Here is a 121,896-nt window from a genome sequence, read left to right on the forward strand (position 1 = left end):
TTCGCGCAGCCCCAGCTCATCGGCCATCCTTTATCTTATTAGCGAAATTGTCTAGAAATTTTTGGCTCAATTTATACATATAAAATCTTTTAAATTGTTAAAATATTTATTAAATAAATAAATTTATCTCTTTTTATTAGTATAAATTTTTAGGATAAGTGATAATTTAATATAATATTAAAGCGAGAGATCCAAAATTCAACCAACAATTTATCACTTAGGTGGCATGCCTTTAAGTTAAACAAATATTGAGAGCATCTCCATCAATATTAGCTCTTTTAGCTATCAAACACGTGCGTGAACACACACACACACACACACATATATATATATATATATATATATATATATCTTAGTTACTACATTTTTATTACAAATTCAAACCGATTATTTACATTACTATCTACTTTATTTAAATATTATTTTTTAATGTATTTCTTATTATTGAGTGAGAGGAAGAAAGAGAGAGAGAGAAAAAAAAAGCATTCAATGTGTTACAATGAACTTATATATATATATATATATATATATATATATACATTTGAAACTTTTTTATATTAGAAGCATTGCAACTAAGAAGGTAATTAGAGATGAGGAGAAATTAGAGGTAAGCAACTTTATTTCTTTACCAACGGAGTGTGTGGGCTATAACTTAGTCGAGTTGAGTTGAGTTAACTATTGAATGTCGATATTTGATTTGTTTGCTTATGTTTCAAACCATAGTAAGGGACGAGCAGGGGAGGGTCCATTCAGCTCTTAGCAAGACCTGGGAGGCCTATCCCGAGGCTATTATCGCGGAAGTAATGGGTGCCTAAATTGCCATAGAATTCTACAGGGATTTGAGATTACAAGAAGTCATCTTCGAAGGGGACGCTGAGCTGGTGGTTAAGGCTGTAAACAAAAAGTCTCATTTGTTGTGTCGGTATAGGCAAATAGTAGAAGACATGAAAAATGTCCTTGCTGGGTTCCGTAGTCAACAGGTTATTCATATAAAAAGAGGAGCTAATGAGGCAGCCCATGTACTAGCAAAACAGGCAACAAGAGAATATATTGATAAAATGTGGATGGAGATGAACCCCAGTAGTATTTCTAATATTGTACTTTCAAAGCAACATGCTCTTTTTGTTTATAGTTTTATACTCCAGATTTTATGGAATGAATATTAAAGATTTCAAAAAAAAAGAATATTATTGTCACACATGCACGACTTTCAATCACTTTCATAACATTTGACAAAAGCACATAGATTGTCAAAACAACATCCTAACTCATACTGTTTTTGACAAGGTTAAATAAATATATAAATTTATATTGTACATAATGATACATTATATAAATATCTTAAAAGATAACACATTTTTTAAATTTTCATCATAACCCTATTAATTTTATTTTAAATGCACCAACTTTTCTAGCAAATTGCAAGAGTCGACAATAATTCTCTTATATATGAAAAGTGTTAAAAAGCCAAATAAATGAACTTTGTAAAAGTGATCTTTTGCAGACCGACCGAATATGAGGTTTTTCCTATATTTAATAATAAGGAAAAAAAATATAAAATGGCTTTCCAAACTACTAGTCAGTTGCAAGTTGGCCCTTTAATGTTTAAAATGTAATAAAATAGTTCCACGAAGTTTCAAAAATGTCAAATTAGCCACTGCGTTAATCAACACTGTCAAATTGGATGGAAAATGCAATAGAATGTCATTTTTTGAAGTTAAGTTACTAAAATGCCGTTTTAGAAAAAAAAAAAAAATCAATTTAAAAAAGGCTCCCAAACCACGTTGTTTGGCTTGGAAAAAAAAAAAAAACCTCTTGCACGAAGGTTGGGCTACTGCGTGGAGAAGAAGACCTGCGTGGGCTGCTGTTTTTAGGGTATTAAACACTTACCAAAATGGTTTCGTTTTGGTAAGTGCAAGGGTTTATTTTTTTCAAGCCAAACAGCGTCGTTTGGGGGTTCTTTTTTAAGTTACTTTTTTTTTTTCCTCAAAAAGGCATTTTAGTAACTTAACCGACTTTGTATTGTATTTTTCATCCAATTTGACGGTGTCGACTAACAGAGTGACCAATTTAACATTTTTTGAAACTTTATGAGACTACTTTATTACATTTTGAACTTTTGAACATTGGAGGCCCAACTTGTAACTGACTGATAGTTTGGAGGGCCATTTTATATTTTTTTCCTAATAATAAAGCAACTATGAACAATACGTCGCAAAAATATATTGCTTAATACCTTATTTAAAATTTATCCATGTCTTATCTATGAATATTGAGAGGGTTCTTAGATTCGTCAACAAATTCATAAACGTTAAAGTTTAAATTATTCAATTCAAATACTTAAGTGACAATGGCCAGAGCTCAAGTACTTTCGGGTTTTTAGTTTATGTTGATATGAATACTTCTCCCAAATTCTTACAATTTGGTGTACTTATTTTTTTATGGACAAATTTTGATCCCAAAAATTGTTTACATAAAAAAAGACAAAAAAAGAAATTGGTTGTGGGTCCATTGAGACTAGATCGACACCAGAAATGGACATGTGAGACCGTCTCGAAATACTTATCCAAACACAGCTGTGATGTGATGGGGAAACCTAATATGGATAATATGCAGCAAATTGGTGAAGGAGCTGGCGAAAAGTTTGATAATTAATGCAGTGGACTATGTCTCTCACACACCAGACGCCAAAAAGGAAGCAAACAAGATAGCCCCCCGTCCTTCTTCATTCTGTTGGCGCAGCCCCAGCTCATCGGCCATCCTTTATCTTATTAGCGAAATTGTCTAGAAATTTTTGGTTCAACTTATATATATAAAATCTTTTAAATTGTTAAAATATTTATTAAATAAATAAATTTATTTTTTTCTATTAGTATAAATTTTTAAAATAAATAATAATTTAATATAATATTAAAGCAAAAGACTCAAAATTCAACCAATCATTTATCACTCCGGTGGCATGCCTTAAAGTTAAACAAATATTGAGAGCATCTCCATCAATACTAACTCTTTTAGCTATCAAAAACACACACACACACACAACATATATATATATACTTTATCTTAGTTACTACAGTTTTATTACAAATTCAAACCGATTATTTACATTACTATCTACTTTATTTAAATATTATTTTTTAATGTATTTCTTATTATTGAGTGAGAGGAAGAAAGAGAGAAAAAAAATAAAAAAGCATTCAATATGTTACAATGAACTTTATATATATATATATATATATATATATATATATATATATATTTTTTGAAACTTTTTTATATTAGAAGCATTGCAACTAAGAAGGTAATTAGAGATGAGGAAAAATTAGAGGTAAGCAACTTTATTTCTTTACCAACACAGTGTGTGGGCTATAACTTAGTTGAGTTGAGTATTGAATGTCGATATTTGATTTGTTTGCTTATGTTTTGAACATGAATTTAATTCACCAAACTAGATTTTATCTTTGGCACCATAGTAAGGGACGAGCAGGGGAGGGTCCTTGCAGCTCTTAGCAAGACCTGGGAGGCCTATCCCGAGGCTATTATCGCGGAGCAATGGGTGCCTAAATTGCCATAGAATTCTACAGGGATTTGAGATTACAAGAAGTCATCTTCGAAGGGGATGCTGAGTTGGTGGTTAAGGCTGTAAATAAAAAGTCTCATTTGTTGTGTCGGTATGGGCAAATAGTAGAAGACATGAAAAATGTCCTTGCTGGGTTCCATAGTCAACAGGTTATTCATGTAAAAAGAGGAGCTAATGAGGCAGCCCATGGACTAGCAAAACAGGCAACGAGAGAATATATTAATAAAATGTGGATGGAGATGAACCCCAGTAGTATTTCTAATATTGTACTTTCAAAGCAACATTCTCTTTTTGTTTATAGTTTTATACTCCAGATTTTATGGAATGAATATTAAAGATTTCTAAAAGAAGAATATTGTTGTCACACATACACGACTTTCAATCACTTTCATAACATTTGACAAAAGCACATAGATTTTCAAAACAACATCCTAACTCATACTGTTTTTGACAAGGTTAAATAAATATATAAATTTATATTGTACGTAATGATACATTATATAAATATCTTAAAAGATAACACATTTTTTAAATTTTCACCATAATCCTATTAATTTTATTTTAAATGCACCAACTTTTCTAGCAAATTGCAAGAGTCGACAATAATTCTCTTATATATGAAAAGTGTTAAAAAGTCAAATAAATAAACTTTGAAAATTTTTTAAACCGCCGTGACCGCGAAGCGAAGGAGTGAGACAAGAGAAAGAGAAAGATAATTATTTCTGGGTTATTTACAATTTATTGCTGCTTAACTCATTGGACAGCATACCGGCGTCCCTTCTTGACTTTCAACACAAAAAAACACACTTAAATATACCCTTCACAGTGAAACATCCACAAAGAAAAAGAAAATCTAATGCCTACCCTTTCTTCTTCCATTTGCCTTCCTTTCCTGCTCCTTGCTGGCTTCATCGCCATAGCCGCTGAAGCACAAGTCCCTGCAAACCAGACCTTCAAATTCATAAACCAAGGCGAATTCGGAGACCGAATTATCGAATACGACGCATCCTACCGCGTCATCCGAAATGATGTTTATACATTCTACACCTTCCCCTTCCGCCTCTGCTTCTACAACACCACCCCCGACGCCTACATCTTCGCCATCCGAGCCGGAATCCCCAATGACGAAAGCCTCATGAGGTGGGTGTGGGATGCCAACCGCAACCGCCCCGTTCGCGAAAACGCCACCCTCTCTTTCGGGACGGACGGAAACTTGGTCCTCGCCGACGCAGACGCGCGCGTGGCGTGGCAAACGAACACCGCCAATAAGCGCGTCACGGGAATCAAGCTACTCCCCAACGGAAACTTGGTGCTTCACGACAAGAACGGAAGATTCGTGTGGCAAAGTTTTGATTACCCTACTGACACTCTCCTCGCTGGCCAGTCCGTTAGAATCAACGGCCGGAGCAAGCTTGTTAGCCGTACATCTGACGTGGACCCCTCCGACGGACCGTACAGCATTGTTCTTGACCGCAAAGGGTTCACCATGAAACTAAACAGCTCCGGTCAGCTTCTTACGTACGGCGGCTGGCCGGACAGAGACTTGGGCAGCACGGTGACTTTTGATGTAGTGCCAGAGAATGACAACGCCACGGCTTACGAGCTCGTCCTTACTGTAAACCAAGACAGTACTAATGCTCCGCCGCCAAGCCGCCGCCGCCGCATCCTACAAGTACGGCCGATCGGCAACGGACAGCAACTGAACCTGAACAAGCTCAATTACAATGCCACGTATTCATTCCTTCGGCTCGGCTCCGACGGAAATCTCAAGGCGATGACTTACTACGACAAAGTAAGTTACTTAAAATGGGAAGAGAGCTTTGCGTTCTTTTCGGGATATTTTGTCAGAGAATGCGCGCTGCCGGCGAAGTGCGGAGCTTATGGATTATGTGACAAGCGGATGTGCGTGGCGTGCCCGAGCCCGAAAGGTCTTCTGGGTTGGAGCGAGAGCTGCGCGCCGCCGAAGTTGGCGCCGTGTAAGAGCGGCGGCGCCGTAGCAAAGGCGGATTACTATAAGATTGTGGGGGTGGAGCATTTCTTAAACCCGTATTTGGATGACGGTGAGGGTCCGGTGAAGATTGGGAAGTGCAGGGAGAAGTGTGATAAAGACTGTAAATGTGCAGGTTTCATCTACAAGGAAAATACTTCCAAGTGCTTGCTTGCGCCGCCGCTGCTTGCGACTCTCATCAAAGCTGTCAATACTTCTGTCGGATACATCAAGTACTCCAAGTAGAAGAAGGGCTTATGTTTTCGTATTTAGTATTTTGTTGCTTTTTTTTTTTTAAAAAAAAAAACTAAAATAAAATGCTATTAAGCGTGACTATAATAACAAGTATTTACCAAAATTGTACGGAAGGAGCTCAAGGCATAGAAATTCTCATTGTGAGATTATCATAGTGATTATTAAGCTGAAACATTTAGTGGAAAGTCAACTCAATTTTCCACTAGCCAAAAATTTAGAAGAACACGTGCTTCCTCTCCACATGAAAGAAATGGAGATGCGACAGGAAAAAGGATTTTTGGCCACAATATTCATCAGCTTAAATGCTACACCTACACGTATGAAAGATGCGTCCAAAAACTTATCCAAATTAAGTAAAAGGAGGGCCACAATATTAAAGTTTATAGGTCTAGATTAAATTCTAGAATTTATAATCAAAACGACATCGTGTAGAAGGTAAGAAAACGTTGAACAATCCACACCGTCTCTTTTCTTCTGAGCAGCGCAGGAACCAATAATAATAAAATAATTTTTTTTTTAAAAAAAAATTGATAGCTACCCAACTCTTTTCACCAACTTAAGTCTAACTTTGGCCTTTTTTTTTTTTTTTTTTTTTTTTTTTTTTTCATTAAAAAAAAAACTAAATAGGAAATGAAAAAAAATGTGTGAAGGGATAATATCTATTTTTGGTCCTTCTTTTATTTGATATTTTAAAAAAAATTAAAAAAATGATATTTTTCTTCATAATAATGTCAGTTTTTTTTTTTTTTTTTTTTTTTTTTTTAAATTGCATTATTATGAAGAAAAATATCATTTACCAAATAAAAGAATGACAAAAAAATAGAATTATTCCTTCACACATTTTTTTTTATTTGCTATTTATTTATTTTTTAATAAAAAAATAAGGCCAAAGTTGGACTTAATTGGTGACAAGAGTTGAAACTCATTTTCCAAAAAAAAAAAAAAATACAGATATTCCCTCAAACTACTACTTAATTAGTAATGTCCTTTCTAACTTTTAATTGGGATAATGTTTTTTTTAAACTACAAAAAAAAATTGACAATTTCCCAAGGCCAGAAAAAGACAAAAATACCTCAATTTTTTTTTTTTTTTTTTTTTTTTTTTTTTTTTCGATAAGATAAAAAATAGTCCAATAAATTTGAAAAAACAAAAACAAAAGGAAAAATTAATTTTTTTATTAAAGAAAAAAAATGAAAAATTTTAAATTCCATATCTTGGTTTTTTATTTTTATTTTAAAGGTATTTTTGTCATTAAGGGGGACATTGTCACATTATTGTCAATTGAATAGTAATTTGAGCGAGTACGTGATCTTTATAAAAAAAAAAAAAAAAAAAAACTCATAAAAATTAAAAAACACTAGGTAAAGAAACAGAACATTCTCGTAGAGCTAAATGACTAAGCCCAGCCCATTTCAGGTGTACACTATGACAAACAGTCCAACATACTCAAAATCATGGCTCAAATGTATGTATGTAATCTAGCCCAGTCCCCAATAGTACATGCCCTAACACTTGCCACTCTCAGCCCAACCTAAAATCCTAACCCCCAAAACCCCACATTGTCGAACCTTTAACCTAATTGGAGGGTCCCATACAAAATCCATCGGCCCATTTAGGCACATTCACTATAAAATCTCGAAGTTTTTGAAAAGCAAATGTGAAAGAGTTGATATGAAGCTATCTGTCTGAGCATGAGATAGACTATTTGAGATCTATTCGTACCATAAAGATTCTCTCACATTTATTGCCCGCATTAATAGATGCTATAGTTTTTTTTTTTTTTTTTTTGGCACAAGAAGGGGAGGGAGATTCGAACCAGTGACATTCGCTTCATTAGGCGTGATCCCAGCCGATTGATTTACCTTTTGAGGAATAGATCGCTATAGTTTTAGCATCACTTAGTGGTAGTAAAGGAAAGCTATTTCTGGTGATGCCTTTATTATTTATTTATTTATTTATTATTATTATTTTTTTTAAATACGATTTGAAAACGTGAAAAAATTCGATGTTTTCAAGTCAAGGGCAGATGAATGCGTTTTTAAAAAATACAAAATTTTTAAGGCAATACTGCAATTTTACGTGCTGATAGATACGGTTGAGGAGTTATTCACGTGAGATAAGTATAGCTTCTTCCGGGTATGAGAGACCATAATAGCTCATTTCAAATAAGTGAGACCAGCAAATTTCACACAAAGCTGGAGAATACCACAATTTCACTAATATATTTTCTCTGGTTATTTTATTAACAAGATAACCTTTAAATAGAGTGCCATAAATTGAAAATGACACCTACATTAAAATTACAGACCTAAACAAACATTTTTATTTTGTAGAAATTAAGGTTCTCCCTTCCAAGACAAACAAAGATTCCAGCAACATCGATGGCTTCTTCATTGAGCAATTTTTACCTACTCCCCTTGTCTCACGTCAAACGCTTTATCCGATGAGGTTTCCCACTTTTTCTATTTTTCTGTCTTTCTGTATGTCTGGGTATGTGTGTGAGAGACAAAGACCTTACCAAAAGCTTTGAAGAAACCTCCAATGGGGTTGCTCTTTTTCTTTTTACTTTTCTTTTTAGTTTAATGAAAAAAAATGAGCGAAACTGTAGCAGATTTGATTTATGTGAGAAAAAAGTAAAAATATTTTGTATGAAAAAGTGAAAAAAAAAAATTGTTTTATAGTGATTTTTTTAATTTGAATAATAATAAAAATTGATTAATATGATGTAAAAAGTAAGAATGTTAGGGTTGATTTTGATATAAATGTTTTGGAATTTTGAGTCTTTGGGTACTCTTTCCGGTACGGTCCAGCCAGTTCTTTGACAAACATAGCCAAAGCTTCCAACCTGATTTAAAAGATGTTGGAAAAGTAAGGCATGATTATTTTTTCAAAGTAGAAGGTGCAATTACAGTCTCAACACATTCGATTCACTTTTCTTGTTTTCTTGCTTTTGTTTCACCCAATTAAACCAACTGAAAAGCACACAATCCACCCACTTAAACAGTTAAACGCTGGTTCTTTCATCTTGTGTCCCTAAATTAAGCTTCGGATTCTGGGAAATGGATCCTGGAGAGGCTATTTAGGCAAAAAGTTATACAAATTGAGATAAAATTATCTTTAACTTTATAAATTGGGACAATTTTATTCCATCTTTTTGCCTAAAAAAGAAATAGAGAGGATTCGCTTAAAAAGAAAGATAGAAAAAAATTGAAAATTGAAAATTTTCTTTTAAAACAGTGTGCACTGTTCACACGCGTGAGTACTGTTCACTTATGCCGGTGTGTTGTATAGCACTACTTGAATAAGGATTGCATTGGGCTCCACTTAGTCCACTATGTTCACAGACTTGGACTTGTTTCAATCCCATCTCATAGACGTTCAAAAGTTTTTAAAATCATTATGATTTGGAATTATTTTAAAATAAAATGTATTTAAAGAGTCTTGGATCGGAAGAGGAGAGAACAAAATGGAAAAGCGAAAAAATAATAGAGGAATTTATAATGTACTACTCAAATTTAGTGTATGGCAGTGGGTTATAGGATGCTAGTGGTGCAATCAACATCGGAGCTCAAAGCGATTAGATCATGAACGTTAATTTTTGGATGGCTATAATCATAAGATTCGATGATTTGGTTTGGATTATAGGATACTTCTAAGGTAAATTCAATAGTTCGATTTACTTGACCGTTAGTAAAGTTAAGCGTAAGATTAAATTACGTTTGATCTAGCTCTTAAATTAAGTAATCGTTAGTAATAATTATGATTCAACGGTTATAATTAAATAAACAGTTAATTATAAATTTAATCTAAATGTCAAATTTAAGTGTATATTAATATTGAATGGTCAGATTTTAATGACGGTTGAATAGTTATTTTTGATATTATATGTTCTGATAATAAACATATATTAAAATTGCTAAATTGACACTATATAACTCACTTCATAATAGTTTTAAAAACATGATATTTTATGTTCTTCTATTACTCTCAAAATCCTTTGGCGTACCGAAAGGCGACACCCAACTCGCAAAATGCAATATCAAATCTTTAGACTACTATTTATGAAGAGAAAAAAAAAAAAAATGCAATTTCAAATCATATGATAATAATAATGATATGAGATTAGAATAATATCTACCGCGTTTGTGGATTACAAATATGCTTTCAATTAACCAATTGAGGATTACTCGGTGCTTAGTGCCCCAAAATCAACACTTTTTTTCTATTAGATCATCATGCTGACTCAAAACGAAAGATTAAAGAATACAATAAGGAAAAAAAATGCCAAATTAGTCAATGTGATTTATCTGATTTACAATTAATTTTCTTAAGTATTAAAATGAATTCAAAAGTCTCTGAAGTATGCCAAAAACACAATTTAGTTCATATAGTTAAATTCGGTTAGTGTGACATTTAGGGTGCGTTTGGGAGTGCGTTTTAAAAAAAATAATCTGCGATTTTAAACCAAATCGCAATTTTGAGGTGTTTGGGATTGCGATTTTAAAAACGCAAAAAAATTTGCGACTTCCATAAGCTAATTAGAGAGTGCTTATTTGAAAATGTGTAAATTTAAAACAAAATTACAATTTCTATTAAAAAAATATTTGGTGCAATAATTACATTTTTTTGAGCGGGAATTTAAAAAATACCAAGAATACACACCTAAAATATATTAAAACCCTTATTTTTTTATTTTTTTTTCTTCATCCTCTTTGTCTCGTTCATCCTTTCTCTGCCTTGTAGCAGTGTGCGTCGTTGTTGTCCATCTCTCTGCCCCTCTACCAGGTAATAATCTCACCTTAATATTTTTTTTCTCTCCATATAACTCATTTGCTTTTGTAAAACTTTTCACTGTTTAGTGTTCGGTGTTATATTATGTGGTTTGTATGATTATTGTGCCTTTTTATATATGCGTTTATGTTCTTCGACCATTTCTACAGAGTGAAGTTGTGATTTTTTTTTTTTTTTTCAAAATTTTATTTAGATTACCGTGTATGCATAGTGATCTGTAATCCATCATAGTATGCAGTGATAGATCACTGTACATGCACAGTAATGTGATAGTGCGTGTACAATAACCGTGTTAAGCTTTTTCTTTAAAAAAAAAATACTGTACCGTGACCAAGATGATGATTTTTCTCAAGTCACTATGCATTGCATAGTGATGTGCACAGTGATGATTTTTTATGGTTTTTTTTATTTTTTTTATTTTTTAAAGGTACTGTATAGTAACAATTTGTGATGGATTTTTTTTTTTAATGGGTATTGCACTCTAACAGTTTGTGATATATATATATATATAATGGGTAATAAATAGTGATAATTTGTGATTTTTTTAATTTTTTTTTTTAATTTTTTTTTCTCATTATTAGTTTAATTTGATGGATTGTTCTTTTATTTTTTATTATATGTCTGTTTGGAATATGTTTCAAGAAAAAAAAAAATACAAAAACAAAAAAGTATACAGAAACAAGTAATATAACAATATTTAATTGCCTAAGTAGAAAACTCAAAGTTAATTAATGTCAAATTATAAGTCATACTTTTGTTTGCAGAGGTGTTAAAAATGGAGGCTTATAGACAATGTTAGTTATTTTACTGTTATAAAGAAATGTCCTTATTGGTAATTTGCATAGGTGATTTTTTTTTTTTTTCAAAATTTTATTTAGATTACCGTACATACATAGTGATCTGCAATCCATCATAGTATGCAGTGATAGATCACTGTACACCCACAGTAATGTGATAGTGCGTGTACAATAACCGTGTGAGGCTTTTTCTTTAAAAAAAAATATTGTACATGCAGTGACCAAGATGATGATTTTTCTCAGGTCACTGTGCACTGCATAGTGATATGCACAGTGATGATTTTTTATGGGTTTTTTTTTTTTTTTTTTTTTTAAGGTACTGTACAGGAACAATTTGTGATGAATTTTTATTTTTATTTTTTAATGGGTATTGCACTCTAACAGTTTGTGATATATATATATATATATATATATAGGTAATAAACAATGATAATTTGTGATTTTTTTTTTAAATTTTTTTTCCCATTATTAGTTTAATTTGATGGATTGTTCTTTTATTTTTTATTATATGTCTGTTTGGAATATGTTTCAAGAAAAAAGAAATACAAAAACAAAAAAGTATATAGAAACAAGTAATATAACAATATATAATTGCATAAGTAGAAAACTCAAAGTTAATGTCAAATTATAAGACATACTTTTGTTTGCATAGGTGTTAAAAATGGAAGCTTATAGACAATGTTAGTTATTTTACTGCTATAAATAAATGTTTTTATTGGTAATTTGTTCATGAAACTGTAGTTATATGCTAATGTTATTCAAACACTCAATTGATAAAAAATGTACTTTTTAGCATGTTTTACCAAACGCAAGTGCGATTTTAAAAACACAATTTTTAAAATCGCACTTATTGAAATCGCACTCCCAAACGGGCCCTTACTTAAATAGGACATGTATCACACTTTTATTAGCTCTGACGTTTTGTGTTATCAGAATCTGTTAAGTCAATGGATGAAATTTGACTTTAGGAACTAATTATTTTTTTGACAATATTCCTTAGGGATCTCTGAATTTATTTTGATTTAAAATGAGCTAACTGCAAAATAGATAAACCATTTAGACTGATTTTATATTTTTCCCATATGTTCAACTATATATATACATATATATATATATATATATATATAATATTGCAACACAAACAAACCATTGTAGGCTCTATGCAGATAATGTCGCGGATATGCAAATATAAGTGATTAGACCAGTGCGACTGTTTTGATAGCTCTTCTGCACGCCTCTGTGCTCTTTTCATGACTCCCTTAGGTCCCTTCGCACTTCCATTTGTAGGAGTCTTCCTCATGAATTCCCAAGCACTCCGAAGTACATCAATATTAGAGCATATTTGGAATTACATTGAAAAATGTTGTTTCTAAAATTAAAAAGAAATTTTTAGAAAAAAAAAAGCATCAGGTTAGAGTCAAGTGTTTTGACCCGTTTAATTAAATAGTTCGAATGAGTTAAAGTTAATTTACATAGTTTTATATCTATGCATCGACACAACCTAATTCCAATACCCGAACTCGAATCACCACTCCTACCTGTGAAGCCACATTACTTATTGAGATGTTTCCTGTGTTTTGTAAAATTAGTGCATGTTATTTTCCTCTCCATCTCCGGTAAGATGTATAAACGGAAAGATTAAGAGATTAAGAAACCTGAAAAATATTAAAATAAATTAAAGGGTTAAATACTTTTTCAGTACCTGTGCTTTGAGCCAAAATCAAATAGCCACCTTAGTTTTCAAAAATATCACAAATGGTACCTATGGTTAGCAAATAAACCCACTTAATACTTCTGTTAGTTTTTTTAACGAAGTTCCGTGTCACTCGTACACGTGGATTGGTACATGTGGTTTTGGGTGCCACGTCAGATTAAATAATATTAAAATATTATGTAACAAAAAAAAAAGAAAAAGAAAAAACGAAAATTAAAAAAATCTGCATACTCCATAAAGAAAAAAACAAAAGAAAAACCATCGTGTTCTCTCCAATCTGCTCTCCCCCAACCCCCTAAGTTTTTGCAGACCCAAAAACCATCCTCTCCCCCAACCCCCTCAACGCCGCTGCCGTCGTTGTCCATTCCTCAACATGCCGTCGCCATCCCTCTGAACGGTAGGAACAAAAAGAAAGACAACATTCCTTCTCTGGCAACTCCAACAAAACGAACGGGCATCAAGTGATTTTCATATCATTGCAAATCAGTAAGGATTTTGAGCTACATAATTTCATTTACCATCAATCCTTAGCCTATGTAGCAAGTCAGACATCCTATTTGTTAAATTACCAATTATCCTAAAAGCTTAAGTTGATAAGAAGAGGTAAATTTAATCACTTAATCATTATTTTAACACTCCCCCTCACATGTGGGCTCAAACTCCCTTTTAATAGGTAAAGTCTAACACGTGAAATATTTAATTAAATGGGGAATGAATTGACGGAGTCAAGGTTCGATTTCAGGACCTTTGGCTTTGATACCATGTTAAATTACCAGTTATCCTAAAAGCTTAAACTGATAAGAAGAGGTAAATTTAATCACTTAATCATTACTTTAACACCATTCCCATTCCCAAACTTGTGAAACTTGGATTCTAGAGTTTTAGCGATTTCCGTTCCTTTGGCAGCAGGCTCAAGCACATCCACATGAAAAGAACCCTGTTTTATGGGTTCAACAGGTTCACGCATCAAGGCTTGCAGCTTGATGTAGTTGTAGAGCTGTTGATGAAAGGGATGGTCGAAGGAAAAGCAATTTTCATATCCATCTCCTTTATGTCGACGGCGTGGTGAGGAGTGGACAGCAACGGCATTGAGAGGGACGGCGACGGCGTTGAGGGAGGGATGGCGAAGATGGTATTTGGGTCTACAAAAACCTAGGGGGTTGGGGGAGAGGAGCATGGAGAGAACATGATGGATTTTCTTTTGTTTTGTTTTTGTTTTTTTTTTCTTTAGGGAGTATGCAGGATTTTTTAATTTTCATTTTTTTAACATAATATTTTAATATTACTTAATCTGACGTGACATGGCACCCAAAACCACAGGTACCAGTCCACGTGTACGGGTGACGTGGAACTCCATTAAAAAAACTATCGGAATCATGACGGAAGTACCAAGTGGGTTTATTTGCTAACCATAAGCACCATTTGTAATATTTTTGAAAACCAAGATGACTATTTGATTTTGGCTCAAAACACAAATACTGGAAATGTATTTAACCCTAAATTAAAACTCTGGGAGAAATATAAAAATTTTTGCTCAACGAAGGGATGGTGTGGAGGGTGGGGAACATGAGGAATATAAAAACTTGTGACGATAAATGGTTGCCATCTCGGACTACATATGCTATCCAAACTCCAGTTCATATGTTGGACTCTGAAGCTAAAGTTTGTGATTTAATTGATCAAGATACGCAATGGTGAAATATCCCTCTCATTCGGGAGATATTTATGGAAGAGGAGGTTGAAAAGATATGTAGCATGGCTATTTGTCCACGTACGCAACAAGACCGAGCAATGTGGGTGGGAAATAAGAACGTTATTTTCTCGGTGCATAGTGCATATCACTTGGCTAAGGAGTTAAGAGCTAGAGATGCACGCGGCTGCTCTATGGTTGACTGCTTGACACCTCTTTGGAAGCAAATATGGCGGATTCAAGGGCCGAGGGTGGTTAAACTGTTTTTGTGGCAAGCATGTAATAATATTCTTTCCATAAAGGAGAATATTTTCAAAAGGAAAATAATAAGTGACTCACTGTGCTTGGTGTGCCGATTGGATGTGGTGACGGTGGGTCATGCACTGTGGAGTTGCCCTGCAGGATGAGATGTCTGGTTTGAGTGTAATGCAAGTATTCAGAAAAGCTGTAGTGAAAAGGACGGCTTTAGCAATATTTTGCTGAAGTTGTTTGATAGGCTGGAGGTGACAGATTTTGATATGGTAACTTGCAAAGCCCGGCAAATATGGTTAAGATGCAACAAAATGGTGTTTGAGGGAGAGTTTACCCATTCGAAGTATGTCTTTCAAATAGCTAGTGATCAATTGAAATTCCTTCTACGAGCAGTTAGCAAGTTGTAGAAAAGTGGAAACCATCACATAGGGGGATTATGAAACTCAACTGGGACGCGGCTATTGACAAACAAAAGAAGATGATGGGGGCTGGAGTTGTGGTTCAGGATTATACAGGTGGAGTGGTAGCTACACAATGCAGGACGAGATCTTACATTTGTGACCCAGTGGTAGCGGAAGCAATGGCGGTGTGGACAACAACGGATTTGATGGGACAACTGGGATTCACAGATTCTATCCTTGAGGGAGACTCTCTTGAGGAAGTGCAAGCAATAAGGAGAGAGGAGAGAAGTCGTTGGACCAGGTATGGGCTTATTTTGGAAGAAACCAAGGAGTTGTTCCATGGGTGTCATTCGTGGGAGATTCGCCATGTTTGGCGAACTGCTAATGAAGCGGCACATAGGGTAGCAAAAATGGCCGTCTCTCTTAATGTAAGTCAGCTTTGGCTAACAACGACTCCCCCTTGCATTAGGGATATTGTAATGGCTGAATTGGCTTTACTTGATTAATAAAATCATTAATTTTTCCCTAAAAAAAAAAACCCTAAATTAAAACATGTTCTTATTAACGATGACAGCTGTCCTTATATGCAAATCCAATAATTTTGTTGCATAAGACTTTTTGATACGTTAATAATGCAATTTTGCCCGATCCCAAATCGCTCCTAGCTATGGATGATAAAGTTGGATTACCTTTCTCCCCCTAGGCCTACCCAATTATTTAACCTCTCGATCATTTGTCTATCGAATCATGATGTTGATATTTTTCTAATTAATTATCAAATTTAAAACTTGGGCACAAAAGTTTTTTCACATATTAAATGCACATATATACCTGCTTAGGTGTCATGATTTCCTCTCAATTATTGTAATCGCCTGTCTCCTATCAATTCTCAGGGACCAAACAACAAAAAAATGAGGAACACCTTATAGAATTTTTGGCCAAGAACACTACAAACAAACGTTTTAGGATCTCTTCAGATTTAAAAACCCAGTTAAATGTTTAAGAATATTATAGTTCGGCTTCAAAGGGTGTGTTTGACATTGCGATTTCATAGATTAAATGCAAGATTTTAAACCAAAAGGAATGGATTATTTGAGATTGCGTTTTAAAAAAATTGAGATTTGAAAATGCAGAAAATCTACGTTTTTAAATCATAGATAAATAAGTGTTTTTTTTTTTTTTTTGAAAATGCATAATTTGAAAAGCTAAACTGCGATTTTAAAGGTCAAAACAACGATTTTGCCAAATGCTTAGTTGGGTTTTTAAAAATCACGTTTTCAAATCCTATATTTTTAAATGGCACTTTTTGAAATCATAAGCCCAAACGAACCCTAAATCGCATTTTTGCATTTAAAATCATGTGTTTTTTAAAACATACTCAGCTTACGATTTAAAAATATAAATTTTTTACATTTTCAAATTGGTATTTTTTTTTTAAAAAAAACACATTATGTGATTTGATTTAAAACCGTATACTTTTTATCAGTAAAATTGCAAAACCAAATGCACTCTTAATTACGGTAATGCTGACTGCTGTCACACCAGGTGCAACATTGCAAATTGTCATCGTAGTCTCCACTTGAAGATTAAATCGCAATGCCGAACACACTGGAATGCTGCTGTCACACCAAGTGCAATACATATTGCAAATTCTGATCGTAGTCCCCACTAAAAGATTTTGGGTCACCCTATGGTGAAGCAGAGAATCCTGTTGTGTTTCCTTAAAAAGCATGGCTCCTATGCCTCCTTATGATCAGGCCGTAAATAATGGCATGTTCTCCAACAAACAAATTAAACCTAGTGCTAGAAAGTGAGCCATTAATTGCATACATGCTACGTAGGTTGGTCCTTCATTTTCCAATAATGCATGTGCAATGCTTGCTTCAATTTTTTGTCCTTACTCTCTAGACCCTATGCAGTTTTCAATTGAGTAATGATAATTGTTAGGTACTATATTTGAATATTTCTATATTTCACTTAAAGACTTTTAAATTGTCACTCATTCTAAGAAGACTTTCTACATTTAAAAAAATCTCAATTTTAACCTTTGAACTTTCAATTTGATGCAATGTATCCCATTCGGTCAATTTTTGGACACTAAAAGTAATAAAATGACCTTTATATCCCTAAAATTTTTATGAAATTCCAAATTTATCTTTAATTTCAAATTAAATTTTTTTAAAAAAATTGAAGGGTAATGTGGTCTTTTTAATGGTTTCGTGAGGAATTAATGGCAAAAATTGACGGAGGAGAGTCAACTGTATCAAATTGAAAGTTCAATGAGTGAAATTGAGAGTTTTTAAAATTTGGAGGGTTATCTCAAAGTGCATAGTAGTTTATGGGTCTTAAGTGAAATTATATCCCTATATTTTTATGCTTGGTGCCAATATTTTTATTATATTTTTCTTATATCATCTTACAAATTAACTATTCGATTTGTGGACTTATGGTAGACCCTACATAAATTAATTGTGAAAATAACATTATTTTTTTCAATTATAGCTCGAGAAATGCTACGAACACTTTCGTTATCATATGCTATACTTAAAATCATCCAAATTTAATGGTGTTTAAAAAATCCATATATAATTAACTATGGGAATATTTGGTACATTATTATTAGCCAAAGGAAATCGCTATATTACTATTACAAGAACTATTATAAGATAGCTATGAATCACCCTGATCGCTTTAATTATCATATCACGACGCATATCCCAAGAGATTACCTTTAGGTTTGGTGATTGCCACACGTCATATTATTTAATTAGTACCACTAAATCCTTATGCTCACATAGTAATTTGCAAAAGCATTAAACTTTTGGGCAAAAATTTCCTTCAAATTAATTTGGTGAAAATTTCTCCAATCAGGTTTAATAAACATTGTCAAGTGTTTTTTAACATGTGAAATAAACATGTATTTTTAGCATTTTTAACAATTATTTATTACCTTTATACTAACTTAGGAATTCAAACATTAATTTTTTAGAAACTCAAACATGTTAGAAGACATTTGAAAAGTTTGGAGGAACCTGAGAGTATTTAGTTAGTTATATTTGATGGGTAATTTTGTATTTCACTTTTTGGGAGACAAAAATATTCCTCAAATATAACTAACTGGATACTCTCATGTTCAAATGAACTGGAGAGAATCCTAATTTATTTTTTGCTTTTTTTTTTTTTTTTTTAAATAAGCACTATAATAGTTTTCCTTTATCATCTCTATATACCCTATATATATATATATATATATATATATATATATATATAATACGATATAAAGAGTCTGTTACTAGTGCTCTAACAACGACAATATTAATTACCATGGTAAAAAGGGTAAAACAATAAATTCAACTCTTACAATCATAACTTAAAACTCAACCAACCTACGAAGCTAATTAACCAATATTTGAAATTGGACATTAGTTCTTCGAAGTCTTCCAAATATTTGAAAGCTAATAACTAGCTGATCAAGTCCTAGAGAGAATATATTGGTCTGTTGGGCCATTATTATCACTCTACTAGCTACCTTCAACAATGAAGAACATGAAAGCCCAAAACAAAATAACATGCAGCCGAGAAGAAATTGGTGTGTTGGCTATGAATTTGGCAACAGATTGAAAGAGTGAGTTTCTGATATCATATGGCATATATGCAAGTTTGGATGAAAGTCCAAAAGTTAGGAAGGATAAAGGAAACCAGAAAGGAAACAACCAAAAACATCACTAGCTAGCAACAGTAGTGTTACATAGGAGTATATTTAGTATCACAAAGCATTATTAGCAGTGCGAATGTGGTCGGTCTTGAAGGTGGTGGGTTTCACATTGAGAGAAGTTACGGATAGGGAAAGGTGATGAGTAAACAATGACAGCCTAGTGCTAGTGATGCAGCTGGCACTGATTTTGTTTAGGCTTCCTGTGAGAATAAAGGGTATTGGATAAAAGTTTGTAAAATTCTTTTGTATTATGTTATGTTATTGGTGTTTAGTATAATTAGGGAAAATGTTATAGGGTCAACCAACTCATCTAGAATATTAATGTATGTGCCTACCTTTCCACCCATCTATGAGTCAAAATCAAATTGCTCAACCTAGGAGTTTAGGATTGGGTTTTTAATGATTAAATCTTTGTAATATTTGGACCAACTAGATCTAAGCTGCAACTATTGCAAAAGATGAGGCCATCATCACTGATTTTTGTGGTGAAAGTTTGAAATGAGGCATTGCCAGAATTTTCTATTTATTATTTATTATTATTATTTTTTAATTAGTCTTGCAATCTTTCGTTACTAGAAAATACTAACAACTGCGATTAGCAGTTACAATGTCAAGAATACAGTGAGGGGCTTCCTGAGCAATATAGAGTAGTTCATTTGTAAGAAAAAGTGCATGCTTCATTGGCTAGCTAGTTTATGAGCTACCCTATTTTCCTCTCTCCTACATGGTACACTTTTCAGTTTTGTAAACAATTTAGCATAGCCTGGTAATCATCAATTAGACGGCCATATTTGCACCAATTTTTGAGAATTGATCGAGTGGTTTGAAATGACGAATTAGGATCTTATTTTTTGTGGGAGTTAATGGACTTTACATAATATTATTTATTGATAGACCGACTTGGCTTAATTGTGTCCTGGGCATGCGCACATCCAGGACCAAATAGGATTTTTTTAACGATACGACATTGTTAAAAAAAGTTTCCAACAACCTTCAGCGGTTTCCAGCGAGCTTCGATGGTGGTTAGTGGAGGTTTTTGGCAACCTCTGACGGCAATCGTTGGTATTTTCGCCGACCTCCGGCAATGGCCGCGCGGCAACAGTTTTCGGCAGTGAAGAATGAACTGTGAGAGAGTGTATGTGCAAGAAAAAAAAGTTCAAATTGGAAAAGTGGTTTACAATTTTTTTTTTGAAAAAAACATTTTAATTTTTTTTAACAATAAGTTTTCCTGTTCAACTTGAAAATGTTTTCAGGGCCTTAATTTGCTACTCATTGTAAGATAATAGAAAAGCATACTTGTTTCACCACCATATGCCTTGCTGAAATGCGACCAACAAGGCACCAAAAGTACCGAATCCTCAAACACAAATGTCTGCAATTACAGTCAATATATATGCCTTTTAATGATAAATAAAATTCGTAGAAATTAATGATCCCACTTCAGTAAACATCACTCTTGTGACTATTTGGGCTCATTCTTCATTCTTCATTTCTTTTCCAGCAAGGAAAAGGAACCAATATTCTTTATTTTTAATTAAAGTAAAAACAGATTTCTTACACTAAATCAGAACCTTCCTCTCCTATATGTATATATATACTTTTCCAGCTCGATCTTCAGGTTTTTATTAAAGTAAATTCTCTTTTGTTGTGCTCTCTACTCTAGAGTACCAGCACTATATATGATCATATAATCCTCTCCTAGGGTAAAAGGTACATCATTTTATTATATATATATATATATATATATATATATTTATTTATTTCATCATTTAACTTTTCAAAATTACCATTAAATTTGTGGGCCATATGCAGGACTCAAATGAGTGAAATATACTAATTATTTGAGCGAAATATAATATAACATTTCAAATATATACTATATTAGGGATCTATATATAGGGTAAGGAATCTAGGCCCTAGATATTTCCTTCCCAAATTGGTAACTCCGTGAGCAATCCACACTTCTAACTCGGGTTATTTAGCAGTGGTTACCAAGCCACGGCCAGCACAGTAGAGATTTACGCTAGTGTACTCGATGATGATTGCTTGGATGATGGAAGAAAAATCAAAAAAATCAAAAAAATAAAAAATAATAAAGAAGTATACTTAAGGCTAATAGGTACAATTAAAGCAAGAAAATAATGTGAGAGAGGAAGAAAAAGATGAGCTAAAGCACTTTAATAGGACCCATACCGTGTCTACTCAGTAGATCCATGATGTGATTTTCAATTGTTTTTCACCCACTAATTAAAACTTTCTTCTGTTTCTGTTTCTTTCTTACAATTCCTCTCTTTCCTGCAGGGAAAACCAGGAAAAAGGAGACTATTAGAAAAAAAAAAAAAAAAATTATTCCCCAGCTAGCAAGCTAGAGCTGATCATGTCAAACAACAAAGGAAAAGATGTTGCAGAAGGATCGTCAAGATCTTCCGCTACTGGTGTTGGTGTTGGTGCTAGTGCTGGTGTTGGCGGTGATCATCATGATCATCAGCAGCAGCCACCTCCGTTGAGCCGGTACGAATCGCAGAAGCGGCGGGACTGGAACACGTTCGGGCAGTACCTGAGGAACCAAAGGCCACCGGTGGCGCTTTCGCAGTGCAACTCCAACCATGTGCTGGATTTCCTGAGATACCTAGATCAGTTCGGAAAGACTAAGGTGCACTTACAAGGTTGTGTGTTCTTCGGGCAGCCCGAACCGCCTGGGCCTTGCATTTGCCCGCTTAGACAAGCATGGGGCAGCCTAGACGCCCTCATCGGCCGCCTTCGAGCCGCCTATGAAGAGAACGGCGGCCTGCCGGAGACGAACCCGTTCGCAAGCGGTGCTATCCGGGTTTACTTGCGCGAGGTGAGGGACTCCCAGGCCAAGGCTCGTGGCATCCCTTATAAGAAGAAAAAGAAGAAGAGAACTCCAGTTAAGGGCAACGATGATAACTCCAGCTTTCCTGCGCAGTAATCTGGGAACAAAATGGTAATTTAATTTAATTAATTTAATTTCCTTTTACTTTGTTTCCAAATTGGATCTAAAAATAGTGCAAAAAATTCCACTTCATCACATGATATGATGATATAGGGCATGATTAAACACTTGGGAAGCTCATTAATTAGTTTAATTCAATGGAAAATGAAAAAAAAAATAAAAAAAATCACCAAGTAGAAAAGAATAAGATAAAATTTGTTGGCTACAGTGTGTATATATATATATATTCTTCTAAGATTTTCAGGCTAATAAACCCTAGGCCATGGCTTTTAAACCCTAATTTGCATAGTTCTTGCTTTAATCGAAATGACATTATAACAGTGCTTTCTAACTTTACCTTAACATCTGTGACAGTGATGATCATAATGGGAAGTTCTCTCTCTCTCTCTCTCTTTCCCTCTCATGCACAATTTGCAGCTTTTCTCAAGATTCACACGATTGCTTTTTTGTATGTTTCTTTAGAATCCTGCTCGATCTTATGAAACACTTGTGTAATTAAGGTATATGTTTTCCTGGCATATATAATCTTAGTAAAAGGTTGTAATTGAAGATCTGGTGATGATCAGGACACTAGGATAAACCAAAATGCCTGTTCACTTTGTTGTCAGCTGGCTCTCATTTACAATATTAATTTTTTTCTTTTGTCTTTTTTTTAATTCTCCCATTATATATATATGAATGTCCTTTTCTTCAGTAATGCTAGCTCTATGCAATTGACATTTGTACATAAATCAGCTCGCCTTGTCTGCATCAGATTAGTGCTAATCGTCCTATTATATTTGCTTGGCCCGACCATATATATTGCGTGTATAATTGTATTAGGGATGAGTTTTTGAATAACTTCTTTTATGATTAATTAGTATATATCAATTTTATCATATTTATGAAATCATTTCTAAAAGCATCATAACTATATATACCATGCACATGCACAACACTAGCTACGTCAAAATTAAATATTATTGGCAAATATTGTTTCATTACTTACTCTCATTCACGCACCAGATTATTCATATATTTACCAATTCAATTTGGAATTTCTGACCCTTCAGGTTCGTTCTTCCTAAATAATTAATTCAAATTCCTGAATCATCATCACTGTGTTTTGAAGCTCTATTGTACTGGAGATTGCAATATTGATCAACTCTTTCCTTGGATCAAGCTCTTTGATGTTTTCTATGGCTCCGGCACTGTATTTATTGTTTGCATGACAATTATAGCTTGAAGTTAGTGGGGGGAAAACTAAAATGATCTGGTAAGTTCCTCTCTTTTATCCACGTCTTTTTGTAAGTAATGAGTCCACTATGAAATATTATTGTAAGCTTATATATACCATAAATTATCTCCCAAGTTTTATGTTCATTGATGCATAAACATATTTCATTTTGCAATAATCCTTCAATGTTTTGCTATGCGAATGTATGTACGTATCTATTTTTCATACATTTGAAGAACTTTTGGTTGCATGTTTTAGTGAATACAAGGATGCCTTTTCGTTTCCAAATTAATCATTAATTATATATTTATATATATATATGAATGAGCAAGGATGCACAATATGTTATATATATATATATATATATGAGTCCATCGAGTATTAATTAGTGTAAAGAAAAAAACAAAGAATGGTTGAGACATATTTATTTCTAGCAGATTCGATCCAAGTGGCATTCCCCACCAATGTAATGCATGTGACGTCCCACATCTCCATAATGTAGTAGTTTGATTATTAACCTTAATATCATTGGATTCCACTTAGATCTTTTCAATAATTACATAATATCTTTGACCCAATGCCAGATTTTCCTCGATTTCCTCAATAAATTAGTCCATCTTTTCAAATAGGGTGGTTTTATTTCCAAACCTAAGAGTATTAGTGAGATATATTCATCTGAATTACGTGTGAGACAGGATATATATGTAGTATAGATTCAGAAGCAACAATTTGAGCATAGAAATATATATCATTTCCCTGTCTACTATTAGGTTTTTGTACTGGCATCCATTTAATTGGCTCCGGATATTGCTGATTCTTTTAAGATTTTAGGATCATTTATCAGTACTCTCATCTAGCCTATGTACGTTCATCACACAAGAGTCAATATTAATTAGGCCCTCCTTTATAATTTCAACTACTAGATCGATCTTCCATTGTTTGTCTTAAGATGCTTAATTAATCTTGTGATTAAGCTTCCAATGTTCATGAGAACCCTATAAGTACTAGGAGTAAATAGTCTACTTAATTAGTCGACTATGAGAACCGATGTAATGCATTGATTATGGAGAAGAATATATTAGAAAAATAATGCTACCATACACTAATTCTTACTTTCAGAACCACCATTAAATTTGGGATGAATCTTTATTAGATTTTAATTCAATGGTTTTAGAAGCCACTTATATGGGTGTGAAAAAAATGGTTGTAAAAAAGTAGGAATATGTGTAGCATTACTTATATATTAAGGCTTAGTGACGCAGTACGAAAAAGATTTTCCCACAAAACAGAACAAGAACAGAGTTTTTCTTTATACAATTTTTTCACATTCATAGGTGACTTTTAAAACCACCATTGAATAATTGTAATATTGGTGGTTTTAAAAGCAATATAAAAATGTGAAAAAATTGTGTAAAAAGAAGTGAAAATAATGATAGAATATAATAGAAAAACAAATTTAAGACAAATGCTGCTAGTTACAATCGCCACACTTGGTGTATAAATTTTAGGTCATGCATGGCTTCCCACCCCAGCACTCAAAAGAAAAGAATATATAGATATATGCATGTGAGAGTCAAACTAGCTGGCTAAGATCCTAGTAGAACCTATATATATATATATAGCTTAATTGTAATGTTAATCATGTTTATCTATATTGGCTTTTAGGTACTTCTTTTTTACAACTCGGTTTTTAACAATGAATCTTGTTTGAAGCTTGTGTCATTTAGTATTAGAATTAGCCACCGCGTCGAATATAGAATCGGACACGGTTCATCTTGTAGAAGTCTACCAAAAGTTGTAATCCATGAAGGGAAAATGGAAACAAAAATCGGGGGTGGGAATAATTACAGAGTAAAAATGAGAAAGGGTGTGTCAGGTTAGTGAGAATATAATTGACAATTTGTTTTTTTCTAAAATTTAATTAAAATAGTGCTATATATATATACCCGGAGATGGTGATGGGCCATGGTATCATGGCCAATCCAACTTGCACACAAATCTTAGAATTAAAAATTAATTGCACGTACTGATATGTGTCCAACTTTCTGTCAGTATATAATGAGTTCTGTTTATTTTCTGTCAAAAGATAATTGCAACTTCTCATCAACTGTTGTGCGACAATAGCTCCTCCTTTTGTTCCTTTAAGTTTTCAATTACTCTTCTACTTCATTACATTGAAGTGTCCCACATTATAAGGGTGACCGATTGATTGAATACCATTCTAATATTCCATTTCTTTCTTTTACATGATCTCCTTGGTCTAATCAGTAATCACCAACAACATTCTCATTTTGGGCTTTCTTCTGATTCAAATCTATTAAAACCGTTCATATGTTCTTTTAGGAGTAAAGTTAGAAAGAGGACTAGAGTTTTCCTTGTGTTATCCTAAATGTAATTTAGCTTTTAAAATCATCATTAAATTTGAAATTATCTTTTTTGAATTTTGATTTATTTTCAATTTTAAAAGCCACGTCACATTATAGAGTTTTAGCATTACTCGTTTTCTATAGTATTATAAGAATGTACAGAGTTTCCTCTAAACGGGGCTAAAAGAAATTTTTCCTTCAACCCATCTTATAAAATTGTTATGTGTTCCTTAACTATGTGAAAAGTACATTCATGCTTTTTTAGTAGAGTTAAAAAAAATTATATTAGAAAAACATATATTTCTGACCTGCCATAATTAAGGATTTGGCTACAACACCTATATTGTAGTTTTTAAAGAGTCCATATTTCATTTGAATTTCTCTTTTTTCTCAAAAAAACACTTGAAATTAAATCCAAACAGTTGAAGTAACTATAGCATAGGTGCCATAGTTTTGTTTTTTACAACACCTATGCCTAATCCTTTTTTAAACTGGGTTAGAGAAAAAAATATGTCCTTACAAAATTAATCAAGATGAGTATTGAATGATGGATTTGGCTTATGTGTTGTTAAAAAAGAAAAAAACTACATGAGATCTTTTTTAGTTTTTTTCAACGGTTTATATTTAATTCAAAGTTTTTCGTGAGAAAGAAAAAGAGAATGAAAGTAAATTGTTAAAAAACTACAAAAGATTTTCTATAATTTTTTGTAGAGCGCCTAAGTTAGATCCTTTGCTCATAGTTTGACAAGTGTACAATGACTCAAAAAAAAAAATACTAGTCACATCTACGATATCCTCCCAAAATGATTGATCAATTTGAAACTTTTCTAGAATTTTTGTAATGCCCAATTTTACTTAATAACTAGGCAATATAAGACATAGCACTTATGACTAACTTTATAGACCACTTACTCTATGTGGACTACTCCTCATCTTCCCAATATGGGACCAAGGTATTACAAACTCTCATTCTTAAACTCCTAACATCCTCGTTAGGGTCATACCATGTAGTGCTCTAGTACCTCATGGCTTGGTGTTACTATGTGGCTTTGATATCATTTATAAGAGCACTAGCAGCAGACTCCTTATAGCCCATTCCCTTCCCAATGTTTAGGAAAAATCTCAAAAAAATCACAAAAACACATCCACATCAGAAGCCTTAAATATACCAACATCAAAGAGCATCTACAGTGTTTCCCAATGCATTGGGAAACACTGTAAATTCCCAATGCATTATTAAATTATAAAAAATTGATTCTCTCTCCTCTTTTCCTGACATGTTCCAACAATTCTCTCTCCTCTCTCCTCTCTCATTGGTTACAATGATAAAAAGAAATAATATTTAATTCATATAGGGAAAAATAAGGGAATTTATTGTGAGGTGTTTTTTTATAGGGAATCAAAAAGTAGTTTTATTCCCTAAATTGAGGAAAATTTGTTGGAAAGGCAGCAAACTCCTTATAGCCCATTCCCTTCCATATGTTTAAGAAAAATCTCAAAAAAAAAAAAAAATCACCTACATCAGAAACCCTAAATTTAGCCAACATCAAAGGGTATAAAAAGCCCAATGCTTTATTAAATTATAAACAAATAATTCTCTCTCCTCTCTCCTTCACATGTCCCAACAATTCTCTCTCCGGCCTCTCTCCCGCCTCTCTCTTCTCTCATTAGTTGCAATGATAAAAAGAAATAATATTTAATTCATATAAGGAAAAATAAGGGAATCTATTGTGAAATGTTTTTTTTATAAGGAATCAAAAAGTAGTTTTATTCCTTAAATTGAGGAAAAATGGTTGAGAAGCTGTTGTTAGTGCTCTAATGACTCAGAGAAAAGTACTAGCCACATCTATGCTATTATCTCAAATGGACTAGTTAATTTGGAGCTTCCCTACCCTAGAATTTCTTATAAAATTCAGTTTTACCTAGTAACTAAGCAATGTAGAAGTTAGCATTTATAACTATCTTTATAAACCCATCAAATCTATGTGGGCTACTCCTAATCTTCCTAATATGGGATGGATCGGGGTGTTACAAATTTCCTCTCTTAAACTTCTGATGTCTTCGTCAGGGCCAAGTCATGCTAAGTCTCACATGGTGAAACTAGGCTTTATAAGAAATTTTAGGGAAGTTTTAAATTGACTAGTATAACGTGGATGTCATTAGAGTTTTTTTCTTGGGTCATTACAACAAGACTAAAGGGTATCAAGCTATGTTTATCTAAAAATAATAATAATTCAATTTAATGAAAACAATTTAGGAAAAGTTGGACAAAAAGAGCAAAAAATGTAAGAGTATTAATTTCCACCTAATACTTAAATTTCGTTATAATTAACAAAGTAGTTAGTATTAAACCTGATTATCTGTTTTTAAAAGGGATGAACAAAATACAATAATTCTAAGATGTCGAAGCAACAGATTCGCAAAAAACCAAAAAAAAAAAAAACCCTTCAACCAGCATATATATATATACCGCTCCTTTTGAACAGATTGATTGTTTGGCAACCTCACCATTAATGTTATATACCACATTTTTAAGGAGTAGCTAGCTAGATAGATAGAGAAGTAGTACTCAAAAACATGTGATCGCCTGATCGGTGGAGCCCTAACCCCAGAGACCATCTGTGGAGAGTTTGAAACGTGTGATTAACAGAGGTGAATGACAGAGAACGTTAGAAAGCCCGACAGCAGTTTGCATGTTGTTTGTAGGGAAATACAGAGAAAAGACTAAATAGACAGCAGTTTGCATGTTGTTTGTAGCAGCTACATAATTCTAGAGAAAGACAGGAAGCTCGACAAGTATTGTGGAGCAAGCAATTTACAAGCCCTAACTGTTCTTTCGTGGATTCATAGACTTATCCACATCTGACCTAATTAATAATATTTAAGGATGTTGTGAAGCAACCCTGGTGTTAAAGACAAGTATTAATGGCGTCTATGATCGATGGGAGGATCATATATATATATATATATATATGTCTGGAAGGTCTATTTTTTAGGTCAAATCCCCTTCCATTCTGGTACTTTAAAATTTTCACAAAGGATTTAGGGAAGGGTTGCTCTACTGCTGTTTGGTATGATGGGCTTGTCCAAGTTATTCACTTGGGAATTTTGAAGAAGTAATGTTATTTAATAGACTGTTATACGACGGTCATATAATTTGAATAACATGACAATGAAAATCGGTCATTGATTTTTCTTTTTACAAAGCAATTGTTAATCCAAATAAGGGTTTTTATTGCCACATTATCCTAGTTGTATGTTAGTCGTATAGTAGTCTATTAAATAACATTTTTCATATTAAAATTGTTCATTTCCTAAACCTAACTCTCGAGGGAGTAAATTAACCACACTATATTGGACGGATAATACTCTTATTTCGTATCTGCATTTGCACGTCGCCTACGATGAATTTTAATAATCGTCTTCTCGTCCAGAGCAGGTGGAATCCTCCATAACTATACATGGGCAAATGGTATGTTTGTACTAACCACCTGTGATCAATAATCGCTGCTCATTTTGGGATCTTTTTTGGGATTTATTTTTTATTATTATTTAAAAAAAAAAAAAAAAAAAAAAAACTGTTTATAGATTATAGACTTAATTTATATGAGTCTCTTGTTTTTTTAAAATATTTTCTTGAGCTTTTTTAGATGAGTTTAATCCTATTTTTGAACGAAATATTCCTATAAACTGTAATATGAAAATAAAAATTGAATATGAAACATTGAGAAATACATGTATTTATAAAACTGAACGTTGTTTTATAAGACAAAACTATATATATATATATAGGCGGAGTCGAATAATACTAATATTCCGCTATCTGCAGCATATGTGCGAGTAGTGGATATGGTATCCACATGCTCGGGGTTAGGAGTTGAAAATTCACCCGTAACTCATGCGGACCGTCGAATAGCAGATGCGAGATGGTTTTTAGCTGCCCAATGGACACCCCTACCAACACTTGTGTTATTGCATGTTCTAGCATTCGAATGAGATACAAGTTGTTTGAATGAGAGCGTCTCTACATGTGACTCAAATGAGTCCAAACAATTGCATAAGCGAGGGATAAGCCTTTATAAACCCTGTGATAAAACCCTAGCTTCTTCCAACTAGAGAGAGAGAGGGAAAAAACTCCTTTTTCTTGGTGCTTGGAGATCCAATCGACTTGAGGAGGTAAATTTTCTCTCGTCTTTCTTGTATGAAGAACATGTTAGTGATAATTTTGTGTGTACTTTATAGTATGTGTATGTGAGTTGGAGTTGTTTTAGAGATGGAATAAAGCAATAATTTTTTACAAGAAAAAACCCTAGTTTTAAAAAAGAGTAATGCTATACATATTCCCACTTCTTCACACTCATAGTTGGTTTTAAAACTACAATTGGATTAAAATTCAGTAAAAATTCATTTCATATCCAATAATAATTTTAAAAGCCACCTATAAATGCGAAGATATGGTTATATGTGTAGTATTACTCTTTATTATACATACCCATATGGTGCTACCATATGGGTAGGTATTGACAAGGGTTGACCTCTAGAGTTTAAGAGTGTTGGTGGTTAGGTTTGAAAAGTTTCTTTTAAGAGTTAGTTGAAGGGAAGTGGTAATAGATATTTCTGCATTAAGTGAGCCTCCCAGGGTCAAACTTGATTGATTAACTAGGGTATCGTGCTATGCGCATCATTCGTGGCAACATGGTTGTATTAGAGGTCCAGTGGGATACGTAGACCTCGTCGTAAGAGGGCTAAGGGTACTTTTAGTACTTAATTACTATGTGTTGGTTGTGAATTGAGTCATGATGACTTAGAGCCTGTTTAGGATTGCATTTTATAAATAGAGCTTTTAAGTCAAAAAGAGCTTTTGAGCAAAAGTTTCATTTTTAAGCTTTTGCCAAAAGTGTGTTTTGGCCATTTTTAGGTTTTTTGGATTCTTAAAAGCGCTTTTAATTTTTTTACCCAACGAGTACTTTTTTCTTCAAATGAAATTTTTGAGTGTTAAAAGCACTTTTAAGACCCTCAAACGCAATCTCAAACATGCATTTAGACTTAAATTATAATGGTGATGAACGTTATGTAATGATTTTGGTATTATGTGATGGTTATTACTTAGTAGATGCTTTGGTTGTGGTAATTTTTATTTTTTAGAAATGTTTTGTCTCCAACTTTTCCCTAATTCTAGTCCATCTTCATATAAAAGATTGAGCAAATTCATTATTGAATCTGTGGGTTCCATATATTCAATGGTGTATATATATATAGAATGACACCAACACATCTCTTTTTATTTTTTATTTTTTATTTTTTTTCTAATCACATTGGAAAAAGGTTTACAAATGATCAAAACACCAAAAAATAGGTGAACTCCCCAAAAAAAAAAAAAAAAAAAAAAAGGCAAAAAACAAAAATAATAGTGTATGAAAGATCTACTAGGATCGTGTTCTACCTGTAATCGTCAAATAATCAAAACAATGAACTAAGCAATTATTAAATTAAAACAAGCACGGCGGAATATAAACACACAAAGAAGGACAACAACAATAACAAGACATTACAAAACAAGCCATTGAATTAGGCAAACCTAAAACCTAATAGTGTAGAAATACAAACAAATAGTAAATTATCAATTCATGCGAGTGGGGTTATACGTTCGGGGTTTGGTTTAATGACTAATTATTTCAATCATACTCAAAACTCAAAAGTGTGACATTGTTATTCTTTTATTAATGAGAAAAGCTATGTTCTCTCTCTTCCAAAAACAGAAGAGAAAACCACCCCATTGTATCTCCGGCAATCTAGAGGGAAGGGAGTCACGGCTCCCTCCTCCCACCCTTTTCCCCTACTTCCCCCTTCCTCTTTCTCCTACCCTTCTTGTCGCCTCTTCGGAGGTCTTATCTGCCTCTTCAGAGATCCAATCTGCCTCCTCGGAGGTCCTATTTGCCTCTTTGAAGATCCTATCTTTGTCCAAAAGCACCACCAGCCCATTCTCCACTGCTAGTCGCTTGGCTTCAGCATCAAACCATCGTCCTCCACCCTGGATCTGCAAACTTTTTAAAGTTTTTGGATTTGAATTTTTCAAATCAAATCTGTAAATTTCAGGAAGCCACATCCAAAGAAGTGCCGCTCCATTGGGATCCTAGGTCTATCAACTTTTAGCCACCATCAGCTGTGCCACTGTACGACCACCACGTGCTGGCGCGTGGTCGCGCCCTACGTAGCATGTGCAGCCTTCCTCTGCCACTCTACCCTGTCGCCGACCCTTTCTGGCTTTCCCTGACATCCCCCTGGCAACCTTCGCTGGCGCATGTCCCTCATGCGCCAGCAGGAGCTCCTCTGTGCCTCCGCCTCCGCCACTTGTGTTGCTGTTTTTTGGACTTAGATTTTTCTTGCTTTCTATCATATATTTCCATTATGTTATGTTGTTGTGTTACTTTCTGTTTAATCCGAACTGGTTGGGTTTCAAACTCTGTGTTTGTGTAGGGTATCTTTTTCAGCCTTTTGGGTATTCTTCCAGTTCATAGAGGTGCTAGTAGTCTGTCTAGATTGAGTTTTTGAAAATAGCCCGAATTGTTTGGGCCTCAGACTCTGTGTTTGTGAATGAAACCCTTTTTTCACTGTTCTTTTTCTACTTAATCTTCACGGTTTCTTTGGAAACTTGTCAATATTTAAGTTTCTAGGGATTTTCTTCCTCTATATGGTTTTATCCATCAATGAGCGCTACTTTAATCGGCTGTATTCACTAGTGTCTTTCTATTTTCTACTCTCTTACAGTCTTACCAGTTTACTGAGGTGCTAGGAGTATCTGGATTGGATTTTTAATTTAGCTTGTAATTTGTTTCTCTGTTGTAATCTTTTTGTTTGAATGAATGGATGATGGATGTTATTACAAAAAAAGAAAAGAAAAGAAAAAGAAAAAGCTACAATTTAGAGAAGAAATTCCCATGAGTCCTAATCTGTCGATGCCAACAAATGAGGAAAATAAACGCTGCACCACCAGACAATTGCAGAAGGTGACATTCAGTGTTCACCCCGTGTTGGGTACGAAATTTGTGGATCTAGGTAATTTTATGCTTTCATCTACAGAGAAAAAAGATAAAAGAAAAAGAAAGAAAGTGATGTCCATGTTTTTTAATCAAATTGTACGAAAAGTATATATATATATATATATATATATATATATTGGGTTTTTCCCTTTTTTCGTGACATATGAAATCGTAAGCAAAGCATGAGATAATTATGAGGTCCAATCACCAACTGGAAAGCAAAAAACAAAGGTTACTATTTACACTTTTCCGGCTAGGGTTTACCTTCACTTCCAGCTGCCAACCTATTATTTTCACAAAAGTACACCATACCTACTCAAGTCACATCCTCTAATATTTTTTCACTCTCAAGTCCTTCAAATTCGTGTGTAAAATTTTGTTTAAAAAAAAAAAAAAAAATTGCAAAAGAACTTTAATTTTAACCTTTGCACTTGCACCTCTAATATATAAAAATAATATTTTACTAGTAAAAAAGTATTTACAAAAGTCTGCGATGAAAGTAAATCACCAATGAAACTTAGCCTATGTTGTACGCTCAGTTTAATTGAAAATGAGCATAAAAATGTATAGTTTTAAAAATATCATTGGGTTTTGAATAAATCATTCTTGGTGAAGTGTACATTATAATATTAATAATTAATTCACAATCCATAAAGATCATCCACATTTACAGTGAGGTTTGCACGTTGCGAGGGACATAAAATATAACACCGGTGTCTAGGTAAGATACAATGGTCAACCACCGCTCCTTATTTGATTGTGTTGGAAATAATCCCATTCAACCGCCCCGCCAAAAGGATAATTCATCCGAACAAGTAAAATATCTCCATGTGTCAGAGCTAAGGTGGAATGATAGGGATAAATGCATTTTTGGTCTCTATGCTTTGAAATTTTGACAAATAACTCTCTAAGTTTTAAAAAATGATTAATCACTCCCTAGGGTTAGCAAAAAGAACAAATTAGTTCTTGTCGTTAAAAAAGTTGACAGAATTCGTTAATATGTAACATCAGTACCAATCTAAGTGTACAATAAAAAAAAATTACTATATATATAAACAAGATTTAAAAAGAAAAAACTTAATGAGCTATTTGTAAAAACCACAAACCACAATAACCAGAAATACATTTATCTTTTTATTTTTTATTTAAGTTTATGAAGCTTTTTTAACCATCACTATCTAATTAAGTTGTCATTAGGTCCCCTTCAAAAAAAAAAAAAAAAATTCTCATTAGGTTGTTTTGCAAAGGGGCAGGTTCTAGTGGGACGCACCGAATATTTTTGAAAAAGTATATTCCTAAGCACTTTGTTTTCTTATTCCAAAACACTCAAACTCCTCAAATTCCCATTCTTCAAAAACTTTTGACCATAATATAATAGAGTAATGATAGATGCTATATTTGTATTCTTTAATTGTTTAATAATGTTGATGCGGCTCTCTAAATTAATTATTATATATATATATATATATATATATATATATATTTCAACAATTGATTAATTTAAGGGTCAGATAAAAGTATCACATCAATTTTGTCAAATAGAATTATAATGTCTAATCGATCTTTAAGGAATAATTCAATCAGTTGTGAATCACGTCTCATGAAACGGAAGTTATTAGTTCGAATATCTCTTTTTCATTCCTCCCTTGTGTGAACATGTTAAAAAAAAAAAATAATAAATTATAATATCTTGCATTCAAGATATCTAAAGGTTAATTGAGACAGCAACATTAATATTATTTTTTTATATGAAAAAACTTCACTTACTACCGTTCATTTTTCATTACTTTGCATTCATATTTTTGAACTTTAAAAAGTATTAATTTAGGGTCTGTTTGAAATTGCGTTTGAAATGCTTAAAAGTGCTTTTAACACTCAAAAAATCAATTTCAAGAAAAAATATTCGTTTGGTAAAAAAAATAAAAGCGCTTTTAAGATTTAAAAAGTTTAAAAATGGTCAGAACGCATTTTTGGAAAAAACTTAAAAATAAAGATTTTGCTCAATTTTTTTTTTTTTTTTTTTTTTAACTTAAAAGCTCTATTTCTCAAACGCAATTCCAAACAAACTCTTTAGTGTATCTATCTTTCAATTGAAAGAATGTCAAAATTCCCTTTTTTTTTTTTTTTTTTTTTTAAAAAAAGCCACTCCGAATCTTTCATCGCTTTTTTATTTTTTTATTTTTTTTTTTTATGAACTAGAATTCAACTAGGTTTTTGGTTTTCTTTTATTATTTTATTTTGTAATGGAGAACATTGTAGTTAAAAGGTCCGTGGGGAACATATTCAGTTGTTTCCAGTTTGCTTTTTGGCTTTTGTTCTTTGCATCGCCGCCATTGCCGTCTCAAAGAGATCAACTCTTTTTACTTGATTCCCAGTGACTCAGCTTATCACTTCAACTATAGTCTATATATATATATATATATATATCCGTTGAGCGACGGCCCTTCCGCTTAGCGCCATCGGATTACTACAAAATTCTCCGACGATCAAACTAAACGCCATATCAACTACAACAACAAAATGAATAACCCTTACATCAGCATCTCCCCTGTGCCCACATCGTCAGATTCCTCATCCGGCAAGCGTGAGTTCTTAATAATTTCCTGGTTTATTAATATTGTCAAGGGTTTTTTTTATTTTCTTTTTCTTCTTAGTAGAGAAAGTATTTTTATTGTTACAGGTCCGATGGAGAAGGTGATTGACGCGTTGAGTCGGTGTGGGAAGAAGGCCGAGGTTGTCACAAGAAAAGCAGAGGTCATGGCCGACAATGTCTGGCATCACCGTGAGTGCCTCTTAGTTATTTGCAATTTTTTTCCTTTTTACTCCAAAAATAACAGAATTTGAAGCTTTATCCCATTACTGAATGGCAATTGCTCTTACCCAAACAAAACCGCCTGCAAACACACAAAATTGTGATCTTACTCAGAGGGGTAAAGATTCTCCAACACAAATCAATTATCTTCTTCGCTAACACAATTTTGCACTCATAACTAGAACAAAACATCAGAACCAAAAAACCCCAAATCAAATATACAGAGAGAGAGAGAGAGAGAGAGAGAGAGAGAGAGAATGGGATACCTGCCGAGGTGGTTGGGATCTTCGGCAAGATTGATGGTCTCAAAGGCGAGCGATGGTCGTTCTGGGCAGAAGCGGGGCCTCCAGTTCCGGGCTTTGAACTTCATTCTGTGATTGTTTAGTGCCTGAGCTTAGTGTGGTTCCACGAGGGTGAGAAGTCCTACACATCCTAATTTTTTTTTCCAAAAGCTAGTTCCCATGGGATGTTTAGCATTTCTCCTAGAGGATTTGTCAATGAAGAGGATTCTCTCCGTCCGATTCATTTGAACCGGAAATCAACTAGAGAGAATCCACTTAGTTATATTTTATGAGTATTTTTGTTTTTTTCACATGGAAATATTTTTATTTGTTTACTTTTAGTATTTAGTTAGTTATATACGAGGGTTTGCTCAATCAAAAGGCGTGAAGTTACATAAAAGAAAAGAGAAAGTTTGTTGTTTGGTTAAACGGCATGAGTTTGTGAGTTAAAAAAACATCGATTACATTTGGGTGGGCCAATAAAAAATTTCTACTGTAGATATATGGCTGTTTTTCACTAACCCTAGAATCCAGATCCTTGACAATATCCCCCGACTACCAAAAATTTGTTAATGACCGTCCAATGAAAAAAAATACCCTTAATAAAATAAAAACAAAAAACTTAAAGAATGTTTTTTTATTTAAAAAAAAAAAAAAAAAAAAAAAAAAAAAAAACGATGTAGTGGAGCCACTCCCTTTGGCCAAATGAAGGGTGGCCGAACCATCCTTCGGCCAAATTGAGGAGTCGAGGCATGTCAGGAAATGAAAAACGAGAATGGTAGGTAAATCAATAAGTGAACAAAATGGTTAATACTAAATGATGAGTATTGTGGGGTTTAACTTAGTCACAAAATTTGTATTTGAGTTCTTTACACTTCGCACTCGATTCTTGTATTTTCCAAATGGGTTTTTCATATAAAAATATAATTTGAATGATTTGTAAGTACAGTGAGAACAAGTCCTAGTGTGACGGATGCAGCAATGGCAAGGCTTGCTCAGGGGACAAAGATACTCGCCGAAGGAGGGCATGATCACATTTTCCGGCAAATATTTAATAGTGTGCCCGGAGAGAAGCTCTCAAAGTCATATGCCTGTTATTTCTCTACTTCCTCTGGGCCTGTCATCGGAACACTCTACTTATCCACCAAAAGACTTGCCTTTTGCAGTGACCAACCCCTATGTTATTATCCCTCCCCAGGCCACCCAGAGTGGATCTACTACAAGGTGGTATTACAGATATTTCTTTTTCACTTCTTTTTTTTTTCGAAGCAAGTAATGCTAGAAATTATATTTTAACGTTTTTGGTAGATGTCTAGATTGTTGTGCAGCTTGATCAGTTGGGAGGAGTCAATCCTTCTGCTAATAGATCGAACCCTTCAGAAAAGTACATCCAGATTGTCACAAGGGATGGTCATGACCTGTGGTTCATGGGATTTGTATCATATGACAAGGCACTCAAGAATCTAACAGAGGCTTTGCGGCGGTTTTGAGAATCTTCTAGAAGCATTTCACGGGTTTAAGCGCTTGATATAGTGCGTACTTTGTATGCTTTTGACATAAATGGTGAATTAAATCTGGACCGTTAAACGTGTTGTAGTTTGCTGTAATTTTTTAATAATGTCCAACCACTACTTGGTTGGCAGTTTGCTTCTTAGAGTCTTCCATGGTTTCTTTTTGTTTGACACACCAAAAAAAAAAAAAAAAATCTCATTATACCTGCTAGACTCACCCACAAGAATGTACAGAGCCTCAGAGCTAATGTGAGATTAAGCATGGGAGCCAAAGGAATAGAATAAGGTGTGAATTAACAAAAATCCAATTACTAAAACAAAACAGCTGGCTTGTGCTAATTTGCTAAATGAATATCATCCTCAAACTACCAATTTAGAATCCTCCACTGGTTGATCTTGAAAAGATGCATCAAAATTCAAGCTTCTTGCAACTTCAAAAAAATGTGCAACGGCTTCTTCAGGGGTCCCAACGAGAACACCGTGCCCTAAATTAAGAATGTGCCCCTTTCGACCTGCGCACTTCACAACCCTGAGAAACAAATTATGTCAGTTCAATTATCATACAAGTTCGAAACTGAATTTTAGTTTTAATTTCAACAACCACCAAAAGTATAAGATTAATCACCCATGCCAGAATCATCTACATGAACTCATACTCCCATTTTAGCCATTATTTTATGTCAAGTCAGACACCTTGTAGATGTCATTATGCCAGATACATTTCTCTGATGTTGCAAAGTCTTAACACATAGCAATTATGTTAGAAAATGACACCCATGGTGCCCTTGTTACACTGGTTTTTTCAATGTATGAAATAAAAAGACTCGACCAGTTCATACTTGCAGAGTCAAGTAGATGTCCATTAGAATTTTTCATTAATAAAATTTTCCAAGCAATTAAAATCTTTTATCTGCCCTGTGTGGGACAACAGCTTCATTGTTCACCAATTTCAATGGCTTTATATGCCTATTCAACTCTTTTTTATTGAATGAGTAGAAAGGTCCCATCTATAAAATCTTATGCAATGGAAGACAAACAGGAAAGCCTGTGGCCATCACATACAAAAGATCAGAGATGGCTCTAAGTCAATAACATGCCAGAATGAGTTAGCGGTGAAGGAAATTTGATCAGAAAATTTTGTCACAAACCTTTGAATTTCTTCTGTCAGAGCAGGTAGAGGAGAAAATAAGTAAGCAGGGTCGACATTGCCCTGTACACTGATCTCCCCACCTAATCGTTTCCTCCCATCTTGCATGTCTACTGTCCAGTCAAGCCCAACCACATCCACACCAGTCCCTTTCATACGCTCAAGAAGGCCACCATTTCCATTGATGTAGAGAACAAGTGGTGTTTGAGGACATTTATTCTTTACTGTACTTACAATCTGCAATTTTACAAAACCAATGAATTGCAAGGAGAAAGAAGAAACTGTGTAAACTTATCCAAATCATACTTCTGTCACCAAAATGAAAAAAAAAAAAAAAAAAGAAGAAGAAAAAAAAAAAGGACAAATCCTGCAATTTTGTCAAGTATAACATGCTAAAAGCATGTAGATATCACTCGTATATTTCATAAAAAAGAAAAGTAACAAGGAAACAACAGATAGGCGATGTTCTTCATCTTTCAATCACTCTTCACATGTAACAAATTGTGCTCTACAATCTTCATGAACTGCAAATTGAACAATATTCTTCATATGATATATTAACAAATTAGAATTGAAACTTCACACTTATGCATATCATGGCAACCAAGTGAAACAATAAACTAAGAAGGAAGGGAACACGAATCGGGGCATAAAGCTTTGCTCCAGTGCTTTTATGCATTGAATTTATTGCTTTCTCAACAAAGCAAACAATGAGATGAAGCGAAATACCCACAAGGTGAAAAAGGAGCACAAGAAGTCATGATATCATAGTGCTAGATGTAAGAAAGGTTTACAGTGCCCAGTTTAACATAATCAGTTCCATATAGAGCTACAACAGTGAAACCATAGTTATTCTAACTCACCTCTTCAATATAAGGCCTTGACCAGCTTTCCCACATATCAGGTGGTAGTTGCCCGCCCCATGAATCAAAAATTTGTATGCAATGAGCCCCAGACTGCACTTGGAAAATAATGTAGTCTGATATTGCCCGTGTCAAATGAGAAAGAAGAGCTCTCAATACATGTGGGGCAGTATGGCACATGCTCTTTATGGTTGTATAAGTACGCGTTGTACCCCCTTCCACTATATATGTAGCTATTGTCCAAGGTGCTCCTACAAAACCTAAAACAGCAGCATGTCCACCAACCTACATAGAAGAACAAGTAAATAGTTGAAGAACTTAGAGAAGCATAACATTTAAAACTAATACTAAACAGTACTATTGGCATTCTTCCTAGGCATGTTATGAATATCGGAGTTACCTCCTGGCGCAATATCCTAAGGGATTCCCCCACAAAATGAACTTTCTCTAAGTCAATGGGATGCAGAGCCTTCAGTCCCTCTTCAGAACGAATAGGTGACTGGATAACAGGACCCCTTACTTCTTCTATGTCGAATGGGACACCAAAGGCAGGTAGAGGGGTCAGTATGTCAGAGAAGATAATCACTCCATCAGGATGGAAAGCTTCCCAAGGCTGCAAAGAGATTTCAACAATGAGATCAGTTGTCTCTGACCTCTCTCTGAAGGATGGATATTTCTCGGCAAGCTTTCTATAAACAGCCATATACCTTCCCGCCTGGCGCATCATCCATGCTGGAGGTCGTCTTACAGGTTCTCCTCTTGCAGCCTTAACCAAAAGTGGATCTGGAAATACAAATAAGATGAGATATTAGAGGAAGCTCCCACATGTCTCCAATCATGGAGTGAAACATCAGGATAGTAATCCATTGTTCGACAATTACTTGATTTTCCAAAGGGAAAAATTTCACAAGTCCCGAAGATAACAAGGTTAAGAAGCAGATGCAAATAGATGACTCATGACATGGAGTCCAAACATTGGGAAAAAATCCATAGTGAGCAGAGGTACCAATACTACAATAGGCATACAGGGCTGACAACACTAAAATAGCTTGTACAGGTAAAACCAGCAATGGTCATATTAAAACAGGCACCAAGATATCATAAAATCCCCAGTTGAACCTTATAAGATTTGAATCCTTAAAACAACAATATAGGGTGTCTATTGAAGGGGCCAGCTGAATCACAGATATGATAAAGCATTTCTTTGATAGCATGACAGATATTGGCGTCTAGATGAGTATAAAATAATTTCCAAGCATCATCCCACCCGTTTGCTATGACATAAATCATACGAGACTAGCATTGATCCAACCAATATGTATTGACAGATATTGGCGTCTAGATGAGTATAAAGTAATTTCCAAGCATCATCCCACCCATTTGCTATGACATAAATCGTACAAGACTAGCATTAATGCAACCAATATGTATTAGTACTTGCTTAGTTTAGAGCTTCAGTCAACCACTAACAGTTTGTCCCATTGTTGTCCACAATTCAATCAGAAAATTGTGATGTCTAACAGCCACAAAACAACAGCATAAATAAATTTCTACTACTTCAATTTCTTCTTACACTCAGATTAAACTTCCAGACACACCAGTCACTTTGTAACATTATTAGATAGCATTTTAGGAGAAGCCCCTTTATAAACACCCTCTCCTATTTTTCTCTTTTGGTTCAATTTTATAGGATATAAAATAGTTTTTTTTTTTTTTTCGTTGGTTCTTCAAATCCAGTAAATTAGTGAGGAAATTGGTAACTTTTTCCCGTAGCAAATCATTTCGGAATTCGTTCATAATTTTAGCTTTGTTTTTTCGTTTTCTTTATTTTTGTGTTTGGCATTTTGGATGACAATGCACAAAAGTCCTCATATATAATAAGCATATCCATTTCAATATACAAACAAGAAATATAGGAGGGGGGAAAAATTGTAAATTGGGATTGGTTTGGGCATTACTTCTTGAATTTCAGTGTTCTAGAAAACCCAATGCAAACAATGATACATTAATTGAATTGGGCTATGGTTCTAAAACATACATTCATAGAATAGAGAAGAAAAGTAAACATACCAGAAGAAGGGGAAGAAGAGCATGCTACATTGAACTCTTTAGGGAGGCATTTTCTTTTAGGAGGAAAGAGAGGTCCAGTGTGGCAGCTAGAGTTTAACCCGAATTGAAGGAACAAGCTTGAAGATTTCCATCCCAGAGAACAACAGACCACACTGCATGTACACCAAATTCCAAACTCAGAATTGCAAGTCAGAAAAAAGAAAAAAAGAAAAAAAGAAGCAACAGAAGAGAGAGAGAGAGAGAGAGAGCTTACCTGGTTGTGGAAGAGAAACCCATCTCCGAGAAGCTAGAGAGAGAGAGACAGAGAGAGAGAGAGATTTTCTTATCTCTCTGACTGCGCTGTGTCAACTGCGGCTATGGATAGTGATCAGAAAATGGGCGATACAATGGCCCACGCGCCAATAGGGAGACGGTGGTTGAAATTTTTGCTTTAATAAGATTTTCTAATTTATAAATTATAAGGAATCAAAACCCATTTGCCCAAATTTTTTTTTAAAAAAAAGATAGAAAATATGACATGTTGCAATTTTTGCCCTAATAAGTTTTTCTGTTTATAAGGAATTAAAACCCATAAGCCCAAAATTTATTTTTAATAATAAAAAAAAAGGAGAGAAAATATGACATTAATTTGCCCCAAATTATCCGCCAGAGCACTTACATTCAACTCAATAAAATAACTTTTTGACTATTTGGTTAAGTTATATAATTAAAAATACCCAACATCCGGCTTAACAAAATAACCAAACATTTGTTAAGTAACAAAGTTGAGCACCGTAGCTCAACCATGCATATTTGATAATAATTAAAAAAATCTAATATTGTTATCTTTCTTCTTTGAAAATAGAGAAAGTAGTTAAATAAATAATATTTTAAAGGAAAAAGTGAAAGTTGATACTTAAAATGTTAAGTGGGATATATGTGCTTTGAGAAAATAGATAGTTTTTTTTTTTTAAAAAAAAAGTAATTATTTAGCTAAACATTTATTGAGGCAAAGGTAAATGCTCTAAAGTGGGGGCTTTTGTAAAATCTTGTCACGTTTTTACTATACAAATTTAATGATCTAGCATCAGACACTAAATGTTGTTACTTTATTACAAATTAGTAAAAATTCCAAAAGAGTCAAAATCATTTACATAATTTGAGAATTTATAATTTATTGGGTAAAGTCAACATACTCCCCTTAAACTAATATTCAATTGACAATGTCCCTCTGAAACTTTCAATTGTGATAATATCCCCTTAAACTATCAAAATATTGTCAATGTGCCCCCCAAGGCTAGCAAAAAAATAAAAATGCCCTTATATATTTCTCAATAAGACAAAAATACCCCTATAAATTAATAAAAATAAATAATAAATAATTTTTTAAAAAAAATGAAAATTTTTATTTAAAAAAGTTATAAAACAAAACAAAAAATTTCAATTTTTATAACCAAAAAAAAAAATTGAAAATTTTTAATTTTTTTCTTATAAAAAGGATTTTTTTTATCAATTTGCCACCCTTTGGAATTTTTTTTAGTTTTAGGTTTTTTCTAGAAGTTTTAACATTTTTTGTTTTTAATTTATTAAGGGTAGTTTTGTTATTGGGGGAATATTGACAATTTTTTGTAGTTTGGGAGGGGGAACATTGTTACAATTGAAAGTTTAGGGGGGACATTATCAATTAGGTGGTAGTTTGAGGGGGTACGTGAACTTTTCTCTAATTTCTTTTAAAATAGTAAAAATTTCTTACCCTTTTAGGGTAACAATGTGAATGCACCCTAATTTGAGGGTCAAATGCACCCGTTGGTTAATTATTTGTGGGTAATTTTGTCGTTTCATTTGGTTAATTCAATGTTGGTGTATGTGAACTTTTTAAGGGTATTTTAAGAAGGACAAAAAAAAAAAAAAAAAAAAAAAAAAAAATTCATGTGTAGCACATTTGACCTCTTTTTGGTCCAATTTGATAATATGTACTAATTAAATGTCTTATTTGACACGCAATAGTAGTTCAATATGATTGGATGCAATTTTTAATGGTTGGTGGCATAAATGCTAAAATATATTTGTCCCATTATATCTTCTTCATGAGCTTATTGTAGATGTTGAATTTTATTTCAATTGGATATATGAAACCGAGTTATTTTTATATTTGGGTTAATACTTTTGACTCTCATGCGGTTTAACAATTTTATTTTTTGTCTCATTGATTTTATTTTGTATCACAACTGGTATTTGGGGTGGCCGAATCACTTCATGGCCTTTAGGGGTAGTTTGGCCACTTCCAATGACCAACCCTCTTTCTTTTTCATTAGCTGTTTGGGATAGCTGAACCACCATAAAAAGCCAAACTGGGGTGGCCTTTTTTAATATATAATTATCTTAAAATTTAATATATAATAGTCAGGTCATATATTGCAGATTTTTTGATATGCAATATATGCTTTTGCTCTAATCTAATTTTCAATTCAAAAAATAAACAATTTAAATGATTAATTTTTATCTCTTAGACTCTTAGTCACATGGTTTGCATAGTTGTTCTATTTTTGGTCTGCTTATACTAAACATTTTTAATATATGCAAATAACAATTTTGGCCTGGTTTACAGATCAATTTGCTAAGAATTGTTTATAGTGAGTACCGTTCACTCACCAAAAAAATAAAAAATCATTAAAATTTTATGTTTCTCTCTTCCCTTTTCCATTTCCTTTTCTCACACACACCTCACCTCACCTCTCTCTTCGATCCCCACCCAATTTCTAAGCGCCATAGCATCTCTTCATTCACACACCTAGTGTCAAGCCATCAAGTCTCGCTGTCACCGTCCATTGAGTCCCATGCCGTCAAGTCTCATAAGTACCTCTTCTCTCTCTCTCTCTAGTTTGGCCAATAAAAAAGGGAAGCATCCTCTCAATTTCAAATGAAATGGAAGTGACCATTTAATTATTTTTATGGGGTAATTTTGTCCAAAAAAATGTAAAATGACAAAATTATCCTCCTAAAAATAACTAAATGAATCCCTTTCATTTCATTTGAAATGGAGAGGATCTATGTCCCGATAAAAATGGGCGAGGAAGGTGATATTGGGTTAAAGTTTTTTTATTTATGATTTGGGTTGTCTTGAATGATAGGTTGAATTGTGCGTCTCTAAGATGGTGATTTTGGGTTTAGATGCCGTTAATGGTTGTTTTTTGTATTTCTATTTCTGAGATGGTTTTTGAGATGGGTTCTAAACAGGCTTTTGGTTTCTTTTAAGCTCTTCTTCATTCTTCAACCTATAGCAAAGATCTCTGAAGCCAAAAAACCCTTGGATTTGAAGTTCGTATTTTTACTTACCCAAAATACAAATGTTAAATATAGCATAAAGAAATTGTTAGAAAAATAATATTTAAATGAAATAGTAAAAGTGGATAAGTTAAAATGGTGAAGCTGCATGGAATACTTTTAAAACATTGATAGCTAAAATAAAATAAAATAAAAAATAATTTTTAGCTATTTTAACTAGTAAAATTCGGTGAAATTTTTTAGCTAAAATAGATGTTTTTAGAAGTCATACCGCCATGGATAGGCATTTAGAGTTCAATTTTGGCTAACAATAGTGGTCCAATGTGTAGGGCACTCTGTAAAGCAGGCCTAACAATATGTAATGGTTCTTCCATATTTTGCAGTCTTCAGCAGAAGTGGAAAGGATATATGACAGCCCATGGCCAAATTTTAACCTAAAAGGAATGATGAGTACAGAACCAAATTTTTATATACCATACAGCATCAGTATCTGTTTCAGGTATCAGCCAACACACACAATCATATTCAAATCCAAATTTCCTCTGAATTCCATCAATAGTGTCAACTAGAACAGTGGTATATGTGGCTCCAGAATATAAAGAAGTTAAATCTTCAAGATCTATAAAGAAAGTACCAGTTTTCCTTCATCATAAATAAAGTACTGTTTGTTTCAGATTAATAGAATAATAATGTCACCTGCCAACAAAATGATGCAGCACCACAAGCAGTAACCTATATCAGTTTGCTTTTCAGAAATTAAGTCACCAATGAGCATTCCAACTTTGTGACAGCAGGGGGTTTTGGCATGGTAAAAATATATAACCATTGTGGAGTAGATTGGCCATAATCTAATCTCTATCTCTTTCAGCAAAGAATCAAAGGATCTAAACTAGATCAGGAATTGGTCAAAGGATGAAAATTAAGAACATTCTTTTGGTCAAGTATGACTATTCTTCTGACTCCAGTTTTCTCAGGGCAGGTCATTCAAGCTGGCAAAGCCTACTTTCTAAGTTAGTCATTTCAGCGGTATACCCATAAACTTCTAAAAAGATTAACTTGATTTAGACCTAATTACCTCCACAAGAAGACAATAGTGCCTTTTAAAATGTGTGACACAAGAAAATGTTGAGCCATGAGAAACTAAGATATGTTGTGGACATGAATTGCAAACAAACAGAACAAGAAGATTTTGTAGCCTGAACAACTCACATGGAATCAACACAAGTACATATCTCATATGAAACATATGATACATATGTTTCCTATTAAGCACATTAAATAAGCACATAATCCAATTCAGGGAAATTGCTCGCAGGTCACTGGACCATTGGTTCATAAGGCCAAAACCAGTTTATGTTACATGTATAATATTCCCTCTACTTGCCAAACAGAAGTTTAGAAATGGTTTACATATTATTTATGTAATGACAGCGTTTTGTACTTTAGCATACTTCTAGTTCTATCGACATAGTTACCTCAAAACTTATACTACGTATTTCTCTTTGTCGGGTGATTCAGTTTCAAGGAATAATAGGCAAGCACTTTTTTTGATAAGTGAAATTCATTAAAGAAGTGAGCATCTTGAAGACATCAGTTAAATAAGCAAACATGTAGGGTGATAAGTACACTTTACCCTCAAAACTACCACCCTAATTTCACTTGCACCTCCACACTATGAGCCACCACAACTCAGACTACCAAACTACCATGTTATTTCGAGACATGCCAAATTTGGTCGAGTTTGGATGGAAAGTGTCACGTGTCAATTATGTGCGCATCCACCGTTCCTTCTACCAAAAATACTCAGTTTAAGCGATGAAATTATAAAATTGCATCACATACAAGTGAGTGATTTCTGGGATGGGTGGCCACGCCAACAAAGCATAGGGGTAGCTGCTTGGCCACCCTCTTCTCCATTCTCTTGGGAGTGGCCACCTCCTTTTGCTCTCTTGAGGGTGGCCACGCCTCTAGTCAATTGGGGGTGGCCGGCCACGCAACCATCAATTGGGGTTGGCCGCGCAGCCATCCTTTCTAATCGCTTAGGAGTGGTCATGCGGCCACTCTCCTTCCAATAGAGAAGAGGTGTAGCTACGTGGATGCTCCCCTTCCCAAAAGAGTACAAGGGTGGTCACACTGCCACCAAAGTACTGTTGCACAGGCATGGTTGAGGGCGGTCACGCAGACACTCTCCATCCAACAGAGAAGCAACCACCCCTTTGCTTTGTTAGGGTTGGCCATGCGACCACCAATTTGCTCTATTGGAGACGGCTAAATGGCCACCCTATCCTAAAAACCACTATGTTAGAGCCATTTTGTTAGGGAAACTTTTGTAATTTCATTGCTCAAACGAGGTATTTTTGGCTAAAGAAATGACTAATATGCATGCGATTGGCACGTGACATTTTCTATCCAAATTAGCAGCTGACACAAGAGGCAACTCAGAATAATTTGATAGTTTGGTGGTCCAAGTTTTAGTGAGTCGTAATTACGAGGTGCGAGGTGTAAGTAAAATTAGGGTGGCCGTTTGGAAGGGTAAATTAAATTGTAATTTACCCTAAAATTATCTACTTAAGTATTGTTTGAGATAATCATACTCTCGAGTAGAACAAAATCATATTGCGAGCACAATCAAATCCAGGAATTAAGCAAGTGATATAGCTCACGTGAAAACCAAAAATTATGACGTTTGAGCTGTGATTACGAATAAAACAGTTTATAATGTGCCATTAACTAAGAAAGAAAAAGGATCTATACTCTGCATCAACAATAGACAACATGGCAAATGCATAATATGGAGCCCCCTGCCTATGATGATATTCTCCATCGGACTTCACATACACGACACATGTTCGAAAAACACACATCTAAAACTACTAATAAAACAGGCCTAATGGCTTTATCCTAGATGATAATCTATATCATGATTTAAATTGAAGGATAAAACCTCAACATAAGACATATCATTTCTTCAACTCACTACTAAATGAGAATATTAGCAAATAATCGAACAAGGTGGTTAGTTGCATAAGTATTGAGGAGATAGACACCTAGAAAAACCATCCAATGAGACCATAATATGACATGTTAGGACACCACTTAACCGAAAAAAAATTAAACTTGTAGATTTAGGCCTTATTGGGTTATATTGACAATCATTTGTAACATCTATTCAATGTGAGATTTTTACTCATTTTTACACTCACACGTGTACAGTCAATAATCTCTTCATGACTTGTGAGTCCATCATCACATTAATACTCTCCTCCTTGAATAAAAACTTTATCAATCCTATTGCTTTTAAAATCACTTGTAGGCTTTGTGGGTTTGTTCACACCATGTACCCTACCCTTGATCCAACTACAAAAGGGACCTATTATCTATGCATGCACATCATCCCTGGTCTAACCATAAATAGGACTATCCCTATCTACTATGTAGCACACCAACTTCGGTTTTGATACTACTTACCAGAAAGAATCTCATCTAGTGAGACTATAATATTGTTGGAAGTCCCACATTGCTTGGGTATTAAGGAGATGAGCCATTTATAAGGTGAGAGGAAACCTCAACTCTTGAGCTAGCTTTTGGGTTGAGTTAGGCCTAAAACTCATTTCTAATATGGTATCAAAGCAGTTCAATTGGCTGTGGTCCACCGTCTCTCCCATTGTTGCACGTGTTGGCTTGGATGTCCTCCCGCCACACGTGCCTAGCCCAATTGGCTGTAGCCCACTGTCACCCATTATCATACGTGTTGGCTTAAATGTCCTCCCGCCACACGTGAGGGGGCGTGTTGAAATTCCCACATTGCTTAGGTATTAAGGAGATGGGCCATTTATAAGGTGAGGGGAAACCTCAACTTTTGAGCTAACTTTTGGGTTGAGTTAGGCCAAAAACCCATTTCTAATAAATATAACATGTTAAGACACTACTCAACCCAAAAGTTTAAATATATGTGTTTGAATCTAGTTATTTTATATTAACCACTTGTACTTGTAACATCTATCTACTTTGGGACGATCATTTTACACACATATAGTCAACAATAAGTTTTATGAAACTTTTTTAGGCACCCCTAATTAACTTTCTAGGACCCAATTTCCACAAACTTATATGGATGATTAATTGGAGTTGCCGTAATGAAGCAAGTGTTCATCTCCTCTTGAAAAACAAAAGCAGAATCACTACTAATGCAAATAATTTAATAACAATTACAAGAATATCCACAAGAGAAATCTTTCTTCATAGTGATTATAGATTACAATACACTTACTTTTTATTTCAGTGCCCATTAGCAGGAATTCTCTGGATTTCGTATGATAGAAATCCTTTCATGAAGCAGTAGAAGAATCAAGCAATATGACCGGATGCTAGAAAAGCCGTTCGGGCATGGAAAGGCCTCCATCTGCTTAACCCAGGACCAATATGAGTCCGTGTTCTTCTATGGCATTTGTCTCTCACTTCATCATAAAGAATTGTATAGTTTGAGCTGCTTATATTTCTAAAGTAACAGAAATTGCCTCCATCATATTTGTACACTTGTTGTGTACTGCCCAACCCACTAGTTACCAGGTTGTCCTTGACAGCCATATAGCCCTGTGCATTCTGCACATTTTTGAGAGAGCTCTTTGATAATCCGAAACCAGCAGCCTCAGCATTATTCTCATTAAATCCCAATGTTAAATTTTCAAGAGAAAAAGAAGTTCCATTTCCTTGATCGAAGGTGTTGTAGTATAAATAAACGGCGTATTTTTTGTGTGATTTCGTTGAGTAAACAGAAGAGGATGGGATCTTTGCTTGAGCACTGTCATTGAAATGGATGATTTGATCCACAATCTGCAAATTCCCATCGTTCCCCATCACCATTGAATTGCTGTAACTGAAGTTTTGAACCCAATGGGTCGTGATATTCCCAAGGGAGGACTTTAACCATCCAGTTGATGATATGGACCTGCTTACACTAGTCAAAAATGTTCCATTTAAACCCTTAAAATCAGATACCACCGAAACAACATCAGGTGAGCTAATGTGCTTCAAAAGCTCCCCTTCAATTTTTGAGCTCTTTCCGTCCAACCAAAGATGCAAATTTGCATCTACATACCAAACATTCAAGGCATTTGTCACACTAAATCCAAGCTTATGGGCCTTTCCATCAAGTATCTTTCCCAAAAACGGCGTGATTTCAATATTATAAGAAGGTAGATTGAATGATCCAATGCCAGTAATGGGTCTCCATAAGAGGGGATTGACCCCTCCAGTATAGATCACAGTAAAAGGCCAAATTGCACCAACAACTTCCCCATCAAGACTGACCACAACCTCCCTAAAAGGTCCATTTCCGGGCGTGCCAGTAAGATTATTTGCCTCAATATAGTCATTCGTAGGATTCAAATACCAAAACTCATCATTCTCATGATATGAAACATAGACCTCCAACAAAGCCCTATAAGAATTTTGAGGAATCTTGAATTCCTTCAGCTCAATATCCGTTGAATTCTCAATTTCAAACCACAACCCATCATTCAACGGCTGGTTTCGCGAAATGGGTAAGATCAAATCAGCCGGAGATTGGTATTCAGACAATGAATTATCCGAATTCGACTCGGGATAAAAATGAATGGTGATATTCACGTGGTACACCCCAGTATAAATACTGGTAATAACATTACCAAGAAACACAGCAAGAGTTTGATTCTTCATAAGCAATGAATAATACCTGGTAATGTCCTTCTGAACGCTCCAAACAATTCCGGTAGCCCTCGGCTCCGCCGTGCAGCTGCGAAGAAGCTCAACCCCACCAAGCCAAACGCCAAAGATGCGGTCAAATTGCCTGCCTTTACAAGTCGCATTCCATTCAAATACAATCTTGGAGAAATTTTTGGATGCGCAGTGCGAGGGGGGTGTGTAGTTTGCAAAAACTGGGGGCTTCCCATAAGTGTAGCCGAAGTCATGCTGTAGGATGAGGTAAGAGCAGGGCTTGGTGTTGGGGAGTTGGATGGGTTTGGTAACTTCAAAAAAGAGAGTTGGTGGAGTGGCATTGATGGGTGTGCTCCGGGAGAGGAGCTCTGGTCTGAGGAGGGCGTTCCGGCTGAGGCTTGCGGTGGAGAAGAGTGGTTGGAGGAGGAGGAGGAGAAAGAGGGAGAGAAGTAGAGGAAAACGAGAGGAAGCCATGAATGTTAGTTGGGTTGGTCTGTTGGGTTTTTCTCTATAATTGAGGGAGACAACCGACAAGAACCTGTTTGGTTTTCTATTTACGAAAAAAATAAAAATTGTTTTTGCCCTGTAATTGGAGTGAAAAAAACATTGCCTGCTGTCCGGGAAAGAAATTTGATTGGGTTTGAAGGAAGGTGGGTGGGTGAGGGTAAAGTCAGAGTAAAGTGAGAGGTTGACTGGAAAGTGTATAAAAATTATATAAAAAAAAAAATTATTTAAAAAAGGTGAATTTTACTTTAGACACCTTAAAGTAAAATTTATGAAAAAACTTCCCAAAATTTAAAAACTCTCAATTTACTTTTAAATATTCAAAATGATAAAATAACGTTTATACTCTTGACTTTTTTATTAAATTTTAAATTTACCTTTAATTTATTTTTTTTTCTTTAAAAAAAAAAGAAAAATAAAATTGAAGGGTAATTTAGATTTTTAAGCATTTTCGTTAGAAGTTAACAGCTAAAACTAACGGAGGGGAGATAAATTAATTGAAATTGAAATTTTAAGGTGTAAATTGAGCGTTTTTTTTTATTTTGAGGGTCTTTTCATAATGCAGATAGTTTAAAGGTTTAAAGTGATATATATATATATATATTAAAAAAAAAAAAAAAAAGGAAAGTTAAGGGAAAATATGGGAGAGAAAAGACAGATCCTGAGTACCACGTGTATTACGAGGTACATTCATAGGCTCTTTTTTTTTCTGAGATAGCAAAGGGAAACAGGGAGGAAACATTCATAGGCATGTTGCTTGTCAAACATCCAGGATAATCGGAATTTATAACAATTATGTGTAATTTTAGTAATTTGAACAGGTAAGAATGGAAACTTTATATGAGGTTGTTTGGTTACTTATTTAGACATCTGAGTTTTATATTATCTGTTTAAATTGCTTGAAATTCAGATAAGTAATTGTTGTGAATTATAATAGAATAATCGGTTCTCCGTATGATGTAAGACCGACCCATCTGTTTTACGAAAGTAAATTAAAAACCAGTTCAAACTAAAACCTTAAAAACAAAAATAATGATATATGCTGCATTTTTATGTCACAATTATCTTACAATGTTAACATAGTAGTCTCAATCAATTATATTTTTTTTTAACAAATATTAATTCAAGGGTTGGTTTACATTGTTAAATCGACATTGTAAAATAAAAATGTAATTTCTAACATTACTTTAAAACCAAACCATCATGGAAGGAAAATACGCTGATTTAAGGTTGTCCTATTAAACAATGGAGAATGCTAGGTATTCTCTTAGTCCTAGGTGGATATTATTTTATAAAAAAAAAAATTAAAAAAAAAAAAAAAAAAGTTGCTCTTTTTTCTCTTACTTGATTTTTAGAAAATAATATCTACCTAAGAATCTAAGATTAGAAAAACACCAAAGAAAACACATAGCCCTTAAACAAGCCATCATGGAAGGTTATAGTTGCTCTTGAATACCTAAAAGAAATTATATTTGGTAAACGAGTAAATCTAATAAGCAACAGTTTCCATATCCAATGTAGAAAATGCCAAAAAATAGTTGTATACAAATAGATATTGTTTTTTAAAAATTAAGTAAGAGAAATAAAGACGATTTTAAAAATAAATAAATAAATCGTCTTTATTGGAGAGTGACAAAGCCTATTTATAGGCATATGAACATGCAGAAGTGAATCATGTGGATTCTGAAATCAGATTTTGATATTAAATTCTAAATCTAATAATGAAAGTAATTCACTTGGATTCTAACAATCTTATTAAGGATAAAGTTTTTCTCCAAACTGAATCGGAGAAATTTTCTTTAACTTAATCTATAAAAATGACACGCACATGAGTTTTTATTAAAATTGATTGCAACTTTGTTCCTACTATTAAAAAAATATGTGCATCTCACATACTCAAGGGACACGTGTCACTTTTATAGACTAGATTGAAAGAAATTATTCTTACCCAGTTTTAAGAAAAACTTTATCCTCTTATTAATGCCTCTAGAGACGGGGAGGAATCTTGAGGTCCAATGCTAAAATATTATTTGTTAAATTAGTAATAAAACCTGCTAAAATTCCCTTTGGACAGAAATTTTTTACAAATGGGGTAGTAATTCAACTTTTAAAAAGTTACATGTGAGAAGTAAATACAATTAAAAATATATATGTTTCTCACGTGTTAATAGATGATATGTGTCATTTTTTTAGATAATAGGTTGTATGAGTTCCTATGACCCAAATTTATAGGAGATTTATTGCTTCTAAAAACTGCCAAGAACTATTGTTAGTAGAGTAATGCTAAAAATTATATTATTATCCCATAGTTATCGTACAATACTTATGTAGCAGTCTCAACCAAAGCATTGAATTAGTTCTTATAAAAAACAAGAATTTGGTTGGGACAACTATAGTCTATACCAACATTGTATGATAAGTATGAAATAAAAATGTGTTATATAACATTACTTTGGGATACATTTGAAAATAACTAAGGGTTCGTTTGGGATTGCGATTTCATTAAGTGCGATTTCAAAAATAGTGTTTTTGAAATCGCTACTTTTTAAAATCATAAAAGCGTTTGGTAAAACATGTTAAAAAACATTTTTTTATTAAATATTTGTTATGCGAATTCATGATTTTGGTTTAATAAGCACCTCATAGCTTGCTTGTAACATCCCGATATTTCTCTTCTTTTATCTTGTAGATAAACACGAATGTTACGCTGAAATAATCTCATATAGCGGAAAAACTGTAATTATCAATACAAAAAAATTACTGTTAAAATACTTTTCTTTATACAAAAATACCCAAAGCTATGTCGTACAAGGCATTTATACAAATCTATCCGACAGTCTAAACTCTAGACAAAATTTAACCAACTTGGAATCTCTGTACATCTCAATATGAATCTCTAATCACAACTGCATAATTACCTTGATTTTTCATTCCTGCAAGCACTACAAAAAACTGTGAAGTAGTGAGTCAATTGATTTCCGACAATATAAATCATTGTTGAATCATATATAGCAAAATGCTAGACAAGTTATAAAACCACAAAAATCCGTATTATTGGATATCAATATCATACTCAGTAAGTAAGAATACTTACAGTGGATTACATGAATGGATCATCAAAGGTAATTACTTGAAACCCGTTCTGCTGCAGTTGGTCCATACCCATAACAATCCCTTCACTGACTTTCTCTCTCTCTCTCTCTCTCGCCTAAACTCTCTTTCTTCCTCTTCAGCTCTCTGTCTTAAATTTCTCATCTCACTCTCGGTTTCTCTTGTGTTCTTTCTTTCTTGTAGCGCTTGGTCTCGCCCTTTCTCTCTCTGTTCTGAGTAAACACTCTTAGAAAGAAGAAAGACCGAGTAAAAAGCGGAAGAAGGAAGAATATATGCAAGAGATGGGAGAGGAGATGAGTGGTGAAAATTGTGAAGGAGAAGAGCTCTATTTATAGGAGAAAATCAAATACTATTCTACCTTCAATTTACAATTATACCCTCATTTTACTATTTCACCAACCCTATACTATTCTACCAACCCTATACTATTCTACCTATACTATTCTACCTTCTTATTCTACCATCCTTATACCTACCATTTACTATCCTATTATTTCACCAATTACCATTCTCTAATTACCAATCTCATAAATTTCCCAAGAATTAATATCATTGCCTAATATGAATATTAATATAATCATAGCATAAATTTAATATCTCTAAAATAAGACTTTAAAAATCTGGGGTGCTACAATCTTCCCTCCTTATTAGAATTTCGTCCTCGAAATTAAAGCCCATAAATTACCACCTATCTTCAAATTGAGCAACCCAAATTAAAAACAAATCATACTTGAACCATAACTTACTCAAGTTACTATAAAAATTTTTAAATTCAATCTGTTCACAAATAAATATCATAACATATTCCATACCCAGGCGATGCCCTTAACTTTTGGCCCTTATACATTTCATTGTGTCTTAACTGACACCATTATAATATAACCCACTTTTGGCATCACCAACGTGTGTCCACTAGCGACCCTCATAGGCTTGTGCACACTCCCACCATCTCAGGCTAGGTAATTGTAGTGTCCCAGAATTTTCAAAGCTATTTAAATAGATTATTTTGATAATGATGTTATTTTAATATCCATTATAGCTAAGGATTTTAATTCTTGGGAAATTTATGAGAGTGGTAATTAGAGAATGGTAATTGTTGAAATAGTATAGGGTTGGTGAAATAGTAAAATGAGGGTATAATTGTAAATTGAAGATAGAATGAGGGTATAATTGTAAATTGAAGGTAGAATAGTATAGGGTTGGTGGAATAGTGTAGGGTTGGTGGAATAGTATAGGGTTGGTGAAATAGTAAAGGGTTGGTGGAATAGTGTAGGGTTGGTGGAATAGTATAGGGTTGGTGGAATAGTGTAGGGTTGGTGGAATAGTGTAGGGTTGGTGGAATAGTATTTGATTTTCTCCTATAAATAGAGCTCTTCTCCTTCAGAATTTTCACCACTCATCTCCTCTCCCATCTCTTGCATATATTCTTCCTTCTTCCGCTTTTTACTCGGTCTTTCTTCTTTCTAAGAGTGTTTACTCAGAACAGAGAGAGAAAGGGCGAGACCAAGCGCTACAAGAAAGAAAGAACACAAGAGATAGCGGACTTTAGAAATTAGTTTCAAAAGATATACTAGTGGTGTTAGTCATATTGGAGCAACTAGATTCCTTCATACCACTTTTAGCTTCAGTCTAGAGGTAAGTAAATTCACTACCCCTTCTAAAATTACTTCATGTCATGCTATTTATATATTCTTGTCATGCTATTTATATATTCTTGTATCAAACTGTAAATGATTATTTTATTTACCTGTCATGGAGATATGTTGCATGCATGAAGGATTTCTAAAAGAATTATTTAGAAAGTTTATATTTCTTTAAATGCTTTTTAAGCACAACAAGTTTATATTTGGAAAAGTTTCCATTTTAAGAAAAGAAAGTTGAGAAATGATGATGATTATAAGAAAGAAAAAAGATGATAAACCCTCATACATGTTGCCCTAAGATGCATCAAAAGAAGTACAAAGAAAAGTACAAGAGATGAGATAAATGTTTATGAAATGAGGGCACATGTATGGAGGAGAGTATTTTTGGCCCCAAGATAAGATAAGATGAGAGTTCGGTACCGATACTCGGATGGAGGCGAAACCACTGAAGGAGGCTATGCCAGAAGGTGGTATTCCATCAACTAGACCGTTGAGTGCACCAAGAAAGAGTTAATTGACGGTCGGGCATGGCTGAGGCCTCAGTTCAGTGCCATGGTCACAGGACCCGCAACCCTCGTGCACAGGGGTAATAGTGTACATGGGCCTTATTATGAGAAAATGATACTATATTTTCAACGATGATATGCTATGATGATTTACAGAGATTATTTATAATGATGCATTATGATGATGATTTATAAAGATGATTTACAACGATGATCTATTACTAGATGTAATAGTATGTATATGTTACGGGAGATGCAACCGTACATACAGATATTATTATGGCTAGAATTATATTTATTTGCGAAAATGATTTTCAAAACTGAGAACAAGGAGTAAAACTATTTATGGTTGTGGATTTTACTTGCTGGGCCCCCTTTGGGCTCATTCAGTTTTATTTCTTGTTTTCAGGTAGAAAGGATGCTGGAATAGGAGGCCGGAATGGGGTGGGAATAATTATTAATTTTCAAAGTCTTTTCATATAAGTTATTGTAATGATATGATATTCCGCAACTAAAGTTTAATGTTTTCTAATTTCGCTTGTAATAAAATCTCTTGAATAATGTTTTATACATTTTTCGTATCCTTTAAAATCAAGTACTCTGATAGACCTTATAGATCTTTGCAAAAACTTTTGTTGTAAAAGAAGAAAAGTGGCAAACTCAGCCTTAACGGGCTGGGGATGTTACAGTAATGCTTTGATACCATTTGTAACATCCCAGGGAAAAGCGCTAGCCACATCTGCGCTATTACCCCAAAAGGACTAGTCAATTTGGAGCTTCCCTAGAATTCATTATAAAGCCCAGTTTCACCTAGTAACTAGGCAATGTGGGACTTAGCACCCATGACTATCTCTATAAACTACCCACTCAATGTGGGCTTCTTCTCATCTTCCCAATATGGGACCGGGGTGTTACATTGCTTATTAAAATCTCAAATTTTTTTCCTATTTTAAATTAAGTGTTCTTTAAATCATAATGTTAAACGCTTTACGTTTTACAATATCTTTTAAAAACGTTGATTATTCTTACGAAATCGTAATCTCAAACGCACCATAAAAGGTGCACACTCAAAAAACACAAAAGGAGAAATTATATTATATTCAAATGATAATTTTTTAAAATATGTAATAGTCAAATTTAAAGCATGGTAAGCAATAAATGCAATAAAAAGCTTCACAGTATTATTACAGGAGAGCCCCTACTATCATGTATTGGTGTAAATTAGCATTTTTACAACATCCAATTATCATGTGATACATCATTAATTTAAGAAAAATGCAAAAAATAAAAGTGAGAACAACCATACCAAATCAAAAAAAAAAAAAAAAAAAAAGCTAGTCGGCGAGACCTATGCCAGACCCACACTGTGGGTTTGGCGACACCCACGACCCAGCTGTGGGTCACCCTTTCCGGCCACTTTTCTGCCAAACTCAACCTCAAAATCCGTTTCTAATGCTTCAAAACTCGTTTTTTGATTCAAAACTAAAACATAAAGAGAGAAGGTTAATCCTTTAGAGATTCTATTACTCTAAAGGGATCTACCGGAGAGGGCTGCCGCCTGCCGTGACCCAGCCGTGGATGTGGTAGGTGAATGGTGGAAGAGAAAGTGGGAGAGAAAGAGAAGAGGAATTAAAATTTTCGGTGAAGATGAACCAAAGAAGAAGAGAAAGTGGGAGAGAAAGAGAAGAGGAAGTAAAATTTTCGGTGAAGATGAACCAAAGAAGAAGAGAAAGTGGGAGAGAAAGAAAAAATTCAATGTTTTTGTTCCTATCCTATCAGGTGTAACTAGATGATGTGTACACCTTATATTGGATGCTGCAAAACAGTTGGACAAAGGTTTATTCTTATCATAATTCTATACTTTTTTTTTGTTTTTTGTTTTTTTTTTTTAATCTTTCTTTTTTTTGTTTATCCATATAAAAATCTTTCAAATGTGGTTTAAAGAACATTGGGATTGTCTCTGACCAGTGGAAAAGACACTTTAGGCTAGCTGGAAAGATAAACAAATGGAATTATGGAAAGATTACCCCCTTTTTTTCTTTTTTTCTTTTTTTGGGTAAAGTCCACATACCCCCTCAAACTACCAATCAATTGACAGTGTCCCCCCAAACTTTCAATTGTGACAATGACCCCTCCAAACTACCAAAACATTGTCAATGCCCCCCCTAAGAGTAGCAATAAGACAAAAATGTCCCTGTAGATTTCTCATTAAAACAAAAATATCCATATAAATTCAAAAAAAAAAAAAAAAAACGAAAAATTTTAATTTAAAAATAATATTTAAAAAAAAAAACATTTTTTTTTACAAAAATTTTTATTTTATTTTTTAAAAAACGGAAATTTTTATTTTTATTTTTTAAAAAAAAAACTATTTTTTTTTATTTTGTTTTAAAAAACAAAAATTTTAATTTTATTAAACGAAATTTTTTTTTGAAACGTAAATTTTTATTTAAATAAAATTATAAAACAAAAAAAAATTCAATTTTTATAAAAAAAAGAATCGAAATTTTTTTAAAAAAATTTCTTATAAAATTGATCTAAGAAAAAAAAAAAAAAATCCAACGATTGGATTTTTTTTTTTTGGTTAGTTTTAGGTTTTTTCTAGAAGTTTTAGTTTTTTTTTAAAATTTTTTTTACTAAGGGTAATTTCGTCATTGGGGGGAACATTGACAATTTTTGGTAGTTTGGAGGGGACATTGTCACAATTGAAAGTTTGGGGAGGATATTGTCAATTGAATAGTAGTTTGAGAGGGTTATGTGGACTTTCTCCTTTTTTTTTTTTTTTTTTTTCTTTTTCTAGGTGGGCCGGGATCCCGAAATCTATTCTAAATCCTGCCAAAGCGTCGCCTGCCTTGTAGTATAGTTTATAACGATAGAGAAAGAAAAGTAATTATAGAAGTCTTTTTTTAGTCTCTTAAAAAATGAGGTAAATTTTAAAATTATTATTTGATCAAAATATAATAATAATCAATCACAAAGCTTAATGATAATTTAAAAGTCACATCATCTTTTAAAAAACACAAAAAAAAAAACTTGTAGCATTACTCGAAAAAGAGACCAGACGGTTGGGTAGTTTGCGTCTTATGCCTATGACATTCTTAAATTTACAACAAATAATTTTTTTTTATTAAAAAGAAAGACACATCGACAAAATCAAATAGCAGCTAGAGAAATTAATATAATTTTTTTTTTGTACAGTAAATATCAGGAATAAATAATTTTTTACTATTTACAACTCAGTTAAGGGTTCGATTAAGGACTGAAATTTGTCCAGAATCTCCATTCAACAAGAAAACCTCCAAAGGGACATAAGGAGAGGTAGATGATCCAAATCTATAGGTGGGTTGCAGTATTTTGGCACCTTTCACACACTGAATAATTCGAAGACGCGGTCCAGTTCTCATCTGCCAGATCTGCAGGAAGTTCACAAAAGAAATAATATACTCAGAACCTCAATAATTTGGAAAAGAGTAGTAATGTTATTTTTTACACTCAGTTTATCATGACATGGTATGTTTTAAGTGATTTTTTTTTTTTTTTTTTTTTTTTAGTGGTTAACATAAGTTACTTAAAACACGACACATCAGTCGAATTTACTAATAAGAACCCATAGATAAGCGTAATAAACTAATTAAGGGCGTAAAGAAAATTTGAAGTCATCAACATCCGGGAGTGAGATAAATGATAAGAAATGAGTCTCAGAAATGTTTACAAAACTCAAGATTTTATAAATTGAGATTGTACAGGTTTGAAATGGCTTAGAGAGACGAAATACATTATTATCAGACTGCTAACTTTGTGAAAGATGAAGTAATTGCGTGACCCAGAAAACAGAATGTGGAAGATGAGATTGACCAAGTATGTTCAATAAAAATCATTTCCAAAAGATAACTCACTGCAAATGTCATGGTATGTTCTCAAAACTAAATTTTAAAGCAGAAAACAAATGGATGCAAAAGCAAATTAGTAAGATCAGAAAAATCTATGAAGTTGAACAATTTTTTTTTTTTTTTTTTTCTCTGTTAGTAACAAAAAATCATATTACAAAGATGGAACCTTACGAAACAGGAAGTGCACACAGGACTTATCTGAAGAATACAATCGGGAATGCCCTTAAGCCAACAAATTATCGACGACATTGATAGACCATCACCTAACAGATTTGAATGTTGCAAATTTTCCAATCATCATGGACTTCTAATCTCCAAGACAAGATTTTCTAAGGTGATTATACACCCTGGATACTATTAAGAACCACATCCATGGTTTAACAATAGCAATTAGCAAATGAAAGACCTGTCTTCCAGCAACTTTATAAATATGCTTGATTTTACAAAATTTTATGATCAAAATTCTTCCATCAAGTACATATGGTCATTACTATATATACATATATATGTGTGCGCGTGCGCTTGCACACGTGTTTCTGTATGTGTGTATGTATGTATACCCTGCTACGCTTTCGCTTATGAGAAATATTCTAATTGCCAAATACAATATCCACTACCATGGATAGGCATCAATGAATAGCTCAAATATAACTTCCATGAAAGGGAAAAGAAAAAAAAGAATGTACCTCAACAATTCCTTTTCGAGGTGCGTGAATAGCCAGACACAGACAGTAATCGCTCTTCACTGGTTCATAAGAACTGGAACTTGGTGCTGCAGTATCTCTATTAACTAGCATCTCCATGAATAGACAGCTAGCATCGCGATATCCCTGCAAATTAATTTAAATCCACAGTTAGGGAGAAACTTTTTACATCATAAATAAAATTACAATTTATGGATGTCAAGGGAAAACCTTCCATAACCGCACCACCACAAGTGCCTGAGTGTCTAAGAGCAATATACGACCAAGCGAATCTGTTATAGCAGCCAATGTACCACTAGGTGATAGCGTCAGCTTCTCGCCCTTCCTTGGATGATCCTTCAAACATGTCAAAGGAGAAGCTGCCACAAACCAAGTTGCCAGTCAGTGAGCCAAGAGGAATTTGTAGAGAGTTGAAAACAGGTGGTGAGTAGGATATGGGAAACCGTGAAGGAAACACCATGCATTGCATATGATAATGATTTTTGGTTTGATTCTTTTAGACCGAACCATGATGGTTCTTTGGTAATAAATTTTTACATGAATATGGTTAATTGATTTTAACCTAAAAGATATAACTATTGATTTATGTAAAAACTCATCAAAAATTGGATTAGGAGCATGGAGAATCGGCCAAGGTAGAAACTTCCATGGCCAAAAACTTTGTGCCAGTGATCCTATTTGATTAGAAAAATAGCATTAATCAAAAACCCAAAACCGGTTGCTAAGGAAATCTTTTAAACAAATCGATTTCTTGCAAATTTTAGTAAAAACGGAAAATCAATTTGTTTTCTAAAATTTTTTTTCAAAAAGTTCTTTAAAAAGGTTGTTGCATTTTAACTAAGTGATGGGCCTTAGAATGCATTTTAAGGTTAATTAGGCCCAAGAGAGTTAAATTGTAGTAATCATGTTTTAGGCCCTAATAAGGGTGTCATGGGCCTTATTTAAGGAAACTAGTTAGCATAAGGTCCAACTGGACCCTTCTTGGTCTTTTCCCCAATAAGAATAAAGCTTAAGTTAAAATTAGAAAATTTATTTGAAGTATTTTTTAAGCAAAATACAAAGTCAATTGCTCTTCGATCGAAGTTTGATAGATCGCTTTTCCAAATAATGAAATTTCACAATAAAATATTGAGATAAAAGGAAATAAAATATATATATTTTTTTAAATCAGGTCAAATCCACACACAAAAAAAAAAAGGAGTTAGAGAACCTTAGGATTGAACCCTAGCCTGTTTTAAAATAAAAGTAATGTTTTAGAAAATGGGGAAAAGTCAGGAAAGGTTGAGCTAATTTAGGTCTGACTTCTAACTAGGGTTAGTATGTTTAGCTTAAGGCTGACGTAACAGAACTTTATTGGTTCAGGTGTCTAGTAGTTCGGTCAACCTAGTACCAGCATCGAGGTAAATAGTATTCCTTACCATTTACTTAAATGCTTTATTTTCAGTCTTTTTAAATGCCTCATATGTTTTATGTCATTACTTACAATATTCCTTTAAAGCATTGCATAATTTTCTTTTTCTTTAAATTTCATGATTTACCTTAAATGTTGTGGAAAATTGAAAAAACTTTTAAAAGAGACTGACACATGCTTCATGTTATAAATTAGGAAAGTTTCTATTTAAGAAAACTTTCCAAATAAAGAAAGTTTTTGGAAGAGAAAGGAGTCCCCTTTACACATGCTTCATGCTATAAATGAAGGTTAAAACGTGTAAAAGTAAAGAATGAGCATGTGCTGAGGTGGAATAATATTTTAAGATATTAATTGGCCTAAGAAAGAGAGAAGGCACTACACAGTACTGGGATAGAATGCATCACATTATAGGTCATTTACGTGAAGGTATGGCAGCCCATTAACATGTTTTGCCACGTTGAGTACACCAAGGTTAATCAGGAGGCCCATTATGACTCTTCCCGCAGCCACGGATTGAGAACAAGTCTATCAGGATTGTGCACAACACCAGGCATACAGGGCGTAATAATATGCAATGCCATACTAAAAAGAGGTACAAAAAAAAGACTTATGAGTTCAGATTAAAAGCTTATTTCAAAGAAAAGTATTTTATGTTCTAAGCGGAAAGAGAAGAAAGGGAATCAAGCAATGTTGTTTCTATTGTTTTAATCAAAAGTTTTAGCCCAACCATTTTAATTTGGTTGGGAGTATTACATGTTGAGCTTTCGCTCATCTTTTGTTTTTCCCCTCTGAGGTTATGGAGCAAACAATCTAGGAGGCTCGAATGGATAGACTTAGGAGGGGGTCACATATGCATTGCTTCTTAAATTTATGTTGAGATTTTAATAAATGCCTTAGGGCACCATGAAAAAATTTATGACACTTAGGTTGCTTTATCTTGACATTTAAAGTTTCATGTTTGACCTAGACGCTTTCTGTATTTATGAAATAAAATTTCATTTAGCATTATTTAATAGCTCTGGGCTTCCTTGTAATTCCTTTGCACCTCTGAGGCCTTAGTTAACATACCTAGCCCTAATGGCCCAGGGGCATTACACCATCCTTCTTTAATTCTTTACTCTAGCCAAAAGCAACCATCATAACAATAACCAAATTATAAACAAAATCAATTATTTACCTCGAGCAAATGATTGAGGCTTCACATCTGATTTTCCAGGTGACGTTTGTTCACTCCGCCAAATCATTCTTGAGAAAGAAGCTATCGTTGAAAATGTTGCAGGCACGACTTTTGACAAAATAGCTCCCACTAAAGACCTGCTTTTGTCTTCTGAAAGCCTTTCAACAAAATACCAATAGAAAGGACAAATAACAAAGATATTACTTTGGCTGCAGGAGATAAAAATCACTTCATCATGAAAATAAATCAGCAAACATTGTATAGCAAGAAATCCCATCGCTACCTGAATGCTGAAATCACAGCATCCTCTCCTATGGCGACAGCACAGAAATAACGATGACTTGACTGCCCAACAATAAAAGCAGCTGAATTCAAATACCAGAATAACTTCAGAAATTTTCCATTATTTTATGAGACAAATTACCAAAGTTAGCAAGACAACATGACAGATACTTACAATACTATAATATGTTTCAAAAACCAACATACATCAGAAAATTACCACTGGTCAACTAAACAGAACCTTAACCTATCAACACGGCTTCTAAAGAAACCAACTAGACATTAATAAAATAAAGGGCATAGTTTGTACCTGGTGTTCCATCAGCGGTGGAGGCATTATGCCAGTGATTGCAGCATCAGCACAAGACCCATACTTGCTAACATTCCATAACTGAAAAGGTAATTTTCCATAAGGTGTTTCTGAGCCCTCAAAATCTCGCCTTTTGGGTTTCTGGTCCCAAAACTGAGTATGTGTTTCTTGAAACCATTGTTGCAGCATACTCTAAATATCAAGCATGAAAAGCATGTTATTAAAGTCATAATTAGTTAAGATCCCTGGTGGCTAGAAATATTATGTGGCACAACTGAAGAATTACTCTCAACGTAATCATTAAATATGACCTAATTATTTTCTTTTAGAAATCCATCAAAGACAAGAACTTGCTCATTTGCATCATACTATTTACTATAAGGATTGCATGATTAATGATAAAGCACACTTAGTTTCTGTCCAAAGATGAAATTGCTTCCAAAATCTTTATAGCTTGGCGAAAAATAATATCATCTACCTGAATATCAGAACCATCACAGCGAGCAACTACACCAGGCATGACAACACAAACCTCCTCTGAGGATGTGTCCTGGATCAAATCTCTCTTTGTTCCACGAACTCTTAACTTCAGAATTCGTCCCGGATATATCATCTGTAAGTAGACAAATAAATTATGAGTTTCACAATAAATATAACAATCTAAGCTCAGCTGCATCAAACTTAGCAAATCTGTACTAACACTGATGATCAAATGACATACATAAATATAAGATTTAAACGTTGCAGCCTTATAGATCAAACTAGACCAGGAATCGATGTACTGTATTCTATGCATTATTTAGTTTAAAGAATTTAAAGGCAACTCCTGCACTAAGTACAATTAAAACAATTACCTTAAAAGTTAAAAAGGTTGTATACTTGTAGAAGTATTAATGCTCAGTTGAGTCCAGGATTTGGTTTTAGTACAAATTGTTTACCCCATACTCTCCACAAGCAAATAGACGACGAAGATACAGATAAGACATTTTTGGGTTAGTGGGAAAATGCTAGAAAACGGATCAGAGAACCAAAAGCTGAATTGTCAAAACATCAGAAAGAACTTAATAAACTCATAAATTATCCCCCATTAGGGGTATTCCAATTTCCTTAATTTCCCAGATCTTTCTCACCAACCAAACAACATCCAAACCCAAAGGTCCGCTAATTCATTCCCCTCACCTGTTTGTGAATCAAATCACCGCCTAGAGAGTAAATGAGGAAATACCCAGAAGAGGTCCCGGCCACAACCACCCGAATCTCGTCGAACACCAACCACTCGACGGCGGTGATGTGCTCGGAGGCGATCGGAGAGAGATCGGGTCGGATCTTGAGGCGGGGAGCGTCGGGATCGGACCAACCGAGGACGAGGATAAGGGACCTGTTGGCGAGGGCGAGGGCGTGGGTGTCGAGCGCGCAGAGAAGGTTGGGGTCGTCCACCAGCCATCCCTCCTTCCCCGCGCCCACCTGGCTCAGCTCCTCGCACGCAATGCACCCCAGCTCCGTCGCATGGCTCCGCCTCCACATTATCTTCTTTTCCTTCTTTCTTTTTTCTCTTTTTTTCTACTTCAAATCAAACGACACCGAACCTTCTCCAAATTCCCCGACATCTATGATCTTTTGTATCGGGCTTGTCCCACAAGCAAAAGAAGAAGAAAATACTCTCCGCGCCACAAGGAAGAAAGGGATTAACAGCTGCGTTTGTTTTTTAAAAAGTATTATTATTATTATTATTATTAAAATAATAAATAAATAAAAAGGGACGGAGCAGATCAACTATAACTACTTGGGGTGTGTTTAAAATTACAATTTTGTAAAAACAATATTATTTTTAAAAGATATTGTAAAACATAAGACATTTAACATTGTAATTTAAAAAACACTTAATTTAAAATAAGAAGAAAAAAAATACGATTTCTATAAGCAGTCTAAGGGTGCTTATATGTAAAGACGCGAATTTAAATCAAAATCACGATTTTGCATAATAAATATTTGATAAAAAATACTTTTTAACATGTTTTTATCAAATACTTTTACGATTTTAAAAAGCAGCGATTTCAAAAATGCATTTTTTTAAATCCTACTTATTGAAATCATAATCCTAAACGGACCCTTAATACGAGTAACTCAAATCATACTAGTGTGAAAATTTTCATTGCAAAGTATATTTAAGAAGCCTAAAAGTGTTTTTAATACTCAAAAAGTATGTTTGAAAAAAAAAATAACCTGTTTGGTAAAGAAAATTGAAATCACTTTTAACTTTTAAGGGTACAAAAAGCCAAAAAATGGCAATGAACTTAAAAACTCAATTTCTTAAACACAATGCTCTTAGGAAGTATCCAACTACTTGAAAGTTTCCTAGTACCGGTTGAAAACTAAGCTGTTTGTTTTGATGGAAAATATCATTTATTTTTTATGCACCAGCTTTTTTTATTATTATTTAAAAAAAAAAAAATTTGTTGTACACTTGTACTTCAATGGTCTTTTTTTTTTTTAAATACCAAAAGTGCCTGTTGAATTGGCGCATACTTATTCTTCAAAAAAATATTCTAGGTGAAAACAAACGTAATATGGACTATTTTATTCACTACAACAGTATCTTTATAGGATCAATTTTTTTTTTTTTTTTTTTTAAATCACTTAAGCTATTTTCTTTGTTAAGGTGACGAACTTGTGCTAATTAAATTTTAATGGTCTAACTACTCATCAAGCAAACCAGAACTTGCTAGTTTGAAGGTAGTAATACTGACCAATTCCTACATATCTCAACATTAAGGTTGCACTGTCCTTTTTGCTAAAAAAAAATAATAATAATAAAAAAGACAAAAAAAAAAAACTTTGCTAGCGCAAGCGACACCGTTTGAGTTAGTAATTGCCACAATCGAGTTAAACGGCGCCGTTTTCGTATTACCTCTCTTTCTAACTAATAATCCAAGTCGGAGACTCCAATCTTCGTCTTGCAAAAAGAAAGAGGGAAGATGCTGAGTCACCAGAACCTCTTCCTCCCTAAAACCCCAAACCTAAACCCCTCTTATCCTCTCGTCCTCCCCAAACTCACCTTCCCAAACCCACGAAACCCCCGATTCTACGGCCAAAATGGTGTCCGGTGCATGGCGGGGCGCAGCGACAAGAAGAAGAAGAAGGGCGGAGGAGCGCCGCCGGGCCGCATCGAGGGTGACGCGGATTTCCGCCGTGCCGTGAAGGAGGGGGCGCGGCGGAAGAGCAAGAAGCTGGCCGAGTCCCGCTTCTACCGCCTCCACAAGAACCGCAAGAGCCAGAACCAGGCGGATAACTTCACTGAGGACGAGCTCCAGCAGATCGGCCTCGGCTACGACCGGATGGTCCGCTTCATGGAAAAAGACGACCCCAATCTGCGCCACCCCTTCGACTGGTACAAGTACGGCGAGTTCGGGCCCTACTCCTGGCGCGGCGTCGTCGTCGGCGACCCCATTCGCGGCCGCTTCTCCGACGAACGGGTGACCCTGATTAGCGAGGTGAGGGACCAGGAAGAATGGGAGAAGATTGAGCAGTTCGAAATGGCTTCAGATTACGGGAAAAAATTGAACGAAATGGATGGGACCAATGGATTTAAGCACTTCTGGGTGTTTGTGAGGCACCCCAGGTGGAGGATCCACGAGCTGCCGTGGCAGCAGTGGACGTTGGTCTGTGAGGTCGTCGTGGAAGGCGGTAAAGGCAGGTTGGACAAGTGGAATCTCATGGGTAGGTTTGGGAACAAGGCCAGGGCGCAGATTACCCAATGCGCGGCGTGGATGAGGCCGGACATCATCTACGTGAAGAAGCCGGTGTATCAGTGCAGATTCGAGCCGCAGGAGGATTTCTTGACGGGGTTGATGCCGCTGTTGGATCCGACCACGGAGAAGGAGTTCTTGTTCGAGTTGAAGAGCGAGGATGGGAGCGTGGAGATGTGCACTTATTTCGGCGGCTTGTGCAAGATTGTGAGGGCGAGTCCCAAGGCATTTGTCGACGATGTGGTGAAGGCGTACGAGAGGCTGAGCGACGAGAGAAAGTCTGAGTGCTTGGAGTTCCTGTTGAGCAATCATCCGGTGCTGTTGCTGCATCCCTATACAAAAGAGTGGAAGGCGAAGTTGGAGGAGATGGAGTTGGGGTGCGATGCACCGGAAGACGACGACGAGGAGGACCGTCGTGGTAGTGCCGGTGAGACCGAGATTGTAGATTGGATTGAGGATGATGGTGATGATGATGATGATGAGGAGGAGGAGGAGCAAGAGGATATAGTTATGGACATGGAGGAAGAAGAAGATGGAGATGACGAATTGGTTACTGAAAAAGAGGATTCGAGCGTGGAAGATGATAGTAAGCGTTGGGAGGAGGAGTTCAAAAAGGCAGTGAGCAGCGCCGATGCAATGGAGAAGCTAGCGAAACGGAGTGTGGAAATGACTACTAAACACTATGAGCAGCAGTTGGGGGAAATGGGAGAAGCAGGGCAAAAGGGGAAAGAAGAGAAAGTTAGAGAGGAGGATGATGGAGATGAAACCGCTATGAGGGGGAAACGGCCGAAAGTGAGCCCAGAGGAATGGAAGTATGCGGGTATTGGTCGATGGAGGAAAAGGATTAAGAAGAGTAGGATTCCTCCGGAGCTGTTTTTGCGAGCGGCAGTGCGACCCTTCACATATAGAAATCTTGTGAAGGAGATTGTTTTGGTGAGGCATGGAATTGTGGATGGTGATTTTGTCAGGAAGAAGGCTTGAAGTATTAGATTATTTGAATCCTGTTTTGTGGGATTTCATTTCTAGGATGATCATATTTTACGAATCCTAATGATAATATATTTTCATTTTTTGGGATGTTATTTTTCTTTAGCAACAAAATTGATTGGGTAATTATTCTTCCGAACATTTTTATTTTATTTTTTTATAACGAGGTACCTCTCTAAGGTAGAATTATCTCATATATCCATATTAGGTAAACTTTGAACCCGTGTAAAGCACCCCTTTCACACAGATCGGGTAATACTCTGATGAAACACTCAAGGAGATTTAAACCTTAGACCTCATGAACTACCAAAAAGACTGAGACTCTTACCACTTGAGCCAACTCCTTGGGGTTATTCACCTGGACAATTCGTTAACGGATCAATAATTATGTGTTTTTTTTAAAAAGAAGTCTCTAATTTTCAAATCAAAAGAGAAAGAGAGAACTTACTGCTAACAAGAGAGGAATTAATCAAGGGAAAATGCTATTCTACTTCATCTTATCTCAAAAGTTTACAGTAAGATAGCAATACACCATGATATGATAGGAAAACAACAAAAATTATAGAGGTGTGCTATTTAGAATTCTCTCAGCATTTTCAGCTGATGTGGCATGTCAATTCAGCAGAGAATGTTGAGAAAATGTTAAAAGCATTTCCCTAAATTAAAAGTCAAGATCATCACTAGTCATTGCGAGACTTTAAGCCTTCAGAAGCGGATGACCACTAAATTCCTCAGGCACCAAAGTATTCCTCTGGGACATAAAACTTCAAACCAATGGCCTGCAACAACAGAAAAAATTGCAGAGACAAAATAAACCTTCTTTAACCTAGAATATTTATGTGCATCAGACCACCTCTTATCTAATGCTAACTGAAGATCCAGGCCACTGCATACTAGGAAAGAGATAGTTTACCAGCCTTGCTGATGCACCATGAAAGTCCTAATTTCATAATGTAAAGTTTCCATAAAATACTAAATATCTAATTCCCTAATTTAAGTTATTTATAGAGAAGAGAAGTTATCTGTTATGAAATTAGGGAAACTATCGTGCAACTTCAGCAAATTTCCATTATGAAATCTATATTAAAAACATGGTTGAGAAGGGTAATGAAAAAGTTTAACTTGTCTGCATCAAGCATAAATAAATTGAGGACTAGCATGAACAGGAGAAAGGCAAATAAAAATTATGCAAGTTGCAGACGAAATAAAATAATTGGTTCAGAGAACACTTAAAACACAACATGGAATGGTAAATCAGGATTAGTAATTCAGTGCATTATAAAAAATAAAAATAAAAAATAAAAAAATAAAAAAATAAAACTATTTTTCACCTGTGCAAATTTAATGTCAGCATCACTGTGATCACCCTGTCTCCCAGCTGCATCACCAACGTAGAAGGATCTACAATGCAGAGATTCTTTTTAAATGTTATCAAACAAGTATCCAAATTAATTTAAATAGAAGGATAATTAACTGATCCATATCAATGGAAATGCCAGAGTTGAAGTGCTTCTCCATAATATGCCACATTCCCGGTTTGGGTTTACGAAAGGCATCAGCTGCTTGACGAGAAGATTCGCCTAACCCACAAGCTATGAAGACCTGCACAAAAACATAATAGCAAGTCAACTTGTACATTTGACTGGATACTTTCCATATCACTACGATCTACCATTATCTCATTGATTAACTTGACAAGACAAGGAATAAGATAGAGTCACCACACTGAAATGTTATTTTCTTTTGAAATGCTGCATTTATCATAGCAAGGCATTTATTCATTGAAAAAAAATTATCATAGCAAGGCATAAACAAAGCCAAACATTAACAGACAACTACTCTCAGATAGTTTGAATTTAATGGATACACCAATTAACAAAATGATCCAGAAACTTGATCCCTTTGAATGAACAACCACATAAACAGCTATGCATAGTAGAGTGGCAACAATTAAGTCCTTATTCAATTTTGAATTTATAGCTTACTAGTTCCCAAAATAATGTTCCAAGGCTTGATCAAGTTCTTAACAATTGTCCAGGAAAATAATAATAAGTCAGAAGCTTGAACTGAAAACATGCCTATATGTATGTCTCGCGTGATGATAAAAGCTTCACTTCAAAAAACAAAAAAACAAAAACAAACCCTACCACTTATAATGCACCAGCTTAGTGACAAATTCAAAATTCAAATCAGGAGAAAAAGAAAACTTAGAATAATTTAAAACTTAATGCGAAACTGGGATGATTTGATTGTCAACCTCTTAAAAAAAAACACTTCACCATCTAATGAGAAAAGCAACTTTATTATTTTTCTTCATGCACCAAATGCCAAGATTTCAAAATAAGGACATACTTGACCCAGACATCTCCAAGAATGACAGCAGAGTTCCAAATATAGATAATTTCACAGTTGTTACACGAATGAGCTTGCATTATTGATATCATCACAAATACCAATACAAAACTGTCATCTCAACTACCTGAATTGGTACAGTCACTTGCTTGATAAAATTGTCTAGGCGTCCAATTTTTGAGTCCACTGCTGCCTGTCTTTTTTTCTTATGGCGCTCAATATTCGACTCATTGGTGAAGATTACCTGATAGTAATATACATGATAATTACAAGAGAAAGTTTTCAGAAATGACAATCTGTCTCTCTTTTTTTTTTATATACAAGTAAAGAAATGACAAGGAAAATGAGAATCTGTCTCTTGAGGCTGCTATTTTTCTCTTTTCCTCATTTTCCTTGTCATATAACCAGTCTACTTAGTAACCATTATGTGAGGTTTTTTAAGATGAGAATATAATTTTGAAAAAGAAAAAAACAAAAAAAGAATACTTGATTACAGTTTGTAATGGCACATGGCTGGTTGTAAGGGTGTCATGTGGATCACGAACCTCCGTGGGGAGTGTTATTTTAGAAAATAGAAGTTAAGTTCAGGATATTTCCCCAAACCTCAAGACATGTTAGTGCAATTTACCCTGAATAAAATTTCAGCTAGCTTTAATGAAGAAAGGAAACAAACCAGTTTGTAGCCATCATTGTACAATTTCTGTAGCTTATCAGGAACTGAAGGATACATAAGGGACCAAGCATCTGCACCTCTTCTGAAAGTAGAACAGCATATTAGGTCGTCAATCAAGAAATTCAGATAACACTTGACTTTAAGTGAAATAAATTGTGCACATAAAAAAGTTTCCTTAAGCTTGCAGGACAACCCATCCAAAAGTAAGTTAGAGATGATATGATGGTGATGATTACATATGAAGAAAATTGCATCAATTGAGATCCAACAAATTCACTGCTGATGGTGACGAAAAATTTAGGATATCATAAAATTCTGTAATTCAATACCATGTATTGGATAATTTTCAACAATGTGTTCTTTTGACAACAGATACATGTCAGCACCATAGATTAAGTTCCAATCCTTGAGATGACTTGTTTATAAAAATGTCTTTTCCACCATTTTCTATTACCAATACTTGTTAGATTATAATGCTCTTATAACCTATACAACGAATAAACTTATGAAAAATGACTACATGTTTTCCAACATAAACGCCTCAAGCATATACAGATACAGCCATACTTATACACAGATGTATTCCCAAGAGTTCCATCAAAATCAAATGCTGCAATTTTATTTGAATCTTGAAGACCATCGTCCTGCAGAAAATGGAAAAACACATCAAGACCATGCAAAGAACATAAAACTGCTGCTTTTCTGCTGAGCATTCATAATCGATGAGGTTTAGACCAAAAACCTACAAATGCAAGTGAGATTTGGAACTTGCATTCTACATAATAAGCAATCAAACTGCCACTAAGAGCAGTAAAATAAATGTGTGTCAATGGGTAAAAAGTGCAGGAACCAGCACAGTTGACTAATCTTTGACTATGCATGGAACTTGAAAAAAAAATAATAATAACTCCAGCATCGCATTTATTCATTCGAGTAGCAGCACTTTGAAGTAATTTAATGCAGATTCTTGATCATTAATACATAGATTAACAATTATGTTTTATAATCTACACTCTTTATCCAGGACCAACAAGCTACCTAGAGAGACAAAAATCATATATAAGATTATAATCTCACCCGTTCCAGAAATATGATTGTCTTGAATGCCTTCCATTTTGGTGGAAGTGTAGCATCCTGAATGAGAGAATAAAATAAAAAATAAAAACAATATAGTAAAACTTAGTAGAGGGTGCTAAAAGTATACAAGAAAAAGAAGTATGATGCTACAAAGATTACAAGCTACAACCAAAACCTACTAAGACCACTAAAGCTGTGCCAAACCATTGGATTGTTAAAGAGAGAAAAGCAACAGTGCAAATGGATCATACTTTGTACTTGTTCTTGACATCTGAAACTGAGAAGGCTATATCTGAATTGGTTTCCCCATCAGATGTAGATAACTGCAAGCAATTGTGGGTAACTATATAAATGAACAAATTAACAATTTAATAATAAAAGGTGATCAAAAAACATTGAGAAACATGTACAATATCAACTTTATTATAAGAAGGCTGCAATACTCATCAGAAAATAAATTAGAAATAGGCCACCTAAGGTTACAGCACCAGGCCACATGATCAACTGCTTTTTACATGTGGCGGTACGTTGAAATCACAATTTTCATGAATTTGGTGCACTTTGTATGACCAAGCAAGTCCAGGGTTTATGTCTAGAATGCTCCCACCCACCCACACCCACAAGAAGAAAACATGGAATGGTTGTAGAAAAGTAAATGGTATGCAGCTAATGTAGTTGTACTTTTTTCTTTTTTTTTTTGGGTGGGGGGTGAATTCATCCGTGACAATACTTGCAAGTTTCAAAAAACAAGGATATAAAGTATAAAGTCAGCGGAAGCACAATCTAGTAAAACCAATTGAGTTTTAAGCCAACTATGTCTAGATCAAACTGATTTCAGACCACTATTCTGATAACTAGAACTTAAATCACTTCAATATTTGTCAAAACTGGACAACCATGACAATTTTTCAAGTGCCTTGGCTCAAATATTTGAGGTCCAGTCAAATACATGTCACCATAAAACAAGCATAAATTCCAGAACTAGTAAATATACCAATTCATATAACAATTTGTTCTCATAATCATGAAAGAATGAGGGAAGATCCAAAAGGTTGAAACTTGAAACATCATATATTTGATAATTGCAAACACAGCCACCTGCTACGGAAACAGGAACAGGAAAGATCTGGCAAATAGTAGGTGGAAAAAGGCAATATAATATGGAGATAATGGAAAGAAAAAATGCTGGACAACGATTTTGAACATGATCAAAATATCCAGCCAGAATTCTAACAGTGTGCTGTGTGCCAAAAGCTTTATTTCTGGACATGACAACTCTCAATGGGGGCATGGCTACGTATGTTTCTCTTCGAAAATTTAGTGTTAAACATATATGCCTGTCTTTTACTATCTAGTTGCATGCATAAGAACAAGTTTCTAAACAAAGATAAGTAAAACTTTTATAATTCGAAACTTGCGTGCCTTAAATGAAGATTGATGTCGGTTTGGCACAAGTATCACATCCTCAGAGGCTAAAAGCTCATGATAGGAAGTAAACTATGATACGAAAAGATAGAAACCTTTTCTTTAGGAATTACACATCAAAGATATTCCCTTAAGGTGTTGAAAGAGGGCTTCTTGGGAGGCACGCTTAAGCTTGGAAATGAATTTAGCAACTGCATTTGCAACTGTCTGATGCTAGGGTCCATGAACAACATTTGGGATACATGAAATTCTTATTAATTACAGCTGGTACCTCCAAATACTTGTAATTATCCAAGGAAGTGACGCATGAAATTACTGAATAATTATCATAATAATTTAACCCACTCCAAAAGAGTGTTTGGCTACCTTGGCTTTCTTTGCATCCCTTTCCTCTAGTTCATTTTCTTCACCTTCATCCCTTTTATGAACCTGTTTATGAAAGACAAAAAATAAAAAATAAAATCACAGGCACATAATTCTTAAGTAAATACAAAGTTGACAGGAAACCAAGTTTCCTCTAATACCACCGCTGTAACGACCCCCTTTGTATTCATTATTTATAGTTTTAACTCCTTAAAATCAATTACATATTTACCTTCATCTGGAAAAATGACAACATAATTATGAAATTCACAAGAAGAAGAAGAAAACGAAAAGGAAAAAGGCCACGTAGCTATGGCAGATGTTATCCAATAGACGAGGACACTCCAAATCAACCAATGACACAGCATATCATACAAAAATGAGTCTAATTTCACAGCGAGGTATAAAAGACACTTCGATATCATTGGGACAGACTGATAGCCATGCTTTAGTTTAATTCTAATTTCACTTTGAACTTTGGGGATGATGTTGACGAAGAAAATAAATAAAGTTGACAATGTAGGAAAGCAAAAAGTGGAGTGCGTTAGATATGGTGCAGGAAGGAGAGAAAAAAGGACATCAGCAACTCCCTTAATGACCTGAGAAAAACTCAACCACCTCACACCACAACGACCCAATCCCATCACTAACATCAACCACCACATCTCCACTAGAGCCCCCTAGTCTCAAAGCCAAGCACCCCACCATCTTTGAGCCCATGGCCAAGACTCCCTGAACTACTGAACACGGCGAGACACCAAGCCTATGCCAACAACACTTCAGGACCCAAATCACCCAAAATTGTACACAAAACGCAACAAGCATCAAACCCATCCACAAGCAAGGCCGATCAGCCCCAAAGGATGAGTTTGTAAAGAAAAAGATGAGGACAGAGGAGGAAGATTCGTAGTGATATGAATGAGTGAGAGTTCAACAATTATAACTAGAAAACTGCCATTAATGAGCCAAATTATGTTCCATGGTTTCAAAAGTTTCTAAGAACATGAACTGAAAATACAGAAAACACCAAAATGTTGTTCTCAAAAAACATAGGCATTTTGAGTTAGAGTTCTCAAAAAACTAAAAACAGAGAACACCAACCCAATCACAAGTTTGGTCCATATCTCAGTTCTTTTGTTCTTAAAAATAAAAAAACCATTTTTTGATAACAAATCCAATCAGGCCCATATTCCTTGCACTGTCCAAAGTATTAATTGAGAACAAATGTTGTTTACAACAGGGCCAATGCAATAATCTATGACATGAACCTAAGTCTGCATTGTACCAGAGCACCATGCCAGACTATCAAGCACATTTTCACGTCTTCCATATAATCTATTTCCCTTATACATTTTACAAACCATAGCATAAAAATCAATTCATACCTCTCCATCTGTTACAGACTTCGCAAATCTTTCCAACAAAGTCTCCAGCGCTTCCTGGTCACTTCTCTGTAAACGCAAACATAGAAGCAAAAATTAATTGAAGAGTTACCATATACACCAAGATCTTTAAAACAAAAATTAAAAATTAAAAAAAAAAAAATTAAAAAGATATCATACCCGATACACTGATATTACATTTCTTTAGCAAAATGCAAAATAATCGTAAACTCAGAACAGTGCATCCCTTGGTAATATTTTATTTATTTCTATATTTATCTTTTACCCAAGCATTTAGCATTATTAGCCAAATAAAAATTTAAAATTCAATTTAGTCTTAAAACCCAAAGTAGACAGGAAAACACGGAAGAGACTTCCGGAGTGTGTTTCGATTTCTTTTCCTCCACTTTCTCATCAACCAAACAAAGCAAAACCCAAACTCTAAACCCTAAAGCCAAATTCACAAAATACAACAAAACCTGCAGGGTCTCGAACCCCTTAATCTTCTCGGCCGAGTCAACCGAGGCAGCGCCGACCGGAAAGCACTCCAAGTGGTGCCATTTGGTCATGTCGAACCCTCGCGCGTCTCGGCTCACCATCCCCACCCTCAGAGCCTCCTTGACAATCGCTTTGGCGCATCCCTTGCACGAGGACCGGTTCGACTTCGCGTACTCAGCGACTACATGGGAAGAATTAGGAGGAGGCGGCGGCATTGGCGACTTCTGGAAGCAGAAAAAAGAAAAACGTTTCGGGTTTTGAATGCAAAAGAGGGAGAAACGTTTCAGAAAGAGTTGTGGAGAATTCGAAGCTTGGGAAAGGGCGATTGGGTGGGGGAAGATAGGGTTACGGGCCGTGAAGCAGAGCATAAAGGGAGGAAGATGGAGACACAGATGAGTTTTCCCGCCATTGGATGGAGGGATATATTTGCCTTGGTTTTTACCATTGCATTTTTTATTCATCTCTATTGAATTTTGGATTCATCGCCTAATTTAGATTAATTTGAGCTTTTGGGTTTAATTAAACTTAGATTAATTAAACTAAATAAAAAGAAAAATAATTTTTTAAGTTTTAAAGAATAATCTTAAAGAAAACTCTTTGATTGCAAAAACTCAATGAATGATAAAATGATATGAAGGAAAAAGAAAAACAAGTCTCTTATTTTGCCAAAACTAAAATATATATATATAATTTCAATTTTTTTATATTCATAATTTTAAAAAATAAAATAAATAAAAGGGTCCACCCAAACGAGTTCTTAACCCAAATGAGCCCTTAACCATCATTCCAACTAAGATATTCACTTTCCTCTCAACTTTCTCTATTTACAGGACTCCAAACAAAGTACTTTACACACCCTCTTCAATTAAAGTGCAATTTATAGTTTTTTTTTTTTTTTCATAATTATTTGTTTACTTTTGTTTGAGTTTATGATCGACAAAGATATGGCGGGTTGTTAACCGAGCTTCAAGGGTATCAAAATGTCGTGAACTCCCCAAACAAACAATGTCAATTGCACAAAACGTCTCGTTAGCTCTAGAGTAGATGACATCGTTTGGTTTGAAATACTGAAATTAAATTTATACCATCTATTTTTTAAGGAAAATGCTAGGTGCTCTCTTGGTCTTAAATAAATATTATTTTTTTAAAATTAAGTGAGAAATAATGTCAACTCTTTTTAGAAAATAATATACACTTAAGACTAGGTGGAAAGCAAGAAAACACTAAGAGAGCACTTAACTTTCCCCATTTTTTAACCCTCCTTCCCCTTCCAAAACCTTATTTTATGTATGCATCATCTTCTTCATCATCAATATTTGGAAAAGGGACTTCATATTTAGTAGCTTCAAAAAATCCGTAAATGCATCCATGCAGTGAAAAGAGGGCAAGAGCTGAAGTTATCTATCTCCACTCTCTCTGTCGCCAAATCAGATGTGGTGGTTGGTGATGGAAGTGGAGATATTCATATGGTTCGTTTGTTTAATTTTTTTTTTTTTTTTTCTTTCATAAATTTGAAAATTTTTAAAAAAATTTATTTGAGCTCTGAGTATTTGCTCGCACAGGGTTTACCCCTTGGCGAGCCGAGCTCGAACCCAATTTCTCAGATCGTCACGGGCTCATGCAGAACGTGAACGAGTTAAGCTCAAACAAGGGGTACTCACCCAAGTTCGGCTCATTTACACTCCCATAAGGATAATTACGATGTTGTTAAGGAAAATGTAGTTTCTATGAATGATGGTAGCAGTGAAAATGAATCTCTACCGATGGTTGTAATGGTGAAAATGCTATCTCTGTCAATGCTATAGAGAAAGAGAGAGAGAGAGAGAGAAGATACATATAAGCTCACATCTTACTTGCAAAGATAAGGGTACAACCTTTAAATCCACATTTTAATAATTATTTTACAATTTACACAAATTTGCAAATGTGCAAAATAATGTAGATTAGAAAAACCAACATGCTCGCTGGTTCTAATATTTGTTTGCTACCCAATAATTTCAGCAAAAGTCATTGTCAAAAGCATACAATAGCAACATGTACATCATAATCCCCCCCTTCACCAGCCACTCAAAAGCTATAGATAGTGATGTAAAGCAGATAAGTTAAATTCAAAACATCCACGGGCACCACTTTAGGGATAATAAACATAATAATAACACCAGGATATCTTACTCACACGCCAATTTTGTACCAAAGCTGGTCATGCAAATTGCAAATGCTTGGAAAGCTGACAAGGGCTGCCTATAATCCATGGTGAAGATATCTTCTCCCACCTTCCCAAACTGAAGCAGAACTGTTTCCTCATCTCCTTTTCCTCCTGGCTGACTTTGATCAGCTATTGCAACCAGTTGAAAATTCTTCACTGATGCTACTGTCACACGACCATGGAAATTCAGACACCAGCACTGCAAATGCTCATGCCACCTTGGAGCTTTGTTCCTTAAAACTGTATATCCAGAAGTAGATGACTCGGGTTTCTTCACCGTTGAATTGTCAGGAGACCTGGCATTGGCAGTTTCTCCTTGCGATGGGAACTTCATTGAACAAACCATCCTCCTTGGACCTCTAGATTTCAAAAGGTTGAACTTATAAGAGACCTGCCCAATCTCAAAGTTGCCAGCCGGAACTTGGGGGCAAATTTGCTTGCTTGCAAAACGGCGGCTGCCTCTACTACTTGAGGGTTTTGCACCATTGTGTGGTGGCTGGCTGTCATAGATTGTAAAATTTGTGCCAAGGAAGTCCGAGCTGCAACACATTTCCAGTCAAATGAGAATGCAAACAGAACATGTTTTGGTGCAGCAAAACCTGTTTTCTTTTTGACAGATCCATCAATCAAGAATGCTGAATCGATTACCAGACATCAAAAATTTTCACCAAAGAGAGGAAAAAACAAGAATGCTGAATGGATACTAGACATCACAACTCTTCACCAAACAAAAGAAAAAGCGATAGAGAGAGAAGTGATAATGTAATAACCTTTTGCATGTGTACTGGATATTGTCAAGTGTACTTTCCTATCTACTGTGTTTGGACCCACCACAGGCACAAATATCAATTCAATATATTCACCATCTATCTTAATTCATTAACAAAAAGGAGGCTGTTTCCTCGTGCTTTTGCTATGTAAAGTGTCATGTACACTTATTCCAATATTAAATTAGCCAACTTATATATAAAAGCGATAGCTTATGTACATACTAAAATCAAGTGAAGCACAACCCCTTCAAGGGGGGCCAAACTTTAATTGCTAGCCAATACCATTGACACAAATACATTGGTCAAAATCTTACATATCTACGTGCTTGCTCATCCTCTTGAGCTTCACTCACCCTTATGACAGTCATACGTGGGATCTCCAACATGTTAAATTAAAATAAATCAACATTCTAACACATCACAAAGTTGAGATCAACTACCTCCTGCTTATCGAAAATTACACTCACCATTTCCCTCACTGTTTCTGTTGTAGGGGAAAGAGGAGTCTATATACATAATAGTTATAAGGAAGAAAAAGGAAATATATAACAAAGTACAAGAAAAGTAGCACCATGTTCAGTCATTGCACCCACCATACAAATTACACATCAAATTACCACTTCAAAGATCCACTGAGCAGAAATTTCCAAGGCAGACACAGCATATATTAAAAGTGACTGATTTGATTTCCACAGTTGCTTGCTAAACTAATATTAAGATGTATAGCAGCTCAACCTCTGAAAGATCAGAAGCAAAGTATATGACATTAACAAAAAGTAGTTGTTTTTGCTTTAAACGATAGCAAAAATCCCAAATGGCCTCTAGTGCAGAGTAAGTTCAACCAAAAGATGCACAACTGTAGTAAAATACTTTTAAGAGCCCAGTATTTATCCACTGACTTAAGATACACTCTACGAAACTTGCACTAAAAAAATTTACTTTCAAACTTAGCCTGCAGATAACAATAGCTGTAATCCAGCAAACACACACCAAATTAGTAAACACCTCATCTTCTTTAAACAACGTCTTACCTTAACTTTCCAACATAAGCATTACTTCCTTGAGATAGGTCATCAGCATCAAGTGATATAATATACTCAGTATGTGCACCGTTCCTATGCCTTCGTGCTGCCAAGAGAAACTTTCCCTTATCTGTGAATGCTGGGAAGAAGGAAAAGAGAAACTCAAATGAGCGACAACATCAACTATTTGCATTGTGTAATTCTGAAGAACCGACCATAAATGAAGCAGTATAAAGTAAAAGAATTAAGGTACAACAGTTTATATCTGACCGAAAGCTTTAGCAACCTAAAATCACAATCAGGTAATAAGTGGTCTAAATTTGTAATTTTCAAAATAAAAAATCTGAGAATTTGTTGCTTGTGTATTCATAATTTTACATTCCGATAACTTGTTTGAATCGTTTACCTTCAGCATGAACTGAAGGCACTTTGACATTGCCTCTTTTCAGACACACATAATCTCCTGAATACCATTAGAATCATTAGAAGTAAATAGAAGGCTACAATTCCCAATTCAGAATAGATGCTTATATCAAAAGCTTTGGAGTTCAACCGCATTCAAAAGCCCCAACATCCACAAACAATTCCCTTTGTAAACACAAGATTTTGATGTTCAATGGACCAGAATTCCAAATTGGTCCAATTTAGAGCAACTAGATGCAACCTTCTTAGTTTCCTTCTAAGAACTCTGTATCGTCCATTTGCTTTTAAGAGCTCAATGCTCAAAAGACTTGGCTTCTACATCAACAATTATGATTGACCAATGCAGCATTACATGCTTTTTACAAGAAACTGTGAAATCTTCTCCAAACTTGATGACCATGTTGTATGACTTCACTTTCTCATCATTCAAAGGGCCATTAAGAAAAGATCAAACTGTAATCAAAAGCCAAAGGCAAAACTCCCCAAATTCTTCACACTCTGACATTGTACACAACATAAGTTTCCCATAACAACAGATCATGCCGCAGCCTTTGTAAATATTCCACTTTCCACCTATCAAAAAGCCTTCAGGAAAAAATGTATAGTGAAATCTCATAACAACTTAACTCTACAATATTTCCATATGTATCAACCCAGTAATGTGAAAGAAGCTTAGAGAGAAGGTGAAATTAACTGCTTGTTCTCAAGGTTGCTTGAAAATAACAAAAGTTGAAAACTTGTAAGAGCCAAAAAGAAAATGATGCAGACCAGAGGGACTGACATCACTATCGAAATAATCCAAACTGTATATTTGCACCAAGAGCAGCAGTGATTATCAAAGTTACTTTCGGTTCCACCAATAGCCACCAAGCATTACCCCACTGTCTTTCAAGAGCATTGCAAAATTACAGAATGAAGGACATGCAACATAAAAGTCCTGGCATTTTTGCAGCACCATTAACTCAAACAGAGGTTCCAATCATGGTAAAAGACACTGGACTCACCCCCCCCCCCCCCCCCCAACACAACCCACACATTTTCTCTCTTCATCCAACCATTCCTTGCTGGATGCTTCTCTTTTTAATTACCCTAAAAAAAAAAGCATTCAGGTACGAGTTTGATCCCTAAGAACAATGTAACGTGATGATGCCTAAGTGGCAGGTGATAGTACTCATCTGTTAAGACGTATTTTTTAGTGCCACTCCCTTTTTCTTCAACACATACCCAGCGGCTCTTGAACTGAGAACCTCACCCTCCAACACACTCTTCTGGGAGAGGCAGTTCCATTGAGGCAGAGCTCATCGACTTAAAAATACCACTCCCTTTAAAAAAGCTACAATAAAAACCTGTTAACTATTTATTGCTACAAGTACATCCAAGCATGAAGCTTAATTCATATAGCCAACCAACATGCAAATTTCCTTGAGATCACCTCGAAGTAACACACTCCATACCAGAAGACCTTGTGCTTCTATTCATGTAACGGCATGTATCATAACCATCTAATATTTTTTTCCCAGATGTAACAAAATTTAAGATAAATAAATAAAAAAGAAGTTGGCGATCAATTTCAGTTTTGACAAGCCAATATCCCATTTCATGATTTCTTTGAAATGAAAAGAAGTCTAAGACTAATAAATGGAAGAAAGCAACTTTATAGACAATCTGGAATGGTCAGACTCAGAATGAGTCAAGTCAACTCATGTAAGGAGTTGTGAATAATACAAATGTGCCCACATTTATCCCTACCGAGATGAAAGTCAAATTACAGGTTTGACATCTTGCCAAAAAAAAAAAATCACAAGACAATCAGATATAGTCCTCTGATTTTGGTTTAGTGACATACACGTCAAGATTTTCTCCAGTCAATGTAGCACCAGAGAAAGCATAGAAGGCAATGGTGATCACACCAATATATACTTACAGGGAGAAAGGGCGAGATAAAGGTAAAACGTTGACGTCTTCTTGTTCCTTTTTATAAGACATTGATGTGGGCATTCGCGTGGGCCTGGCTGCAATTAATAGAAAAATAATAAGACCCCCAATCCCTTCATTTACTGATAAATGTCATGAGACCCAATATTGATCAGGATGCTAAATAAACAAACCAAGAGCAGATTGATCAGAAAAACCATCTCCCATCAAAATGATGACCAAAACACAGCATGCATCAAATGTGTACCAAGGCACAAAAGCTCCCCTTCTTCCTTGTTTCACATTGAAAAAAAAAATTCCCAAGCCAGAAAATCCTGTTTCTGCTACTTACAGCATAAACAAGTTCGTTCTTACTGAATATGATGGTGAGTGCGACTGATTTACAGGGGAATCAAATACGGCGTTTCCATCTACCAGAAATTATTACCAGGGAACAAAACTCGGACATAGTTCTCGAACAAAAGCGTGTTTTTGAAACATATGCACACAAAAATTAAAACAAATATCTTGGAGTGTTTTAATTTTTTATTTTTAGTTTGAAAAAGTATTCTAACGTGAACCATTTTTGTGTTTTAGGTGTGTTCTGTGTTTGAGTTGTCTGTCAATGTTTTTGTTTTTAGAAAACAAAACAAAACAAAGAAAAAAAGAATTTTAACAAACGGAGTCATAATCTTTCGAAATATTGTTTATGTCTACATAACAATTACCAACAAGTCAGCCCCAGCTTCAAGATTCGAAATTTTAACTCTTTTGGAAAAATCAAATTCCGAAACATTAAAGAAATGCAAATCGTTTCAATGTTTGAAACACCCAATCGAAACAAAAAAAAGTTTCAAAATTAAACGAAAAGGAGATTCAATTCTCAGATCCAAATACGAAAAAAATATATATCAAAATCAAACCCCTGACAATATAAGATCCGCTAAAACAAGCACAATGCATCACCAAAAAGATCCAATTTCTGCCAATCAGAATTCCCATGTTCTAAACAGAAGATAGGAATAGTATCTCATAGTTCCAAGGAAAACCTGTTTGAGACAAGAAGGGAAAGTGATAATGCCACTGAGGGAAGGCGGTCTAACGATCTCCTTCGTGATCTGTCTCCAGCGCTTACAGACACAGGCGCAGGCAACGACGTTCTGGCGGAGCGGCCATTCGCCGTCGCTCGACTCCACGCGCCGTATGATCTCCGCCAGGAGCTCCGGCAGCATGCCCGCCCATGACCCCTCGGGCTGCGCCGCCCCTGACCCCACCGCCCCGTCCTCGGCGTCGCGGACCCGCCCGCTCCTCTCTACGCTCAGTTCCCTGAATGACTTGGAGAATTTCCGAGAGAAAAAGCTCCTTCTCAGAGACATCGCTATTCCGCGTCCTCACAGCCCAGAGAGAGAGAGAGAGAGAGAGAGAGAGAGTTTTGTGCTGTGAGGCTGCGGATTGAATCGTAAGAAATTGATAATGGCGATGATATAAGTACGAGCCTGTTAGAGAGGTGGAACGTGACGGACGAGTGAAAGAACGATTTTTAGCCCGTCTTTATCCCTTCAGTAATTATTAAATACCGAGATAAATGTTTTACTATTTAATTAATAATTAATTTTTTTTTTTAAAATAATAATTACTCGTAAAAATTCCCCTTTGAGTTTGGACGCAGAGTACTCGTTAAAGATGCTCAGATGGTTACGTATTTGCCCTCGGCCCCACATAGGAATATAATTTTTCTTGATTTGACGTGAAATTGAGAGGAATTATTTTATATTTTATTTTATAAATATACTAATATATGTTGTTATATGATTAATATATTATTGTTTTTATTTAAAATAAGAGACAACTTAATTGAAGATTCCTGAATTTTTATCTGATTTGATAAACGTCTTAAAGTTTAAAAATCTCTCAATTTAGTCTCCTGAACTTTTAATTGCAATCAATTTAGACCCCTTTGTCAATTTTAGCCGTTAAAAATACTTAAAAAAAAAGACTAAAATATCCATGATTTTCGTTTTTTTTAAATAAAAAAAGTTTTGGAATTAAGGATAAAGTTGGAATTTTATACAAAATTCATAGGTATAAACTTTATGTAACATTTAAAATCAGACGGAGTGGTCCACATTGAAAGCAATTGAAAGTTTATGAGACAAAATTGAAAAATTTTAAAGTTTGAGAGGTTTATCAAATCGGATAGAAATTCAGGGGGTCTTTAGTGAAGTTACCCATTAAAATAATGTAATATCATGTATATCATTACTATATTTATAAATTAAAATATAAATTATTAAACAATTTCTAATGGAATGGAAAAAAAAAAAAAATCCCATTCTGTATTACAAAATTCCATGTGAAATAGAATTAGTTGGATGTTAATTTTGGATTAAGCAAAGGTCTTTACGGTCTTTGGCACGCATTATATGTTCAATAAAGGTTTGCGCATATATATATATATATATATTCGATTAAATAGACACTAAGTAAAATTATATTGAATTTACCTAATTAAGCACAATAAAATAAACGACAAAAAAAAAAAAAAAAAAAATTCATGAGATTGAGATAAGATTCTTACAATCTAATTCTGTTTGGAATAAGTTAAGGTTTAAAATACTTAAATTAAGAACAACTTATCTTATCTCAAATTCTATCTGTTGTCGTTTCTCTTTACTAAAACGCTGTCCTAATTTGTCATTATCAATTTATACTGAGCTTTGTAAATGTTGATTCTTAATAGGAAAAAAAAAAAAAAATCATAAAAATTCATGAACTACCATGCAATTTGAAAAAAAAAAAAAAATTCTAAATTTTAAAATCTCTCAATTTCATCCTCCAAACTTTCAATTTAATGCAATCTACCCCTCCATCAGTTTTTTAGACCTTAAAAGTGATGAAATGACATTTTATACACCTATAAATTTTATAAAATTTCAAATTTACTCTTAATTTCAAATTGAATTTTAAAAAATAAAATAAAAACAAAAATTGAAAGGTAGTTTGATCTTTTTAGTGGTTTCCGTACGGCAAAAATTGATGGAATTGGGTCAACTGCATTAAATTGAAAGTTTATAGAATGAAATCTAGAGTTTTTAAAATTTATGGGGTCTTCTAAAAACGTGTGTTCAAGTGTCCTAAGTGAAGTTATAAAAAATAAAAAGTATTTAAATTTTCTGTTTTTTTATTTTTATTTTATTTGATCATGAAAGAAATTAACGATCAAAATTGGTGGGAATTGCTTGATATTTTAGCTGTTTTGTTGTTGTTGGAGGCACAGATCGAAAGGGAGTCCCACAGAAAAGTAGTCGCATCCAAAAGAGCGAAAGGTGTAATTTTAATAAGGTTCCGAATGGCTATTAATGGTCAGAGGTCTCTTTAAAAAAGGAAAGAAAGAAACTTGGAGGAAGGAGGGGGGAGGCATTGTTAATTGATAGTTCCATTCTATTTAGCTGAGGGATTGAGGGTTCCTTTCTAATTTGACTCTTACAAGAAAAACCTTAACACATTTTTTATGGAGCACTTTTGGAGTACTATTAGAGGGTGAGCAAACAAATGACCTGGGCCAGCACTAGGGCTGGTAATTTAACCTGCGATATATGAATTCGACTCCTAATTTTAGGGTTAGGGTTTAGGTTAAACGGGTTCGAATCGTAAACGGGTCACCCATTTATGACACGTGTTGGGTCGTGTCAACTCGCGGATTGACACGTATATATTTTTATTTATTAAAATTAAAAATTAAAATGACTTTAAACATGTTCACGAGTTAAGTCGAGTTGGAACCTATTAACATCTAAATTAAATGTGTTCATGGGTCATGTCGTATCAACCCGACATAACACGTTTATCTAAACGGGTTATACATGTCGTGTCGTGTTACCCGTTAAGAAAACGTGTTGTATTTGGGTTTTGTATAAACGGGTTCGTGTTATAAATGGGTTAACACGAACCTGACATACCAACACGTTTTGCCAGCCCTGACCCAGCACTATGGCTTGGAATCATATTGGTTAGGGTTCAAAATCTTACACCATTTTTATTACTGAAATTTGTAAAAAGCAAAAACAAAAAAAAAACAAAAAAGAAAGTTAAGCTCATAATGTTAAATCATCGCTTATCATAAAAGCTTAAAATGATAAGAAATAGTTGATTTAATGATTTAATTAATATTATAACATTCTTCTCACATTTGAGCTCAAATTCATTCCTTAATAATAAAGGCCTAATATATGAAATAATTAATTGAAAATGAAGGTAAATGACAATGACAAAGTTCGAATCCAAAACCCCTGCTTTGATTCCATGATGAAAATCAAGTATAACTAGCGTTTGAGAGAGCAATGAAACAAGAAATAAAATGAATAAGATATTGTTTTCTTTTTTTTGTACATACATGTTGCATCTACAAGGAGTATTTGTACATGAAAATCGGTGACAACTCCTTTAATTCTACAAATTTGTAGGTGGTGGCAATTCTTTCTCATTATGACCATTGGTGCAATTTTCTTGTGAATTTGATTCATGGGTTGGTAACATTTACGGAGGTTTCCTAGTTTGTGTTCACTGTATCTATCTACACTTTGCTTAACATTCTCCCTTAAGATTGCAAACTCTAGTTCCCCCTCACGAATGAGACCATACAACACGTAAAATATTTTAATTGAAAATGTGTTCTGATGCAACTTACAGATGAAATTATTTTTATGTTTAGATTGTTTATTAATATTTTTGTTTTGAATAGAAAAAATAATAATAAAATATTAGGAAACCTAAGTCTAAAATTTTTTCATTCTTTTGCGATTTCCCCAAAATACCACTTCTTTGATTTCCTCCGACAATGTGATTTGACATAGTCATCAAATCTTACTAAGTAATGTTAATACCATATTTATTATTCTACTCGCATTTTAAACCAATTATTAGATATTTTTTTCCTTAACAAGGGTTTAATCTAAGAGTTACTTAAAAGTGTCACATCAACTTTAATAATAAAAGTAAAACTTTTGAGAGTCCTACTATCCGGTCTTGGAGTAAAAGACCTATTTCGCAGCTCCCAATACATTTTTGACACCTAAGCTAAACTCAATTAAACTCATGATTGAAAACAAATGATTATTTTGTAGTCCCTTTTCTTTTTCATCGCCGGCCAAACCCTATCGGAAAACCCATCACCCAACCGGCCACCACCCCCATTCCAAACAGAAAAGAGAAAGCCCACCCAACAGAAAACACACACCGGTTGCAAGCCACCACCGACAACCCAAAAAACCCTCCAATGGTTGGGTTTGGCGTCTGCTCGGCCGTGACCCCTTTTTGGATGCCTCAAAACTCGTTTTTTGATTCCAAACTAAAACCTAGAAGTGAAAAGTTAACATTTTAAAGATTCTATCACGCTAAAGGTCGAAGGGGGTGACTCACAAAGCCGGAGAGGGTGACCCACGGCTAGGTCATGACTAGACCCAGTCGTGGGTCATGCCAAACCCACAGCTGGGTTTGGCTATGGGTCACGTCAAACCCATGGATGGATCTGGCTGTGACCCAGTCGTGAGTTTGGCCAATCTCTCACCTTTCTCTTCGTCTCTCTTCTTTGTACTTTTGTGCAATTTATATGCTTTATTTGAGGTGTCACCATATTATTGGAGGCTGTAAAACCATGTTTTATGCATCATCCAGATATAAGTTAAATTCAAAACTTTTATTTTTATATTGTCATTTCAAAAGTGATGTAACTTTTAAAATTATCATTGAGTTTGCAATAAATCACTATTAAATCTTAATCCAATAATAATTGAATTAAAATCTTCTCAATTTTCAATAAACAAGATAATATCAATTAGTTATAGTGAAATGATATTTTTGCCCCTGAAAAAGTAAAAAAACTCCTTGAAAGAAAATAATTTATAGAATTAAAAGCTGAAAACGCGTTGGAGACCAATGTGAAAAGGAGAAACGAAATAGGAATTGAAGAGAGAGAAAAGTCTTAGTATTGAGTCTAATCTCCTCCTGGTCAACAAACCAAGTCAGCAAAATAAAGATCCACAGGCCGTAGTCAAAGGCAATGAATAGAGAAGAATTGTGTAGTCGTAGTTATACGTAACCTGTGAAAATATTAAAAAAAAGAAGAAGTAGGTAGGTCGCACGTGAGACCCACCTCCCTTCACACAATGGACATCCCCAATAATAACGTATTCATTTTATAATCTCTGTTTTTTCTTTTTAGGTAAAAAAGATAAATATATAAAATATTACAAAACATTTAAAATTATTTTCACTTTCTTCTACTTTACTCCTTGTAATCTTTTTCAATTAAAAATAAAATAAAAAAGTATATGCATTCAACACGCGGGTCAAACGGGAGAATTTGCAACAGACTAGAGTCTAACATTGAGGGGAGTCCATGTACGAATTTTTTTTGATTTTCATACTTTGTTCAAAAATCTAAATTCAAAGGAGTCGAAATTGAACGGAGGTCTCAAATTGATAAAGAGTTGACATTCAAAATTAAGATCTTTTATATATATATATATATATGAAAAATCTACGTACCCTTTTTAAATTATCACTTAATTGACAATATTTTTTCAAATTTTAATTGGAACAATGTCTTTCTAAACTACTAAAATATTACTAATATCTCCCGAGGCTAGCAAAAAGATAAAAATAACTATAAATTTTTGTCAAAAAGACAAAAATACCCTTATAAATTTGATAAAAAAAATTCCCTTAAAAAACATTTTTTTAATATTTCCACTCCCTTTTTTATTTATAATTTTTTTTTATTTAATTTTTATTAAGGATACTTTCGTCATTGGGGAGACATTGATAATTTTTTATAATTTGGGAGGATATTAAAATTTCCCTCAACCAATGAACACTAAAACTTTTAAAATGATTTTTTTTTCCTTTGTTGCATAGTTGATTCTGTAAGTTACTCTCACACCTCCATAACTTGTTGGAACCTCCTTATATATTCTGGACACATTCATTGAGACAACAACAACAAACAGGATTTTTGCCTTCTAATACTCCATTTGGCTGTTTTTACCCATTGTGCTCTTCCTTGGACCCACTGCCAATGTGCTTCATTTTTCATTTCTAACTTGTGAGCATCTATTGCTATCAGTGGATGAAATGATTTTTTTTTTTTTTTTTTTTGGTGGGATTCATTGTGTAAGAAGTTCCTTAATTTGGCATGGTTAATTAATAGTGATATAAAATACTACAAGTCCATTAGGGGCCAGTTAAGTACACTAAGGCCCACTAGCTCTCAAGTAGTCAAGCCCATAGAGGTCTCATCAACCCTTAGAACGAACAAAGATGCCCGTGAGCACGAAAAATAATCTTCTCTATTTCAAATGAAATTGAGAGGATCTCTTTCCCGTGAGCACGAAACTCCTCGGGTGAATCGCCAAATATTAGAAATTTAATTAACGGACAACCCCTTATAGAGTCGATTGATAGACGGACACTCAATTCGACGGTGGTCGAATAATTAAGAGCTCCTTACGGTTATTCACTCAGCAAACATATAATATGGTAGGAAGGAGGTGTATAAGGAAAAATATATTTGGACTTAGCACTATAGAAGAAATGATTGGCTCTGTAAGTTGTCTTTAATGGGTTCAAGGAAAATCAAAGAGTGTCCTTTGTCAAATAGGCATGGCAATAGGATGTTATAGTCCATGTATTGGTGGGATTGGAAGTAGGGTCATGAAAAAGGAGAGAATTTGGACTAAATTTCTGATTATGATGCAGAGCAGGATGCCATAGTTCTGCATTTAATGACTAATAGAATCTAAAAGGGGTCAGTTTAAGGTAAGAAATGACAAACTTTTGATTATTAATTAAATGATTAAATTTATTATTTTCTATTAGGTTAAATTTTTTGTTTTGAGTTCATTTTATTTTCATTAATTTACTATCATTTTAATTAAATATTTTACATGTTGAGTTTTACTTATTAGAAGAAAGTTTGAGCTCACATGTGAGGAACAATGTTAAAATATAAATTAAATAATTTATATTTATATTTTTTTATTAACTTAAACTTTTAAAATAAGTGATAATTTAACAAGATTTGATACATATATGTACGATTAAGTTGGTAGGTTGTATTTAGGGGTCTAAACCCAGCTCCAATTAGCGGTTATTGGCTAAAACCACTAATCGGAATCGGGCTAACCGGTTGGTTAATTTTAAAAACCGGAACCAGTAACAGGTTACCGGTTAACTGGTTATGTAATAACCACCGGTTACCGGTTGGTAGCCAGTTATCTGGACCGGTAACCGGGGCTTTAAAAAATTTGGTATTTTGAACCTATTTTGGGTATTGGATCCTTTTTTTTTTTTTTTTTTTTGGGCTTAGTTTAGCCCTTTTTAAAAAATAATTAAAACTTTTTTGGCCTAATAAGTTAGGCTTTGTTGTGGTTATTAAAAAAAACAAAAAACAAAAAATTTAAGTAAACGACGTCGTTTTACATTTAAGTTATATATATATATACACATACCCGGTTATAACCGGGTGTGTATAACCGAGTTATAACCTGGTGTATATAAATGCAAAAATCGTTAACCAGACCAGTAGGGCCGGCTACCCGTTATTTCCAACCGCTTTCAAAAGCGGTTGGCCAATTAACCAGTTACCAGTTGGTGGCCTGTTATAATTAACCTGCCAAATTTACACCCCTAGTTGTATTTGAAGACGGGATTTTAGTGTTTAGGGTAATTGGAATAATCTAAGCAAAGATGTTGAAACTTGCTCGATCTAAACTTGAAATGAAATTGAACCCGTTTGGCAAAGCCTTTACACAATTTTTTATTGTTCACACTACTTTTTCCTAAAAACATCAATATAAAAATATTCTGATTTTTCTTTCTTCACTTTCTATTATTATTCAAATAAAAAATTACTACAAAACAAATTTTTTTTTACTTTTTTATACACAATTTTAAAACTTAAATTTATACTATATCAATCATTTTCAACTATAATAACAAAAGCAAAAATACTTTGCCAAACAAGGCACGCTTGGAAACTTTCCCGGTCATGACTCATGACCCTATCAACTGTCGAGTATAAAGGAGGTCCTTATCAATGGGAGTACTTCTAAGAAAATTCAGAAAAAATCTGACAATTTCTCACTAGGATTATGTTACGATCCTAGTGTCCCACATGGATTAAGTTTAATCTTGACCATATGTATATAAGCTCTTGGGCACTCTCTCTTTGTAAGTCGATTTTCAAGGGTGAGTTATACCAAAAGTTTGTATCATTTAGTATCAGAGCTAGCCACTATTTCGAGGGGTTCGAGTCATGAAGGGGGCGACCTATGAGCTAGATTAAAATATTGATAGGTGAGTGGAACTACCAAAAGAAAAAAAGGCTTACTATCTGGTCAGTGTCAGTAGAGTAGGCCGCCGTGAACGTCAATTACGGAAGTGTGGTGGTATGTTACGATCCTAGTGTTCCACATGGATTAAGTCTAATCTTAATCATGTGTATATAAATTCTTTGACACCCTTCCCATGTAAGTCGGTTTTCAAAAGATAAATTAACCTCAAGATTTGATTTAATGATTTATATCATATTATCCACCCCGGAGCCATCCTCCTGAACTTAGCTTGAAAGGCAAAAACAGTTGGCAACAATGGATATCTGGTTCTCTCAAAAAAGAATAATTTACTGGTCATATACGAATGCCATTGCTCAACTTTATCTGCAACTTTTTTGTCGTCTCTCTCGATCGGCTCGCATTCTCCCCCCCCACCCCCCCCCCCCCCCCAGCCAAAAGTCTCTCTACCCTCTTGGCTCTCTTTTACGACGACACGCCATATGGCTATTGGTCCACTTTGTCTGCAAGCTTTTGTCACCTCTCTTGGCCCGCCTTCACCGCGACACGTGCCCTTTGGGAAAAGCCCACGTGTGGCCATGCATGCTAGCCGCATCACTCCATACGTGAACACTTAAAACCAAGCACACGTGTCTCCTCTCATGATCGAAGCGAGCAACTACGTACTTTAACATCCCCAACGATTCCCCATGATTGAAATAACCTTTTGCGTAGTATGTTTTACTTTGTTATATATACAGCAAAATTCAATATGGATTTTCGGATATTAAAATCCCAGGTTATGTTTTGAAAATCTTATTTTAGGATTTTCAGATTTAAAATATGTGAAAATATTATTCCAAGACTAGAAAAACTAATGCTTTTCATTTAAAAGTCTGACTTATTAAATTAATTAAATTCATTTATATAGTCCTATGCACTGCACATATGTTAATATAGACAAGCAAATACAAACTACCACCCATACTCCTTGTTAAGTCGGTTGCAAAACCCCACTAAAAAAAATGTGAAGGAGAATGACACCAAAGAAACAAGAAAAAAAAAAAAAAAAAAAAACCAAGTTGCTCTTTTGCTACTACAATGCAAAGCAAACGTACTCAAATTAACATCTACCATAAACTAACAACCGTGCGATCGATCTCACAGACGGTCCTGATTTTCCCCCCACGAGCGGATTCCAAACTGCAACTCAGCGGCCGCAATCAAGAACTCCACAGCCTGATGTGAGGTCAGCAACTCCAGCACCCTCTGGACCGTTCTCAGCCGTAGATCATCAGCCTTTTTTATAACACTTACCAGCCGTCCGATTTTCTCCTCGATGTCAGCGCACTCGCCAATGAGCTCACTCGCACCATCCTGCCACTCTGATAGCTCCTCCGTTATAGCATTCTCTTCCTTTACCTATTATTGGGTCCACAAATAACCAGTCGAAGTAAATTACACATAAAATATATTAATTAATTACAGATAAAAACATGCATCACCTCTTGTATGTGCATATGACATTTGCTTTTTCCAAAGAAAAATTACTGTTTCACATTGTAACTCGCTGACTCGGCGGAACTAAGTGGGGGAGAGGTCACCGAGGTCGCCGGTGCTGAGGCCGCGGAGGATCTCGGCGATGTGGGACTCGAAGCGAATAGATGACTCGGTGTAGACGAGGTGGAAGGCAGTGGTGGGGCGCCACCCAGCGACCCAGTGAAGGAAGCGCTCGACAAAATAATAACTTGTCATCGTAATTATTTTGTCGTTATCAGTGATGACTTCTATGTCGTTGCTGATGCTTCATCAGCTAGTAACTTTGATATTTTTTTAAAAATTAGTTTTAGCTCGACCGTTCTCTTGGCAACATCCATGCATTTGGCTCATTAGCGCTCAAATTATTAGCGGCGACTTTATAGGTTCATTAGCAGCGGCGACGACTTCAAAAGTCGCCGTTAATCTTAGACGCTAAAGAAAAAAAAAAAAAAACTAGCGTCGGCTTTTGTGTCGACGCTAACTAGTCATTCGCGGGTTGGGTTAAAAAACCAGGAATCCGGCTTAGGTGTGGTAGTTAAAATCTACCGCACCATGCTGTTAAATCTCCCAACGGTTGGGATTAAACAGAAAAAAAAAAAAATAAATAAATAAAACAAAGGCTGCGATTTCACTGTTAAATCTCTCAACGGTTGAGATTAAACAGAAAAAAAGAAAAAAGAAAACAAAAGCTGCGATTTCACGAAACTGTTCCCTTCTCTCACGGTTCTTCTCCTTCTTCCTTTCTCTCTCTAAACCCATTCTTCTTCTTCTTCCTTTCTCTTTCTTGTTTTTATTTGGTTATTTTTTATGCCTAGGACGATAAATATGGGAGTTTAATTGGTTTTTTTCTTTTGGTTTGGGAGGAAGGAAGGTGTTGGTTTTCTTGAGAAGTTTGTGGCTTGATGTTTTATTGTTGTGGCTTGAATTTTCTAAGGTTTTTTCTATTGACCGCCAGGGTTGGTGTTGTTCTTAAATTGAACCCAGTATTAAGGTCCAGTCTTCTCCACATTCAACATGCTCTTCATCATGAATTGCAAGAACACCAACCCACACGGATAGAGATCGAGAGAGAATGGAAGAGGTTTAAGAGAGAAAGATGGGTTTTGAGGAGAAGAGGGAGAAGAAGGTTAGAGAAATTCCGTGAAAATACTCAATTTGGTAAGAAATTGTCTTGATTAATTCTCAGAATAAACAGAAACAAGAAGAGAAAGGAAGAAGAAGCGTGAGAGAATGGAATGGGTTCCGTGAAATCGCAGCCTTTGTTTTGTTTTTTTTTTTTTTTTTTTGGTTTGGTTTAATCCCAGCCGTTGGGAGATTTAACAGTATGGTGCAGTAGTTTTTTTAACTACCGCACCTCAGCCGGATCCAAAAAGCAAAAACTATTAGCCCAATACGCAATTGGAGAGGAGTATTAATACTAGAGTTTCGGAACAATTCATCTTTCATAAATAGCCCAATACGCAATTGAAGAGGAGTTCAAAGAATATTTTCATTATACTTTGAATTGATGTCTAATATACAGAGGAAAGTGCCATAGAATCTATGTGGTAACATATATCCATGCTTACAAACTGTAAAATAAAGATATACTTCCAAGGAAATCTAAAAAATCCAACCACATAGCCATGGTAATACCACATCAAAAGTACAGTACAAAAGCATTTTGTACCCTCAGAGGACAGTCCAATGGTATAAATAGTGGTGGTAGTGAAAATCCAGCTTCTGTAGTCTATGTGAATGGTGATGCAATTGATAAAGAATCTGTAGAATTGTGATGGGTCTAGCCATGTGATATTCATCTTTTTATTGTTTTGATTTGCAGAATGGTTTGAAAGACGAGGGCACGTTGAAAATCTGTATATATAGAATTGAAAGCTGTATTTTGTTATTTCATTTGTCCTGCTGAAAAAATTGCATTTGCTAAACAAAATGATCACTAACACTGTTAACACATGAATGTAACAATCTTCAAAATTTAGTACACTAGAAAACCTATGCAGAAAAACAAACAACGCAAAAGACATCCTCATTCCTCAACTTCTGAGTTTAATCTATTTTTATTTTGTCGTACAACGTACGCAACGACAACCATAATGTCATCTGGCTTTCCCCGTGTAGTTCGAGTACCCATTCCCTGACGACTGAGCTCTAAACGCTTTTGCGAGTTATTCCTTGCCAACTTTGTAATAATCACAGCCAACTCCATTGGGTTCACGCCTTCTAAAGTTTCCCGCTTTAGAACATCCTCGATCTCTGCCGGAAACACATTGTCTAAAAGCCCATCGGTGCCAACAACTATGATGTCCCCTGGGAAAACCGGTTCTCTTCCCTCTGTAGCAGAACATGGCCGATCATATCCCTTGCTGTTTCCCAACTGATACGGACAATTGAAGTAATGTTGTTGTACGGGCGATTGATACGCAAGCCTATTGGCCCTGAAAATCAGAAACCCACTGTCACCCACATTGATAGAATGCAAGATATTGTCGTTACTGAGCATTACAATGCAGGCTGTGGATGAGCCTTTGGCCTTGGTGTTCAAGAAAGCTTCGTTTAAAACAATTTTCAGATCCGCAACTCGATCGGGCTGCTGATGGACCACCACAGAAGCGTTAACCATGAGTTCTCGCGCGTACTTGCCGGCGTCCACACCATCCGCAGCCCAACCACCGACGCCATCGGCCACGCCAATGGCCTGCTTCTCCTCTAAAACGAAGTAAGCGTCCTCGCCTAGAGGGCAGAGCGGGTCGTGTCCGCAAACCATCTTCAAACTTGGTTCGAGAGAATCCAGTGATTGAGTTTCCATGGAACGTAATTGGAATCAACAATAAGATTATACGAATATGAGGGGGTTTGAGGAGGAGTGAATGCTTTCTCAAGGATTTATACAAAGATTGGGCGTTTCCTAATTGCTTAAGGATTTCCTGGCCGCCTTTGTGTTTCCTAATTGCAAAAGGATTTCTTCACCGCCACGGTTGTACTCAACGGTCTTGAACTCGGACGTATGTTGGAGAACCCGGTCCACCAGTGTTAGCGCCACGTGGGCTTCATCACACCATCTTCTGAATTTTATTATTTAAGACACGTTTAAAAAGATCATAAGAAAAATAAATACTGGTTTGGATTCCGATTGTTGCTATTTCTGTTTTCCATCTCTAAATTTTTATATTTTATTTGTTTGGTAGAAGAATTGAGCCTACAAATAATGCACAAGAATAGAATCTCTACAAGCTATTTGCATACTCTGTGTTGTCAGCGCAGGAACACATGTATGGTTGATTGAGTTGCTTTGAAATAATTCTGATTAGAATTTTCTGCAGCTGTAATTATGGATAGGTTAGTATGACTGAAGTACGAGATTTATGGATTCTGTATGCTTGTGGGGAGCTCTAGAATTGCAAAAGTTATGGTTTTAGGAATTATCACGGTGAGGGAAAGGGTTTAACGTTTGTAGAGAGTTAGGATAGGGTTTAAAACGGTTAAAGCAGAGAATGATAGGTTACAGAAATTAAATGGCAGCAGTTAGATTTCAAGGCTGGATTAGAAGGCAATCAGGTGGCTAAAGGCTTGATGGTTTTAGGGTTTCAAGTTTTATAAAAGGTATGTTTTTGGGTTGGGATTGTAAAGAAGGAAGTATAGAGAGAGAATTTTGTTGCTGTTTAGGGGTTGTGAAAAATAACAGTGCACCAGAGAAGAAGAAGACACAGAAAGAGAACACTCTAGACACTCTTGCCTCAAAACTCAAATCACTTACTATTTCCTTAATCAAGTCTGAACTCTTTGAGTACATGAAACAATATCAACATAACGTTGACTCTTACTTAACCCACTAGGACTAGGACTACTTATTTTACTCATAAACAAAAGACCTAATAAAAGAGTACCCTTGGACTTAAGAAAATCAACCTAAGACCTTAAACTCCTAGAAAGATCTAGGCTTGACTCAATTACCGAAATACCCTTAATTCATGGAAGTTGCAGAAAATTAGAGTTACCTGTCATTAAAAAAAAAAAAAACTATTATGAAATAATAATCCAAATTAAAATTGTTTTAACCATAGATTACTAATGACTTAACCTTCCAAACTACATAAGACTCACCTTCATCCAATGTTGTATGTGAGCTCCACATAGGAAAAAAATATACGAAGCCAAAATTAAAAATTATAGCAACTGGACTTTCTCTCATTATTGTATCATTCTCTCCTACTAGGAGAAAACCCGACCACAAGGACTTCTTGAACTTAAACCTTACACCGATGTTCCTTTTGCATTTGGAAGAAAAAAAGGTTGATAGCAATGAGTCTTCATTAACCCACCATATCAGTAAGTTATATATGAATTATCACAAGATCAATGGCAGGAAGAGTTATCAACTCGAAATCCTTCTTTGATTGAACTATAGTGGTAATATAAACCTTACTGTTATCCTTGCTCTTGACTTGTTCATATTCAATGTCCTTATCTTGTTCTTTTGTACTCCATATTGTTTTTGTCATGCATCCCTTATAGTCTCACCAACATTTATCTATGGCATCAAAGTTTTCTTACTCACCCTTGTCACCCTTAACTTCAACATCAGACACTTGCTCTTGTGAAGCTTCAACAATATTCTCCAAGACCCCTATTTTGGTTGAACAAGCAGAACCAATTTTCGCTTTAAATCTTCATTGACATTATCACCAACAAGACATTTCCAAAAAAAAATTTTATCATTGTTTTTATCTCTATGAAACATATATTCATAGTTTGAACACCATAATTAATATTTTTGAACATTTTCATGAGTCCAAGCAACATCATTCCTCATAACCTCCAAATCTTCTGAGTAAAACATCATTGTTCAAGCGATGAAAGTTTGTGGCCAGTGTAATCAAATATGCAATTTGATGTTCTAAAAAAACATGGGATACTAAGAAGCTCTTTGAAAATTCAAGACTCGACTCAATTATCAAAAATACAATTAAATTGTAGGAGTTTCAGAAAATTACAGATCTTCCCCTAATTACAAAACTAACCAAACCAAGTTAAAAACTCGTTTCTAACCCTAGATTCCTAATTACTTGACCCTCCAAACCATATAAGACTTGTCACTGAAGCAATTTGACTTTGCTTTCATGCTTCATTGCTTTGATGACTGAATGGTGGTGTTTGAGTTTTGCTTTTCCTCAGTGTATTTGTGTGCACAGGCGTATGTGTGTATAAAATAAGATTGCATGGACACCCATCCTCGAATGTGCAGAGTAAAGTAGTCAATAAATGGAAAGGACGAAGATGCCAGAGATCAAAAAGATAAACAAATTTACAACCTCATAATTAAATTTTTCTTCTTTTTATTCTAAAACGAAAAAAATAAATAAAAAAAATACGACAATAAAAATCCCCAAATCCATGACAATTGTCTCAGCTTTTCATCTTCTTCATCACCATCTTCTGATTAAAATCTAATGGCGAAAGATGTACTTTGAAATTGTGATTAACTTCTGAAACCCCAACCCAAAAACCTAAAAAAACAGAAAAAAAAAAAAAAAAAAAAAACAGAAAAATAAAGAAACATACGACTAATCGACGGCCTTTTGCACCGCGTTTGCTGAATTTTCAGGCAATTGGTTCCCCTGCTGTTTCTGCAACATTGCCTTGCGCTCCAGCTCCCGCCACTTGTTAATTGCAGCCGTGCAAATGACTGAATCACAAATTGAAATTCCAAACAAAGATCAAGTTTGAAATCATAATTGTTGAAGTAATGAAGATGCGAGTGGAAGCAAGAGAGAAAGAACACAGAGAAATTTACGGGTGGTTCGGTGTTATAATCAGCCCACAATAATAATTGCATAAACAGCAAATATCATAAAAAAGGAAATGGGAAATTACATCCAGCGCCGGCGAAATATAGCAGACGGAGGAGCTTCGGGCCCGCAGGTCCCGCGGCCTCTTCTCCCGTCATCGCTTTGTGGAGGTGCTTTAAGTGCTTCTCAGCTCGCCTTGGAAAAAGGGTAGGTCTCGAACTCGAACGCCTGTTAGTGTTGGTGCAATGGGATTGGATGGGTTTTAGACAAAATCAGATAAGTCATTAAAAATGCAATTAATATTTCAAGAAAATATTTCTTTAGTAAAGGTGTTTGTAAACTCTTTTTATCTTTTTAATCACAAAAATACTTAAAAAAAAAAAAAAAACAAAATAAAACAAAACAAAACAAACAAACAAACAAAAAAAAATTTCCAGACGAAACACTTTTCAAGCAGCAAAACAAAAAATAAATAAAATACCTTTTAAAATATATTTTTATACTCTTTGGAAAATTCTCACACTTTTAATATTAAAGCAGTGGATCAATTCTAATTTAACACTTCCGCCCACTATTTTTTTTTTTTTGGTCAAATTAATAACATAAATAAGATAAAATTAAAATTATATACTTGTCAAAACTTTACCAAACAGCCATTTACCTTTGTATTCCACGCGGTCAATTTTCTGTAAGACCTCAGCACAAAAAGGATAAATTGGATAAAAATAGGTTGAGCAAGGCAGTTAACTGGTTTGGGTTTACCTTAAATAGGTTTGTGTTATAAATGGGTCAAACCCATTTATAGCCCATTTATTTTTGTTTCTAGCGGGTCAACCTTCTTGACCAGCGGGTCAACCTTCTTGACCAACGGGTGACCTGCCACACCCGTTTTTAAAAAAAAAAAACCTAAACCTAAGTTCACTTCAATCTTCAAGCACGCATATTGTGCGTGTTTTACTTTCACAATTGCACGTTTTGTACCTTGAGGTCCTTGATACAGCTATTAAGCTTTTTTTTAAAAAAAAAAAAAAAAAAAAAGGGTAAAAGTTGTGCCTAAGTTAGGCAAAAAAGTTGGGGTTGTATTATACCTCTATCAATAAGGGAAATTTTTTTTTATTTTGTATTTTGTTTTTCTTTTAATTTTTTTTTTAAAAAAAAAAGAAAAAAGAGGGAGGGGAGGGGGGGGGGAGGTGGTTGGGGGAAGTAGCAAAAAAGTTAAGAGTTGTATCATACCTCTATCAATAGATAAATGCTAGGAATCAATAAATTCTCTATATGTTAATGAATGAGGATCTACTGAAATTCCTATAGGAATTCCAGTTTCTGGAATTTTAAATTCAAACCCTCTATTTTCTATCAAATGGTCATTGTTTTGCCATATGTTCCACTACTAATAAAATAATAAAATAAATATTTATTATTTTATTAGTAGTGGAACACGTGGCAGAATAATGACCCTTGGATAAAAAATAGACGACTTATATCTGAAATTTCAGAAACTGAAATTCTCCTAAGAATTTCGGTGGATCCAGATCTATATTTGACCATATTCCTTTACATTTGTAGACTTATATAGATTCCACATAAGTCAATAGTAGACCCCACAAATCTAATGATTGATTATAATGAAATATGGGCCAAATATGAAAAACTTATCGACCCCTAGCATTTTTCATATCAATAATGCTTGCCAGCTTATTTTACCCCCATGCAATGTGCTCTACGTGTCCAACTTTATTGAATAAGCTTCAATTTTTTATTTTTTATTTTTTTTTTGGGTGAGTCTGCAGATCTATTTTCACTTCATTGAGAATGTTCCTACCTTTCCCTTTTGCAAACCAATGTGCCTAGTCGTCTCCTTAAGAGTGCGTTTGAGATTGTGATTTTATAAGAATAATATGCGTTTTTTAAATATATCTCAAAATGTAAGGTGTTTGGCATTGCGGTTTAAAAAACATTTAATCTAAAGGGAAATGCTAGGTGTTCTTCTAGTGTTCTCCTGATGTCCTCCCAATTGTGATGTGGCTTTTAAGATTATCGTTAAATTTGAGATTATCATCATTGATTTGTAATCTATTAGTGCTTTAAAAGTCACATTACAGTTGGAAGGACACCAGGAAAATACTAAAAGAACACCTGGCATATAAGAAAAAAATATGCAATTTCTATAAGCAAGTTAGGCAGTGCTTATTTGAAAAAGTGCGAATTTAAACTAAAATCATGATGTCACATAACAAATATTTGATAAAAATAAAATAAAATTTAACACGTTTTACCAAATACTTTTACGGTTTTAAAATGTTGCGATTTCAAAAACGCAATTTTTAAAATTGCTCTTATTGAAACCTCAATCCCAAACAGACCCTAAGTCCGTTTTCTTCCTTTCTTCTCACCCTAATTCCATCTCTTAGGTTTAACTCCTCAACTCCTCAAATTAAACCCTAACATGCCGCCACTCGCTAGCCTTGCCTCTTTTTTGTGCCGCCACCGCATCCCTCTCTCAGCTCGCATCTCGTTCTCCCTCTCCCTCTCACTCCGTTTTCGATATCTCTCTTGCTTTGATTTTGTCTATGGGTTGATATAGTAACTTGCTAATTTTGGTGTGTCGTGTCCAGGTTGGAGATTTCAACTCGTTTAGCTAAATGGTTAAGCTCGTTTTGCAATTTGACTAATTTTATCCCAAATTTTTCATATTGCCTATAATTTTTTTTTTTATTTTTTTGCCATTTTTGCACCCCAAATTTTTTCATTATTATTATTTTTATAAAAATAAATAAAAAATTAGAGGCAATATGAGAATTTTGGGATAAAATTGGTCGAATTGAAAAAAATTTGAAAGTTTGGGGGTGCATTGCAAAAATTAAAATATTAGAGGTCAAATTGAAATCGCCAAAAACTTTAGAGCGTAAAGTGTAATTTTTCCTAAAATAAAAGATTTTTGAGTACTTTAACCAATGGTCCAATACATTCATACTTTCGGAAACATTTTTTCAAGAGAAAATGTTAGGGGTATATATATATATATATAAAAGCATTTCTGTCACCGAACCCCATTCATTTAGTCGTGACTCTTCCCAGGTTAAAAACAGTCTCTTCCAACATTTTCAGACAAATCGCTCTTTCCTCTTCCCTCTCCCTTCACCGGCGGCCGGCCACCGGAGACCACAAACGCAAGCATCGCTGAAGACGAGCGACCTACATCTCCGGCGACGAGCCACCCACCGTTAAAATCCCCAAGTTTCAAAACCCCAACCCAGTGTCAAAATCCATCTTCCCTCTCTCTCACTGACGACGAAACGCACAGGTTTTATTTGTCTCTCTCTGTTATATTTATTGCGTCAAAGTTACGTGATATTGTGGAACAACTCTTGGGGTTATTAATGGTGTTTGTCGATGAAGTTTGGTTGACAGAGCACGCAGATGAATTAGGCTATCAAAGCGAATCTGTTTTTGTTGATATAATTAATATCTAAATTAGTATTAAGAGGTGGTTGGATGTTGATCATTTTAATTTCTTATTTGATCCTGAGGCTTGTATACGTAGGAGAGAATAGGAATTGATTTCTCGAGCGGTTATTTTTCTTCTACGTTGCTTTGATTTATGAAGGTAATATTAATTTCTTTTTCTTTAATCATGTTGCAGAAAAAAATTGAAAGTGAAATCACACCGACAAAAGCCGTTTTGGGAAAGGTTCTATTAGTAAGAAACTTTTCATTATTATTATTTATAAATTCAGAAATCTTATATTTTTAATCTATAATCATTCCCAACTTTCAGTTTCTTTAATTTTTTAAATTTAATTCATTTCTCTTTTTTTGAATAGAATTTTGGTATATGGTTCTACTGGACGTAATTCCAGTGCTAAATTTTTTCCCTACTTACTTTGACGTTCTTTTTTTTTTAATGCTGCTTACTACTTGAAACCTTTTTATTTATTTATTTATTTATTTTTTCTTATTGTCATTTATGCATCCACTAATTATTATTATTATTTTTTCATTCCTATCATTTTTAAAAACAAACCCGTGCATTGCCGGGTTTCAAGCTCGTTCTAATAACCCAACATATAAAGCTTGATTCGTGAGCGTTATTTTGCATTTGCCTGAGCAGGGTCTCAATCCACAAGCGATATGGAGAAAAAGGAAGGGAACTCCAAACTGAACATCGCCATCATCCATCCAGATCTTGGTATAGGTAATTTTGCCATTCTCCTCTCTCTCTCTCTCTCTTTTGAGAAAAATCCGAGTGATTTCTATGGTTGACCCATAAATTGACTCTTTACATGTCCAAGAATCTGAATTTGTGAAGAACACATTTAGCAGTTTGGGTGATTCAGTTTAACTTCATTATTATTATTTTTTAATGCTCTACAAAATCCTAAAAGCAATGCCAATACTACTCTTATTTAAGTGGCACTATGTATATCTTGGCAAATTCTTATGGAAATGTGATCTTTGTTCGCTTTAGTTTCGATCAAACCAGCAAAGCTTACTAGTTTTTGAACTGGGTTATTTGTCTGTAGCCAAATTCAGGTTCTAATTTTTAAATATCTAGGCAATTTTCATTTTTCTTGAGTCATTTAAATCATTTGAATTGAAATGCCAAGACTTTGGCGAGTAGACTTTTGGTCATAACATAACATGAGGGTAGTGGTTTGAGTCTAAGAAGCATTTCTGTGATTTTTGATTTTGGAAACATGCTCTGTAGTGGGGCTTGGCAATTACACTTGTTTTAGTTCTAGAAATAAGGAAACAGTTTTTGCGCAAGGCTTTTGGAAAATAGAATGAAATCAAATATAATATCAAGGTTTCAGGACCCGACAATTAGTAAATCTTTGGGTCAATGTTTTTGTGGTGAAATGAAATCAGCAGTGTGGAGGATATGGGAGAAAATAGACATTATCCATGCCGTGTAGTCAGTGGGGTTGGTGGGTGATGGTGGTGTTGAGTTTGGAGGTGGTATTGGTTTTGGAGATTGTTGTTCTTGTGCAATACGTTCCTTTGCCATTTTTTTTTATTTTTTTATTTAGCTTTCTTTGATATCATAGAATGAGAGCGACCAGTTTTTTGTGTTTGAATTGTCAATGGATGCGATTTTACTTTTTTTTATCATCTTTTCCGAAATATTAGCAATTGTGATGTTGGGATTTGTTGTTCATACTTCATACAAAATCAACCCTAGCAAATGTTGTCTTCTAAAATTTGAAAAAAGATAATTAAGATTCAAAATTTTCAGACTTAAATATTCCTAGCTTTCCTTTTTTTCTTAATATTCTTTCTCTTTCAAAACCCTATACCAATGGATGGTTGCCTATGAGTGTTTTCATATTTTGTAGTTTTTATTACTTTTTTCATTTTTTTATACTTTCCTTTTCTGGTTAGGTGTTTTTCTTGTATACTTCTTGTGTATTTGGTGTACCTTTGCGTTTTTAATGAAGTTCTTTTACTTATAAAAAATATTGTTGCAATCCTACTCTATGCATTCTTGAAGATGTTCTAGTCTGTTTCAGTTCTAGTTGCAACCACCTTTTTTTATTGACATATCATGTGGGTACCTTTACATGATCCATAGGTGGAGCTGAAAGATTAATTGTTGATGCAGCCGTCGAACTTGCATCCCATGGGCACAATGTTCATATTTTCACAGCACACCATGATAGAACTCGATGTTTTGAGGAAACTCTTGCTGGTGAGGTATCTTTTCTTAAGTTATTTTTATTTCTTAAATTTTAGGGGCTATTCTGCTAAGGTTGGGGCCTGGTGGAATTTCTAGAACTTTTTGGTTTTTGAGTTTGTTGTCTTTCTTTGTTTTCGATTCTTTTATTGGTTTCAAATCTGGTGCATGTGGTGCATTTAAATAAGATTTCCATAGGTACTGTTTGGTTAAAAGTAGATATCCTAAGTGTCAGTTGAGGATGAATATTTGGTTAGACATATGAATAGGAAGACTAAAATGTTTCAGATGTCATTGGTAAATCATTTCATAACTTTATGGCTATCTCTTTAATTTATGATGGTAGTTAGAGGATTGTTACAAACCAATTAATTTGTCTATTAATTTAAATTGAAACGACAACCAGAATGTTTTCCACCCATTGTATTTAGTCAGATTTATGTTGGGTGTTCTGTTTCAGACTTTTCGTTTAGAAGTATATGCAACTCAGTTACAAGTTGCAGTGAGCTAGGTTGAAGAGGTTCTTTTGAAAGCTGAACTTAGGCACATATGTGATAATACAATGTATAGATACCATTTCTTTTAATTGAAAATTTTATGAAAGGGAGAAGGATGTATGAATGTTTTTATTTGTGTATGTATCTCCATGTTTTGCACACAGTGCATTAAATGCTCAATTGGATTGGATACATCCTGTGCTTGGAACACACCTGGAGGATTGAATTTAATTAAAAAAAAAAAAAAAGACAAGAAAAAATTGGTGTATAAGCTTGAGTTATCAGCCGTGAAAAAGGGACTTTTCTTTTTCTTTTTCTTTTTTGACCCAAAAAACAAAAGTAGTGGAATCTGGTTGTCAGTACTTGGCACTTGGTGGTAAGCTTGAGCCAGTTGGCTACTGTGGCGATCTTGAGCAGCCGGCAGCAATCTTGAGATTGTCAGGGGTGACCTCTAGGTAACCCATCATAATTTCTAGGCAAACTGCATGTTCTCCTTCCTAGCTGTATATAATAATACCACCTCCCCCCATAGTATAATCATATTTGCCATTTGGAGAACTGAAAAATCCAAAGGACTTATTATCTCCAATCCAATGGTTGTTCCAAACGACGGATATAAATAATTTTATCCTATCCACCCCTCTACATACGGCATGCCGAACACGACCTATGTATTTATATATGTATGTAGATATGGGTGAGTGCATGTGTTTATGAGACGTGTATAAATTTTTGAAAGCGCCTTGACTTAAATATCTAACAGAAAAATTATATGAGAATGACAATACTTTCTTGATGACAAGATTGGATAGTTACAATGCCAATATATGGAATTTAGTGTTCCATGATGTAGCATGTTAATCTACACTGCTGTTCTGATATGCCTTATCATATGTCAATTGGTTGCCCAGGTACCTTTCTAGTTACGGTATATGGCAGCTTCCTGCCTCGACATATTTTCTACCGTTTTCATGCTATATGTGCATATCTGCGGTGCATTTTTGTTGCTCTTTGTGTGCTGTTCATGTGGCCAACATTTGATGTTGTTCTAGCCGATCAGGTCTCTGTTGTCATTCCCTTACTGAAACTTAAAAAGTCAATGAAGGTATCAATACCTCTTTCGTATAAATTGTTATTTGGATGTCCTGGTATTGCAGTTGGTTCATGCACTACACCTTTTGCCAGGTTGTATTCTATTGTCATTTTCCAGATCTGTTACTGGCTCAACACACTACTCTTCTAAGGAGGATATATAGGAAACCAATTGACATCATAGAAGAAATAACCACTGGTTTGATTCCTTATCTTGACTTCTGCTACTCGTGTAAATTCTCCTTATGTCTTTAATGTATGCTTATGCCATGTAATTCAACCATTTCTTATTAATTTGCTTTGGGGCCTGCAGGAATGGCAGATATGATACTTGTTAATAGCAGATTTACCGCATCTACTTTTGCAAACACATTCAAGCATCTTCATGCTCGAGGAATTCAACCAGCTGTTCTTCATCCAGCTGTTAATGTCAATCAGTTTGATGAACCCCATTCAAATAAGTAACCAACATGTTTGTATATCTCTTGGTATCTTCTAGTTCTAGGTGTAGAATATCTGTTGACATTTCTTTAACTATGTTTTCTTTTTCCAGTATAAGCTTAGAGTCTGATTCTTAGTTGCATATTTTTCTTTGTCTAGGTTGAATTTTCTCTCCATCAACCGATTTGAAAGAAAAAAGAATATAGATTTAGCAATTTCAGCCTTTGCTATGCTTCACACCCTTGGAGGAGATGTCTTCCAAAATGATAACTTGGATGGCGCTTCCTTGACCATTGCAGGCAAGTCTCAACTGATTTTTTTGACTTCTCACTATCATTGACAGGTGAGATATGTTGTACCTACTTTTGGGTAAGTAATTGCTTTTGGGGTACGGGTTATTCATCTCCACCTTCTGTTTGCTCAGAACGCATTGTGGTCTTCAACAAAGAATAATTGTGTAGTGGCGACCACTTAGAAGTGATACCTTGTCTTGCAATTAAGTTTGCAACACTATTTTTCTTAATATGATTAGCTGGAGTAATCCTCAGTTTTGCGATTGAACTCTCTGTGTAACTTGTCATCGAGAGCCTTGCCTTTCTGTAATTTAACAACCGAGAAATTTTGACCGTCTGAAATGCATTAAGATCATTAAGATATGAGTGGAGCAATATTTTTCTTCTCATAATTTGTCTGGTGATGCATGCTTTAAATTTCTTACCGAAAATGTTCATACTTGTATTAAAGCATGATTGGCAATTTATGGCATCAATAATAAGATACAATTTAGCTGGCCTTATGAGTTGGTCATTTGACATAATGGGCAGTTCACTCAATAAGCAAATCTCTTGCTAGAATACTCAATACCAGAGAAGTTGCTTTGTTTGTTTGTAGATCCTCCTATTTAGCCAGACATGATATAGGGATGGGCTTTTATGCAAGGGGTTTTTGGATGTGATGAAATAAATTTGCTACTTACATGGGAAAAGAAGGCATACATCCATCCCTTGAAATAGTCATTGCAAATATTTTTATGGAATTTTTATATAGAATGAACTACGGGAGTGATGTTAATGACTGGTAATGAAAAATTAAAAAACAATATTTAATGTAACTTAATTGTTTTGTTGAACAGAGCTCATGGGATTTGGTTAGCAAAGCATACAAGGCTGTTTTCCTTAGCTTCCAAACCATCTATTCCACATTAGAAATTCATAATATGCTCCAGACATGTGAAGCTCCCATAGTTGTCAATTTGCAAGGCAGAAGTTGGATTGTCTTTTGCATTAGTGGGGGGTATCATCAATATTTATTATTGCAGGTGGATATGATAAACGGCTGAGAGAGAATGTTGAATACTTGGATGAGCTTAAAAGCTTAGCAGAAAGGGAAGGAGTATCTCATCGGGTTAATTTCGTTACATCATGCTCAACAGCAGAAAGAAATGCACTTCTCTCCCAATGCCTTTGCGTAATTTATACGCCAAAGGTGTGATGGCACCTGGTATTCTGATGAAATTGATTGGATATGTTAAAGGAAAGAGCGTAATTTATGTGAATGTTCATTTTTTGTAGGATGAACACTTTGGGATTGTTCCTCTGGAGGCAATGGCAGCTCATAAACCTGTTATTGCATGCAACAGTGGGGGTCCTGTAGAGACAATCAAGGATGGGCAGACAGGATTTCTTTGTGATCCTACTCCGCGGCAATTCTCTCTAGCTATGGCTAAACTTACTCAGGACCCCCAGACGGCAAAGAGAATGGGTGAAGAGGCCCGGCGGCATGTTACAGAGTCATTCTCCACGAAGATCTTTGGCCAGCGTTTGAATCAATATCTTCTGGATGTTGTTTGGCCTAAAAGAGAGTAGGAGAAGATGAAGCTATCTATCCGTGTGGCTCTTGTAGGAAATTTTTGTGGTAACACAGAACAATGATGAACTCATGAATAGTGTCTTACCTGTTTAGTTATTTGAAGGGATGATTTTATTAGCTTTCCATGCATGTAACTTCAGTTGGTTCAACTGTGTGCTAACAAGCTATTTTGGTGGATTTTATCTCCTTGGTAGTCTCTTTTGTGCTTATTTCAGACTATTTTTAATGCAAAGATATAGAGATTCATAGGTTAGCATGCGAATTAGGTCCAGTTCTTGGCATTCAAAATATAGTCAAGATTCTCTTCAGAAGATTGTAAAGTTTAAATTTGCCAAACCATTCTCCTAAGAATCAAACCCTTGTGCTTGAATTAGTACAATCTTGACTAGGAATAGTCAAATAATTGATAGATGTAATAATTAAAGTTTTGGTAAGAGAATTATCAACCTAAGTGGTAACTACATGCACCGAACGATTTTTTTTTTTTTTGGAAATAAGAGGTCTTGTCGCTTCTGAGTTGCAACTTGCAAATAAAAGGTTTCAAAATTAAGAGTTTCGTCGGTGCCTTATAGGGCCAATTGGTCAAGTCTTTTAGGGGCTAAGCTTTTAATGGATAGGATTATAGGAGCCAAGCTTTTAATGGAGATCAAGGGTCAAACTACTAATAAATACAATGTAATTTCATATGTTTAATGGATGTGTCAAAAGAGGGAGGGCCGGGGGTGGTTGGGAAGTATATTGCAGGATTTATACTTTCTTTTGAAAGTATATTGCAGGATTTCTCCTCTCCTCTGCCACGTACGCATCTTATTTTTCTTGTCCATGGTCCCCACCTTAGTCTAGTGTTGTGTGGTGAGCACCAACATTTTCTTTCTCCCCCATCTGTTATTCTGTTAATGAAGGGCCAAGATAATTGAAGGATTCAAGTCTGCAGATAATGTTTAGCGTTTACTGTTTTAGCTTTTAACTTTTGACTTGGAAGTTTGAATTACTGAAGCTTCAAGAGCACAATATATAATTGAAGTGGTTTGGTATTTTAGCGTAGACTTTTGTATCTGGATTTGAGTTGGTGTTTCTCCCTTCCACAGTACCTGATTTAACCAGTAAGAATGCTTCTACCACTTCAGCTTTCTGTGGTTGTTGTTTTCAAGTGGGGAGTTTAGATGAGTTTGTTTTAATCTGTGCTCTTTTTACTTCTGTAACGCTTTATACGGCCATATTAAGAAAATCGAGTCACTTTTTTGTCTCATTTTCTACCGTTTGTATTTTTGCACTGTTATTTTCGATTTGAGTCTATTATTGGGTAGCCCACTCCTTTTTGGATTTTTTGTTGTTTTTCTTTAATTAGGATTCTCTATTCTCTCTTTCTTTCGAATCAAGAATGGAAAAATCCTCTCCTATAATCCTTTTTCCAAATTCAATCAAGATTTTTTAATTCTTTTTTTCTTCCTCCTCTCTCATCTTTCTCCTTCTCTTCTCTCCCTTTGAAAGAAAATATTTAAATAGAAAAGAAAGTATAATGGAAAGTTTATTAGACTGTATATAGAAAAAGTAGTAGCTAAAATAAAAATTTACACTTTTTCACTAGGTACTTTAACTAGTATTGCTGGAGATGCTAATATATGATAAACACATGTCTTTTTAATAGCTTAAAGAATACATGTCGCTTTTAGAGGTTGGGTTGTAAACTTGTAAGAGCTTCCTACATCTAAAAGTGACATTTTTCATTTAAGCTATTAATCGAGAAAGATTTAAGACATCTGAGAAGCACATGCTATTAAAAAAATATAGGTTTTATATGTACGTTCACTTTTAGAAACTGATTTATAAGAAATTTCCTAAAAGTCAGTTTGAAAAAAATTTGTGTAGGTTACTATGAATGATGGCTTTGCTATGTATGTAGTGACTATTCAAAGAAGGGACTTTGAGAATTGATTAATATTAACAAGCCACCTTCTTCTATAAAACCTCTTCAATTTCCTTTGTTATTACAAAGAGAAATCTGATTACTTGACATGGCTGCCGAAGAAGCCGCAGCAGCTAAAATAATGGGAAATAAGTATAGGTCTTTCTTATATGGTGAAGAAGAGAAGAGTACTGAGTGGAGACATGGAGGCCCTCCTGCATTTGATGAGGTCGACAAGCTATTTGAAGAAGGCAGGACTAAGGTACACGTGGATGGATGGATGGCCTTCAATCCTCGTCCTTTCTCATCTCCCTCTATTGATTGTTGCTCGCAATTTGCAGGAATGGCCAAAAGGGTCACTGGAAGAAACAGTACAAAATGCTTTGAAGTCATGGGACATGGAGTTCTCACACAAGACCCGCTTGAAGGATTGCAAGACCATTAACCCTGACAAGTTCAAGCTCTTCATTAATGGTAATAAACATCCATCAGTACTTTTAAATCAAAATTAACCTCCTCGATTGAGTTCTTCTAATCCTTTATCTATTTCATCAAGGCGACCCTTTGTTTGTGACAAACAAAAGGCGCCTCTAATGATCATTAGCGTCAGACTTTTAACGTCCACCACTTTAGCATTGACTCGTCGCCACTATTTATCAATAGCGGTGACTATAGCGCTTTTAGCGGCGACATTTTGTCGTGCTAATGAGCCTATTTTTTGTAGTGTTTTAAAGGTGTATAAATCTTCCATAGATGAGGAAACAACTCTATACATGTGATGGAAGGATGCAAACTTCTTGTGCAATTTCAACCATGTCATTTTATGACAAAAGTATCTGCATGAATTATATATATATGCCATATCTTTCATATGTAACATAATTGATTTTCCTTGATTTAGGGGTGGTTATTTGTGTTCGTCTGTCGGGTTTCAATTATGTCAAAATTTGGATAAAAAACTATATATGTCAACTTTAACCTAACTTATTTAATTAAAAGGGTAAGACTCTTTCTTTTTTGCATGTACATGTGTGCATGCCACCGGCTGTGACGTTAAAACTAATACATGAATTGTGGGACAGGAAGAGAGGGATTAACTGGGGAAGAAATTCTTAGGCTTGGGACCTACAATGCCTTATTGAAGAACTCTCTGCCAAAGGAGTTCCAGTACTACAAACCAGAAGAAGAGACATTTGAATCATCTCATAAAGCTTTTCGATCGACTTTTCCTCGTGGGTTTGCATGGGAAGTGCTTGCTGTTTACACTGGACCTCCTGAAATTGTTTTCAAGTTCAGGCACTGGGGTTTCTCTGAGGGACCCTTTAAAGGACATGCTCCCACCGGAGAGATGGTTCAATTTTCTGGATTGGCTACTCTCAAGGTAATTATAATATATTCACATTTTGAAATTTTATGTTTTAAGAGTTTACAAAAAGTTGTTATAATGAATTAATTTATATTATAATAACTTGGTTGCTTGCAAGTCTTGAACAAAAATCATGCGCTCTTGACTATATGCATCCCTTGGTAGGTTGACGAATCTCTGAGGGCAGAAGAGGTGGAGCTCTACTACGATCCGGCTGAGCTATTTGGAGGCCTTCTAAAGGGACCACCCATCTCTGAGTCCCACATCGACCACGAAGCTAATAAAAGCTCAGGCGCTAGTACTCATGGCTGCCCATTCTCCAGACAAATAGTTTAAAAGGATATTTATTCCTTTTACCCGCCAACTAAAATACTCCTAATTAATATCCTCAATTCTCTTCTCGTCAAGGGTTTTGTATTATGGCAAGCTCATCTTTTGTTCCCTGATATGCAACTCTCCATAAGTACTTCTGAATGTAGAGATAATATCATTATGTATTTATGTCACTACAAAAAGAAGCTAAATAATATTCAATAAGGACCAGAGTTAGTACTGTCAGATTAATGGAGATAACCTATGCTTTCTTCAACAATGAAATGTTGCGAGATATCGTTTAGAATACATGAAGCAATTAAAAAAAAAAAAAAAAAAAAACTATTTTTGGGCATAATGATATTAATTCCACCAAAAGTAGAAAGAATAGTATTAGGCATAAAAGAAAAACGGAATGATGTAGCCAAAATCTCTCTCTTCTAGAAAGAGACTCTCTACCTACTCTCTAAGAGTAAGGCTAACAACCTCCTAGTGAGGTTCTCTGCCACCTCTGGTGGCTTCGCCAAGGGAGGAGGAATGGTGTACGTTCTTTCCTTTCCTCCTCCCTTCCTCCCCTTCCCCTCCTCTGTTTGTTCTCCTCTTATCGTTCTTTTTTGTTTTTTCTCCAAAAACACCTTTAGCTGCTCCCTCTCCCAACCTCCACGCCTTGCTCCGCCGTCGATCCTTCACCATTGGTCATTTGGAGCCAAGTTTGGTTGTGGTTTGTAGATCTGGTTCTTTCCAAGCCCAATCTATGGATTTCGGTCACTCCCAACTTCAAATGCGCTGCCCTACCTTGTTCCTTGGGCCCTCCGCTTCATGGTGCACTGCCACAATCTTCCGTCTGACATCCATGCGCTGGCACGTGGAGCCAACGCGCCGTTCACGTGGATCTTACTCGTAGACGCGTGTCATGCACGTGCTTGCAAGGGGACTGCTCTCCTCTTTCTGTGGCTTCTCGGTGCTCCCCACTGCCGCCTCCCTCCACCTACTGGTGTTTTGTGGTTTTCTATTTTTCTGCTTTGTATTTCTTGTGTTGTTTTTACTTTACTTTCCTTGTATTTCTGTGTTGTTTTGTGGGTTATTTGGGCTTTTGTCTCCCTAATCTATTGTTGTGTTTTATTTTTGAGACTTTTGTGTCAAAATTTAGGGGTGTTCTCTCCTCTCCAACGGCTCCTGATGGAAATGCAATGCCTCTTCAAGCTGGTCAACTTCTTGGCCAGCTTCTACAAACACCCTTTGTGGTGCCCCTTCTTGATTTTTCAACTAAGATTCAGAGGACCAGAACATTTTTTGGCCCATTTCTTATTATTTGCTTGTATCAACTACAGTGTATTTTTATTTTGGGACTGTTGTTGGGAGCTCACCCTTATTTTGAATTTTAGAATCGCCCACTCTTTCTTCCTTTTAGATCAGGAGTGGAAAAGATTCTCCATGTAATCTATTTCCTTAATTGATTTTTTTTTTTTTAAAAAAAAAAGAATGATAGAGACACAACTTAGAGACACAATTTTGGTTCAACTTTTCTCTTATATAGTCATTTAAAAAAAAAATTATAAAGTAATAACAATATCCTATGTGGTCCTATTTTTATTTGGCACTTTTTTTTTTTAATTAAAAAAATGGTCATTATTATGAAGAAAAAGACCATTTTATTTTATATAAAAAAAAAACAAATAAAAATAGGACAGGATGTTATTATTTCATAAATTTTTTTTATTTTTTATTTAAAAAAAAAAAAATTACCACGAGAAAAGTTGAGTCAGAGTATATCTTTAAGTTATATCTCTATCATTTCTCAAAAAGGAAAACCCCACTTTGTTGAGATTCAATTTTGGGGTCTACACTGCGGGCGGCATTCGTCTACAAATTCAGTGCAGAACTGATCATCGGGTTTGAGCCATAGAGCTTGGATTTGATGGCAAAAATAGTGGGAACAAATTCAAACGAGTGAAGCAAACCAAACAAAAAGTTAATAAGAAGCAGAATTTCTTATTCAATCTTCCATTCATGGAAAGGTTATTTTGATATTCAAACCAAAGAGCGCCTGTAGTTCTCCACGCGCTCACACGCGCTAGTGCTTGTTTCAACGCCTCTCATTCACGTGCCTGCCCCGTGCTCCCGCGGATTGGGAGAATCGATCTGAAACTCGACCCAGCGGGTCCCAAGCCGCTTCAGCTTCGCTGGGTTTCATAACCAACCAACCCAAGAGGTATTCGAACTGGTCCATATGGCTTAGGCCCATTAAGCCCTGCCCGTCAACTTGACATTGTGGGTTAGACCCCGGTTCCTACTCCCAGTTCAGCCGACCAAGCCAACCGGGTCAAATCAACACGGTTATAAAAAAAAAAAAATAATCGGGTGCAATCCAAATCAACCATGTAGGCCATCCATACCTGGCCCATTCAATTCAAGACTCAACGTCAACCCACAATAGCCAATTCCAAACAAGTCCATTTCAACAGCCCGAGTTATACAGCCCATGCAGCTGCCACCTGCTGGCACCACCGGCCACCACTTCAGCGACTTCTTCGGCAAATCAAAATATATATAATCAAAAAATATATATATATAGACAGAAATTTCCTCTAAGGGTGTGTTTGGGAGTGCGTTTTTAAAAAAATAATCTGCAATTTTAAACCAAATCGCAATTTTAGGGTGTTTGGGATTGCGATTTTAAAAACGCAAAAAAATCTGCGATTTCCATAAGCTGATTAGAGGGTGCTTATTTGAAAAAGTGCGAATTTAAAACAAAATCACGATTTCTATTAAAAAGATATTTGGCGCAATAGTTACCTTTTTTAGAACGGGAATGAAAAAAATACCAAGAATACCCACCTAAATATATTAAAACCCTTATTTTCTCTTCTTTCTTTTTTTCTTCATCCTCTCTATCTTGTTCATCCTTATTGGTAATTTTGTCATGAAACTGCAATTATATGCTAATGTTATCCAAACACTCAATTGATAAAAAAAATTACTTTTTAGTATGTTTTACCAAACGTCTGTGCGATTTTAAAAAGTAGCGATTTTAAAAACACAATTTTTAAAAATGTAATTTTTAAAATCGCAATTATTGAAATCGCACTCCCAAACGGGCCCTAAACCCGTCTAGAAGAAATATCCTCCAACATATTCAAAATCGTGTCAAGTGTCAATAAACATTTAAAACGCACATTAAATTCTTAAGGTCATTAATAGCAGTTTACTAACTTAAACTAACGTTTTAAATGTTTATGACAAAGTTTTCTTTCAAACTGAGTTGAACGAATTTCCTTCAACCTAGTTTATAAAAGTGACATGTATTCATTTTTTTAATAACATGTGAGATGCACATGAGTTTTTAATAAAAATTATTACAACTTTATCCCTACTATTAAAAAAACATGTGCATCTTACATGTTCATGGACACGTGTCACTTTTATAAACTAGGTTGAAAGAAATTTGTCCAACCCAGTTTGGAGAAAAACTTTGTCCAAATGTTTATTGACACTTTACACTATTTTAAATGGGTTGGAGGATATTTCCTCCAGATCGGTTTGGAGAAAATTTCTGCCATATATATATATATTGAATTGAATTATTATTGTTTGCCTTTGGATCGCAACGTGCCAATGTCTTCTTCAAGACATTAATGTTGATAAATGTAATAGTCAAATAATTGATCAAGTTGTAGATTTAGATTATGAGGAGCTTACCCATTCAACGGAACTAAATTAACTATTATATAGTTAATAGTTATATATAGTTAATTTAGTTCCGTTGAATGGGTAAGCTCCTCATAATCTAAATCTACAACTTGATCAATTATTTGACTATTACATTTATCAACATTAATGTCTTGAAGAAGACGTTGGCACGTTGCATCCAAAGGCAAACAATAATAATTCAATTCAATATATATATATATATATATATATATATATATATTGAATTGAATTATTATTGTTTGCCTTTGGATGCAACGTGCCAACGTCTTCTTCAAGACATTAATGTTGATAAATGTAATAGTCAAATAATTGATCAAGTTGTAGATTTAGATTATGAGGAGCTTTTGTTTGTAATAACGCTCTGGCCCTTCAATCTGCCTGCTTGGATGTGAATTGAACTTTGATCCAGATATTTGGGTCGTGGATATGATTTTTAGTCTAGACCTTCGAGTTGTGGACGTGAACTTCATCCTGACTTTTGGGTCGAGGAAGAATTTGTACTACCTATGCATTGGATTAGGTAAGCTCCTCATAATCTAAATCTACAACTTGATCAATTATTTGACTATTACATTTATATATATATATATATATATATATATATATTGAATTGAATTATTATTGTTTGCCTTTGGATGCAACGTGCCAACGTCTTCTTCAAGACATTAATGTTGATAAATGTAATAGTCAAATAATTGATCAAGTTGTAGCTTTAGATTATGAGGAGCTTTTGTTTGTAATAATGCTCTGAGCCTCTGGCCCTTCGATCTGCCTGCTTGGATGTGAATTGAACTTTGATCCAGATATTTGGGTCGTGGATGTGATTTTTAGTCTAAACCTTCGAGTTGTGGACGTGAACTTCATCCTGACTTTTGGGTCGAGGAAGAATTTGTGCTACCTATGCATTGGATTGCGTCTGTCTTGTGCAGATCTGTTATTTCAACCCAAAACTAGTCATACGTTAGCGGAGGTTTTAGGTGATGTTATATCCTTATAGCTTCGGCTATAATTTACATTTTTAGGGCTTTGTACTCCTATGATGTAAGAGCTTTATACTCATGATTATTATTAATGAAATTTGAATGTATTTCTTTAAAAAAAAAAAAAAAAAAAAGAAGAAGATTATGAGGAGCTTACCCATTCAACGGAACTAAATTAACTATATATATATATATATATATATATATGGTACTAGTGGACCAAAATAATGAAACAATAATTGATATGACCAACTAATATACATGCTTAACTAGTGACGGCGGCAAATCAAATATATAGGATATAGCTGAGAATTGAAAATGTATTTAGTTATTCATAAGGAAAAAAAAAAAAGTATTTAGTTAAATGTTGGACGCAACTTTCAGAATGTCATGAATGACGGAATGAGAAATTCTTATTGAGGGTTATAAATATGAATGGGAAATATATTAAAATAGATGAGTCAAGAATGTATGAATGTGAAATATATTAAGATTAGGGGTTAAATTAATATGTAAAAAAAAAAAAAACTTAAATATATTTCTGACTTTTAAACTCTGTTGATATTTTTAACTATAATGCACTTTGTGCATTAATTTTTCTTTTGAAAAAGTCAATTATTGAGTTTGGCTTTTTCTTCGTCTATAAATAAATTTACATAAGTAAATAAGGGTCTTTAAGAAAGAAAGAAGGAGATATGCACAAATTAGCAATGAACAGACTCACATGAGGAGCGCGCAATACAATATAATAGCTTTCATGTGTCAAATTCTCCAATTGGTTGTTTCAACTTTTAAGAGCATCTCCATTGAACTTTTCATTTTTGACCTTTTCGCTAAACTTTAACGAAATTCACACAAAAAAAAAAGTCATTCATCAAATTCTTTACCCAAAATTAAATTTAATATACGTCGGTCATCCTCTCTAAATACAAAGACAACAAAAGCAAAATTCATTTATTTTTTAATATATATATATATATATATATATATATATATATATTTTTGTTATTGACGTCAAGTTAAAGTTGTTCCCCTTCCCCTAACTTTTCATTTCCTCCTGAAGTTTCGTCCCGCCCTTTCATTTTACTTTCTTCTCCTTCCATATTACTTTTTCATCGCACGACTACATGTGCACCTCTCCATTTTTAAGAAAATAGGAAGGAACTGGTTCCTTATTTTATAAGAGAAGAATGGTTTTTTTTTTTTTTTTTTTTTTTTTTTTTTTTTGGACCATTCTACCCTAATAGAAAGGAGGATCATTCTCCATAAAATTTAATGCTCATCACTTATGCACAGCTACGAGCATTCACGTTGAAAATTCAAGGAACATGATCATATTCAGTCCATTATGAACTAGAGAATATTCAGTTTATGGTTATAATTTCTTCTCTAAAATCTTATGGCTACAAATAGGACACATATCCACTAATAAAATATTATTCTAAATTAAAAAATAAATTAATAAAAAATAAGAAAAAACAAGGAGGTGGCTGGCCACCATAGGGGGTGGTCGGCCACCCCCATTTTGGGTAGGGGTGGCTTGAGCCACCCCCAATGGCTGGCCAGGGGGTGGCCGAACCACCCCCATAGTTTCATTTGTGGCCATAGGATTTCTGAGAAGAAATCATAGTCATGAACTGGATATTCTCCAGTGCATTATGGACTAGAGAGGATCCTGTTTCAAAATTCAAAGGATTGAAATTTCCTCCAAATTGGTTTGGAGAAAATTTCTTTCAACCTAGTCTAATAAGTGTCAAGTGTCAAGTGTCATCTATCACATGTTTTCTTTTTAATATTTTAATAGTCATTTATTCTCATCATATATATTCATATATATAAAAGCCGAATCATTCTTTAGAGGTAGTCTAGAATTGCGACATATGTCGTGAACCTTTTTTTTTTTAAGCCTGAACCGGTTCTCTAAGGCATAATTTTTTAACAGGTTATTAATTAGAGTAATTAATTGCATTAATTATATTTCAAGAGTTTTCCATATATAAATTAAATATTATTAATGTTGGAATCAATAAGGAAACAAATCACTCACAGAAGTGCCTTAATATTGCGACATGTGGCATGAACCCTTTTTATTTTAATGCTAAACTGGTTTTTAAAGACATAATTTGTGAACCGGTTTTTTAAGAGTGAAGCGGTTCTTACTTAAAAAATCAGTCATTAAATTAGTGTAATTAATGACATTTAATTATATTTCAAGAATTTTCCATATATAAATTATTTAATAAATTAAATATTATCAATGTCCAAATCAAATAAGGAAACAAATAATACAAATCAAATCATGTCATATATCATATATAATAGCCAAAGCCATCTTTTGAAGTGCATTCAAATCGCAACATGTGGCGTAAACCAATTTTTTTTAAAGACTAAACCGATTTTTTAACTCATTATTTTAAAAAGTGAATAGTTAAAAATTGAACGGTTCATATTTTTGTTCTCTCTCTATCTCTCTTTTTTTCCTCTCTCTCAACGTCTCTCTCTCTCTCTCTCTCTCTCTCTTTTTCTCTCCAAGTTATTCACTCTCATTCCACATCTCTATCTCTTGAACCGGTTCATATATATATCTCGCTCTCTCTCTCTCTTTCCTTTTTTTTCCTCTCTCTCCACGTCTCTCTCTCTCTCTCTCTCTCTCTCTCTTTTTTCTCCAAGTCTTTCACGCTCATTCAACATCTCTCTCTCTCTTAATTTCAAAAAAAAAAAAAAAAAAACATCTCTCTCCCTCCACTCTCTAACATTAATATCTCTCATCTTTTTTCTCTCCATCTCCATCTTTCTCTTTCTCCTCTTTTTATTTTAATGCTAAACTGGTTTTTTTTTTTTGGTAACAGTCGCTTATCTTATTTCAATCTCAAACAAAACAGTCACAGCATGTTCCGAGCAATAAGCTCCGGATCACAATGTTCTCGAATACAAGTAGGAAAATCAGAAGTCCACACGCTATCCATGGGCTGCGCCGTTGCCATCTGTGCCAACATATGAGCTTCCTGGTTTGTGTCTCGTGGAATATATTCCAGCTTCCACTGTGTGAATACCGCCAGAGCCGTGCGTAGATCATCTATAAGGTGTCCTCGCCTGCTCCAATCTGGTTCATTAGAGTGCACAGCTTCAACAATCACCTTGGCATCCCCTTGTAGATGAATTTTCAGGCAGCCCTTCTGACGTGCAAACTCGATCGCCATGAGAGCCCCTGATGCCTCAGCTGCATCTGGTTCCAACAACCCAACCCGGGTGAGGCTCTTTGCTGCCAGCAACTCTCCCTTGTGATTCCGAATGATAGCTCCATAACCTACAGTCCCCGTTCGAATGCCCACGGCAGTATCCCAAGTCACGTGAAACCAGCCAGTTTGAAGAGGCCATTGCGAACCCAAGACGTGCTGTGGTTCTAGTTGCCCAACTCGGGGATCCCTAGTCATGGCTTGTTGGAATTCCTGTATGGTAGCATTTACTTGTCTGATGATGGTATCCGGATGAGAGAAAACTCCTTCATGCAAGAAAGCATTACGTCTTAGCCAAATTCTTCGAGCAGTAACCACAAATTTTTGGAACTCCTCCTGGTCACACTTATCCATCATCCCCTCTGCAACTTGTAAAAATGCTGGGCCATCAAAATTACTTTTTTGAAAGATAATACATCCCCCACTCCACACATCCTGCGCAGACGGACATTTCCAAATAATATGGAAGGCAGTTTCCGCTTTAAGGCCACAGAGAGGGCAGCTCGGGTCAGTGATCACCTTTCGGCGAAATAAAGCATCCCTCGTAGGTAAGATATCATGACATGCCCTCCAAAACCACATCTTCTCTACTGGTGGGAGCTGTAACTTCCAAATGTTTTTCCATATCTTGCTGTGTCCCGTCTTAGAAGAACACTCAGCCAGCTGCTTGTCTTCCCAGTCCTTTTGTATATAATAAGCACTCTTAACAGAAAATACACCCTTTTGTGTGCCCCTCCAGATTTCCTTGTCTTTCTGGTTTGTTGTACTGATGGGAAGCGCCTGTATCAAACTGCATTCCTCTTCTGAAAAGAGCTGCCCCAGCAGATTGTGTTTCCACGTATGCCCATCCTCATCAATTAATTGGCTCACAGTGGCTGTCCGCTCAAGCAAAACTGGGTAAGATTGCACTCTATATGTTGACGGGTTGGGGATCCAACGATCTTCCCATATACGCACTGATTTTCCGTCCCCAATCCTCCAAACTAATCCCTCCCGAATGAGTGCACATGCGCTTTGAATGCTTCGCCATGCGTATGAAGGTTTCTTTCGTAATGAGGCCTCAAGTATCGTGCAATCCGGATGGTATTTGGCTTTCATTATTTGGGCTACTAAACAGTCCGGCATTGTCCACATCCTCCAAACTTGCTTGGCTAAGAGTGCTTTGTTAAAACATGCTAGATCCCGGAAACCCAATCCGCCCCTTGTTTTAGAAAACCCCATCCGACTCCAACTCATCCAAGCAATTTTTTTGTCCCTCTCTTTATGTCCCCACCAAAATCTTGTCATAAGCGAATTTATTTCCGAACATAAAGACTTTGGGAGAAGGAATACGCTCATACTGTATGAGGGCATGGCTTGGA

The 121,896-nt window shown here is 34.8% G+C and overlaps 13 protein-coding genes and 1 pseudogene across 20 annotated transcripts; 6 read left to right on the forward strand and 8 right to left on the reverse strand.

The window, feature by feature from the left end:
- The first annotated feature begins 4,336 nt into the window (after nt 1-4,336).
- LOC132176680 (EP1-like glycoprotein 2) lies at nt 4,337-5,896 on the forward strand. Its single transcript, XM_059588954.2, has one exon. The coding sequence runs from the start codon at nt 4,437-4,439 to the stop codon at nt 5,811-5,813; it is 1,377 nt and encodes a 458-aa protein (XP_059444937.2). The 5' UTR covers nt 4,337-4,436; the 3' UTR covers nt 5,814-5,896.
- Nucleotides 5,897-21,519: 15,623 nt separating this feature from the next.
- On the forward strand, nt 21,520-23,499 carry LOC132175870 (protein LIGHT-DEPENDENT SHORT HYPOCOTYLS 10 pseudogene; annotated as a pseudogene). 2 transcript variants are annotated; one of them, XR_015911691.1, is made up of 2 exons: nt 21,520-22,148; nt 23,210-23,499. The product of XR_015911691.1 is annotated as a protein LIGHT-DEPENDENT SHORT HYPOCOTYLS 10 pseudogene, transcript variant X1 (transcript). The 2 variants fall into 2 exon arrangements; XR_015911692.1 differs by having other exon boundaries at nt 23,269-23,499.
- An 11,564-nt stretch (nt 23,500-35,063) lies between these two features.
- LOC132176391 (GEM-like protein 1) lies at nt 35,064-37,532 on the forward strand. Its single transcript, XM_059588583.2, has 4 exons — nt 35,064-35,363; nt 35,460-35,561; nt 36,822-37,096; nt 37,189-37,532. The coding sequence occupies exons 1-4, from the start codon at nt 35,300-35,302 to the stop codon at nt 37,360-37,362; spliced, it is 615 nt and encodes a 204-aa protein (XP_059444566.1). The 5' UTR covers nt 35,064-35,299; the 3' UTR covers nt 37,363-37,532.
- A 78-nt stretch (nt 37,533-37,610) lies between these two features.
- On the reverse strand, nt 37,611-41,843 carry HEME1 (Uroporphyrinogen decarboxylase). Its single transcript, XM_059588582.2, has 6 exons — nt 41,717-41,843; nt 41,464-41,615; nt 39,794-40,176; nt 39,394-39,678; nt 38,532-38,767; nt 37,611-37,912 (listed from the first exon to the last, which is right to left on the reverse strand). Exons 1-6 carry the CDS (start codon nt 41,737-41,739, stop codon nt 37,744-37,746), a joined length of 1,248 nt encoding a protein of 415 aa, XP_059444565.1. The 5' UTR covers nt 41,740-41,843; the 3' UTR covers nt 37,611-37,743.
- A 7,043-nt stretch (nt 41,844-48,886) lies between these two features.
- Nucleotides 48,887-50,966, reverse strand: LOC132174923 (Peptide-N4-(N-acetyl-beta-glucosaminyl)asparagine amidase A protein). The gene is given in 2 exon segments (XM_059586676.2): nt 48,887-49,082; nt 49,084-50,966. Coding segments are annotated over 2 exon segments (1,839 nt in total). The 5' UTR covers nt 50,896-50,966; the 3' UTR covers nt 48,887-49,055.
- Nucleotides 50,967-59,331: 8,365 nt separating this feature from the next.
- Nucleotides 59,332-65,635, reverse strand: LOC132174975 (Rab3 GTPase-activating protein non-catalytic subunit). Its single transcript, XM_059586756.2, has 8 exons — nt 65,139-65,635; nt 64,438-64,572; nt 63,960-64,151; nt 63,651-63,712; nt 63,368-63,525; nt 60,990-61,138; nt 60,762-60,905; nt 59,332-59,598 (listed from the first exon to the last, which is right to left on the reverse strand). The coding sequence occupies exons 1-8, from the start codon at nt 65,481-65,483 to the stop codon at nt 59,422-59,424; spliced, it is 1,362 nt and encodes a 453-aa protein (XP_059442739.1). The 5' UTR covers nt 65,484-65,635; the 3' UTR covers nt 59,332-59,421.
- A 1,156-nt stretch (nt 65,636-66,791) lies between these two features.
- LOC132174698 (uncharacterized) lies at nt 66,792-68,787 on the forward strand. Its single transcript, XM_059586341.2, has one exon. The coding sequence runs from the start codon at nt 66,935-66,937 to the stop codon at nt 68,684-68,686; it is 1,752 nt and encodes a 583-aa protein (XP_059442324.2). The 5' UTR covers nt 66,792-66,934; the 3' UTR covers nt 68,687-68,787.
- A 370-nt stretch (nt 68,788-69,157) lies between these two features.
- LOC132174699 (phosphoesterase) lies at nt 69,158-76,897 on the reverse strand. The gene is made up of 11 exons (XM_059586342.2): nt 76,444-76,897; nt 75,968-76,033; nt 74,586-74,648; nt 73,046-73,117; nt 72,795-72,851; nt 72,285-72,361; nt 71,718-71,799; nt 71,172-71,288; nt 70,167-70,294; nt 70,024-70,093; nt 69,158-69,471 (listed from the first exon to the last, which is right to left on the reverse strand). Exons 1-11 carry the CDS (start codon nt 76,828-76,830, stop codon nt 69,424-69,426), a joined length of 1,167 nt encoding a protein of 388 aa, XP_059442325.2. The 5' UTR covers nt 76,831-76,897; the 3' UTR covers nt 69,158-69,423.
- Nucleotides 76,898-78,324: 1,427 nt separating this feature from the next.
- On the reverse strand, nt 78,325-84,241 carry TLP7 (tubby like protein 7). Its single transcript, XM_059585506.2, has 4 exons — nt 83,847-84,241; nt 82,808-82,895; nt 80,470-80,599; nt 78,325-79,207 (listed from the first exon to the last, which is right to left on the reverse strand). The coding sequence occupies exons 1-4, from the start codon at nt 84,171-84,173 to the stop codon at nt 78,631-78,633; spliced, it is 1,122 nt and encodes a 373-aa protein (XP_059441489.2). The 5' UTR covers nt 84,174-84,241; the 3' UTR covers nt 78,325-78,630.
- A 9,025-nt stretch (nt 84,242-93,266) lies between these two features.
- LOC132176505 (transcription factor-like protein) lies at nt 93,267-93,881 on the reverse strand. Its single transcript, XM_059588736.2, is given in 2 exon segments — nt 93,267-93,548; nt 93,678-93,881. Coding segments are annotated over 2 exon segments (486 nt in total).
- LOC148586723 (uncharacterized) lies at nt 93,457-99,696 on the reverse strand. Of its 4 annotated transcripts, none has more exons than XM_088514234.1 (3): nt 99,537-99,696; nt 99,225-99,348; nt 93,457-93,548 (listed from the first exon to the last, which is right to left on the reverse strand). In XM_088514234.1, exons 1-2 carry the CDS (start codon nt 99,607-99,609, stop codon nt 99,227-99,229), a joined length of 195 nt encoding a protein of 64 aa, XP_088370360.1. In that variant the 5' UTR covers nt 99,610-99,696; the 3' UTR covers nt 93,457-93,548; nt 99,225-99,226. The 4 variants fall into 4 exon arrangements, with proteins under 4 accessions (XP_088370360.1, XP_088370359.1, XP_088370362.1 ...); XM_088514233.1 differs by lacking the exon at nt 93,457-93,548 and adding an exon at nt 95,179-96,100; XM_088514236.1 differs by lacking the exon at nt 93,457-93,548 and adding an exon at nt 98,273-98,289.
- Nucleotides 95,692-96,471, reverse strand: LOC132174455 (putative protein phosphatase 2C 55). Its single transcript, XM_059586109.2, has one exon. The coding sequence runs from the start codon at nt 96,469-96,471 to the stop codon at nt 95,692-95,694; it is 780 nt and encodes a 259-aa protein (XP_059442092.2).
- A 2,817-nt stretch (nt 99,697-102,513) lies between the features above and the next one.
- LOC132175552 (UDP-Glycosyltransferase superfamily protein) lies at nt 102,514-109,210 on the forward strand. Of its 3 annotated transcripts, none has more exons than XM_059587524.2 (10): nt 102,514-102,755; nt 103,095-103,151; nt 103,563-103,646; nt 105,024-105,140; nt 106,534-106,727; nt 106,808-106,913; nt 107,028-107,175; nt 107,315-107,454; nt 108,474-108,640; nt 108,727-109,210. In XM_059587524.2, exons 3-10 carry the CDS (start codon nt 103,583-103,585, stop codon nt 109,018-109,020), a joined length of 1,230 nt encoding a protein of 409 aa, XP_059443507.2. In that variant the 5' UTR covers nt 102,514-102,755; nt 103,095-103,151; nt 103,563-103,582; the 3' UTR covers nt 109,021-109,210. The 3 variants fall into 3 exon arrangements, with proteins under 3 accessions (XP_059443507.2, XP_059443508.2, XP_059443509.2); XM_059587525.2 differs by having other exon boundaries at nt 103,095-103,142; XM_059587526.2 differs by lacking the exon at nt 103,095-103,151.
- A 1,829-nt stretch (nt 109,211-111,039) lies between these two features.
- Nucleotides 111,040-112,735, forward strand: LOC132176298 (pathogen-related protein-like). Its single transcript, XM_059588465.2, has 4 exons — nt 111,040-111,192; nt 111,272-111,404; nt 112,013-112,311; nt 112,462-112,735. Exons 1-4 carry the CDS (start codon nt 111,040-111,042, stop codon nt 112,630-112,632), a joined length of 756 nt encoding a protein of 251 aa, XP_059444448.2. The 3' UTR covers nt 112,633-112,735.
- The last annotated feature ends 9,161 nt before the right edge of the window (nt 112,736-121,896 follow it).

Source organism: Corylus avellana, chromosome 3 (genome assembly GCF_965113065.1).
Source record: "Corylus avellana chromosome 3, dhCorAvel1.hap1.2, whole genome shotgun sequence".
NCBI classification, from domain to species: Eukaryota; Viridiplantae; Streptophyta; class Magnoliopsida; order Fagales; family Betulaceae; genus Corylus; species Corylus avellana.

Excerpts from the sequence above, each read along its gene's own strand:
- LOC132176680 (XM_059588954.2), top strand. The coding sequence starts at position 4,437 with ATGCCTACCCTTTCTTCTTCCATTTGCCTTCCTTTCCTGCTCCTTGCT.
- LOC132176391 (XM_059588583.2), top strand. The coding sequence starts at position 35,300 with ATGAATAACCCTTACATCAGCATCTCCCCTGTGCCCACATCGTCAGAT. Across the intron at positions 35,364-35,459 it reads AGATTCCTCATCCGGCAAGC|GTCCGATGGAGAAGGTGATT; the intron begins GTGAGTTCTTAA and ends TTATTGTTACAG. Across the intron at positions 37,097-37,188 it reads CAGAGTGGATCTACTACAAG|ATTGTTGTGCAGCTTGATCA; the intron begins GTGGTATTACAG and ends GTAGATGTCTAG.
- HEME1 (XM_059588582.2), bottom strand. The coding sequence starts at position 41,739 with ATGGGTTTCTCTTCCACAACCAG. Across the intron at positions 39,679-39,793 it reads TTAGGATATTGCGCCAGGAG|GTTGGTGGACATGCTGCTGT; the intron begins GTAACTCCGATA and ends TCTTCTATGTAG. Across the intron at positions 37,913-38,531 it reads CTGACAGAAGAAATTCAAAG|GGTTGTGAAGTGCGCAGGTC; the intron begins GTTTGTGACAAA and ends TTTGTTTCTCAG.
- LOC132174975 (XM_059586756.2), bottom strand. The coding sequence starts at position 65,483 with ATGTGGAGGCGGAGCCATGCGACGGAGCTGGGGTGCATTGCGTGCGAG. Across the intron at positions 63,713-63,959 it reads CACCGCTGATGGAACACCAG|TCAAGTCATCGTTATTTCTG; the intron begins GTACAAACTATG and ends ATTGTTGGGCAG. Across the intron at positions 61,139-63,367 it reads GCCTCAATCATTTGCTCGAG|CTTCTCCTTTGACATGTTTG; the intron begins GTAAATAATTGA and ends GGTTTGTGGCAG.
- LOC132174698 (XM_059586341.2), top strand. The coding sequence starts at position 66,935 with ATGCTGAGTCACCAGAACCTCTTCCTCCCTAAAACCCCAAACCTAAAC.
- LOC132174699 (XM_059586342.2), bottom strand. The coding sequence starts at position 76,830 with ATGCTCTGCTTCACGGCCCGTAACCCTATCTTCCCCCACCCAATCGCC. Across the intron at positions 73,118-74,585 it reads GGGATGCAAAGAAAGCCAAG|TTATCTACATCTGATGGGGA; the intron begins GTAGCCAAACAC and ends AATTGCTTGCAG. Across the intron at positions 72,362-72,794 it reads CAATCATATTTCTGGAACGG|GACGATGGTCTTCAAGATTC; the intron begins GTGAGATTATAA and ends CATTTTCTGCAG.
- TLP7 (XM_059585506.2), bottom strand. The coding sequence starts at position 84,173 with ATGTCTCTGAGAAGGAGCTTTTTCTCTCGGAAATTCTCCAAGTCATTC. Across the intron at positions 82,896-83,846 it reads TCCCTTCTTGTCTCAAACAG|CCAGGCCCACGCGAATGCCC; the intron begins GTTTTCCTTGGA and ends TATTAATTGCAG. Across the intron at positions 79,208-80,469 it reads GCTTATGTTGGAAAGTTAAG|CTCGGACTTCCTTGGCACAA; the intron begins GTAAGACGTTGT and ends AATGTGTTGCAG.
- LOC132174455 (XM_059586109.2), bottom strand. The coding sequence starts at position 96,471 with ATGGAAACTCAATCACTGGATTCTCTCGAACCAAGTTTGAAGATGGTT.
- LOC148586723 (XM_088514234.1), bottom strand. The coding sequence starts at position 99,609 with ATGACGGGAGAAGAGGCCGCGGGACCTGCGGGCCCGAAGCTCCTCCGT. Across the intron at positions 99,349-99,536 it reads ATATTTCGCCGGCGCTGGAT|TCATTTGCACGGCTGCAATT; the intron begins GTAATTTCCCAT and ends TTTGTGATTCAG.
- LOC132175552 (XM_059587524.2), top strand. The coding sequence starts at position 103,583 with ATGGAGAAAAAGGAAGGGAACTCCAAACTGAACATCGCCATCATCCAT. Across the intron at positions 106,728-106,807 it reads AACTTAAAAAGTCAATGAAG|GTTGTATTCTATTGTCATTT; the intron begins GTATCAATACCT and ends ACCTTTTGCCAG. Across the intron at positions 108,641-108,726 it reads GCGTAATTTATACGCCAAAG|GATGAACACTTTGGGATTGT; the intron begins GTGTGATGGCAC and ends CATTTTTTGTAG.
- LOC132176298 (XM_059588465.2), top strand. The coding sequence starts at position 111,040 with ATGGCTGCCGAAGAAGCCGCAGCAGCTAAAATAATGGGAAATAAGTAT. Across the intron at positions 111,405-112,012 it reads GTTCAAGCTCTTCATTAATG|GAAGAGAGGGATTAACTGGG; the intron begins GTAATAAACATC and ends ATTGTGGGACAG. Across the intron at positions 112,312-112,461 it reads CTGGATTGGCTACTCTCAAG|GTTGACGAATCTCTGAGGGC; the intron begins GTAATTATAATA and ends ATCCCTTGGTAG.